Source organism: Mauremys reevesii, unplaced genomic scaffold (genome assembly GCF_016161935.1).
Source record: "Mauremys reevesii isolate NIE-2019 unplaced genomic scaffold, ASM1616193v1 Contig14, whole genome shotgun sequence".
NCBI classification, from domain to species: domain Eukaryota; kingdom Metazoa; phylum Chordata; order Testudines; family Geoemydidae; genus Mauremys; species Mauremys reevesii.
This window is the reverse complement of record NW_024100760.1, coordinates 576681-720859: the sequence shown is the minus strand read 5'-3', so window position 1 is coordinate 720859 and position 144179 is coordinate 576681. Positions and strand designations below refer to the sequence as shown.

The 144179-nt window shown below is 48.0% G+C and overlaps 1 long non-coding RNA gene and 1 pseudogene across 1 annotated transcript; both read left to right on the top strand.

Moving 5' to 3' along the window:
* Positions 1-29494: 29494 nt before the first annotated feature.
* LOC120393049 lies at positions 29495-75783 on the top strand (annotated as a pseudogene).
* On the top strand, positions 62476-70338 carry LOC120393054. Its single transcript, XR_005591887.1, has 4 exons — positions 62476-62494; positions 63931-63966; positions 68860-68886; positions 70318-70338. It is a non-coding gene; the product is annotated as an uncharacterized LOC120393054 (long non-coding RNA).
* Positions 75784-144179: the final 68396 nt, after the last annotated feature.

Genomic DNA, 144179 nt, shown 5'->3' with positions numbered 1-144179 from the left:
CAACCATAATGCATGGTACAGATGTGAGCTTGGTATCCTGGCAGGCCAGGCCTATGTTTTGTTCTCCACATTCACTTGGGTGCCTAGACTCTGTTGAGTAAATGACAGCTGATATGAAAGAAACCCCAGAGAGTGAAGAGGCAGCCAAGGTGTTAAGGCTGATCCCTTGTATTCTGCTTGAATACCTTTCAGTCCCAGTTTTGCTAATAACCAGACTTTCCTTTCACAGTGTCCGCAACAGGCTTTTTCCTCTTCAGGCCCTCACTACACCATCATGTCTTATTGTAATAAGAATGGTTATTTGCAGTGAGAGGTGTCTCTCTCACCAGCAGAGGTTAGTCCAATAGAAGGTTTGATCTCACTCGCCTTGTCTGGCTAACAAAAAACAGTTACACCCAAGAAACTCGAGGCCCTAGCAGTTCTTGGGTCAGCTGGACTCCAGGCCGGCTCACAAAGGTGGGAATTTTGCCTGGTGCCTCTCCAGCGCTGGCACCTCAGCAGGCAGAGCCTGTCTCTTCCCCACGCTCACTCAGGCGTCTGACCGCGGCTGAGCAATGCCAGCGTAACCCCGTGTTTGCATTTCAGGGTGCGGTGACGTCATTAAGGGAGCAAACAGTCAGGGGCTACATGACCCTTTGCTCTGTGGGCTGGAGACTTGCTGTAGCTTGGCGGGGCCCTGCTGGGACAGGCTGAACCCTCCAGCCCTGGGTGTGGCGAGCTCGGGGGATGGGCTGGAGCCGCCTGCAGCGACTTAGCAAATTGACTGTTGGGGGAGGGGCCTGGCGAGTAGAGTCAGTGACGGGACCGTCAAGGGAGGAACGGCCAACTGTCACCTGGGGGGATGGGGGGAGCCCAACTGTCACCTGGGGGGGAAAGGGGAAACCCAACTGTCACCTGGGGGAGGATGTCACTAGGCTGGGGAGTGGGGGATTGTCAGAAAAAGCCCTCAGATAAGATGAGGCCAGTGAGATGGATGGAGGGGATGGGGTTGGGCAGAGGGAACCAGGGTAGAAATGGGGAGGGGAAGGAGAAGAAAAGGGGGTGGAAATAGGGAGGGGCAGAAGAAGGGAAGGGGATGGAGATGGGGAGGGATAGAAACAGGATGGGGAGGGGAGGAGCAGGATAGAAACAGGGCGATGGGAGCCCAGACAGGGCCCAGGGGAGTCACCGTTTTTGTCCCTGGGTGACTGTGAGTGTCCCACACACTCACACATAATTCATGCCCCTGTCTTTCCCAGCTCTCCCTGTTGTGAGACAGGGATCCACTGACAGGGAAGGTGCGGCTCTATCAGGTGATCCCTCATGTCTCACGGGATATGCTGGGACCCCAAAGGAACTCAAGAGGCCAGGGGAAGCCACTGGGAGCCATACGGCAGAGACCCCTCCTCACCCACACCCCACTCTGCCTTCAGAGGAAGTGACCCGCACCCGAAGGCTGTAGGGCAGGAGCTGAGCGGCCGCGCTGGGGTCAGTGTCTGCGGTTTCATCTGTTTCTGATTGGTGTATTTTGCAGATGTTGGTGCTGGGTTTACAGGCTTCTGCGAAGTCGCTGCATCTGTGTGTTATTGCAGGTCACTTGTGGGTAGAGCTGGGTGAATAACTGATGTTTGGTCTAGTAGCAAACTGAAAACTCAAAGCAGGTATTCGGGTCTGTTCCAAACGGTTTTTGGAATTTGTCAATAAATCAGGAAAGTCTGTTTCAGGTGGTAGAAAACTTTTCACTCAGGGCAGCTTCCTAATAGTGTCTGCCCCTCCCAACCTGTCTCTGGGGTGAGGGAACTTGCCAGGGATGTGGGACACCCATATTTGCACCTCCATTTTGGAGCAGAGTCTTGAACTCAGTGTGAGCATCCTCACTCCCAGGGCACAGGCCATTCTGGGCTGGGCTGCTCTCCTGTAGTTTTTTGTTTTTTTTTCCCCAAGGTTTGTGACTACTGGAGTTCCATTTTGATTTATTTTTGTAGATTCCTCCATGAGCACTCCTGGGATATTTTCCATGTGGGATTGTTATTGTAGGGTTGTTAATAAGTACTGAGACTACTCATATATTGGGACTGCAGGCTTACTGGTTCGTTATCATTGGGTCTTTTTTGTGAGCTCTGGGAACCACTTCTGCTGCTTAGTTATTGTAGGGTTGCTTGTGAGCACTGGGGCTGGGGTCACACTTGATTATTATTGTATAGTTGCTCATGAATGTTGGGATTGTTGTTAATAATAAAACGAGTGAAGTGGAATGAGAATCCCCATTTGTTTTCATATGTAAATTGCTGCCTTGTTCAGAGTGGAACTCCCAGGTGGGATGGGATCTGAGTTACTACAGAGAATTCTTTCCTGGGTGCTGGCTGGTGAGTCTTGCCCACATGCTCAGGGTTTAGCTGATTGCCATATTTGGGGACAGGAAGGAATTTTCCCCCAAGGTAGATTGGCAGAAGCCCTGAGGTTTTTTTGCCTTCCTTTGCAGCACGGGTCACGGGTCACTTGCTGGAGGAGTCTCTGTACCTTGAAGTCTTTAAACCATGATTTGAAGACTTAAACAGCTCAGACATAGGTTAGGGGGTTGTTACAGGAGTGGGTGAGTGAGATTCTGTGTCCTGCATTGGGCAGGAGGTCAGACTAGACGATCATAATGGTCCCTTCTGACCTTAAAGTCTATGAGTCTATGATTCTAAGTGGGGTGAGGCTGTTCTATGGGATGGGGGAGGTGACTTCACTGTTGAGGGGAGACATCCCTTATTTCTCTGCTTTGTTTTCCCAACTCTGTTCCAGAACAGAAACTCCTTGTCTCCCTCAAGTTCATCCCTCAGGGGGTTGATTTTTTTTAAATAAACCCCACTGGTGGGATAAGGTGCAGTCTGTGGGTTTGGGCCCTGCCCCCCAAAGGGCCCCCTGTTTCTCCAAGAGCAGAGTGAGTGAGAAGATCAAGTCACCTATAGTGGGGGAGGGAGCACTCCCATTGGGTGCCCTCTCACGTCAGGATCCCCACACTGTGACATGTGACTGAGGGGAGCAGGGGCAGTAACATCAATGGACACATCCTGAATGTGCTTCTGGAAAAAAGGAGGTGGCGCCCAATCCCAGAGTCTGTGTCCTGAGCAGAAGCCTGGACCCTTGAATGTCAGGGAATGTTGGGGAGTGGCAATCTAGACCCAGGAGCGGGAGCAGACTGGATTTTTAAATCAATTTTTCTATTGGTTTTACACTTGGTGTGTTTGGCAATGTCAGTGCTGGATTACAAATGTTTTCTTTTTTTCAATAATGTTGCTTCTTCTGTACACTGGCTTGTTTATATTGTGGGTGTCTTTCGGATGCTGGGGCTGCATGCACATGCTACTTTGTTATTGTAGGGTCAGACACTGGGTCTGTGCACACACTGATGTGTTGTCATTTTCATGTCTGCTTTCAGATTTGCCCTGGTTGCTAACACCCATATGGTATTTGTCCTGGCTTAGAAGGGCAAACTGAGGCACCCAGACAGGAGGGGACTTACCAAAGTTCACACAGTGAGTTAGTGCCACAGCTGGGAATGGAACCCAGGAATCCACCAAGCACTGGGTGTTAGTCCCAAGATCTTTCTCCCCACCATCTGCAATGGGAAGTCTCATGACTTGTCATTGCACTGAACGGACACTGTTGGCCATGGAAGCAAAACATAGCCCAGGTCTGGAATCTGTCTAGTTTATGTTTCAGTGGTAGTTACACCACAGCTAAGGTTGTGTTAAAGACATTTGTGTTTTGACAATAACAGGTGTCATAACTATAAAGGGAAGGGAACAGCCTTCCTGTGTACAATACTATAAAATCCCTCCTGGCCAGAGACACCAAAATCCTTTTACCTGTAAAGGGTTAAGAAGCTCAGGTAACCTGGCTGACACCTGACCCAAAGGACCAATAGGGGGACAAGATACTTTCAAATCTTGGTGGGGGGAAGGCTTTTGTTTGTGTGCTCTTTGTTTTGGGATGGTTCGCTCTTGGGACTAAGAGGGACCAGACATCAATCCATGCTCTCCAAATCTTTCTGAACAAGTCTCGCATATTTCAAACTTGTAAGTAACAGCCAGGCAAGGTGTGTTAGTTTTATCTTTGTTTTCTCAACTTGTAAATGTTCCTTTTTGCTAAGAGGATTTACCTCTGTTTGCTGTAACTTTGAACCTAAGGCTAGAGGGGGTTCCTCTAGGCTCTATGAATCTGATTACCCTGTAAAGTTATTTCCATCCTGATTTTACAGAGATGATTTTTACCTTTCTTTCTTTAATTAAAAGCCTTCTTTTTAAGAACCTGATTGATTTTTCCTTGTTTTAAGATCCAAGGGGATTGGATCTGGACTCACCAGGAATCGGTGGGAGAAAGGAGGGGGATGGTTAAATTCTCCTTGTGTTAAGATCCAAGGGGTTGGATCGGTGTTCGCCAGGAACTTGGTGAAGAAGTCTATCAAGACTATCCAGGGAAGGGAGTTAGTATTTGGGAGTGGTGGCAGCAAAACCAAATCTAAGCTGGTAATTCAGTTTAGGGGTTCACATGCAAGTCCTAATATCTGTACTCTGAAGTCCAGAGTGGAGAATGAATCTTAACAGAAGGGATGACACATATACTGTGGGTTTGGGTGAGATTTAATGAAACAAAACTTGGGTTATAATCTTTAGCTAGTGATGGACTGTTTTGGGTATTGATTGTACAATTTGTGTCTCATTCCATATCCCACTGGGCCAGTCAGTTCCCCCAACCTGGGACTGGATCAGACCCTGAGTCCCCTCTATTGGAAAGGCCCCATATCCCATTTCATTTCTGGCTGACACTGGAAGGTTGAAGCCCTGATCTCTGTTTTTAGCTGAAACTGACATAAGATTCCCCTCTGAGTTGGTGGGTGTCAGGACGGTGTCAGAACTGAGGGGAACAGAATCAGAGAGAGGGAGAGAAAAAATTTCCTGTTGAGAAACCAGCCTTTTCCTAACGCTGAATTTCCAGAAAAGCTGTAGTAGGGGTGGCCACAGGGATGTTATGTGGGTGCTAATGGCAGGGGAGGTGTCTGCTAGACAGTCTGTCTGTTACAGTCAGCTCCTCACGATGGAGAAGTTCATGAAACTCTGGTGTAGAGACAAAAAACATAACATTTCATAGTTGCAATTATAGCTTTGGTCAGTAGATGGCGGCATTAATGGGTGATAAACATAATAATAATAGTGAGCCAAGGTGGGGGAGGTAATATCTTTTATTGGACCAACACAGGTAAAATGGAGATTTCCACTTGGACTGGTGCGAAGTGCCATCTGGTGGATGGGAAAGTGCCTTCACCAGGACAAAGTTGCAGGGGTCAGAGATTAAATATTTCCAGGGATTTCTTGTTATCTCTGTTCCCCTACTTCAAAAATTGTACAGGCAATTGTTGCAGGCAAATGCATATCGCTGAAGACCTTGTATAGACGTGAGAAATCCAAGGAGACGTGTGCTCTTCCAGTGGTGGGAAACGCCCCCATGACCACCCACAGATTAGCCCCCCTCACTGTTCTCTGGCCTGTAATCCTGTAACTTCCCTGCAGGGGCGGCTCTACCAATTTCGCTGCCCAAGCACGGCGGCACGCCGCGGGGGGCGCTCTGGCGGTCACCGGTCCTGCGGCTCCGGTGGACCTCCTGCAGACGTGTCTGCGGAGGGTCCGCTGGTCCTCTGGCTCCAGTGGAGCATCTGCAGGCATGCCTGCGGGAGGTCCACCGGAGCCGCCTGCTGCCCTCCTGGCGACAGGCAGAGTGCCCCCCACGGCATGCCGCCCCAAGCAGACGATTGGCGCGCTGGGGTCTGGAGCCGGCCCTGCTTCCCTGTTGGAAATTTTACACTGATCTGAAAATAAAAACCAAGGAAACTAGCAAGAGAAACCCAAATAATTAACTGGAGATGGGACCTTTCACTCAGACATTCTGCACTGTTATGACGTAACATTTCTATTGGGTAGCACCTAGAGACCAGCTGGGCATTGTACGAAGAGAGCAAATGACAGTCCCACCCCTAAAGAGCTCACAGGCTAATATCTGAATCCCAAGCATTCACTGGAGACAGAAGAATACTCCAGTAGGATACTGTTGACCAATATATGCTGTCCAACATCTATATCTCTCATATTAATAACATGTATTATCCTCACTATATATATATATATATATATATATATATATATATATATATATATATATATATATATATATGCATTAGTATGCATTAAGAACAAATAATATTAAGCACAAATATTAGAGCAATTATGTAGCCTAAGTTGACCTACACCTTTATTATAGTCCTGTTCACTTGTGCCAAGTATCCGATCACATCTTGCATTTGCTGAAGGGAGCTTTGGCTTATAAACAGGAAAACTGTCAGGACCAGTATATACCAATGTTTTATCATAGCATCAGGCAGGGAGTTACTCTTACAGGTCTGTATTCAAATGTCAAAGGAAGGGGACAAGACATATGATTATTTCAGCCTAGTATAGACCTAGGAGGCTCTTTGGTACCATGTGCTCAGAACAAAGAAATAAGGGGTACACCATGGTACCAGAGAAACAATGTAGAAAACTGATTGGCTAAATATAGTGTCAGATGACATACACAGCACCTTGTACCTCTAAACAGATAGGGCAGTGGTCCCCAAGCTTTTTGTCTGGCAGGCCCCAGACGAAAGACCGTGGCAGTGGTCGAGCATCCGCCAAAATGCCGCCGAATTTTGGTGGCGATGCCTCTCGATGACGCCGCTTGTCAGAGGCAAGCGGCATTATCCAGAGGTGTCGCCGCCGAAATGCTTCTGAATTTCGGCCGCATTTCAGTGGATGCTCGACCGCCAGCCAGGATGTGAGCGCCCACGGGCACTGCATTGGGGACCCCTGAGGTAGGGTATAAAAAGAGGGCTTCAGGGGTGTAACTTGGGGAACACGCCTTTTGTATAAGGGGAATGTAACCACGCTGCACGAGATGGCTTCCCAGAGACTGGTATTGTATTGAACCTTTTCCCTATGTTTTATTGTTGTCTTAATGCAATAAACCTGACTGATAATGGCTATTTGGGCTCCTGAATACACTTCATAATGAATTAGAGTGTGGTCAAGCCACTGACTTTACAATTTATCCACAGGACAGAATATCAAATCAGAAACAGAGACCTTGTTCCTTAGCTGCTGTCCACAGAGCCCCCGACTGCAATCTCCTGTGACTATAAACGTTACAGCAGCCCCTGGAGAATCCAGCCAAGCACAGGGCCCCTTTGTGGTGGGTGCTGCACAGACACTAATGGCTTCTGCATGGGGAAATTGACCAGCAGAACTATGCTGGCCTAGCTAAACTGCTACCGCTATCCTGGGATAACCCCCGGTGGGGACTCTCTAAGGGTACGTCCATACTACGCGCCGGATTGGTGGGTAGCAATCGACTTCTCGGAGTTCGATATATCATGTCTCATTTAGACACGATATATCGAACTCCGAACGTGCTCCCGTCGACTCCGAAACGCCACCACCGCGAACGGCGGTGGCGGAGTCAACGGGGGAGCCGCGGACTTCGATCCCGCGGCGTGAGGACGGGTAAATAGTTCGAACTAAGGTAGTTCGACTTCAGCTACGCTATTCGCGTAGCTGAAGTTGCATACCTTAGTTTGACCCCCCCCCCCAGTGTAGACCAGGCCTTAGTATTACTGCAGTGTATGAGTAGCTTTTTCCAGTTTACCTCATGGTGAAAATTGTGTAAATTAACCCTGACCAAGGCTCTCTAATTCCAGAATAAGGGTGTCCCCACAGGGAGTTATCCGAAGATGACTGCAGTCAGTATTTACAACAGTGGTCCCCAACCTTTTTTGTCTGGCGGGCACCAAACAACGAGTCACGGAGGACTGTGGCAGCAGACGAGCATCTGTCGAAATTCCACCGACAAGTGGCAGTGTCAATAGGCATCGCTGTTGAAATGCTGCCGACAAGCAGCGTCATCCAGAGGCATCAGCACTAAAATACCGCCGAAAATCGATGGCATTTCGGCGGCGACGCCTATGGATGACGCAGCTTGTCAGCGGATGCTCATCCACCAGCGAATACATGGGTGCACTTAGACGCCCTGGCAGGCGCCATGACGCTCACTGGCACCATGTTGGGGACCCCTGATTTACAGTATAGTTTTGCTGGTCAATTTCCTTGTGCAGACAAACCCTTAGTGAGAGACAGTTCCGGAATGGAGGAGTTCACAGACTAGGGAAGAATTTTCAAAAGTACCTGAGGGCCTTGCAAGCACAAGGCAGTGGGTGCAGAGCACAGCCATGCATCTGTGCTCCTAATTCCCTGAGGGGCTTTGAAAATTCTCCCCTGAAACAAGGCAGAATTGTTGTACCCATTTCACAGATGGGGAGCTGAGGCCCAGAGAGAGGAAGTCACAGGCCCAAGGGTTCTATAGAAGAGCTGGGAATTGAACAAACTCTTAGGTGCCTTAACCTTGGTGCCTTAACCATTAGCTCATCCACTTCCTCTAAATTAATAGCCCCTCTGCAGGAGGGATTATTTTTACAGAAGGAAGAAGCTGGGCTGGGCTGTCTGATTGGGACAGTTCATGACAGGCCTAAACTCTGACAGAGCTCAGTGTGGCCCTGGCCTGGCTGGGAGTGAGCAGAGGGCTGCAGGCTGCAGGGAAGGGGATTGCCAATGCCAGGTGCTTGGTCCAGATTCTCCAGAATGTCCGGTAAAAAAGGGGATCTATCAGTGTCCAGCCAGGTGTACTGATCGGACCCTGAAGGTCCAGTTACTGAGAGAGGGGGCGAGGCGCCGGGTCATCAACCCACACCAGTCGCTGCTTAGTCTGGGCTGCCTCCTACCTGCAGAGAGGGTCTGTGTCAGGCTGCAGCAGCTCCCGTCCCAGCTCTGGAGCAGAGGGAACCCAGCAAGGCAGGAGACAATCCAGAGAGGAGGAATTGGTGGGAGAGCAGCAAGTGATGTGTGGGGGAGGTGAGGGAGAAGCAAGCACGGAACGGGGCCTGGGAAGAGGTGGCAAAGGGGCAGGGCCTTGGGGGAAGCGGTGGGCAGAGGCAAGGCCTCAGGAGTCCGGTTTTCAGCCAACAGAAAGTTGGCAACCCTAGTCAGTGACTGACAACGTCCCTGATTGGGAAAGAAAGGGGACTGAAGGAGTCTGGAGGAGTTACCTGGGCAAAAATTGTTCCCACAGGGGCCTATTCTGCAGCAGTGATCAATGGTGTCTCCCCAACACTCACTCAGAGTTGGTCACTGGTATCTCCCCAGCCCCCTCCTCACCCTCCCTACTGCTCACAGTTGGTCAATGGGGATCCCCCATTACCTACCCCTGCAAAATGCTCATGCTCCCCCCATGAGTGTCATCTAGCCCTGCAGGCTGGAGCAGGTCCTGTTTCTCCAGCATGAAGGTGATGACGGGCGCAGACACTAGGAGGAGAAAAACCAGGGTGCAGCGAGTGGCCCAGATGGTGATGGACAACATGTCTGGCCCTGCAACATGGAAAGCGACATGGTGAAGGTCGTGTGCAAAGCAGCATCTGAGACTGCAGTGCTAGCACTAGACACAGAGCAGCAGCTCTGTAACAGGGACCCCGTGTGAGCACCCAGAGGCCTAGATCTAAAGGGGGGATCATGCTGCAGGGGGGCATGTTCCCTTGATGGGAGGCCTAAAAAATGGAGATTGTTGGGGAGGCTCCTCCCTTTCCCCCAGCACAGGGTCACTCTTGCCCCAGTTTGTTCAGGCGGCACCAGGATTCTGTGCAAAGGCCTCACAAGAGGCAGCAACAGACGCAGCAGCCCAGACCCTATCGCCCCTCCCCAGTGTGGCTGGCAGTTCATCACGGGGGTGATCCTGCCCTGGGCAGAGGGTAGCATGAGGCCTTGGCACCAACTGTACTTAGGACAGGATGGGTTGGTTTGCTGATGCAAATGCTTTGGGGAAGATGAGGCAAAGAGTCAGGTTTGGGCTCTGCCAAAGTCAGTTCCTGGGGCATGGTTGTTCCCTGGGAACCACTCAGCTGGACTGAGATTCCTGAACAAGGGGTTTGCCCACATGCTGTTTGTGACATCTCTGTTCTAAGACTGGAGCATGGAGCATGATGATGCCTCTTGTGCCTCCTTTCAGAACAACACCAAATACAGTGAGTGCAGAGGGAGGAAATAATTCACTGACTGCCAGTTTAACAGAGGGGGTGATTGATCTCCAGATGAAAGTCTTGCCCATCAGAAGGGTTTGGGATTCCCCCATTGACAGAGCCATTTTCCCTCCCTGAAAAGATGTTGCCCAGCTCAGCAATGCTGGTTAAAGCCTGAGAGAGCTGCATGGAGAAAGTGCCACATTGGACTAGCCTGTCACTCTGTTGTGTCATTGTGTGGTTCCTCAACATCCATCGTCAAGGCGATCACACTCAGATTGGGGGATCCCCAGCCCAGGACCCACCTTTCCCTAAATAAAGTCCCCCAAATAAAGAAACACTTCACAAGCATTTACCTTGTGGGGAGGAACCCCCGACACCACTGCTGCTGGAGTCATCGCCTAGGCAATAAATACACAAGAGATCAGAGCAGAGCATGGCCCCACTCGAGGCCCATATGCTGCCCTAGCACAACTACACCATGGGCAATACCTGGCTGGTGGCTGTGCTGCTGAAAGGGGCCTGGGGTTCGAGTGGGTCACACACTGAATCTGAGTCAGTAGTGCGAGGTAGGTGTGAAAAGGGCTAAGTTGTATGTAAGACACGGGAGGTCATTGTCCTGCTCTGCTCGGCACTGGTGAGGCCTCAGGTGGAGTACAGGGTCCAGTTCTGGGTGTGATACTTTAGGAAAGTTGTGGACAAATTCGGGAGAGTCCAAAGAAGAGCAACAAAAATGATCAAAGATTTTTAGAGAACCTGACCTGGAAGGAAAGGTTAAAAACACTGGGCATGTTTAGTCTTGAGAAAAGAAGCCTGAGGGGGAACCTGATAACAATCTCCAAATATGTTCAGGGCTGTTATAAAGAGGACGATGATCAATTGTTCTCAGTCCCACTGAAGGTAGAACAAGCAGTAATGGGCTTAATCTACAGCAAGGGAGGATTAGGTTAGATAGTAGGAAAAGCTTTCTAATCATAGGCCTGGTGAAGTTCTGGAGTAGGCTTCCAAGGAAGGTTGTGGAATCCCTGTCATTGGAGGTTTATAAAACAGATTGGACAAACTCCTATCAGGGATGGCCCAGATTTACTGGATCCTGCTTCAGTGCAGGGGGCTGGCTGGACTTGATGACATCTTGTGGTCCCTTCCAGCCCAACGTTTCTATGATGTCCCCATCTCCTATCTGTCAGGGTTGGGCTGTCTGAGCTGAGATGGGTGAAAATTGGGGGCAGGGTTCCCTATGTCAAATTTTAAACATAGATATTTTGTTAGAAATTTTTGTTTCAGATTTTGATGAAATTCATAATTTGGATTTTCAGGTGTTTATTATTTAATTATTGTTCTCGCTCTGCCATCCCCCCCCCCCACATTTTGTGTGATGCTGAATTACTGGGCAGGGCTGAGCTGGGATATAGCCTAACACACACATACACGCAAACATACATACGCTTTACCAGTTACGATGAGACGCTGGGCAGGGCTGAGCTGGGATCTTGTCACCAGGTTGTCATAGTCCTTGATCTCATACCCACAGGTGTAATTCCCAGAGCTGACTCCAGACACCACATGGTCATAGTCGTAGGTGGGGTTCCTCTTTGTACCCCTCTGGGATGAAATCTCCTCCCCATCCTTGCAGAAGATAATGCGGGTGGCCAGGAACCGGGAGAACACGGAGCATTGGAACCGCATGGAGTCCCCTGGCTGGGCAGATGTCAAGCTCAGGTGGAGAATGGGGGCAGGGAGAGTGCCTGGGAAGGGGAATGGGTCAGAGCTGTCAGTGAGGTGTTGGTGGCATGCAGTGCTGTCATTGGGGCAGGAGGTAAATGGTGGGTGGGTCTGTGCCACATCTCAGATGGAGGCTCTGATTCCAGCCCAGCTGGGCAGACTGGGGAACAAGCTCTATCTGGAGACCAGAAGTTTTATTCCCTGGGATCATTTGGGTTATGGAAGAGCCTGGAGGCCCAGCTGGGCTTGGTTCCCACTGTCTCGCACTTCGCTGACCCAGATAGAGCAGTAAGGCCAGGAGTGAAGTGACCCCTCAGTGAGGCCAGCCTCTGGCCATTGAGGGCTGTCTAGGGAACGGCCAGCAACTTGGCCTGCGGCCATGGTCCATGCATTGAAACACAGTCGCTATCCCAAGGAGCTCAGCAGCCGACTGCCATGGAGCTGTGTCAAGTCCTTAAGCCCTCTGGGGTCTTCTCTAGCAGCCTCCCCATCCTTGTGTCCCTCCCACCCCCCAGTCCCCAGCTGGCACAGGGGTAACCGGGAGCAATTCTGGGCCCAGGCTAAGGGAAGGCCCTGGAGCAGCAGCAGGGAGTGGATCCCCCTTTCCCGGGAATCACCAGGGAGATGGGTCCCAGCTCTAAACTTGCAGGGGAATTGCTGCTCCCACTGGCTAAGTCAATATCTACCCATCACCTTCCCCACCTCAGTGGTGCCCCCTGCTGCTGCCTTCTGCACGCAGCCAGCAAAGAAACAGCTCTGCCAGCCCTTGCTGGGCTGGGCACAGGGTCACTAGATGCGGCTCCCTGGCACGGGTCATAGGGGAGCTCAGTCTGGATTATACAATGGTCCTTTCTGGCTGTACCTATTCAAATGCCATCTGTCCTCCCAGGGCTGACTATTAACGGTGCTGCTGATTCTCTCCTCCCCAGGGGGTGGGACAGTGTGGATGTGACTCTTTGACCCCCGTGTCACAGTGGTCCTGGGTCAGAGTGGAGCTGAGACACAGCAGGTCAGGGAAGGGCCAGCCAGATCCCTGCTCAGATCCCACACAGCCCATTTGCCTTCCTGTGCCATTGCCGCTGGCACCACACTGGGCAGAGAGCATCCCAAGGGGTGGTGGCTGGACAACTGGAGAGGGAGGGGTAAATGCCATGAGTAGGTTGAGGACAGACAGACAGACTCACTCACCGGGAGCTGAGCAGATATCCTGGCTGCTGGGACTCAGTGCTGGGAACAGAAAGGTGCCGTGTGGTTAATGCTGGAGATAAAATCTCCCTATTAGGTCCTGCTTCAGGGTCAAAAGCTGCCTTTAATAGGAAAAAAAATCCTGATTTCTGTTTTGATGTAGAAGCGAACCAGGCAGGACGTTAAATCTGGGGCAGGGCAGGTTCCTCGAGCACAGAGATCTTGGCTGAGCTGGGACCAACTTTCCCTTCAACTGTCTAGAGGTCCAGATCCTCAAATGGTGTAAATCAGCATTCACTCCAATGGAGCGACACTGATTTACACCAACTGGGGATCTGGCCCAGTAACTCTCACACTCAGTGTTTACACTGGTTCCCATTTCTCTCCCACTAAACAAGATTTGCCAACAGTCTGGGCCAGGGGCTGCTCTGGGTTCTTTTCCTTCCAACCTGCTACAAATTAGCGCAGGATTCCCAGATACTCACTGGGAAGCAAGAGGCACAGAGACAGGATCATCGAGGTGGTGGCAGGAACAGATCAGGATGGAAATAGCCCAGCGGCTTCTGCTCCTGGATGGGGTCGGGAAGGGACAATCCTCAGTCGCTCTCTGCTCCCGCCTGCCCCACTGCCCTGTCTGACTTCAGCAGAAGGGAAGCTCCAGTCTCTCTCTGCTCTGATTCGCCTTTATCTGCTCTGCAGGGTTGGATTGTCCAGACAGCCCCTCTCCCTGCTCCCAGGCCCCTGGGGTCTGCAGGGCTCAGACAGCAGAGACACTGCAGCCTCTCTCTGATCTGCTCTGTCCCCTTCTCAGGTTTGATATTCATCATTGCTTCCCGTTTCCTTCCCCACACCATCCCCCTTCCCCACCCTGGCCACAGCGTCTCTATTTAAGGCTACACGATTGAGAACCAAAGGGGCCTTGTTTGCTTGTTTTAGTCTAAACATATCACTGCGGAAACACCCCTGTTGCATCTCACTGCCTGGGGACCTAGACAGCTCCCTGGCTAAAGGCACAACTTGACCAGGATGAAATGTGACTAGGTGATTGGTGGGCCTGGGATGTAGGATGAATCTGAACCTTTTGCCTCCACCCTGCTGAGTCCCTGGTGAGAAGGACCCAGCTCCCCCAGGGGCAAGTTCACCCTCTTGGCTTGAGAGGGAAATACCCTGGGCCTCATGTGGGACCCTCTACACAGGGCTGAATTTCACCCCCAGAGAACAGTAACCACAGGACTGCACTGGCTTCCCCAGCTGCTTAGTCTCCCCCTGCCATATCCTTGAAACCCAGCTCCAGCCACTTTTGCACGCCCTGCACTGACTGCCTCCATTCTCCATTCTGGGCTCCTGAGGAGTCTGCTGTCCCTGCTGAGAGATGGGCACCGGGGCAATGCCAGATAGGGAAGAACACAAGGTAGTTGAGAAAGAGCATCCAGAAGTGACCTCTGAGCAGGTGGGGCGCTGGAATCAGTGTGACTAAGAAAGTGGGGGAACCAGGGCAAAAGATCAGAGAGCATGTGGGAAAGAAAAAAAGTCTTGTGAACAGATATTAACATCTCTGTAGGAAGCCAAACAATTGAGGTCCTCAAGGGAAATCTGTCAGGAGCAAGAGACAAAGCAGTTTTGCAGAGCAACTTTGCAGAGTAATTGATGCAGAAGTGGATTGTCCTGAGATGGTGGCTGGGCACATTTCACCACTGGGATAGAGTCAGCTCAGCAGAGTAACTGGACGGGAGATGTTTTGGGGAAGCTCAGATGTTCAGGTGAGAATCAGAGGAGCACAGTGTGAGACTCCCTGTTATAAGCAGTGCCCAGAAGCCAACAGAGTTAAAAGGAGTAAATATTTGTTGCAATTAATAAAAAAATATTGTTTAAAAACCTTATGTGAAAAATATTGTTTCCCCATTTTTTTCCCCTCTTGTGGTGGCAAAATGGTAAAAAGGGAGGGAGGGGAAACCAAAACCTGAAAACTATTAAAAAATTGTCTGAAAAAATGGGGTTTTTAAATGTACATTTTCTTTTTTTTCTTTTAATTTTCCAGTTTTGTTTTTACAAAACCCCCAAAAAAGTTTTAATCTTTTTTTTTTAAATGGAAACTTTGGAAAAAAGTGAAAATGTTTGACAAAAACTGTCACTTTGAAAAATGTGTCATTTTTAGATCACAGCATTGTGGTGGCTCAGCCCAAAGTGACTCCCAGGGCTGTGGGTCAGGCTGAGCTGCTGGCACCCTTGGATGGCAGCTGGGCCCTGCTTGTAGCTCAGACAGTGCTGCCCAGAAAGGGCCTGGTCCAAAGCCCCTTGATGTCAATGGAAAGACTCCACTGACTTCACTAGTCTAGTTCAAACAGGGATTATTTGGGGCAGTTCTCTGGCCTGTGTTATACAGGAGGTCAGATTAGATGATCACAGTGGTCCCTTCTGGCCTAAGAATCTATGAATGAACCTGACAAAGGCTCTGATTCCACAATAAGAGTGTCCTGTGGGAGTTATACCAGCAAAGCTAGAGACTCCAAACTGGCTTCCATTTCTAAACACTAAGGTGACTGTGGCTGATCAGTGAAAGAGGTGACCAGGGGGAAGGGAGATGCTGGACTGGGGCAGAGCAACTGGAGACAGGGGCGGCTCCAGGCCCCAGAACGCCAAGCGCATGCTTGGGGCGGCATGCCGCAGGGGGCGCTCTGCCGGTCGCCGGGAGGGCGGCAGGCAGGCCACCTTTGGTGGCTTGCCTGCAAAGGGTCCGCTGGTCCCGCGGCTCCGGTGGACCTCCTACAGGCGTGCCTGCAGAGGGTCCGCTGGTCCCGCGGTAAATTTCTGTCTATAGAGAAACCCGGAGATAAAACAGGTATTCCCATCATTGCTCTCCCTCTCCTTCTACATCCCCTGTCATTGGAGTATCGGAGCCTCTCACAGTCATTTTATCCTCACACACACCTGAGAGCTAGGGAACTTCATTCTCATTTCACAGATGAGACACAGAAAGAGACTCAGTGACTGACCCCAGGGCACACAGGAGTCTACAGCTGGGTCAGGGATTGAAGCCTGGGATGTTGAGCACCAGTCCACTGCCCTTGCCACACGATTGTCCTTCCTCCCTGCTGCCCCCAGCCCAAAAGCCTGGGTGACAATGACCAACCTGGTACCTGCCTGGAAGGCCAATGAGCCTGGGCTATTTCATTCAAAGAGTGGAAGAGCCTGGATGGGACAGGAGTGGGAGTGAGGGAAAACACCAGAGACACAATATATAGGGGCGGCTCCAGGCACCAGCGCACCAAGAGCATGCCTTGGGCGGCAAGCCACGGGGGGCGACCTGCTGGCTGCTGTGAGGGTGGCATTCAGGCTGCCTTCAGCGGCATGCCTGCATGAGGTCCGCCAGTCCCGTAGCTTCAGCAGAAATTCAGCGGTGGGTACGCTGAAGCCACAGGATCGGCGGACCTCCCGCAGGCATGCCGACAAATCCACGTTACCAGCAGACCTCCCGCAGGCATGCCACCGAAGGCTGCCTGACTGCCGTGCTTGGGGTGGCAAAATACATAGAGACTTCCCTGACAATATGGGAAATACGCCACAGGGAATTTAATGTATCTCACAGAGTGTCCCACCCCCTATTGATTCTGGGCTAGATCCTGCTTCTCTCCCACCAGCGCAAACCCCAGGGCAGCCTGGGCAGAATGAAACCCTTCTCCCAGCCCTTCAGGGGACATTGATGGAGTCAGATACTGCAGGAAGAGAGAGTGATTGGCTGCTGCTCAGAAGAGGGAAGGGAGAGGAGTGTAGGTGCCATCAGGGCCAAAAACAAAAACAAACCGCTGGGAGTGCAATTGCCAAAGCAAAAAAATAAAAAAAAAGGTGGCCAGAATGCCGCCCCTGAAATTGTACCGCCCCAAGCACGTGCTTGGTTTGCTGGTGCCTAGAGCCAGCCCTGGGTGCCATGAGCATTAGCTCCTTCTCAGCAACCTTCTGCACACACAGTCCAGCTGCTCCATGCATCAGTGCAGGGAGGGAACCACAGGACAAGCTGACAGCACCCTGAGACTCTGGAGAGTCTCTTGTGCAGACACCTCTTCCTCTGCCTAGCAGTGAGCTCTCCAGGGCCTGATCCCCAGTTAGCAGCCCAGCAGGGTGAGGGTGTACCACACCCTAGATGTGGGTTTGAATAACCTGCTCACACAATGTTATTTTTGTCCTCACAGGCTAACCTGTCTCATTCTCTCTCTCTCTGTTCTCATGAGGTTTCCAGGGCAGTTTATCTTCATAGTCATACATTTAAAGACCCGAAGGGACCAATGATTCCATCTAGTCTGAGTGTCTGCACAACACAGGCCAGGGAGGCTCCCCCAGGGATCCCTGCATTGAGCTGCTAACTTCTGGCTGAGCTAGAGTATATTGTGTAGAAAGAGACATCCCCTCTCAGTTTAAAGACTCCAAACCGGCTCCCATTTCTAAACACTAAGGTGACTGTGGCTGATCAGTGAAAGAGGGGACCAGTGGGAAGGGAGATGCTGGACTGGGGCAGAGCAACTGGAGACAGGGGCGGCTCCAGGCCACAGCACGCTAAGCGCGTGCTTGGGGCGGCATGCCGCGGGGGGCACTCTGCCGGTCGCCGGGAGGGTGGCAGGCGGCTCCGGTGGACCTCCCGCAGGCGTGCCTGCGGAGGGTCCGCTGGTCCCGCGGCTCCAGTGGAGCATCCACAGGCACGTCTGTGGGAGGTCCACCGGAGCAGCAGGACCGGCAACCACCAGAGCGCCCCCCGCGGCGTGCCGCCGTGCTTGGGGCGGCGAAATTGCTAGAGCCGCCCCTGCTGATCACCAATATTCTACAGATGACAAGTGAATACTTGTGTAACCCATTGTGAAGGTGTTTGTCATGTCCTTCTCCATTAGCTGGCCTGGATTAAAAAGGGCCTAAATTGGGCATCTGACACCTAAGTGTTCAAATACTGCTGCTGATCTACCTGGTGGGTGACTGTTTTTATGTTCTGAGATTGTACAGCACCTAGCACAATGGGGTGCTGGTCTGTGACTGGGGTTCTAGGTGCTACTATAATGTAAATAATCAGAGCAGTCTGGGTTTATGTGATTCACAAAGTGAAGAGCCCATTTTAAAACAGGTTTTGTACTTAAATGCTATGATAATCTGTCAATTATGGTATGAATCACCAAAATACTGCACCTGAATTACTTTGCTGCCTGGATTTGTGTATGGGGCACATTCACAGACAGCTCCTAAAGGGTGTTGTTGCTCCCAGAGGGGACGGCTCCCTCCAGTAAGGAAGTAACCATAAAAGAATGGGGAGGGTGCTTCCTTTGCTGCCTAGGGAAAGTGAAAGTGGTTTTGAAGTCAGCAGCACCAGCCGCAGGAGGAGCGGAGCTGCCTCTATCCCCTCACCCAGCAAGGAACACCTGTGCTGCTGTTACTGAGCTCATTCCAGGCACTCTGCCTGCTTGGGTCATCCCACCAAGCAGGAGACCCACAGTCTTGTAATAATGGGACAGCACTGGGATCAGCCACTAGCAGGGAAGGAAAATGGCAGATGACAGCAGGGAAGAGGGAGACGTGCAGCAGGGAGCCCCAGGAGTGGGAAGACTGAGACCAAAATGCCCAGATTTTGTGCCTGAACCATTTCCAGGGGCTGAGGGTGACTGGAGCACTTGGATAGAGCTAAATCAAATTAAGTTGACTTTAATTCTGAATAAGAGCATCCACACAGGTGTTTAATGTGGTTTACTTAAACCCCCAGAGCTTCCCAGCTTGTGATCACGGACAGCTGAAAATTTTACATCAAGACCTTTTTTGATAGAACAGATTTTGATTTTAAATGAGAGAGAGAGAGAGTAAAGTGTCTGCTTTGCTTGGACACTTTCAAGTGTTCATTACAAAACCAACCCTTCTACACACACACACACACACACACACACACACACACACACACACACACGCCTCCAAATATTATATTATTTGGAAGTTTACAGCTGAAAAGTTTCCTCCCTCTTTTCAGGTGTTCAGTTTTTTAATGAAAAGTTACAATTTTCTTATTGAACGTTTCAATGGAAATTCATCTCAGTTTTCCTTAGGAAAAAAACATCTCCACCTGCCCCAGAGTGCATCATGTTTACATCCTCATTATTGGAATCTGTCATCCTCCATCCTGCCCTTTGTCCTGCATGAGGCCCCTATGACCTCTTAGGTTAATGCATTGGCCAGCCAGGCTGTGGAGCTTTTCCCCTCCTGCTGGAAGGATGCTGTGATTCCCAGGACACTTGGGAGGAACCTTGAATTGTTCTGGGGGCAAATATGAATTGGGGAAGGTGTACATGGGCCTGGCAGGATGCTCACTGTCCAGGCTGTGCGCTGCCCAGACCCCAGAGCCATGGAGATCCCAGTGTTCTTGCTGGCTGAGTCTCAGGGACAGGCGAGTTCCTGCAGGAACCTCACTGGATGGTTCAGATGTTTCATCCCCACCCAGCCTCCCTTCCCAGCAGTGAGCTGGTCACTGGGCCAACACTCTCATTTGCCTGGAGCAGGGTGTGTCTGGATCACAACAAACGCCGAGAATGGCTCAGCCAGCCAGTTCTAAACAGGCTCTCACACAAGATGAGCTGGATCAGGACCCAGGTGTAACTCCTGCTAGCCCAGCTGGGCTCCTATATTTATGAGAACAGAAATTAGGTTTCTGGGGTTGCTACAGGCAGGAAGGTAGCAACTTCTCCCTTTAGCCAGGTGATAGTAACCCAGGTATTTTGCTCTATAGGACTTAGGTTCAATGGATGCAGATAAGAAGTGCTAACAGAGCTCAAGTGCCAGAGGCCTGTGCTATGCCATGGCAGATCTTGAGTTCAAACCCTACTGATGACCCCTATTAAAAGCTCTTGTCCCCTCTGTCACAACAGCTCCTCCTTAGAAATCATTGGGACTGTTCTATCCTTTGCCTCCTGCCCACAATGAAGCCACTGGCATTGCTTTGCACTGAACTTTAGACCCTTGGGCTGCTGTTTTCTGTGCATCCCCCACCCTGCTAATGCCCCCACAGTGCTGCACAGGCTGGGACACGAAAGGCAGCTTGGCGGTGAGTAAAGGGGATGGGATGAGAGTGAGGAGCAGATTCAGTGCTTAGCTGCCATGGGCCTCCCGAGTGATGGGAGGATGAATGGGAACCCCAGTGGCACATAAATTCCTCGCTGCTCACCATGTCTCCACAGGTAACCGAACACCTGCCCTGGATCCTGGCCAGATAACACCTCTGGCAGGTTAATGTGTAACAGGTGCCCTGGTGCTTTCACTTTCCCTTGGTCAGAGTTCACACACAGCTCCGGGACTTAGTTCCCCGTCTCCCCCAGAACATCTATTCAGTTCCTTGGGCCCTCTGTGTGGCACCGGGACCCCTGGCTCGCTGCATGGCATCTTCTGGAACATGCTGAATCCTTAAGGTAGGTCCCTCCCTGTTATTATCCCTGTTCCTTCACTTTCAAGGGCTGCTCACATTCCTCCCCCTTGGGAGCACGTCCCCTCTGCCATGGCCTGTTCCCACCTCCCATCAGTGCTGGGCAAACCCCGATGGTGGGTGTGATTCACTGCTCAGCCTGTTACCCTCTCACTGCACAGTGTGGCCATTTGGGGATCCTTGTGGCCTTTCCCTGGAGGGTGTGATGGGGCGCACAGGTTAATTGGTGCCTCTTCAAAAGGGCCTCACAGCCCTTCCTTACAGATGCCCCTAGGAGTGGGGGCTGCCAGGCCAGAAGTGTGGCGGGGGGGCAGGGCGGCGGTTATTTGGTTCAGAGATCTAAATAGAAGGTGCTTCCTGGTTGTTATTATTATGTGTATTACAGTAGAACCTAGAGGCCCCAGCTGAGATCAGGGCCCCCTTGTGCCAGGTGACACATACAGACCGTGAGAGACCGTCCGCGCCCCAAAGAGCTCAGTCTGGCAATCAGGTGTAGCTGAGCCTAGCTGGGTTCAGACCCTTTCAAACCTCATCTCCATGGGACATTACATTGTGTTGGAACATGTGTTAACCCAGCACAGGAGGCTGAACACACAGGCCTTGTCTGTGCTGGAGGGATGTGTGGTGTTAAATAATGTATTAATTGTCAGACCTAGTAGTTCATCAAGTCATCAGCTCACACTCTGCCAACAATAGCATCCTTGAATGTCGGCCTGTCCCCTCGAGCACCTCCGCACTTTCTCCCACGCTGCCGCCATGCATGGGAACAGCTTCCTGCCAAAGTTCACAAAGCCACCATCTTCCCCTTCTCGAAATCCCCCTTTGGAGCCTACCTCTGCCATGGGGCCTATTGAGCGCTGCCACCTGATGCTGGCTAGGCTAGCAGCCAGTTGGGACTCTGCTTCCCTGCTATGCTTCCTCTTCTGACTTGTTACCTTGTCCTCCCAGCCTATCACCACCGAGGAGTTTGTCTATTTCACCCCCTGGCTCTGTCCTGTCTGACATTTAGAGTCAGATGGTGAGTACTCTGGGGCAGGGACTGTCATTGTTACATGTCTACACAGCACCTGACACAGCGGGACACTGACCCCTGTCTGGGGTTCCTCGTTAATACCATAATGCAAATCATGCACAACAGCAGTAAATAGCCTGGTGTGACGAGCACTGTGCTGAACATGGTTTTGTTCTTGGTGTGGAAAAGGACAACCGGGGTCAGTATCATGTCGGCTGGCCACGGTGACCCCAGGAGTCACTCTAGTGTTGTTATTGTGGTGGCACCTGTGTCTTCACTGAGTCTTAAGTCCTGGAGAGACCAATGGGAACACGCCCAATGATTTCAGTATGGCCAGGATTTCACCCTGAGTGGTTAGTGCTGTTAACCCTGAGTGGTTAGTGCTGTTAGTGCTGAGTGGTTAGTGCTCTAGCACCAGGCAATTGTCGTGTGCAGGGAGGCCATAAGGGCCCTGGCTGGGCTACGTTCATCTGGGGAGAGCTGGATTTGCTGATCAGAAGTTGGGAAGCTCTGGGGGTTTGAGAGCTGTCCTGGATGTTGCTGTGTGTTGGTTTCTATTGTGTGTCTGGAGCTCACAGACTATTCATCTGCAGGAAGGTGGTGGGCGGGCGGGGGGGATCCGACTGTGCTGGCTGGTGGTTAACTTCTTCATAACCACTCAAGTGATTTAGGAGTTAGGGCTGGAGTCACAGGGTTGCATGGCCTGACTCCCAGGTGCTCTGCTGCCTAGGGGACTTCACAGCCCTGAGGTGGCACCCAGGCTCCTTGTGCAATGTCTAGGTAGAGCTGGGCAACTACCAAAGGGCCCCTTGGAAGCCAGCACAGTGAGCCGGCAGCTGCCTAAGCCAGCCAATGAAATGCAGAGGAAAAGGGGCAGGGCTTAGATTCCAGATATACAAAGGGATTTAGGCACCTCACTCCCATTGATCTGAGCCTTGGGTGCTTGACTGACTGGCTGGAGGAAGGTGCCTCCCTCCAGTTGGGATTCTCAGCAGTAAACCCTCACCTGGAGTAAGGCACCTAAACCCAGTCAGCCCTTCCTTGTACAGAGCCAGAGAGATAAACCCCTCCCCCTGCATTACAGCCAATAGCCCAGGGACCAGCTCCAATAGGATAGACTCACTCTGCAGCCTGTTACTAGGGGACTCCCCTGGGCACAAGACCTGGGGTCAAATCCCTGCCCAAAATCAGAGACAGGAAATCAATCCTGGTTCTCCCACAGTCCAGGTGAGTGCTCTAGCCAAGGACTCTTGGGCATTCTGGCCACATGCCCACATCCCTCACCTGATCCCAACTGTATTTAGCAGAGGACCTGAACTGGTAGGTGCTCTCAGAGCAGTTATCCCTTAATCTAGCTGTGTCCATTTGTGGATCTGGCCCTTAACTCCTATTGAAAGCCAATGGGACTTAGGTGCCTTTTCAGTATTTTACCCTGTGTCATTAGGCTGAACAAGAGCCCTGTAAAGAACCTGGAAACTAGAGATGGTCAAGAATGTTTAATGAAAAACGTTTGTAATTAAAAGTGTTTTTCAAAAGAATAGGGACATTTTCAACAAAATATTTCATTTAATTTGAAAATTGTCATTAAAATAATTCAGAATAAAAATGTCCATTTCGAGTCCAGTCTAATGGAATCAATTTTGTTTGTTTGTTTGTTTTTTGGCTTTTAAGAAGAAAAAAAGCTAAGAAGTGAACTTGAAAAAAATCATTCTGATACCATTTGATCTTAATTGAATTTCCAATCTATTTGAAACCATTATTGCTTTGTTTTGAGTCATTTTGTCAGACTATTGGATGATTTCAGGCAAACTTTTGAATGAAAACAAAATTTTCCTAAAAAAAAAAATCCCCATTTTCACCAGCCTCCCAGAATATTTAGTGCCTGCCAGGCCTCAGCTCTGTGGCTCTCTCAGAGCCCCGCTTTGCACAAGGGCAAATAGGTAATAAAATGGCTCAGAAACCTACGCTCGCCCTTTGCTTTGGGGCGGGGCTGGAGATGCAATGATACTAGAGAGCACTCGGCGGGGGGGGGGGGTCAAACTCCAATTCCTCCTGACAGGGCCAGCTGGGGCTGGGAGCTTTGCTGAGGGTGGGGCTGGATTAAGGCAATGGCTGGTCTTAGGCTCTCCCTGGCATGCCCCCCATAGACCTGCCCCTACCCACTGGAGTGGCAGTGGCTGGGTCCTGCCTTCCCCTCCTAGAGAGACTGGCCAGCACATGGGCGACTTCTCATCCTCAGAAGGGTGGGGGAATTAACAAGGATTTTACCCCCTCACCCTCACTACTTCTCTCAGCACCTAGGTGTCAATTGTAGAGATATATTTGTGCTAGATTATAATGTAGAGAGGCTCCCTCATAAGGGACAGTGTTATGAACACAGAAATGTTGAGCCGTGCCTGGCAGGAGGGTGAAGAACACAGTGTAGCTATGTAGTAGTAGGATTTTATGTTTGTATTTTGTAAAATTTTGTATCTGAGCTGATTTCAAGGCAATAACAGACCTTTTAGGGTCACCATTTGTTGTAGGTTTAGCATTTTAAAATAAGTAAAGGAATGCAATAATTGTTTTCCTTTTCCATTGCAATTTAATGTTCCTGGTCAAAATGTTCTGTGTAAATCAGTTCTGTTTTGTATGTAAATAAACAATCTTTATGTTAAAAAAAATAAAATAAAAGCCATCACTGAACCAAGTGTTCTAAAAACATCCCCAAAACAAACACAAGGGCATCAAAAGGCTGCAACATGCCCCTATTAAAATATCAGAAAAGGGCAAATTATCAAATATAAAAATAAAATAAGCACCTATCAATAAAAACCATATAGCTGTAATCAAAACCAGCGTAAAATAACTCCCTAAATAAATTAATAAAAAAAAAGTAAAAAAAACAATTTAAACAAACAAGCACTCATCAAACAACAATTAATTACAGAATAACAATGCAAAACTTGTTGGTTCCAATTAAAAAAAAAACACTATATAAACGGGGCACCTTGCCATAAAACTTTGGGTCCATCCTGCCAAGACTTCCCTGGAGCATCGTGTGGCGACTGACAAAACCCCGCTCCTACCTACTCATGATCAACCTAGCTGGCCACTAGACTCATTCAGACTCTAGTAATTATAACATCAACTGGCAGAACACAGTGTGTGTGTGTCTGTATAATTAAATTAATATGCTAATAGTTGTATCTTCAATAAACGCATTAAAGTCTCATAACAAACAGAACAGAATATTGAAATATTAAATGATCATGAACTACAATTATGTTAAAATTAAAAACTACCTAATAGTCTTTGTGCAGCTGTAGAAGCAGTAGTAATAACAGATGTTCATTCCATTGCCCTGCACCCAATGTTGCCGATTCCCCTAAAAAAAATCACGTGTGCTTCTTATAAGCATAACATTTTTGGTGGAGAATTGTGAAAGGGGGAAGACATGATTGTTGAAAATATTACTGACAGGTATACCATATGTATGAAGTGATCAATCATTCAGGTGTGCACACCCCCAGTTGTAGAAGTGCCGGGCAATAGGGGAAGAATTAGAGTCTGATTTGTGTCCATTTATCCTTTTCCTTAGAGACTGTCCAGTTTGGCCGATGTACATAGCAGAGGGGCATTGCTGGCATATGATGGCATATATTACATTGGTGGACGTGCAGGTGAATGAACCGGTGATGGTGTGGCTGATCTGGTTAGGTCCTGTGATGGTGTTGCTGGTGTAGATATGTGGGCAGAGTTGGCATCGAGGTTTGTTGCATGGGTTGGTTCCTGAGCTAGAGTTCAAATCAGACATTAGGAATGGCAATATACAAAAACCTGTAGGAGAACACTTCAACCTCCCTGGCCACACAATAGCAGATGTTAAGGTGGCCATCTTACAACAAAAAAACTTTAGAACCAGACTTCAAAGAGAAACTGCTGAGCTCCAATTCATCTGCAAATTTAACACCATCAGCTTAGGACTAAACAAAGACTGTGAATGGCTTGCCAATTACAGAACCAGTTTCTCCTCCCTTGGCTTTCACACCTCAGCTGCTGGAACAGGGCCCCATCCTCCCTGATTGATCTAACCTCGTTATCTCTAGCTTGCTTCTTGCTTGCTTATATATACACACCTGTCCCTGGAAATTTCCACTGCTTGCATCCGAAGAAGTGGGTATTCACCCACGAAAAAACATATAAAAGCAACAAATAAAGAAATGATTAGGAGTTGGGAGCCCTGAGGGGCATAGCTGCAGGAGTATGAAAAGGAGTAAGTACAGGCATGGGAAATTCAGATTTCTGATAAAATCCTTGGAATGGTGATATCTGAACTAATGAAGGTGTCATTTTAGGAAATGAGCAAGTGATTTAAGGAAAGAGAGTGAGAAGTTAACTCTGAAAAGGCTGGAGGGAATTAAGCAATTAAACTTTGTAAACATATTTTTAAAAAGTTATAAAAAAATCTTGGTTTCTTTGCAGCCATTCTGAAGGAAAAATGGGCCCTTTTCCAAAGGAATGTCTGTAAATAAGCTAGGCAAAAAAAAATCAAATTTAAATCATTTGACTATAATCAATTTAGTCAAATTTGCTAAAAAACCGTAAGTGTTTCTATTGGAACTTAACTGCCCGCAAACATATATATATAAATGTAATCTAGGTACAGCTGTGTGAAAATTAAAACAATGTAAAAACATTTTTTTAAATGTGTGTGTAAATATATTGTGTAAATATATAAGGTTTTAAGAACCTAAATCAACACTCCTGGTTTGTAAAACTCTGTTTTGTATGTTTAAAATATATTTTTTGGTTTGTTTTTAAATAATACCACTAAAATCCATTTGAATCTTTCATTCAAAGTTGCAGAACTAAGAGACACTGTTTGCCAGACACAGGTAACTAGTGTTGTTTGGCTTTGGTATTTAGCATTTAACCCTTAAGGTACCTTAATGCTTTATAGCATTCAATATCTTTTAAAACCAAAGTCATGGCTGCAGTACGGCAATCAAACCCAGAAGAATAGGAAGAAATTCTAAATGTGTTTTTAATAACAAAATAGCAAATAAAAATTATAGTTAAAAAATAAAAGACAAAGCCTCTCTAAAGCAACAGCCAGGGTAAGGTGCATAAAGAAGCAAAGTTAAAAACACTGAGCCTTAAGATGGCTCTGTGTAATCAGACTGTCACTTTGATGAGGGTACATAAAAACTCTGTAAGCACAAAAAACCAGTTACACCTTGTGTAAAAAATAATATAGCTAATATAATGTTATAAAAGTTAAACTATGAAAAAAAAATGTGCATTTTTCCCAGGCCATGTGCAGTTTATATTGTAGAAGGAGTAAAAAAAAAAAAGCAAACAAAACATGCTACTTAATTAAAATCCTATTAGGGCTCCAAAAGGCGCCACAATAGATTGTTTTCTTTTTCAGATCTGTGTGTGTTTTGGAAGCAGGAGTTAAAAGTAAAAGTAAGCAGAACTCTGTTGAAAGTTAATTGTGTCCCTTTTAAGACAGAGTCTCTGAGCTGCTAATGACTTTGAATCCAAAAGCAAGCCAGAAAGCATCTGTGTTAATGCAAATTGCCTAACTAATAAAAAAAGAAAAAAAATGTCCATAAATGGCAGCACAAAAAGCTGCCAGTAAAACACATACCTGGTCAGCAAACAAACTACCTAACACCAAAAGGCTCAAATTATAACTGTCCAACAAAAGTTAATGTTAATAAGTACCCTGTAATAATATATAATATATATGATTTAAAAAACAACAACTTTAAAGTCATATGGTAATAATGCTTCTCAGCTATTACCTGTAAATAAACGTAAAGCTTAGCACAGGAAACAAAAAAAAGTGGAATAATTTCCCCTAAACCCTTAAAAGGTAAATGCCATTAAAACCTGGCCTGCCTATAGAACAAAAACACAAAAAAGTATGGGGGTATTGACTTTTCTCCTAAAAAAAAATCCTGTGTGCTTCTTATAAGCATAACAGCTGTGCCCAGTAGTTCACCACAGACACTCTCTAGTTTGTTTTTAACAACGTTTTATTCCTTTATTGTTCACTCGTTTGTTGTTTAATGAACCCCAAGATCATTACAGCAGTACTGGGGGCAGGATCCCCAACGTTCTTCACCTCTGTTACACACACAGTCCCTGCTGAGTGGGGTTGGTAGGACCTGCAGAGCAGCAGAACTGGCAGGAAAACTCCTGCTAGCTGCATGAGGCATTTCCCCTCTCAGAACTCTGCTCCCCAGACCTAGGGTTGCCAGGCGTACAGTTTTTGACTGGAACCCCTGATCGAAAAGGGACCCTGGCGGCTCTGGTCAGCACTGCCAACCTGGCTGTTAAAAGTCTGCTCAGTGGCAGAGCAGGGGCCCGGAGCTAAGGCAGGTTCACTACGTGCCCTGGCTCCACACAGCTCCCAGAAGCAGCTGCCATGTCCCTGCAGCCCCTGCCTTGAGTGCCAGCTCTGCAGCTCCCCCTGGCTGGGAATCGTGACCAATGGGTGCTGTGGGGAGGCGCCTGCAGGCACGAAGGCGGCACAGGGATGAAGCCTCCCTGGACGCCCATGCGCCTAGTGACCACAAGGACCTGACGGCCACTTCCTGGGAGCCGTGGTAAGTGCCGCTGGGACCCTGCACCCCCAACTCCTATAATGAGGCTTATAATGCTTAGGTTTTAACCCTGCCCTCAGGAACATCATGTCATTCTCAAGTGACCTTGGATGGGCTCAGAAGGGAGGTCTCTTTGTGGGAAGGATGTCCATTGTTATGCTCCCGGCACACACAGAGGAGTTGGATATAAACATAAATCCTCTGGCTGGAAGGTTGCAGCGGAACACGGCTTTAATGCTTAGAATCCAGAATGATAACACACAAGGACCCAAATCAGAGAGAGACAAAGCAGGCTGCTCTCTAAAGCTGAGAGGCCCAGGTCACCCTGTGTTGCTCTAGGCTGCTCTCTGTACAACTGCCTGCTGCTGGACCCAGATCACACACTTCCACACCGGGCCCTCCCCTGCCAGCAGGACCAGGAATACCCCCAGAGCATTTACAGTGACAGTTTACAATTCTAATGCAATTTTTAATGCACCACACACATATACGGACAGTCTTTGAAGGATCTGGAACTGAAACAAAAATAGATTGACAGATGCGAAGGCCAGAAGATCCCATTGTGTCTATCCAGTCTGACCCTGTGTACACAGACCAGAGAATTGGAGATAGGATGCTTGAGGCTGTGAGCAGAGCTGAGACGATCCCTCCTGATCCCCACCGTATATCTTACTGTAATGTCTACTGATGTGATGGTCTCCCATTGACGTCAAGGGAGGAGGAGTAGGTATCTAAGAGTGCCCCCTGGTGTTTGCGATAGCCACTGCCAGCCCCATCCATGTCACTTGGCAGCATCACTTACAGAGGAGGGTGACTTTCGGGCAGGCTGACCTGTAGGAAGGTGCCCAGATGTCACCCAGTGGCCAGGGTGTGAGATGGGCCTGCCTGGGCCTGATCCACACAGCATGTGAGTCTGTCACAGCCCCAGCTGCACAGCCTGGCTCTTTAGCTCATGGTGTAGGGCCTCATGCGGTTAGCTGTGGAGAGCCCCGGTCACACATCTGCTGTGCTGTCCCAGGTGGAGGCAGGCACAGAGCCAGGCCTCTTCTGCAAGGGGGACAGTGATGTGGGTAATACTGGGGTTAGCTCAGAAGTGGCCCTGCTCTGCTGCAGGCTCACCTTGCACTGGAATCGGGGGGACACCTGCACCAATGGATGGTCAGAGAACCGACAAGGGGAGGAAATGGGGGTGGATACACGGCACTGCCAGGGGGTGGAAATTCCTAGTGCCAGGCCTGGGCAGGTGGCAGGGCAGCCTGGGAGGGGTGAAATCCTCTCCTGTCCCTGGGAAGCTGCTCTGCCTGGGAGCAGAGTGGATCAGGTCAGACGATGGATGGGGCATGTTCCCTGCACTGCCGACCCCTCACACAGTCTGGGGAGTGTTAACCATCCCTGCTCTCTCCTTACAGATCCCTGCCTGGGGTGTCCCCATGGCGACATGGTGGAGGCTCTGTGTGTGCAGCCTGGGGATCCTCCTCCTGGCGCCATGTTCTCTATCTGGTAAAAACGTTTGAATCCCAATTATTTCCCTCCCTTTCCCCCATGTACACTGCCCCCTGCAGGGCTAGGGTAGGGGCATCAGAGGCCAATGACACCCCCACACACACCGGGGCCTCCTCAGTCCTGCAGTGTAAAAGGGCAAGGCCCAGGAGATTGTGGGCTGGGGATGTTAAGGTGACCAGGGCATGTCCTAGCTCTGGATGCCAGGATTGTTGGATCTTGCAGCAAGTCACTCAGTTACCTCTGCCCTTGAGAGAGGCTTCCAGAACCCCTGACCCTGATCCCTTCCTGTCCTGCCAAAGGCACCGTGCTGCTAGACCTGCCCCACTGGGAGCCTGGATTCTCGTGGCATGCAAGGCAGAGATCTTCCCAGCTGCCTGAGGGATGGGGGTCCCAGTTCCCATTAGGATGAATGGGAGCTCATGAAAATCTCCTTGGTGGCTTTGAAAATCTGCCCCTTATGCCTCCCCACCATTAGCCACACAGTGAGTGTCAGGTGCTGCAGCTCAGTAGTTATTGCTCTATATGCCCCATGGTGGGATGGGCGAGCCTGGAGACCCTTCAGACACAGCTACTGTGCAGACATAAATCACCTTCAGATGCTTACTTTCCCCCAGACACCGACCACCAAAACGGTGAATCCACATCTGAGTTAGTTTCTGTTTTGGGTCTATTGAATCTATGGGAGGGACGTGCATCGGCCCAAAGATCCATCAAAGACTCAATACTTTCACGCCAGGCAGAAGTCTCCTGAGGTGGCCCCTCAGCAGCCATTGTGGCTCCACATGGATCTGAAACTGGTTCATCAAAGAAGTTGCTTGTAGTGGAAAGAGCTCATAACTGGGGCTGTTCAGGGTGCTATGACCTGGCAGGTGGCTTCCAGACGGGGCCACCCTTTGCCAACAGAGTGTAGGTAGGTTGCAAGACAGGCACCTTTGGTTGAGTTTCCGGGGGATTGTAGGACAGGATTGGTGGTATGACTGCACTGCCCTGTGTCCAGACTGAGTAACTCAGTTGAACAACACATGACTCAGCTTTGGGACCTTCTGCTATGAGCTATGCACCACTGAGGAAATTTTGATTAATTCAGTGCTGCCCTCTCCTCTTCACTCACTGTGTCTGTAGGGCTGGGGAAGGGCTCAGAGATGTCCCCCTCCTTTTTCTTGTTACTCACTGTGTTCCTGGGGTTTTCTGTTTCAGAGGAGTTCTCCCTGGCTGGCTCCCTGCACCCTGTGGTGGAGGTAGTTGGCCAGGATGTGGTGTTACCCTGCCAGCTCTCACCCCCAACCCGGCTGCCCAACATGGACGTGCACTGGAGGAAAGCTGGACCAGGATTTATCCTAGTTCATGAGTACATGGATGTGGATACCCAGGACCTGCCGGGGGACGGTTACCAGACCCGGACGGAGCTGTTCCTGCAGGAGTTCAGCAGCGGGAACGTCTCCCTGAAGCTGAAACGGCTCCAAGTGGCAGACGCTGGGAAGTACCATTGCTTTGTGAGGAACCTACAGTGGAATCTGGAAGCCGTCACTGAGTTACAGGTTGCAGGTGAGACGGAGCACTAAGGGGTGTACAATGATGAAATGTTGCCTCGGTAACAATGTCCAGGCTGCTGGAGCTGTTCCAGCTGCTCAATGTTTCCATTCTTGGAGCTCCACTGTTATCAGTACTAGCAGTTAGTGCAGCCTGCAAATTCAACAGACTTGATGTTACTCATAAATAACAGCCATCAGAATAGTTTGGTGACAAAGGCACTCGGACAGATTTATTGCCCTCAAGGCACAGTCCTAGTGCCCTGTGTCTGTGGTTACCGGTACATTAACACATGAGTGCTGAGTGCCTCAGTCAGCAGAGGAGTCCCTGCTGTCCCCTTGACCACACAAAGGGTTAAAGTGAGATACCCCAACATTTATAGACTGAGGCAAACAACTAGGATAAACAACTTACATACCACCTTATGTATTTCAGGACATCTCTTTGTTACCTCCCCTTGTTCCTGATATTTCAGACAGAACATCTCTATACATTGTTCTGTCAAGCCATCTTATCTTGCGCTAGATTCGGGTGTATCCGTACCAGCCTTCTGCAAAGTATTTACATAAATATCTCATGCCTAGTACTTCTTGGGAGTGCCTACGTTTTGGCAAGACTAGCAGCAAATTTGCTAAATTAATGTACTGGACAATGAACTTGGAAGCATCTACCTTAATACATGGCCTGACTTTGGTTTACATCCTCTGGTTCAGGTCTCAGATCTTGCATCAGGTCCAGATCTCCAGGCTCTCCCTCCACTACTGGGGTGACAGTGTCTGGGCATCCAGAGCTTCCTGTACCCATGCTGGTGCCCCTGTACTGAGCCCAGCACAGCAGCAGGGTCCTGTGCTGCAGGGAGCTGTGTGCAGGACTCAGTAGGGGGCGCTGCCCCCTCACACTCAGTGCTGACTCCACTGTGGTGCTAGCAGGGTCAGTGTTGCATTAAACAACCTCTTTTCAATGAGATGTAAAGCTACAGTCCTCAGCTCTCATGCTCATTACGGCACTGTATGAGGGAGTGGGACCTTTACTCCGATGTTCTGCCCAAATCCCAGGTGAGGTCATAAGTACATTTGGCCTCTCTTAAAACTCCCCCTGCAGTTTCCAAGGGCTGGGATATTCCTTTTTTTATTCCCTGGGCACTGACCCCGCGTTCAATGCTGCTGCACAAGGGCAGTGGAAAGGACGGTTTTTGCCCTTTTCGCTCATGTATCCCCAGATTAATACAATTCAGAAACATCAAGCCCCAAGTGAGGGGCCCTCCTGCGATAATGCAGAGCACTGAGGTTGTTTTAAATCATCTCCAGTCTTTGGTGGGTCCTAGTTCAAAGGCTCCACAGGATACATCTTCTTTTAGGGAGAGATTTAAATGAGGGGTGGGTGGTTGTGTGCAGCACAGGGAGAGGGAAATCCAAGCATGAGGGTGGCTTGGCCTGGGGCACTGCTACCAGTGTGGGAGAAGAACAGTATGTAGAAGGGTGGCACAGGCGGAGTGGGAGCAGAGATGTAGGCGGGGTCACCATCCCTCACTTCCTGCTCTGTATTGAAGTGCAGTGATCCTGACAGCTCCTGGGCTCCACCCCAAAAGTGGCTGAATTTCAGCAACAGGTGCAGAGATCTCTGTATAGCAGTTTCACCCTGCACATTCCTCAGTGAGATTTCAGGGCTCAGTGCTATATTGAAATGCAAGATGGTATTATTTAATTTCCCAAGTTGTCAAGATGAGAGGTCCCAGGGAGTTTTCCAGTCACAGCTCACTATACCCAGTGGAATCTGGGGAATCACATGGTGCTACCAAAGACACGATTTCCTGATACACAGACTCTCTGTCTCTCACTGTAGCTGTGGCTCCAGTATTCATTGACGTGCTGGGCCCCCGGGGTCAGGGGATCGGACTGGCCTGTAGATCTGCAGGCTGGTTCCCCAAACCTGAACTCCGGTGGGTTGGAAAGAACCTGGCAATGGAGATTGTGACCAACATGACTCAGGATGTGGAGAACCTGTATAATGTTGTGAGTCACGTCACTGTCACAGAAGGGGAAGACAATGGAGACATCAGCTGCATAGTGCAGAATGGCCTGCTGGAGACCGAGAGACAATCGGCCATTCACCTCTCAGGTGAGTCCTCACACACAGAAGGGGTCACCATGGGAGTGGGAGAGGGATGGGGTGCTGGGTCACCTGGGAATTGCACTTGACTAGGACCTGTTTCTGGTATCGAGACAGGAAATGTCCTTCTAATCTGATTTGTGGGGCTATTTGGGATGGAGGTTTCTGTGATCTGGATAAACTGCCTGTCAGAAGCTGAGCTGAATCTTGTGAAATGGGCTGAGGAGATGACACATTAAGTTGATAAAGGTACCTGGGCTGACCTAAGAGATGCAGGGTGTGTCTACACTAGAAATGCTACAGAAGCAACACTGTGGTTTAAACACTTGCTACAGGGACAGAAGGGGTTCTTCCATGGTTGTAGTAAATTCACCTCTTTAGGGGGTGGTGTCCTCTGTGATGTATTTAAGACGACCAAACTCTATAGTGTAGCACAGGTGTCAGACTCTGAAAGGGGTTTGACTTAGTGCTCATGAAACACCTATAAAATAATATCAAAATCAATGTAGCCCACATTAAATGGATTAAAAACTGGCTAATTGATAGCTCTCAAAGTAATTATAGTGGGGAATCATCCTCCAATAGGGATATTTCTAGCAGTGTCCCACAAGGATCTATTCTGGGCCAATGCTATTCAAAAGCTTTATCAATGAGGGGGAAAGAAATATTAAATCATTGGTGGTAAAATTTGCAGATGACTCAAACATTGGTGGAGATGTAAATAATGATTGTGACAGGTTGGTATTACAGACTGACGTGGAGTGCTTGGTAAGGTGGATTCACCCTAACAACATGCTGTCACAGATCTAGAACCAGTGCAATAGCCCCAGTTTTAGAATAGTCTCTGGGAGGACCTTTCATTGTGACAGACCCTCTAGGGGTCCTACTCCCCCACCCCCCAGGGAAAACCACCTGGCTTCACCACCTCCTTAGATTCAACCCCTGGGCCTTCAGCACCCCTGTTTCCCACTGAGAGCTCCGTTCAGCAAGTCCCACAGAGACAGACCTCTAAAGGAGACTGGTACAATATTGGGGAGCAATGCGTCTCCTCTGTCAGCATTTGTAGTGACACTCAGCCAGTGTTGTAAAACAGAAGAGTTTATTAGTCGATTGACGCACATAGAATATCACGGTTGGAAGGGACCTCAGGAGGTTTCTAGTCCAACCTCAAAGCAGAACCAATTCCCAACTAAATCATCCCTGCCAGGGCTTTGTCAAGCCCGACCTTAAAAACCTCTAAGGAAGGAGATTCCACCTAGGTAACCCATTCCAGTGCTTGACCACCCTCTGTCATAAACAGTTAGTTAAGGGTTAAGGGTTTTTTTTTCTACCTGTAAAGGGTTAACAAGCAGTACCTGTGGACACCTGACCAGAGGACCAATCAGGGACAAGATAATTTCAAATCCCTGTGAAGGGAAGTTTTTTTTTTTCTGTTCTTTGTTTTTAGAGAGTCTCTCTTGGGAATTAAGGGAGTCCAGACATCTTAATCAAGTCCTCCCAGGTTTCTGCAATAAATTCTTCTATTCAAGCTAGTGAGTATTAGCAAGGAACTAGTATTCTTATACTTTTATTTCTGTATTTGCAATTCTGTGTTTTGCTATAGAATTTCTTTAATTCTGTACTGTTATTGCTTTTACTGAGAAAGAAAGGAGGGGGGATTCTCTCCAGAGATTGATAAGTTTAGACCCTGTATTTTTGCATCTTGGTAATACAGAGATAGTGTCCTTTTTTCTTTCTTTAATAAATTCTTTTCTTTGGACTTGGTTAATTCCTTCTCTTGTGGAGATTCAAGGGAAGGGGAGGGGGGAAGAGTGAGTTCCTCCTGATGTTGATTCACAGGGTTGAATCGGTGTGAATCTCTCCAGAGTGGCTAGGAGAGAGGGAGGGGGGAAGTGGGCTGCTTCCCTATGTGTAGAGATTCAGGGAGATTGAATCTGTGTTCCCCAGGGGAAGTTTGGGGAAGGACTGTGTCCCAATACACGTACATTATTGGGTGGTGGCAGCTTTTACCAGATCTAAACTAGGATTTAAGTTTAGATAAATCCATGCAGGTCCCCATATTGGAACCCAACAGCTCCAAGTGGGGGTGAGACCTATGACACCCTCCTACTGAAAAAAGTTTTTCCTAATATCCAACCTAAACCTCCTCCACTGCAAACTCGAGACCATTACTCCAGCGCAGGACCTCCTTGGTTAGCACAGAAAAAAGAAAGTTACAGCACTGTCCATTCTGGACAGCACAGAGCCCAATGCCCTGCTCTCTGACCTCTCTGTCCCATTTCAGTTATGCCCCAGCTGCTTCCTGCAGCGCACATTTAGCTTCCACCTCACACACCCCAGTCCTTTGTTCCCCAGCGGGACAAACACTGCTTGGCTTCCTGCTGAGAGGTGGGCCAGCCATGGTCATTGGATAAATGACCTGGCTGTCCTATTCGGGGGCAGTCCTTTGGCCCTTCACCATCTTCATTTTGGCTTTGTTGTCTAGGGTTTGGCTCTCCTGTCCTCTGGGGACCTGGGTCCTCCCCCTCAATGGGGCTGAGGGGTGTAGAGGTTGTGATGGGATGGATCACAGAAACCCCCTTGGGAACTGCCAACCGATGTGCCAAGACTACTTCTGCCCCTGCTTTCCCTGCCAGCCTGGGAATCTAGCACCCTGTCTTGTTAAGCCAGACACGCCAGTCTGCTCCAACACAGACCCAGGGTCTGAACCACATGTCCCAAAGCTGCAGACTTAACTGAAAGAAACTCTCAGAAGAGTTCCTGTCTTTAGCACTGAGATGCCCAACTCCCAATGGGGTCAAAACGCCAAATAAATCCATGTTACCCTGTATAAAGCTTATGCAGGGTAAACTCATAAATTATTTGCCCTCTATATCACTGATAGAGAGATATGCACCGCCGTTTGCTCCCCCCAGGTATTAATACATACTCTGGGTTAATTAATAAGTAAAAGTGATTTTATTAAATACAGAAAGTAGGATTTAACTGGTTCCAAGTAGTAACAGACAGAACAAAGTGAATTACCAAATAAAATAAAATAAAACACACAAATCTAAGTTTATTACAGTAATAAAACTGAATACAGATAAAACCTCACCAGTTCCAGTAAGCTTCCTTTTACAGATTAGTCTCCTGCTAGTCTGGGTCCAGCAATCACTCACACTCCCTGTAGTTACTGTTCTTTGTTCCAGTTTCTTTCAGGTATCCTTGGGGGTGGAGAGGCTCTCTCTTTAGCCAGCTGAAGACAAAATGGAGGGGTCTAAATAGACTTTAATAGGAGATATACCAATCTCCTAGAACAGGAAGGGACCTTGAAAGGTCATTGAGTCCAGCCCCCTACCTTCACTAGCAGGACCAATTTTTGCCCCAGATCCCTAAGTGGCCCCCTCAAGGATTGAACTCACAATGCTGGGTTTAGCAGGCCAATACTCAAACCACAGAGCTATTGCTCCCCTACTGTCTTTCTCTTGTGGGTGGAGACCCCCTCCTCACTCCTATGCAAATCCAGCTCCAAGATGGAGTTTTGGAGTCACATGGGAAAGTCATCCTCCTCCCAACCAAGAATTTGTTGTCCCGACAAATCACACTCCCTATTATACCAACTCACTGATTCCCTCCAAAGGGCCTCAGATAGCTCACTTTAGCTTCCACAAGCCTGTGTGCTAAATGTATTGGCTCCTCACTAGTCACCTCAGGTGCATCATAAGCTAACCGTTTTACTGGTCTTATTACTCTGTCTTATCTATTGAGAATCTCTGTTGCCATGGTAGGGGGGACATTCTCTTGAGCAACAGATGGAGAGGTGTCCTCTGAGGGTCCCTCGGCTATTGACATAGGCCCCTGCGTTTCTAGTTCTAACAGTGGAGGGTCCAAGGTGCCCAGGACATCCTCCACCTGTATGTCTCCACTGTCCAATAACCTGTGTGTGTCATCACACAGGGGTCCCACCGGCGGCACAGAGGTGTCAGAAATGGGCTGAAATACTTCCGCCATGGGGTTTGGAGCAGAGGAGGGGGAGTCTCTTTTGGTTAAGCTGATCGAGACTGAAATCTTGTCTCCATTTCAGGATACACCATGGTTGTGTCTTCCTCCTCAGACTCACTCTTGGATGTGCTGCATAGGGGTAGGTTAGCTGCAGGGGGCTGGCTGTTCGTGTTGGATGGTGGCTTTGATCTAGCACCTTTGTTCTACCCGGTTACCCTATCGTGGCCCCTCTCATAAGGGGTGCCTACCAATTCCCCCACAAGATTTCAAATGCACTGAAATGCACAGTCTTTGTCTGCCCTGGACCCTCTTCAGGTTTGATCTTGTAGGCCGGCAGGTCTCCCAGCTTTTCCATCACCAAGTAGGGTATTGCCTTCCATCTGTCAGCTATCTTGTGTTTGCCAGCAATACCCAAATTTCGCAGCAGGACTCTGTCCCCCAACTGGAGCTCCTGCAAACGTACCCTAGCATCATATCAATGTTTGTTGCGGTCTGCATTTTTCTGAGCCGCAGATGTAGCTAAGTGATAAGCATCCTGCAGCTTTTTTCTTAGTTGGGATACATATTACTGATGAGTTTCATAGCTATCTCCATCCTCTGATACACCAAAGCACAGGTCTATGGGTAATCTTGGTTCTCACCCAAGCATCAAGAGATATGGGGTGACTCCCTAGCATCATTCTTTGTGGCGTTGTAGGCGTGCACCAGAAATGCGACATGTTGACTCCAGCTTGCCTTCTGCTCTGGTCGCAAAGTCCCCAACATATCTAATAGGGTTCAGTTGAACCTCTCTGGCTGAGGATCACCTAGCGGGTGATAAGGTGTTGTCCTAGACTTTCTAATTCCCGCTATCCTCAGCACCTCCTTCAGAAGGTGACTCTCAAAGTCCTGCCTCTGATCCGAGTGTATCCAGGCTGGGAATCCATAAACTGAGAAATATTTTTTCTCACAGTACTCGAGCAACAGTGGTGGCCCTCTAATCGCATGTGGGATATGCCTGTGCATACCGCGTAAAATGGTCAGTCATTACTAGAATGTTCCTAACATTCCTCTTATCTACTTCTAAAGACAAGAAATTAATGCATATCAGCTCCAAGGGTTTGTTGCTGGTGATGTTCTTCAGATAGGCAGCCCTCGTGGGCAGAGTTTTCCTTTGAACACATCAAGCGAAAGTCTCACATTTCCTGCGAACATCTTCAGCCATTCGGGGCCAATAGACCCTACTACGAATAAGTTCCAGGGTCCTCTCCATCCCTAAATGTCCAAAGTAATCATGCAGGGCCCTCATGGCCAGGGCTTTGTAATCTTTTGGCAGCACTAGTTGTGCTCGTTGCTTTTGTAAAGGGTCAGTGGTCATTCGGTGTAACAGTCCCTGAATCAATTTTAGTTTGGTCCATTCTCTCAATAGTAGTTTACCCTCCGGGTTAGATGGGACAACCACAGCTGGGCTTTGCCCCTTCCTTTTGACAAGTAGTGTATCACGAATGTCAATATCTTACAGCTGGGCTTCTTGCCAGTCAGCCGCATTGAGCATGGGCAAGGGAGATTGGTCCAATGCAATATAGTTCACTGAAGCAGAAGGCACGCATTCAGGGGGCAGGCCCAAAGCTTCAGCAACACATCCATGAAGACTCTCATGGGCCTCTGGCTCTCGGCGACTCACACTACAAATAGCTCTCATGCCATCCGTGGGTATCATAGCAACTTTGGGTGCCTGCGGACACCTGGACAATGCATCTGCATCTACATTGATTCTCCCTGATCAGTATTGAATGCTGAACCCTTAGCTAGCCAAGGTGGCCACCCACCTCTGCCCTGTAGCATCCAACTTAGCACTTGTTAACACATAAGTCAGTGGGTTGTTGTCTGTACACACCTGGAACTGAGCACCATACAAGAAGTCTTGAAATTTCTCAGTGATGGCCCATTTCAAGGCCAAGAACTCCAGCTTGTGGGTGGGATAGCGAGTTTCACTATCAGACAGTCCTCGGCTGGCAAAGGCTATAGGTTAACGTTTGCCTTCCACTTCCTGGTACAGGACTGCTCCCAGACCCTCCAAACTGGCATCAGTATGCAGGATAAACAGCTTGCTTGGGTCAGCAAAGACTAGGACCGGAGCACGAGTTAGGCAAGTAATGATTTCTCAAAAAGCCCTTTCACATCTCTCATCCCACCATGGCCCAAATGGTTCAAAGAGACCATAGTGTCTCTGCACAGGAGACTTTGGGGACCTCCTCTTATTCTTGGTCTTAGATTTGTTCTTGCTGGATTGGTATCTCCTGGTAAGATCATTCAGTGGTTTTACAATCGTAGCATAGTTTTTCACAACTCTGCAGTAGTAGCCACTAAACCCAAGAAAGGTCTTGAGTTCTCTGTAGTTACTTGGCCATGACCATGTAGTGAGTGCTTCTATTTTATTGGGATCAGTATTCACACCCTCTTGGGACATGATGTGACCCACATACTTCACTGAGGTTCTGAAGAACTGGCATTTGTCAATTAAAAGCTTCAAACCATAATCCTCCAACCTATCAAGCACTTTAAGAAGTCTTTCTTCATGTTCCTCCAAGGTTCTTCGAGACACAATCAGGTCATCCAAATAAACTAACACTTGAAGTAAATTCATGTCTCCCACAACTTTCTCCATAAGACGCTGAAATGTGGCAGGTGCTCCAGAAATCCCTTGGGGCATGCGTTCAAACTGATAAAACCCTAATGGGAAAATGAAGGCTGTCTTCTCCTTATCTTGTTCTCCCAGAGGAATCTGGTAGTATCCACTCCGAAGATCCAACACAGAGGACCACTGGCTTCCCAACAAACAGTCTAAGGTATCTTGGACTCAGGGCATAGTGTACTGGTCAACCACAGTACGGCAGTTTAGGGTGCGGTAGTCAATACACATCCAGATTTTCCCATTCTTTTTACAGCCCACCACAATGTGTGAGGAATATGGGCTGCGAGACTCCGTAATGATGCCATTTGCAGCCAGCTCCTGAAGATGTTGTCACACATCTTCCATCTCGGAGAGAGCAATCCTCCTAGATCTCTCCTGAAAGGTCAAGAGTCATGTAGTCTGATGTTGTGCTCTATTCCTTTTGCACATCCCATATCCCACTCATGCAGTGAGAACACCTTGGATCTTTCACAAAGTTTTCTCAGGCGATCTTTCCACTCCTCAGACAATGGTGAATCTCCAAAGTCAAACTTTGCTGGGTCTATTGTCGGAACTTGAGTCTCACACTGGGGTTTTAAAATTGATTCAAGCTCGAAGAAGTCTGCTATCTTTTGCCCTTGCTTCACAACAACATCACGACTTGTTTCATTAGCAATCAGTATAGTCACCTTTTCCTGAGCTTCAGCAGGTAGGGTTATGACTCCACTGGGGACCAGCACTCCTTCCGGGAGCTCTCCTTCAACTGGCTGCCCTACCATTGCTAATGCCCCTTTACGGCCTTTCAGCCAGGTACTAATGACAAGCACTTCTTGCTCCATCCTTGCAGGCACTACTAAGGCGGTTGTGCCCACGTACTTCAGTGCCCCAATTGGTAGCTCAGATGTCTCCTTTTAGTGCTTTCAATCTTCCTATAGGCTTCAGAACAAAGCATATGGATCATCAAGGTGTTCAGGTATTGGTCCCCAGCCCATTGTCTGCAGTAATTCAAGCACCTTGAAGAGACTGGAGTTGGTCCCTATCAGCACAGACACATCAGAGGTCCCTTTAGTGTCAGGGCATATTAAGGCAGCTGTGTCTACCCCTTCTCTTACCCCAGCAACCTCCTCTGAGAATTCCAGGTGCACTATGACATACCCTTGGTAGGGGTATTCATCCATGCTGAGGCCACACAGACCAATGCCAGTCAGTGGCTGTATAGGCAGGTGCCTAAGCATCTGTTGGTAGAATGACTGAAATATAATAGTCACTTGAGAGCCAATGTCAAGCACGGCTTTACACTCTGCCCCTTTAATCCTCACTGTGACCTCTGCTCAAGGTCCTATCAGTCCTACAGGGATCCCAGATGAACAGTCTTTTCTGGGGGGATCTTCAAATCCTGCAGGCCTGGGTGGTCCCCATCCCCAGACCCTCTGGCAGTTACCGGATCTCTACCAACTGATCCTCAGCTTTCCATACACTAAGGAGAGATTTTCTTCATTACGGTACTTGGCAGCACTAGATCAGACGTGATAGTTCGAACTCCGAGAAGTCGAACTCACCGTGTCGACCCGGACGGTAAGTGTAGACTAGCCCTAAGAGGCAATACTTCCCCTCTCACAAGCACGGAGTCTGAGTGTAGCAAAGGTTCAACAAGGACAAGTGCAGAGTCCTGCATTTAGAAGAATACCAGGCACTGTTACAGACTAGGGACCAAATGGCTAGGAAGCAGTTCTGCAGAAAAGGACCTAGGGGTTACAGTGGACGAGAAGCTGGATATGTGTCAACAGTGTGCCCTTGTTGCCAAGAAGGCTAACAGCATTTTGTGCTGTATAAGTAGGGGCATTGCCAACAGATCGAGGGACATGATCATTCCCCTCTATTCAACGTTGGTGACGCCTCATTTGGAGTACTGTGTCCAGTTTTGGGCCCCACACTGCAAGAAGGATGTGGAAAAATTGGAAAGAGTCCAGTGGAGGGCAACAAAAATGTTTAGGGGGCTGGAGCACATGACTTATGAAGAGAGGCTGAGGGAACTGGGACTGTTTAGTCTGCAGAAGAGAAGAATGAGGTGGGGTTTGATAGCTGCTTTCAACTACCTGAAAGGGAGTTTCATAGAGGATGGATCTAGATTGTTCTCAGTAGTACCAGATGACAGAACGAGGACTAATAGTCTCAAGTTGCAGTGGGGGAGGTTTAGGTTGGATATTAGGAAAAAAACTTTTTCACTAGGAGGGTGGTGAAGCACTGGAATGGGTTACGTAGGGAGGTGGTGGAATCTCCTTTCTCAGAGGTTTTTAAGGTCAGGCTCAACAAAGCCCTGGCTGGGATGATTTAGTTGGGAATTGGTCCTGCTTTGAGCAGGGGGTTGGACTAGATGACCTCCTGAGGTCCCTTCCAACCCTGATATTCTACGATTCTATGAAAATCCTTTTAATAAAGGAGGGAAAAAATGTAGCATTATATTGGGGGAACACCACAAACAGGATTCATAACACAAACCATGAGCAAAAGACCCACCCCCCATGTAAGTTTGGCAGTGTCCTTTTCCCCTCAGGGTCTTAAGTCCAGCAACCCAAAAAATCACCCAAAGTCCCAAAAGTCCAACACCCCAAAAGTCTCTTGAGTCCAAGAACCCAAAAATCACCCCAAAGTCTCTGTCCCTGGTCAGTGCAGGCCCAGAGTTCAAAAGTTTATCTGCAGAGTTTTACCTCTCCATGTGGGTGGAAATGGGGGTGCCCCCGACGGGGGAGTTAAGGGGCACCTTATGTGGTCTGAGGCCGACTGCCCCACCTGTCCATGGAGTTCTGTTGCAGCCTTCACTGTGACCCACTCCGCTAGCTGTTCCGCTCCACCAGCTGTCCCGTGAGCTGCTCCAGCTATCCTGCAAACTGCTTTGCTCCGCCAGCCACTCAGTCATATATCTTCAGGCCCCCAACTACTTATCACAGCACTCAGTGATTTTAGTTTGTAGTAGGGGAGCCTCAGTGCTGGTGCATCATTGGCCCAAAGTGAATTCAGCTCAGCAGCCTATAACTAGACTCCTAATGGAATCAAAATTAGCTCTGATATTCCACAGTGAAGAGAGGAGGCAGTGCAATTGGTATTTCAGGCCCTCAAAGGGCACCTATACCATCCAATACAAATACCTGTCCCCAGCCTCTCTCCATTCAGTGGGTTTTGGCACCCATGTCCCTTGTCTAGTGAGTGCTACTTCGTTGACGGCAAGTCCCTCTGTCATAAAACAGTTCCACTGTCCTTGAGTCATATAATCAGGGCAACAACACTTTATTCTTCCTGCCCCAATAACAGAGAAACTGGGGATTCCACAGCAGCCAAAGTGACCATTTGGGCTGCTGTGGGCTCATGCTAGGTAGGGTCGGTGTGCCTATGCAAACAAGATCAGCCCCTGGAGTTCTTTTGCACAACTCACCACAATTCACCACCAGATGTCAGAGTAGATCTCATCCTGAATCTGCTTACACATCCTAGGGTGCTGAGGGGGCTGGCTGATGTGATTTTAGAGCCATTGGCCATTATCTTTGAAAACTCATGGCAAACAGGGGAGGTCCTGGATGACTGGAAAAAGGTAAATATAGTGCCCATCTTTAAAAAAGGGAACAAGGAGAATCTGTGGAACTACAGATTGGTCAGCCTCACCTCAATCCCTGGAAAAACCATGGAGCAGATCCTCAAGGAATCAATTTTGAAGCACTTGGAGGAGAGGAAGGTGATCAGGAACAGTCAACATGGTTTTACCAAGGGCAAGTCATGCCTGACCAACCTGATTGCCTTCTCTGTGGATATGGGGAAAGCGGTGGACATGATATACCTTGACTTTAGCAAAGCTTTTGATATGGTCTTCCACAGTATTCTTGCCAGCAAGTTGAAAAAGTATGGATTGGATGAATGGACTATAACGTGGACAACAAGCTGGCTAGATTGTCAGGCTCAATGGGTAGTGATCAATGGCTTGATGTCTAGTTGGCAGTTGGTATCAAGCAGAGTGTCCCATGGTTTGTCTTGGGGATAGTTCTGTTCAACATCTTCATTAATGATCTGGATGATGGGATGGATTGCACCCTCAGGAAGTTAGTGGATGACACTAAGCTATGGGGAGAGGTCGATATGCTGGAGGGTAGGGATAGAATAATAGAACCATACAATCATAGACTATCAGGGTTGGAAGGGACCTCAGGAGGTCATCTAGTCCAACCCCCTGCTCAAAGCAGGACCAATTCCCAACTAAATCATCCCAGCCAGGGCTTTGTCAAGCCTGACCTTAAAAACTTCCAAGGAAGGAGATTCCACCACCTCCCTAGGTAACCCATTCCAGTGCTTCACCACTCTCTGAGTGAAAAACTTTTTCCTAATATCCAACCTAAACCTCCACCACTGCAACTTAGGAACATTACTCCTTGTTCTGTCATCTGCTACCACTGAGAACAGTCTAGATCCATCCTCTTTGGAACCCCCTTTCAGGTAGTTGAAAGCAGCTATTAAATCCCCCCTCACTTTTCTCTTCCGCAGACTAAACAATCCCAATTCCCTCAGCCTCTCCTCATAAGTCATGTGCTCCAGCCCCCTAATCATTTTTGTTGCCCTCCACTGGACTCTTTCCAATTTTCCACATCCTTCTTGTAGTGTGGGGCGCAAAACTGGACACAGTACTCCAGATGAGGCCTTACCAATGTCGAATAGAGGGGAATGATCATATCCCTCAATCTGCTTGCAATGCCCCTACTTATACAGCACAAAATGCTGTTAGCCTTCTTGGGAACAATGGCACACTGTTGACTCATATCCAGCTTCTCGTCCACTGTAACCCCTAGGTCTTTTTCTGCAGAACTGCTGCCTAGCCACTCGGTACCTAGTCTGTAACAGTGAATGGGATTCGTCCATCCTAAGTGCAGGAAACTGCACTTGTCCTTGTTGAACCTCATCAGGTTTCTTTTGGCCCAGTCCTCTAATTTGTCTAGGTCCCTCTGTATCCTATCCCTACCCTCCAGCGTATCTACTCCTCCTCCCAGTTTAGTGTCATCTGCAAACTTGCTGAGAGTGCAGTCCACACCATCCTCCAGATCATTAATGAACATATTGAACAAAACGAGCCCCAGGACCGACCCTTGGGAAACTCCACTTGAAACTAGCTGCCAACTAGACATGGGGCCATTGATCACTACCCGCTGAGCCCGACAATCTAGCCAGCTTTCTATCCATCTTATAGTCCAATCATCCAGCCTATACTTCTTTAACTTGCTGGCAAGAATACTTTGGGAGACCGTATCAAAAGCTTTGCTAAAGTCAAGGAATAACACATCCACTGCTTTCCCCTCATCCACAGACCCAGTTATCTCCTCATAGAAGGCAATTAGGTTAGTCAGGCATGACTTGCCCTTGGTGAATCCATGCTGACTGTTCCTGATGACTTTCCTCTCCTGTAAGTGCTTCAGAATTGATTCCTTGAAGACCTGCTCCATGATTTTTCCAGGGACTGAGGTGAGGCTGACTGGGCTGTAGTTCCCCGGATCCTCCTCCTTCCCTTTTTTGAAGATGAGCACTACATTAGCCTTTTTCCAGTCATCCGGGACCTCCCCCGTTCGCCATGAGTTTTCAAAGATAACGGCTAATGGCTCTGCAATCACATCCACCAACTCCTTTAGCGTCATTGAATGCAGTGCATCCGGCCCCATGGACTTGTGCTTGTCCAGTTTTTCTAAATAGTCCAGAACCACTTCTTTTCCACAGAGGGCTGGTCACTTTCTCCCCATACTGTGCTGCCCAGTGCAGCAGTCTGGGAGCTGACCTTGTGTGTGAAGACAGAGGCAAAAAAATCATTGAGTACATTAGCTTTTTCCACATCCTCTGTCACTAGGTTGCCTCCTCATTCAGTAAGGGGCCCACACTTGCCTTGACTTTCTTCTTGTTGCTAACATACTTAAAGAAACCCTTCTTGTTACTCTTAACATCTCTTGCTAGCTGCAACTTCAAGTGTGATTTGGCCTTCCTGATTTCACTCCTGCATTCCTGAGCAATATTTTTATACTCCTCTCTGGTCATTCGTCCAATCTTCCACTTCTTGTAAGCTTCTTTTTTGCATTTAAGATCAGCAAGGATTTCACTGTTAAGCCAAGCTGGTCACCTGCCATATTTACTATTCTTCCTACACATCGGGATGTTTTTTTCCTGCAACCTTAATAAGGATTCTTTAAAATACAGCCAGCTCTCCTGGACTCCTTTCCCCCTCAGGTTATTTCCCCAGGGGATCCTGCCCATCAGCTCCCTGAGGGAGTCAAAGTCTGCTTTTCTGAAGTCCAGGGTCCGTATTCTGCTGCTCTCCTTTTTTCCCTGTGTAAGGATCCTGAACTGAATCATCTCATGATCACTGTCTCCCAGGTTCCCATCCACTTTTGCTTCCCCTACTAACTCTTCTCTGTTTGTGAGCAGCAGGTCAAGAAGAGCTCTGCCCCTAGTTGTTTCCAGATGGACCTAGACAAATTGAAGGATTGGGCTAAAAGAAATCTGATGAGGTTCAACAAGGACAAGTGCAGAGTCCTGAACTTAGGACGGAAAAATCCCATGCACTGTTACAGGCTGGGGACCAACTAGCTAAGTGGCAGTTCTGCACAAAAAAGGAGCTGGGGATTACAGTGGACGAGAAGCTGGATATGAGTCAGCAGTGTGCTCTTGTTGCCAAGAAGGCTAACGGCATTTTGGTCTGCATGAGTAGGAGCATTACCAGCAGATTGAGGGAAGTCAATATTCCTCTCTATTTGGCACTGGTGAGGCCACATCTGGAGTATTGTGTCCAGTTTTGGGCCCTCCAATGCAGAACGGATGTGGACAAATTGGAAAGAATCCAGCAAAGGGCAATGGAAATGATTAGGGAGCTGGAGCACATGACTTATGAGGAGAGGCTGAGGGAACTGGGATTATTTAGAAGAGAAGAGTGAGGGAGGATTTGATAGCAACCTTCAACTACCTGAAAGGGGGTTCCAAAGAGGATGGATCTAAACTGTTCTCAGTGGTAGCAGATGACAGAACAAGGAGGGATGGTCTCAAGTTGCAGTGAGGGAGGTCTAGATTGTATATTAGGAAAAAGTATTTCAAACTAGGAGGGTGGTGAAGCACTGGCATGGGTTACCTAGGGAGGTGGTGGAATCTCCATTCCTAGAGGTTTTTAATGCCTGGCTTGACAAAGCCCTGGCTGGGATGATTTAGTTGGGTTTGGTCCTGCTTTGAGCAGGGGGTTGGACTAGATGACCTCCTGAGGTCTCTTCCAACCCTTATCTTCTATAATTCTATGATTTCGTGTTTTCTGTGAGGCTCTGCGCAAACCCCATGTCCACCAGCCCTCCTGAAACTTCTGTTGGTACTTTTCCACTGACAACCCCATCCTTTCTAGGACAGCCACCTTTACCACATCGTAATCCTTGGCCTGTTCATCACTGAACTCCATATAGGCAGCCTGCGCCTCGCCATCCAGATAGGGGGCCAGTTGCAGGGCCCAAGTTGCCTTGTCCCACCCGGCGCCCACGGCCACCCACTCAAACATACACAGGAAGGTGTCAGGGTCATTGGCGGGTCCCATTTTACATAAGCCCAAGCCTGGCGTGCGACTGCCATCACCTCCCTGGGGACTCACCAACCTGTGCAGGAGCTGCTGTGGTACCTTAGCCTGCTCCCTGAAGAAGTCCTGGAGGCTCTTCTGTTGCTCGGCCTGCCAGGCGAGTAAGGCCTGGCTCTCCAGATCGTGGGATTGCTGGAAGGCCTACAGTGCTTTCTGCATCTCCTCTTGTTGCTTGGCTAGCCATTGCATGGTTCCCTCCATCTTCAGGTACCCATGCCCTGGTGGTGGCTGGAGATCCCAGACAAGACCCCATATGTAATGGGGTACATACTGCACCCCTCTGGATTCAGTCCCTTGGCCCCTCTCCTCCATGAATCAGGGACACTCCAGTCTGGTGCCACACCCGTGTTCTTTATTAGTGATCAGTTTCCCACTACCAGTTTCCCACTATATACAGGCTACCACAGGCTGGACCAGAAACAGACTAGGAGGCTCCTACTCCCTCTGTGCCTGATATCCTGCCCTTATTCTCTGCCCCCCCCCGCCGCCTTTCTCTCACTTCCTTCCAGCCTTAGAGCTTCTGCTAATGAGGCTGACAGGTGTGGTCAGTTATCTTAATCCAGCCCCAATCCATTCTCCCTGATTGGGGCTGGAGTGGCAGGCGCTAATTAAAGACTTTTCTAGCAGCGCCCTGCTACACAAGTTTACACGTCTATGAACAAAGAGTGTAGGTCACAATTGCAGGATGGGAGACTATCCAAGAAAGCAGTTACTGAAAAGGACTTGAACGTGAGCTCCCAGAGTGATGCTGGAGCTAAGATGGTGAATGCAACCCTTGAATGTATAAAATGAGAATATCTAGCAGGAGAAAGGAGGTGACATCACCCCTGTGTGTGGTGTTAGCCAGACCGCTGCTGGGTACTGTGTCCAGTTCTGGTGTCCACACTTTAAAACAGGATTTTGACAAATTGGAAACTGCTCAGCTACAGGAACAATTAGAGGTCTGGAAACCTGCCTCATAGTCAGAAACGTAGGAGCTCAAGTTATAGAGCTTATCCGAGGGAAGGTTAAAAGGTGACTTGATCACAGTCTGTAAGTACCTACAAGGGAAGGAGATTTCTGACAGTCAACAGGTCTCTAATCTAGCTGACAAAGACAGAACAAGATCTGATGGCTGCAAGTTGAAGCTGGACACATTCAGACTAGAAATAAGGTGCAGATTTTAACAGTGAGGGGAATTAACCATTGGAAAACTGCCCTAGGTACGTGGTGGATTCTCCATCACTTGGAATCTTTCAACCCAAACTGGGTGTCTCTTTCTATAACATCCACTTTGGCTGGAACAGAAGTTCTGGACTGGATGCAGAGATCACAGGGGGAGGGTCTCTGGCCCGGGCTATACAGGAGGTCAGACTAGATTATCATAATGCCCCCGTCAGGCCTTAACATCTATGAATCCATGAACTCATAACACACTGGGGCCAGCTAGGGAATTAACTGTTCTCTGCTGAACAGGCAGGTCTGGGTATGGAGCTGTTGGCTTGTAGCGGCGAGAGAGATTTGGGCAGAGCAGAGTGCTGGGTCTTGGAACAGATGATGCGCTAGTGTCTCTGGTTCCGATGTTCCCATTTGTGGCTATGATTAGAGCATGAAGGGGACATTCCCTTCAGTCCTGGGAATTTCTGGGGTCCCTGAGCCAGGACTCAGCTGTCAAGCCAAATGCAAATCCCATTCTCCAGCTCTAGAATGGGACCTTGCTCCTCACACTCCGCGCTCTCTGTTTGCCAGGTGACATCTTCCCCCGGGTTTATCCCTGGCTGGCTGCTTTCTGGGTATTGTTCACTCTGGTTCTCATTGCTGCTGGAGCTTGTGCATATCTTGGATACGCAGGTAATGGGAATGTGTTATTTGTATGTTTAGAGCCCAGCTCTAGAGGGCACTGGGCTGGGGCATGGGAGTGTCTTATTGTTCAGATAGTTACCTTGTTTTTGTTTTAGGAAATAAACCAAACTAACAAACACACCGGGGTCCCCAGCCCCACCTGTATTAGTGCATTGCTCTGTGTTTCCCCTTCCTTCCCTATCACACTGCAATGTCCAATTCTCTGTCTTACAGCGAAGCGAAAAGCCTCTCAGAAGAAACTCTCTAAAGAAGAGGCTCTGTTAACTCTTGGTAGGTCTCCTGCAGTATCTCTTGCTCTGTCTGTTGAGATGTGTGAGCTCTGTGACTGCTTGGTGTTATCTGTGGGCTCAGTGCAATGAAGGGATGGAGCCAGGAGGTCTCTGCCCAGTAGTTCCTCATCTCCCCCACGTTCTCAAACAAGCTGATGGTAACAGGTTGACAAATGTGTATTTTGCAACAGAAACCCAAAGGTTCGTGTTTGTGAGATTCCCTGCACGTGGCTGCGGCAGGGAGATGGGCTTGCAGTGACAAATCTGAATCATATTCTGTCCCACTAACCCTGGGAAATTGTTCAGTGGCTAAAGGAAACGACACGGCAAGATCAATGACGCTCTGTGAGATAATTCCATCCCTGTGACTGTTGAATGCACAGGACACAGGGAGGGTGTTTAACCACTAGAGGAAGCTCGTAATCGCAGTGATGAATTCTCGATCTCTTGATGGCATCAGATACAGATCGGGCACCTTTCTATAAGCTGCTGTAGTCAAACCTGAGTTATTGGGCTCAGTGCAGGGAGAACTGGGTGAGATTCTCTGGCCTGTGATATACAGCAGGTCAGAGCAGATAAACTAATGGTTCTGCTTGGCCTGAAACTCTACAAATCGGTGACATTCCCTCTCTCATATGGGCCAATAGACGGAGCAACAACATTTTATTAAATGCACACTTCTAATTTATTCCAATGTGAAATTTTCAATATTTAGTAACAATATTGGTTTGCACTGTGATGGTGCTGACCCGTTCTGCTGGGCACTGCACACACATGCAGGGAAATACAGATGAAAGGTGCAGAGAATGGATACAACACGCCAGGATAGTGACTTGCAATCACAACCCGGAAAAGGTCTGAAGATCCTCCTCTTTCATCTTGTCTCTGCCATGCCCTCTCGTGGCCACATTCCTCCAGCTAGGGAGGGCTGGATAAGACTCCCTTAGCAATCAGTGCTGTTCTGTAACTAGCCACAGGGGTCGCTGTGGAGTAACTGACCCTGCCCCATGGTTCTACCAGGCCTGTGCTACACACAGCCCTGAACCAGTTTAACTCAAGGTGCGTTTTGAAACCCAATTAATTAAATTGGTGAAAGTGTGTGTGTAGAAAGGGGCTAAGGAGTGAGATACTTCCCCATGTCTCCTGAGTGCTGGTGCATATCACTAACCACTAGCCCTGCTCCTGTCAAACTGCCAGTTCCTGCACTTGGGGTGGGAGTGTGGGCGTGGGATGTTTGTGACTAATCCCAGTCGTCAGGGAGTGTACAGAACCACCCAGTGTGTGTCTTTGGGTCTGACCCTTTTCTCTTCCCCATTTCAGAGACTGAGAAGAAGACCTTGGACACAGGTAGTTGGCTAAACCCCTAGTAAATGTGTGTCTGCGCTTTCATATTATAATGCGATAGAGATATCATCACATGCATTGTATGGACCTTAGTCATCTTCATGATCATCCCTCCCTGCCCTGGAAATAGTCAAACACTGCACAGTTTACAGCTCAGATTTCAGTGTCATCCTGAACAACAGAGAGTGAATTTAATGCATATAGGATAGCAGGCAGGGCCGGCTCCAGGCACCAGCCTACCAAGCACGTGCTTGGGGCGGCACCTTGGGACGGGGCGGGCACTCGGGGTTTGTTTTTGTTTTGTTTTTTTTGTTTGGATGGGCGGCGCTGAGGGGAGGCGGGGCTTAGGAGGCGTGGCGCCGTGTTGGGGGGGCAGCGACTTGGGTGGTGCGAGGTGACACTCGGAGGGGACGATGCTCGGGGGGGCGGGGACTTGGGCGATGTGGTGCTCGGGAGGGGTGGAGACTTGGGCAGCACAACGCGATGCTCGGAGGGGGTGGGGACTTGGGCGACGCAAAGCTCGGGGGCGGAGACTTGGGCGGGCGATGCTCGGGTCGGGAGTGGGCGGGATGACACTCGGGGGCGGGGACTTGGGTGATGCGATGCTCGGGGGCGGGGACTTGGGTGGGGCGATGCTTGGGTGCGGGGAGTGGGCAGGGCGACGCTCGGGGGCGGGGACTTGGGCGACGCGACGCTCAGGGGGTGGGGCGGCGTGACGCTCGGGGGGGGCGGCACTCTTTGTTTTCGCTTGGGGTGCCAAAAATGTTAGAGCCGGCCCTGATGGCAGGACTCAGGCTATGTCTACACTGCCCAGTGTTCAGATTACAGGAGTGTGAATAGCAACACACACTAATGCGCTGCATTGTAACAACCCTGTTTTGATGCTCTGGGTGTGAACTAAAAGATTCCTAGTTTACATTTCCAATTGTCATATTTGAAGAGGACCAACTAGGTGATGTTTAGACAGTAGTTACAGTGTAGCACTTTAGTGCATGATGCAAATCATATCCCCAAATGCCAATCTATGGAGCTGTGTAAACAAGCCTGAGCCGGGGCTGGGCAAATTTCCTCCATGAAGGTTTGTGGGTATTTCTCAGTTCTGACATGCAAAATGGCTGCTATCCCAATGCCGGGCACCCCACTTACACACAATTCTGGCAGTGCCCCTCTGTGTTCACCCATTGCATCCCGGCTATGGGTTACTTAGGGAGGTGGCGGAATCAATTTCTTTAGAGGTTTTTAAGGTCAGGCTTGACCAAGCCCCGGCTCGGATAATTTAGTTGGGGATTGGTCCTGCTTTGAGCAGGGGGTTGGACTAGATACCTCCTGAGGTCCCTTCCAAGCCTGATATTCTATGATTCTATGGTTCTATATCAGTGCTGGGCTCCCCACAGCACTGCCAGTGCCCCTCAATCCCCATCCACTGCCTCCCTGTAATCCAGACCAGAGCTCCACAATCCTGTCAAATTCTATAACTTCCCCCGCTCTCATATACATCATACATGCAAAGTCAGTGGAAGGGATTCTGGAATTGATTTTTGCAGTGGGTCCTCATGGGACAAACACCGCCCCTGGGCTTCCTTCCTGAGCTCCAGCTCTGTTGGCATCCCACAGTCCCCACCCACAGCTTCCCTACTATTCCAGCCCTTAGCCCTGTCCTGATCCCTCTCTCCTAGTCCAGGCCTGGCCGTCAAATGAATAGAATTTCAAAACCCTACTACGCTCTGGGTGGGCTCTGTGAGGTGCACTCTGATGGGCCCCACCACCCACATTGTTCTGACAAGCTGTTAGACCCAACATTTGGAAAAGCCCCATGTCACTGTTCTTGGAACAACACACACTGAACCCACAATGGTCTCCTTTTCTTCTCTCCCCAGAATGCCAGGATCTGCGTAAGACGATTGGTAAGTTCATCCACCTTCCCTTAGAGAGCCCTGGGCAGAGGCTCCGAGCCATACATGGCTCAGAGCAGATCCAGAAGCACCAACACTGCAAGGCAGGGCTGAGTGAACAGTTTGGGCCAAAATTTGAGTTGCATTAGTCATCTAGGGAGGTTGTGAAATCTCTATCTCTGGAGATATTTAAGAGTAGATTAGATAAATGTCTATCAGGAATGGTCTAGACAGTATTTGATCCTGCCATGAGGGCAGGGGACTGAACTCGATGACCTCTCGAGGTTCCTTCCAGTCCTAGAGTCTATGAATCTATGAATCTCAGTCCCATCACAGCACTATGATTTCTCTGCAGCAGACACAAGGTCACCTGCTCTCAAGTCTGGGTAGACAGACAGGTGTCACCTGGCCTTTGACAATCCAATGCCATCACATTGTTCTGATGCAGCAGAAGGGGGCTGGCCACTCTCTATAGATGGCTGCTGCAGTGCAGGCTATTCTGGGCCCCTCCCAGAACATGGTTCATGTTTCCATGCTTTGTTGCCAAGCCCAGATCCCAGATTTGTGCCCCAAACATCAACACATCCATCCCATAGTTACACCTAGAGTGCATAGCTTTGATGCTACAAAGGGCTGTTAGTAACACAGAAAAGGAATTCCCCTTAGACAGAAGAGTTGTGAATGCCAGAGCTGTAGTTGGATACACACTCACATCTTTCAACAAGGTTAGATGCTTTGCAAATCCCAGGTCTGCTGCATGTTGGTGTGTTTTACAAAACAACAGCCCAGCTCCTATCAAAGCTGCTGGCTCCTGCACTGGGACTGGGAGTGAGGCTGTGGGGGTCTGTTATTAACCCCAGTGGTTATGGGGCACACAGCCCCAGGCTGTGTCTAACTCTTTTCTCCTCTCTATTTCAGATGCTGAGAGGAAGGAATTGGAATCAGGTACTTGTGTCTGTGCTTTCACAGTAAACAAGATAGAACCCCCCCCCAGCGAACATGTGTCTGTGCTTTCACACTGTAACAAGATAAAAAAATCCCTTATACAACGTAGGGACTTCAGTCACCTTCATGATCATCTCCACAGGCACCAACTTTTATTGGTGTTGGTGGGTGCTCGCACCTCCCCTCCCCTGGCCTGAAGTCCCTGCCCAAACTCCGCCCCTACCTGCCCCTATTGAACACCTCTCCAAATCCCCGCTGTGGCCCTGCCTCCTCCCTGAAGCATGACACATTCCCCCTCCTTCCCTGTCCCTCCCAGGCTTGCCATGTGAAAAAGCTGTTTTGTGGCACAAGTTCTGGGAGAGGGGAGAAGCAGGAGGCAGTGGAGCACTCAGGGGAGGAGGCGGGGGTGAGCTGGAGCAGGGCAGGTAGTTGCCGGTGGGTGCTCTGCACCCACCAATTTTTCCCCATGGGTGCTCAAATCCCGGAGCACCCATGGAGTCGGCACCTATGATCATCTCACCCTGCCCTAGGAAGTAACAAACACTGCAGAGTTTGCGGCTCAGATTTCAATATCATCCTTAACAATGGAGAATGAATGTAATGCACATGGACTGGAGGGACTCAGGCTATGTCTACACTGCCCAACAAGTCAGATTACAGGAGTGTGAATAGCAACGCACACCAACATGTTGCACTGTAACAACCCATATGGATGCTGTGGGGATGAATTAGAAGGATCCTACTGTGCATTTATAAAGTCCTATTTGAAGAGAACTGTGTTAGTACGAACTAGGTACTGTTTAGTGCACATCAGCCGCATCCACACAGGACAGTTACAGAGCAACACTTTCGCGCATGCTACAAATCACAACCCTATATGCTGAACTATGGGACTGTGTAGAGAAGTCCTCAGTCTGGGGCTGAGAAATCTTCCTCCATCCATGTCTGTGGATATATCTCAATTCTGACCTGCAAAATATCTGTGCTCCCAACATGCTGCTCTGCTAGTGCCCCTCATTCCCCAGCCACAGTCCCTGACCTCTCCAAGCCCTGGGCTCCCCATGGCACCACTGGTGTCTCTAATTCCCCACCCACTACCTCCCTGCTATCCCAGCCCTGAATTCCGCAGTCTAGTCCAGTTGTGTTCGCCTCCTTCGTTCACCCCCCTCCCACTCTAGGCCTGGGCTGCAAATTAACATAAACTCCAAGCCCTTCTACACTCTGTACATGCTCAGTGAGGTACATTCTGAGCCACAACCCACAGTGTTCTCATGAGAGCCAAGACAGAACCTGACCCCATGGCTCGAGGAGTGGACATTAATCCAGTGCCACACAGCCCCATGGACACTTCCCCAGCTAAGCTCCTGCCAACCACTAACCCTACAGTTACATACTTCTGCAAATCAGCACCAAAAAGGGATTGCACAGCACAGAAATAGGAGGCCTGAGGCCGAGTGACAGGCTGCTGCAGTGCAGGCCTCTCTCCACCTGATACATGTTCTTATGTGATGCTCCCTCCCCTCATTCCCAGCAGTGCCAGCAGCTAGTGGTGCTGCCTCCCAGGGACATTTGTGGGCTCTTTTAGGGGCTGATCTGAGACTTTTTTTTCCTTCATTAGCAACAGTTTTGTGTGACGTGCTGTCAGTTCTGATGCCCTTGGCTCATTGGGTACATCTACACTGCAGCTGGGACCGAACGTCCTATCTTGGGTAGCCAGAGACTTGCTAGCTCTGCTTGAACTAGTGCTGTAACAGCAGTGTGGGTGGGGTAACAGGGGCAGCGGCTCAGAGTAGAAGTCCAAGTACGTACCCAGGGGATCCAAGTGAGTTTGTATTTAAGCAGCTAAGCCAAGCTGCTACACATGCTTCCCCCAGCTACATTCCTGCTCTTAGCACTTCCTCTCAAGCAGAACTAATACCTCTCTGCCTGTCCAAACAGGGAAGCTCACTCCCAGCTGCAGTGTAGATGCACCCAAAGTTTGGAACAACCCCATGTCACTGTTCTTGGAACAACCCACACTGAACCCATGATGGTCTCCTTTTTTTCTCTCCCCAGAGTGTGACAAACTGCGTGAGACGATTGGTGAGTTTATCCACCTTCCCTTGGAGAGCCCTGGGCAGAGGCTCCCAGCCACACACAGTGCTGAGCAAATCCAGAAGCACCAACACTGCAAGGCAGGACTAAAAAATCTGGGCCAAAATCTGAGTTGCATTAGTCATCTCAGTCCCATTGCAGCACTATGACCTCTCTCAAGCGGACACAGGTTCTTCTGCTCTCAAGTCTGGGTAAACAGACAGGTGTCACCTGATCTTTGACAATCCAATGCCAATCACATGGTTCTGATGCAGCAGAAGGGGGCCAGCCACTCTCTATAGATGGCTGCTGCAGTGCAGGCTCTTCTGGGCCCTTCCCAGAACATGGTTCATGTTTCCATGCTTTGTTGCCAAGCCCAGATCCCAGATTTGTGCCCCAAACATCAACACATCCATCCCATAGTTACACCTGGAGTGCATAGCTTTGATGCTACAAAGAGCTGTTAGTAACACAAAAAAGGAATTCCCCTTAGACAGAAGGATTGGGAATGTCAGAGCTGTAGTCGGATCCACACTCATCTTCCATCAAGGTCAAATGCTTTGCAAATCCCAGGTCTGCTGTGTGTTGGTGTGTTTTACTAAACGACTGTCCAGCTTCTGTCAAAGCTGCTGGCTCCTGCACTGGGACTGGGAGTGAGGCTGTGTGGGTCTGTTACTAACCTCAGTGGTTATGGGGCACACAGCCCCCGGCTCTGTGTCTAACTCTTTTCTCCTCTCTATTTCAGATGCGCAGAGGAAGGCCTTTGAATCAGGTACTTGGCTAACCCCAGTAAACGTGTCTGTGCTTTCACACTGTAATCAAATAGAAAAATCCCCTGTGCAATGTAGGGACTTCAGTCACCTTCATGATCATCTCCTCCTGCCCCGGGAAGTAACAAACACTGCAGAGTTTGCGGCTCAGATTTCAAGCATCATCCTTAACAATGGAGAATGAATGTAGTGCATATGGACTGGAGGGTCTCAGGCTATGTCTACGCTGCCCAACAAGTCAGATTATGGGAGTGTGAATTGCAATGCGTACCAAAGTGATGCACTGTAACAACCCATGTGGATGTTGTGGGCATGAATTAAAAGGTTCCTAGTATGCATTTATACAGTCCTCTTTAAAGAGAACTGTGTTAGTGCAAACTATGTTCTGTTTAGTGCACACCAGTCACATCCACACAGGATAGTTACAGAGCAACACTTTCGCGCATGCTACAAATCACAACCCTGTAGGCTGAACTATGGGACTGTGTAGACAAGTACTGAGTCAGATAGAAGTGTCGCTAGAGGAAGTTTTGGAATTAATTGATAAACTCAACATAAACAAGTCACCGGGGCCAGATGGCGTTCACCCAAGAGTTCTGAAAGAACTCAAATGTGAAGTTGCGGAACTATTAACTCTGGTTTCTAACCTGTCCTTTAAACCAACTTCTGTACCCAGTGACTGGAAGATAGTTAATGTAATGCCAATATTTAAAAAGGGCTCTAGAGGTGATCCTGGCAATTACAGACCGGTATGTCAAACCTCAGTACTAGGAAAATTAGTTGAAACAATAGTAAAGAATAAAATTGTCAGGCACATGGAAGAACATAAATTGTTTGGCAGCAGATTTAAAACAAATAAAAGGAAGTTCTTCTTCACACAGCTCACAGTCAACCCGTGGAACTCCTTACCTGAGGAGGTTGTTAAGGCTAGGACTATAATAGGGTTTAAAAGAGAAGTGGATAAATTCATGGAGGTTAAGTCCATTAATGACTATTAGCCAAGATGGGTAAGGAATGGTGTCCCTAGCCTCTGTTTGTCAGAGGGTGGTGATGGATGGCAACTTGATCATTACCTCTTAGGTTCACTCACTCGGGGGCACCTGTCATTGGCCACTGTCGGTAGACAGATTCTGGGCTGGATGGACCTTTGGTCTGACTCAGTATGGCTGTTCTTATATAGGGGCTGAGCAAACTTCATCCATCCATGTCTGTGAATACCGGTATATCTCGGTTCTGACCTGCAAAATATCTGAGCTCCCTGCATGCCACTATGCTGGTGCCCCTCAGTCCCCAGCCACAGTCCCCAACTTATCCAAGCCCTGGGCTCCCCATGGCATCACTGGTGCCCCTCATTCCCCACCCCTACCTCCCTGCTATCCAAGCCCTGAACTCCACAGTCTAGTCCAGTTGTGTTCTCTCTCTCCATACACCCCCCTCCTACTCTAGGCCTGGGCTGCAAATGAACATAAACTCCAAGCCCTTCTACACTCTGTACATGCTCAGTGAGGTACATTCTGAGCCACAACCCACAGTGTTCTCATGAGAACCAAGACAGAACCGGACCCCACAGGTCTAGGAGTGGACATTAATCCAGTGCCACACAGCCCCATAGATCCTTCCCCAGCTAAGCTCCTGCCAGCCACTAACCCTAGAGTTACACAGTTCTGCAACTCAGCACCACAAAGGGATTGCACAGCACAGAAATAGGAGGCCTGAGGCCAGGTGACAGGGTGCAGCCATGCAAGCCTCTCTCTACCTGATGCATTTTCTTATGTGATGCTCCCTCCCCTCATTCCCAGCAGTGCCAGCAGCTGAAGGTGCTGCCTCCTCAGGGCAATTGGTGGGCTCTGTTTAGGGGCTGATCTGAGATCCTTTTTTGCTTCATTACCAACGGTTTTGTCTGACATGTGCGGTCACTTCTGAGACCCTTGGCTCATTGGGTACATCTACACTACAGCTGGGAGCGAACTTCCCAGCTTGAGAAGCCAGACACTTGCTAATTCTCCTTGAACTAGTGAAGTAACAGCAGCAGTGTGGGTGGGGTAACAGGGGCAGTGGCTCATGGTAGCCCTCCAAGTACATACCCAGGGGATCAAAGTGAGTTTATATTTGAGCAGCTAAGCCAAGCTGCTACACATGCTTCCCCCAGCTACATTCCTGCTTTTAGCACTTCCTCTCAAGCAGAACTAATACCTCTCTGCCTGCCCAAACAGGGAAGCTCACTCCCAGCTGCAGTGTAGATGTACCCAAAGTTTGGAACAGCCCCACGTGACTGTTCTTGGAACCAGGGCCGCCCAGAGGATTCCGGGGCCGGGGTCTTCGCGGCGGGGCCCTTCCGTTCCTGGACCCGCCGCCGAAATGCCCCGAAGACCCGCGGCGGGGGCCCCCCCGCTGCCGAATTACCGCCAACGTGGGACCCGCCGCCGAAGCGCAGCCCGGTCTTTGGCGGTAATTCGGCAGAGGGGGGCCCGCCGCTGGTCTTCGGGCACTTCGCAGCGGTCCCGAACGGAAGGGCCCCGCCGCCGAACTACCGCCAAAGACCGGGCTAAACTTCGGCGGCGGGTCCCGCTCCGTCTTCGGCGGTAATTCGCCAGCGAGGGGTCCTTCCGCCCCGGAGCGGAAGGACCCCCCGCCGGCGAAGACCGGGAGCGGCAGAAGCTCCTGCGCCTGGCCGCACAAGAGTTTGCCGGGCACCCCGGAGCGAGTGAGAGACCCCGCTCCAGGGGCCCCGAAAAACTCTGGTGGGGGCCCCCGTGGGGCTCGGGGCCTGAGGCAAATTGCCCCTCTTGCCCCCCCCTCTGGGCGGCTCTGCTTGGAACAACCCACACTGATCTCCTTTTCTTCTCTCCCCAGAATGCCAAAAGCTGCGTGATATGCTTGGTGAGTTTATCCACCTTCCTTTAGAGAGCCCTGGACAAAGGCTGCCAGCCACACATGGTGCTGAGCAGATCCAGAAGCACCAGCACCCCAGGGCTGAGTTAATAGCTTGGGCCAAAATCTGTTGCCTTAGTCACCCCAGTCTGAATGCAGCACTGTGAGCTCTCTGAAGCAGACACAGGGTTACCTGCTCTTGTGTCTGGTTAGACTGACAGATGTCACCTGGTCTTTGACAATTCAATGCCAATCACATTGTTCTGATGGAGAAGAAGGGGGCCGGCCACTCTCTATAGATGACTGCTGGAAAGCAGCTCTTCTGGGCCACTCCCAGAACTTGGTTCATGTTTCCATGATTTGTTGCCAAGCCCAGATCCCAGATGTGAACCCTAAACATCAGCCCTCCCATCCCCTAGATACACCTGAAATGCACAGCTTGAATGCTCCAAAGGGCTGTTAGTAACACAGAAAAGGAATTCCCCTTAGACAGAAGAGCTACAAATGTCCAAGCTGTAGTCAGATCCAGGCTCACATCTTCTGTCAAGGTTAGATGCTTTGCAAATCACAGGTCTGCTGTGTGTTGGTGTGTTTTACTAAATGACTGTCCGGCTCCTGTCAAAGGTGTTGGCTCCTGTACTGGGACTGGAGTGAGGCTGTGGGGTCTGTTACTAACCCCAATGTTTATGGGGCACACAGCCCCCGGCTCTGTGTCTAACTTTTTTCTCCTCTCTATTTCAGATGCTGAGAGGAAGGCCTTTGAATCAGGTACTTGGCTAACTCCTGTAAATGTGTCTGTGCTTTCACACTGCAACCAGATAGAAAAATCCCCTATACAATGTAGGGACTTCAGTCACTTTCATGATCATCTCTCCCTGCTCTGGGCCGTAAGAAAAACTGCAGAATTTGCGGTTCAGATTTCAGTATCATCCTTAACAATGGAGAATAAATTTAATGCACATGGACAGCAGGGACTCAGACCGTAGAGTTACCCACTTCTGCAAATCAGCACCACAAAGGGATTGCACAGCACAGAAATAGGAAGTCTGAGGCTGGGTGATAGGCCTGCACTGCTGCAGCCTATCTCTACAGGATACATGTTCTGGTGTGACCCTCCCTCCCATCATTCCTGGCAGTGCCATCAGCATGGGATGCTGCTCCCCGCTTCCTCCCATGGGGGGTGGGGGAGGCAATTTCTGTACTCTGTTTAGCAGCTAATATGGAACTTTGTTGTTTGTTTACAACTGTTTAGTTTGACACATGCTGTGAGTTCTGAGACTCTTGGCTCATTGGGTACCTCTACACTGCAGCAGGGAGCGAGCTTCCCAGCTCGGGGAGCCAGACACAGGCTAGCTCTGCTTGAGGATCATGACCCGGATGTGGGGGGTCAGGCCTAGTTTTGGAGCAGGTGTCAGGTGTGATGAGGCAGCAGGATCAGGTTACCAGGAGATCAAGGAGAAGGAGCAGGTAACACAAGGGAAACAGTCATGAGCAGGGAAAACCCTAGTTTCTTTGACAACTTCCTGGGCCTGTGCTTCATTTAAATACAAGCAGAGAACCAATCAGAACCCACAGCATTCCACCAATCAGATAACAGAAAGGGAGTTTTCTGTCAAAGGTGAGATTGTAGGTCTGGTAGCTGTCAGCAAGTCAGTGGCAGGTGGGCTGGTGCATACTGGCTCCTAACAGCCTGTGGACCAGGTTCCAGGACATCTCCCTGGCATCAGTCCTTTGCCATGTGAGGCCCTCTGGGCAGTGCTGGACCGGGCTTTTTTTATTATGCAATGCTCATACTACTGCAGGGGTAGTATATTTTCCACCAGCCCTCTGTTGTGATGGGGGCCGTATCCCTCCCAGATAAGATACCAAAGCCTGCCAAAAGAACAACATAAGAACGGCCCTACTGGGTCAGACCAAAGGTCCATCTAGCCCAGTATCCTGTCTTCCGACAGTGGCCAGTGCCAGGTGCCCCAGAGGAAATGATCAGAACAGGTAATCAAGGGTTTTCCAGGTAGGGTTTCAAAAGTGAGACATGAAACACTGGGTGAAACTCCTGGGAGTGGGTAGTTGATGTTCAGAAATGACTGAGTTAACCTTTGAGTAGGGGGTTGGACTAGATGACCTCCTGAGGTCCCTTCCAACCCTGAGATTCTATGATTCTATGATTATTGCTGAATCCTAAAGGGCCAGGGAACTGAAAGGCCAACTTGTGAGTGGATCTGTCTGTATGGAGATGCTCCATGGGGAGCCATACATTTTGTCACACTGAGTAGGTGAGGCCTTGCTGTCGACAATGGTCTGTGTACCGTTTATAGGCTTCACTTACCTATTCATGCCTCATGGGCCTGATAAATCCACTGTAATAGGGACTGAGGAGGCGGGAGTATGAGAAGACATAGGTAATTGCAGGTGGAATCAGGAGTGGTACCCTTAGTTTGTGGAAAATGGTCTTTGATCCATGGATGAATGGTCTAGATTGTTATATGCAAACTCTGCAGAAGGGAGTAGTGAGGACTGGTTACTCTGGTGGTGGCTGATGTAACATCACATCTATTGTTCCAGAATCTGGATGGTCCTTTTTTTTTTTGGCCACTGGATGTTGGAGAGTATGTGGAAAGAAGACACATGGATCCTGGCAGTCTCCAGTGAGCCATATGCCGTTGTTGGCAGCCTTATCAATAATAATAATACCAATAATAGCCGCGTAGCTAGGAGTGTCGGAGCAGTGGCTCAGGGTAGCTTCCCTACTACGCACCCTGCAGATCTGAACAGGTTTAAAGTTGAGCGGCCACCCCAAGATACTGCATGTGCCACTCTGCTACTTTAGCACACACTGGCTTAAGCAGAACTAACATGTCTCTGCCAGCCCGAACTGGGAAGCACCGTCCGAGCTGCAGTGCAGATGTACCCAAGTCTGGAAGAGCCCTATGTGACTGTGCTCAGAACACCCCACACTGAACCCATGATACTCCCCTTTCCTTCTCTCCCCAGAGCGCCAGGAAGTGCGTAAGACAATTGGTAAGTTCATCCACCTCCCCATTGGAGCCAAGTAATGATGTGCAGACTCACCTGGCGGCGCCTCCTGCAGCTCTCTCAGGGAATTAGCTCTTCCAGCCTCCAGAGCCTGCTATGAAGGCCGGTGTCCCACTTGCCACTGGGCCCGAGTCCCTCCTGGACCCCAGTGCCCCTTTACTCTGGGTTCTGCCCCCTGGCCATAAACCCACACTCTCGGGGTCTCCCCATCCAGGGGAACCCTCCACCCACTATCCCCACCTCGCCTCAGTCTTGGCTACTGCCAGTCATTGCTTAGCCCCACTCCCTGAGCAGACTGCAGTGTATCCGCCACTCATCACAGGCAAGGGGGTTTGGACCTGGGGCCTCTGCCTACCTGTAGGCTGCCCCCTGCAACTCCTGTACCCAGTAGGCCTTAGGCTAGGCCGCAGCCTGGGGGGTTTCCAGACCAGAGCTCCCCAGCTCCCCTTGGCCTTCCCCCACCCCTGCTCCACTCCAGGTGTCTTCTCAGCTCCCTGCAGCCAGGTCCCTCCCTCTCAGAAACTAGAGAGAGAATGTGTGTCTGAGTATCTGGCTCACAGCCCTTTTATAAGGGCCAGCTGGGTCTGTTTGGGGCATGGCCTCAGCTGAGCCTGCTTCCCCTATCAGCATAGCTGCTTTTCTTTCTGCCACAGCCCCCTCCTGGACAGTTGTAAGCCCCTCAGGGCAGGAGCGGGTAACCACCCCGTTACAAGCCCCCAGGCAGAGGCTCCCAGGTCACACACGGTGCTGAGCAGATCCAGAAGCACCGACACCATATGGCAGGGCTGAGTGAAGAGTTTCAGCCAAAATCAGTCACGTTAGTTACCCCAGTCCCAGTGCAGCACTGTGAGGTCTCTGCAGCAGACTCAGGGGTACATGCTCTCATGTCTGGTTAGACAGACAGGTGTCACCTGGCCTGTGTCAATCCAATGCCAATCACATTGTTCTGATGCAGCAGGTGGGGCCAGCCATTTTCTATAGATGACTGCTGGAGTGCAGCTCTTCTGGGCCACTCCCCAGAACGTGGCTCAGGTTTCCATGCTTTGTTGCCAAGGCCAGATCCCAGATGTGAGCTCCTATCAGCTGCACGTCCATCCCCTAGTTACACCTGGAGCATGTAGCTTTGATGTTCCAAAGGGCTGTTAGTAACGCAGAAAAGGAATTCCCCTTGGACAGAAGGGTTGTGAAGGTCAGAGCTGTATCGGGATCCAGACCCACGTCTTCTATCAAGGTGTGATGCTTTGCAAATCCCAAGGGTCCTGCGTATTGATATCTATCACTAACCATGAGCTCTGCTCCTATCAAAGCTGCTGGCTCCTGGAGCTGGGAGTGTGGCTGTGGGTGTGTGTTACTAACCCCAGTTGTTCTGGGGCACACAGCTTCTGTCTCTGTATCTAACTCTTTTCTCTTTCCCATTTTAGCATCTAAGGAAGAGAAGATCAAGGAACTGGAATCAGGTACTTGGATAATCCCTAGTAACTGTGTGTCTCCGCTTTTACGTTCTAACGTGATATGAAAATCACCACACTCAAAAGTATGGACTTCAGTCACATTCATGATTATCTCCCCCCTCCCGTGGAAATATTCAAACACTGCAGAATTTGCAGATCACATTTAAATATCATCCTTAATGACAGAGCATGAATTTAGTGCCTATGAACTAACAGGATTTAACCAGGGATGGGCAAACTTCCTCCCAGCAATTCTATGCATATATCTCAGTTCTGACTTGCTCTGCTGGTTCCCCAGTGCCCACAGACAGCTCTCTGCTATCCTTGCCCTGGATTCCCATGGACAAAGCTCTGCTGGTGCCACTCAATCTTGACCTGCATCCCCCTGCTATCTCAGCCCTGGACTCTCCAGTCCCACAGCTCTGCGGTGACCCTCGATCTCAATGTGCAGTTAGTGGTGGCATTACATTCCTGCAAGCCGTACAATTCCAGGGAACCCCAAGGCAGTGAGGGGCCCCCTGAAAGCCAGAGCTGGTCCACCAGGAGTCAGCTGCTCCATCTTACTCAGTGCTGCCCAGCATCCTGAATTGTGTCCTCCACACAGCGTGACCTCACACACACTATACATGCCAGGTCACTGGTAAGGGCCCCAGAAATGAGCTGTGCAGCGAGGTCCCCATGGGATAAACACCACCCCTGCCTGCAGCCCTCAGTGATCCCAGCCCTGGGTTTCCTCCCTCAGCCCCAACTCTGTTGCCATCCCTCAGTGCCCATCCACCGTTTCCCTGCTATCCCAACCCTCAGCTCCTCAGTCCTGTCCAGTTTCCTCACATCCTAGTCTAGGCCTGGGCCTTGAATGAACAGAGTATCCAAAACCTACTATGCTTTATATGGGCTCCATGAGGTGCACTTTAATGGGCCCCACCACCCACCTTGTTCCACTAGGAGCCGAGACAGGACCTGACCCCATGTCTCTAGGGATGAACTGTAACTCCAGTGCCACACAGCCCCATGGACCCTTCCCCAGCTAAGCTCCTGCCAACCACTAACCCTAGAGTCACACAAATCAGCACCACAAAGGGATTGCTGGACACAGAAATACCAGGTCTAAGGCCAGGTGACAGACTACAGGACTACAGGCCTCTCTCTATGCAATACATGTTCGGGTATGACACTCCCTCCCCTCATTCCCAGCAGGGCCATCAGCTGGAAGTGCTGCCCTCAGGGGCAATTTTTTTAAAGATGATCTGGGACTTTGTCTGTTGTTCATTAACAACAATTTTGTCTGACGCATCCTGTCAGTTCTGAGAACCTTGACTTGAATGAGCGTTCCAGCTCGGATATCTGACTCATGCTAGCTCTGCTCGAGTATTATGAGTGGTCAGCCTAGTAGTCGGAGCAGGAGCAGGAGTCAGGTGTGAACATTCAGCAGAGTCAGGTTCCCAGGAGATCAGAGTCAGGGAGAAGGAGCAGGTGGGAGAAGGGAACCAGTCCTGAGCAAGAAATACCCCAGTTGCATGGAAAAAATTCCTGGTCCTGTGCTTCATTTAAATAGAAGCAAAGAACCAATCAGGACCCACAGTGTTCCACCGATCAGATACCCGAAATGGAGTCCTCTGTTACAGTTGAGGTTGTAGGTCTGGTAGGTGTCAGCAGGTCAGTGGGAGGTGATTTGGAACTTACTGGCTGAGAAGAGCCCTGTGGGCCAGGCTTCAAGACATCTCCCTGGTATCAGTCCCTTGGACCAGGACTTTTGGGGTGATTCTTATGGAATGCTCATACTACCGCAGGAGTGTGTATATTTTCCACCATCTCTCAGGTGTTCTCAGGGCCGTATCCCTCCCAGATAAGGTAGCACAGCCGGCCAAAAGGGTTTCCCATGTAGGGTTTCAAAATTGAGACATGAAACACCGGGTGAATCTCCAGAGAATGGGGTAATTGATGTTCAAAAGTGCCTGCGTTAACCTGTTGCTGTATCCTAAAGGGTCCAAGAAACTGAAAGTCCAGCTTGTGAAAGGGTCTGTCTGTTCAGAGATTCTTCATGGAGAGCCATACTTTCCCCTCCACTGAGTAATCCACTGTACTAGGTCTGAGGTGGCTGGGATGGGAGAGGACATTAGTAATTGCAGTTGGAATCAGGAGTGGTACCTTTAGTTAGTGGAAAACGGTCTTTGATCCACAGATGTATGGTCTGTGTTGTTATATGGAAACTGTGCACAAGGGAGAAGCGAGGACCAGTCACCCTGGTGGTGGCTGGTGTAACATCACAGCTACTGTTCAAGGATCTGGTTGGTCCTTTTTTTTGGCCACTGGATGTTGGAGAGCATGTGGAGAGAAGACCTGTGTGGACCCTCATCAGGCAAAGGGCACCAGAGGCCATGAACTGAGGCCACTGATCAGAGATGATGGGTTCTGGAAAGTCATGGAGGCGGACACAGTTTATATATAGTTAGACCATCCCTTCAGTGGAGGGTACGCCCGTGCAGGAGACAAATGGGGCCATTTTAGGAAAGTGTTCCGCTACTGTCCATATTACTGTGAATTTGTTGGACTCCGGTAATTCTACAATAAAGTTCACACAATAGCTGCACGGTTGAGATAGGATGTCCAAGGAATGGAGGAGACCTCTGGGTGTGTGTCTGCTTGGCATAGGCACAAATATCACAGGAGGCAATGAATGGGTTGCATCCGGGGCCACCAAAAGAGACGGGATATTAACCATTAGGACTTACAGTTCCCCATGTGTTCCACTAAAAAAAATCATGGCAGACCACAACTGTTGCTGGGCCTTGAAAAACACAAAAAGGTTCCCCCCTGTTCCTGATCCATTTCTGGGAGTTGTGCTGCTGTTTGTTGACAATGATTTGTTCATCAGGTGGAATTCCTGAGGCAGAGGTAGAGCGTATCAATATGAGTGTATCCCGGTGAGGAGCTGTGCTGTGAATATTATGGCATAGGGCTTCGGCCTTGCTGTTTTTGGTTCTGGGACAATATGTGATGATGCAATCAAACCTTGAGAAGAAATAGGGTCCAAGGGAGGTGCAGTTGGTTTAAGACTTTTGCCCTTCATAGGTACTCACAGGTATAATCAGTGAATACCTCATACCAACCTGTATCAGCAGAGAGGTGGTGGAAATGAACTGCAGAGAAGGTTGTGGTGCCCTGCCCCTGTGGGATCTTCCCTAGGACAGCCTGAACAGTTCAAACTTGGTGCAGATCATCCAATAGAAGTGACGTGGCTCAGAGGAAGACTTCCCAGTTTGATAAAACCAGGATGTTGCCCTCCAGAAAAGAGAGGCCCAAGTCTTGGGCTTCCCCTGATACCAGGCTGATAACCACCTTTGCACAATTGGTAGGTTAGGACTGAGGACACATCATGAACCAAAAGTAACATTGGTTATAAACCCCTGGAATTGCTAGCAGTTACATCTGCCTGAATGGTTAGATGGTATCAGAAAACAGGGCTCCATGGGCCATGGCTGGAGAGTGGTATTTTCCATTCACAGCTGTCTTACTCACTCCTGCAATATTTGGTTCTGCAAAGTCAGGTGGGTAGCCCGAGCCTGCAGGGCTTGGTGTCTGCCTGAAGGCAGGCAGCCCACTCTAGCATGTCTGGTGCTCCAGAGGGCAGAAGTTGGGTAGCTGAATCCATTCTGTCAGCACCAGGCCCACTCCTGTAGCCTATGTAGTCTGTGCAGACGGTCACAACTGGGACATGGGTGGTCAGGCCTAGTGGTCAGAACAGAGGTCAGAAGCCAGGAGCCAGGCCAGCCTACCAGAAGAACAGACACCGAGATAGTGCAGAAGGGCAGCCGGAAAGTCAGGAGGCAGCAGGTCATGTTACTGGGAGATCAGAGTCAGGCAGCAGAAGCAGGTAGCACAGGGGAGGCAGCACTAAGCAGGGGAAGCCCAGTGGCACAGGTGACTTCCTTGTCCTGTGCTTAGTTTAAATAGAAGCAGGGAACCAGTCAGGACTCCCGGAGATCCACCAATCAGCTTCCAGGACTGGAATCCTCTGTCAGAGCTGAGCTTCGCATTCTGCGGGGGTGCCTGGAAGACACTGGCTCCTGCTAGTCCTGTAGACAAGTGTACCACACTCGAGGGCTCTGCTGTTCATAGACTCATAGACTCATAGAGTTTAAGGTCAGATTGGACCATCATGAGTATCTACTCTGACATCCTGCACATCGCAGGCCACTGAACCTCACCCACCCACTCCTGTAGCAGACCCCTAACCTCTGGGTGAGTTACTGAAGTCCTCAAATCATGATTTAAAGATTTCAAGTTACAGAGAATTCACCATTTGCACTAGTTTAAACTGGTAAGTGACCCATGCTGCAGAGGAAGGTGAAAAAAACTCCAGAGTCTCGGCCAATCTGACCAGGAGGAAAATTCCTTTCCAACCCCAAATATGGTGATCAGTTAGACCCTGAGCGTGTGGGCAAGAATCACCAGCCAGACACCTGGGAAAGAATCCTCCATAGTAATTGAGATGGTGAACCATCTAGTGTCCCATCTCCAGCAGTTGGGGATTTTTCCTCTGGGCAGTCTCCAGTGAGCCACATGCTGTTGTTGGCAGCCCCATCAATAATAATAATATCAATAATAGCCATAATGCTAGAAGTATCAGGGGCAGTGGCTCAGGGTAGCTGCCTTACTACGCACCCTGCAGATCTGAACAGGTTTGAAGTTGAGCGGCCACCCCAAGATACTGCATGTGCCACTCTGCTACTTTAGCACACTGGGTTAAGCAGAACTAACATGTCTCTGCCAGCCCGAACTGGGAAGCACCGTCCGAGCTGCAGTGCAGATGTACCCAAGTCTGGAAGAGCCCCTTGTGACTGTGCTCAGAATGCCCCACACTGATCCCATGATGGTCTCCTTTTCTTCTCTCCCCAGAGCGCCAGAAGCTGCGTGAGACAATTGGTAAGTTCATCCACTTCCTCATTAGAGCCCTGTAACGGTGTGCAGACTCACCCGGCGGCGCCTCCTGCTGCTTTCTCAAGGAATTCGCTCTTCCAGCCTCCGGAGTGCGCTCTGCAGGCCAGTGTCCCACTTGCCGCTGGGCCCGATTCTCTCCTGGACTCCGGTACCCCTTTACTCTGGGTCATGCCCCCCTGGCCATAAACCCACAGTCTCTAGGTCTCCCCACCCAGGGAAACCCCTCACCCACTATCCCCACCTCGCCTCAGTCTTAGCTACTGCCAGTCATTACTTAGCCCCACTCCCTGAGGAGACTGCAGTGTATCAGCCACTCATCACAGGCAAGGGGGTTTGGACCTGGGGCCTCTGCCTACCCGTGGGCTACCACGTGCAACCCCTGTACCCAGTAGGCCGTAGGCTAGGCCGCAGCCTGGGGGGTTTCCAGGCTGGAGCTCCCCTTGGCCTTCCCCCAGCCCTGTTCCACTCCAGGTACCTTCTCAGCTCTCTGCAGCCAGGTCCCTCCCTCTCAGAAGCTAGAGAGAGAATATGTGTCTGAGCATCTGGCTCACAGCCCTTTTATAAGGGCCAGCTGGGTCTGTTTGGGGTGTGGCCCCAGCTGAGCCTGCTTCCCCTATCAGCATAGCTGCTTTTCCTTCTGCCACAGCCCCCTCCTGGACTGTTGTAAGCCCCTCAGGGCAGGAGCGGGTAACCACCCCGCTACAGGCCCCCAGGCAGAGGCTCCCAGGTCACACACGGTGCTGAGCAGATCCAGAAGCACCAACACCACGGGGCAGGGCTGAGTGAACGGTTTCAGCCAAAATCAGTCACATTAGTTACCCCAGTCCAAGTGAGCACTGTGAGCTCTCTGCAGCAGATGCAGGGGTACCTGCTCTCATGTCTGGTTAGACGGACCGGTGTCACCTTGCCTGTGTCAAGCCAATGCCAATCACATTGTTCTGATGCAGCAGGTGGGGCCATCCGTTTTCTATCAATGACTGCTGGAGAGCAGCTCTTCTGGGCCTCTCCCCAGAACATGGCTCACGTTTCCATGCTTTGTTGCCAAGGCCAGATCCCAGATGTGAGCTCCTATCAGCTGCACGTCCATTCCCTAGTTACAACTGGAGCATGTAGCAGTTCCAAAGGACCGTTAGTAACACAGAAAAGGAATTCTCCTTAGACAGAAGGGTTGAGAACGTCAGAGCTGTATCAGGATCCAGACCCACGTCCTCCCTCAAGGTTAGATGCCTTGCAAATCCCAGGGGTCCTGCGTATTGGTACCTATCACTAACCATGAGCTCTGCTCCTATCAAAGCTGCTGGCTCCTGGAGCTGGGAGTGTGGCTGTGGGTGTCTGTAACTAACCCCAGTTGTTATGGGTCACACAGCATCACACAGCATGTCTCTGTGTCTAACTCTTTTCTCTTTCCCATTTCAGCATCTCAGAAGAAGGGTTGGTTCGGTTAGTGTCCCTGCAGGAGCTCCACTCCAGGTGAGCTAGTGCCCCCTGTGCCTTTGATTGGAGATTTCTCCTAGCAGTGTCCGTTCAGCCCCTGTGTGTGTGCTAGTCGTCTCATGCCCCCTGCCTTTCCTCCTTAGCAGTTTTACAAAGTTCAACTGCTGTTCCCTCCAGCAACTATAGAGTGAACTTCTCACTTCTTCCTTAAATCACTTGCTTGTCTCCCAATAGCCACTTTTATCAACTCAAATCACCATTTCAAGTATTGTCCTGGGTATTTTAAATCCCCATGCTTATACTTACTTACTTACTCCTTCCTTCCACTATGCCCTCAAATTTTCCAACCTGTTTTCCAACCTCTCTATCTGTTGCCTGCCCGCTTGGGCCCAATCCTGCTTTTCTCACTGAATCGTCCCTTCCATGAGCACCGGCTTTGTTCCACTACCAGTTTACCTAGAAGGGTGGGCTTCTCAACTAGCCCCCACCGTTCCTGGTCTCTTCCCTTAAACATTCTTACTCACCAGGCTACCCAAGTCCTCCCCCATGAGTCTTGCGACCTGGGCAAAAATGTATGGCCCATTGGCGTTTAACTATTTAATTTCCTCTTGTGGCAAACACACTGCTGTTACGGCATATGCTGAGCACAAATGGTTAAATTTTGACAAGTCCCTGAAGGACCGATACTTGCTTAGCCAGGGCTTCCTTTTCTACCTGGAAGTCCTGTCTCAAGGCCTGCAACTTGCCCTGGGCATAGGTTTGAGTTGCTGCCTCGTTCATGATCTATGCTCTTAATTTGCTCAATTCTAGTTATCAAGTACACATCTCTTCCCTTTTCTCCAACTTCTCTATTGCCCAGTCCTGCTATGACTAGGGGTAGATCCACCTGCCACCCTTCCTGGTCAACCACGGTGGAGAGAGGAATGCTAAACCGCTCTCCAGTTCTCAGACTCACTGTGGCTGAATGGGCACACCTTTAATCATGCAATCCTCAACATATAACACCAACAGTACCATGCAAAGCAAACATAAAAATAACAAGGCAAAACAAATAGATGGTGTGAATTCTGCAGGGCTCCCCCCTTTTCAATTGCCCACCAAACTGTGACAAATTTCTGTTACCAATCTATCCCTCATGTCAGGTGAACAGGCAGACACTGCAGGATCGTTGGAGGAAGATAAAGAAAACACACCATATGACTGAATTTTAAAGCTTCATTAATAAAATAATAAAACAACAGAGAGTGTTGGGAACGCTCCCACATCACTCAGGGAAAAAAACATTAATACCCCAAGCCCTAAGCCACTTTCATACTCACGCACGTACGTCCAGACTGGCCACATCTGTGTATAACATCCAGAGAAGGCGCTGTGCGATCTCCAACTTGCTTCCGCTCTTGGGAGGGCTGTTCTTTTACGCCCTGGGATCTCCTGGGGCATCTCTTTCAGAGATTCCAGTCCAGACGGCTGTCTGTGGCTTCTTCAGTGTCACCAAGCCACACCGGCTCCAGGATTGAAAAGGCATACTATTGGATCTCACCGGACAGTTAAGCTTTGCAAATGTAATCTCAGACCTGTAACTTGTATTGCCTTTGGTTTCCTCTGTCTATGTTTTTTCACAGCCAGCTGGGGCCGAAAGCAGTCTTTCTTTGCACTTAGCATGGTCTGCGTTGATTCTTGACCTTGAACACAAAGCGACTTTCTCTTTATCTCTGGGCAAAGCTGAATTTCAAATTATCCCGTTCCTTTCCTCAATAGACAAATTGCTCCCACTGTGTGTCAGAGGCTTTTTTGTGATTAAAAGCGCCTCTGAGATGTATGATCTTATCTAGATTGAAGATACATTCTAGTGGGCATTGTTTAGATGGATTTTCACATGTGCAAAGATTCCAATTGTCTAAATACCTGCAGGTTTTAGGACCATAAAGTACATACATGTAATATGCTGGGGTACCCTTAGGGGGTGAGAGGGAATACTTAGACTGTCCCCCACCCATTTTCCAATCACACACAGGGAGAACACCCTATTCGCTAGTGGCTGATAAACTAAGGATCTCACCCTACAGGGCACTCACACAGGAGAGACACACAGAGAGAAGAAGGGGGAGGGAAGATGGGTTGGATCTTCTACAGATTCTCTAGGTGGAGTTACCGGGCTTGCTTTAGAATAATTCTGGTCACGAGCTTACACTTCACAGAATACTCTGGGCATCTTCCAGCAACTCTCATTCACACTGGTGTACACACACATACACACCAAGGCCTCTATTTCTAAATACCACGATGCATCTATACCTTACGTCCGGACTCAATACACTTTCCCTTATGAGGCAGTAACAACCCCTCCTGAGGCGGTAAAAACCCCTCAGCACCGGTGCATACCTAATGCATTTCCCTTATGCATCAACCTTATTAGGGGCGGCCAAACTAACAGTTTCCCAGCACCGGATACAACTACCTTATTGGGGGTGGCAAAACTAAGTCCCCAGCACCACATAAATTAACCTTATCGGGGCTGGCGAAACAGTTCCCCAACACCGCTCTGCATCTGATTGTGCTGCACAGTCAATAAGTTCAGATGGCATAAGCCCAACAGGGACAGACGGCCCCACGGACAGTCCTCCTCTGATACCCCAATAGAGATTTCAAAAGGTCTCATACCTCTCTTGTGGTGCCATGGAGTTCGAAGTGGAACGATCCATAGCAGCTCCCTGTGTCTCAGTAGGCGTTGCCATCCCGGACAAGCCCCCAAATTGTCGGAGAAAAGCTTAGTTCTCACTCTTTGATTGGGTGCAGCAAAATCAGATACTTTATTATTCTCAAGCAATTGCATAGAGGGAGAGAGTGTGCTAGGACACAGGGTTTCCCCCTCCTAGGCAGGTCTCTCTACAGGTAAACAATTACAGCGAGCATTTATACTCTTTGTTACATACAATATAAGCAACAGCTGCATTTTGTTTATACGTAGGCCATCTTGATATCTTATTTTTCTCACTTCTATTTAGACGCTAGTCTACATTCCTCATTATCGACACAATGTTGCAACCACTTCTCACACAGTTCTTTCCCAATCGCCGCACACAATCCTTGCTTCTACAAATCTTGTGTTATTAGGGTTACAGCTAGCCTGACTCTTGCTCACAGAGGTGACTGTTTGCATTGCAATCCCTGTCAGTTCTTGCTCTACTTCCACAACAGGGACAGTACCGATTTTGTGGTCTTTTTCTTATATAGGCTCCTATTACCTCCCACCTCTGTCCCGATTTTTCACATTTGCTGTCTGGTCACCCTACCTGTCTCTCAGTTCAAAGAGACAGGACATTTCTCCTTCAGCAGCGAGGGCCCATGAACTATGTGTAAAGCAATCACACGGTCACAGAGCAGCCCCCAGAACTGAGTCCTCTGCCTAAATGACAGAGAATAACTCCGTCTCTTTCCATTTCAGACAGAGTGGTCTCAGTGCTAGGTAAGAGAACGTGTTTTCGTGTCACATTTCAAATCACTTGGTCTCTTTCTATTTGCCAATGACCTCTCTCCCAGAACAGCACCTCCCGTGGGAGCAAGTTCCCTGTGTTTGCTGTGCCCCTGACCATGTTTGTTTCTCTTCCCTACCAGATTTCAGGAGGGCTTGGAGCTACATGGGTGAGTGGGGCTGCAAGGGGCTGAGCAGATGCTGCACTGGGGTTAGTGGTGTTGGCATTATGTAGCTGAGCTGTCAGAGGTGTGGGGTCCCCGTGGGGCAGCCAGGGCAGGGCAGGGCAGGGCTGGCTGCAGAGCCATGGGGCTGGATGTTGCGAATGGTCCTGAACATGCTGCCCTGAGCTGTAAATCTCACCTCTGGGCAGTTCCCTTGCAATTCCCCCCTCCAGCTAGTCCTGACACCCCACCACATCTCCATTGGCCCTTCAGCGATGATCCATCCCTACACAATCAGCTCCCCCAACAGCCCCACTCAGCCCTCCCTCCAGAGCCTGCAGAGTCTTCACTCCCTGGGCATCTTCCATGGACTCCCAGAGCCCTAGTGCCTCTCAGGGACTGATCCTGTGCAGGGGGGGCGTGAGAGGAAGCAAGGAGCCCAATCCCCATTCCAGTTCCCCCCACCTCCCCACCAGCTCAGTGACTTGGCCCAGGCTAGCGGTGCCAGTCCCACTAGTCACCCCAACCTTAATACTCTGTTAATACTCTGTTCTTCACTCTGGCTATGCTGGCTGGAATCTCTCCTGTGGGATCATGGGGTCCATGATGGGCCCGTGGCTAATGGGAATATTTTGGTTTTTCTCCCCAGTCTGCATCACCCTGGAGCCAATTTGGAAACACCCTGAAATCACCATCTCTGGAGATGGCAGAAGAGTCCAACATGACCCCCAATCTCCATGGCCGGCTGGCCTATCTGGAGCCCTGATAGCCCTGGGGAAGGGGGGGTTTGTGTCCAGGAATCATTATGCTTTAGGCCTTGTCTACACTGCCACTTTACAGTGCTGCAACGTTCTTGCTCAGGAGTGTGGAACACCATCACCACCCCCAGCAAGTTTCAGCGCTGTAAAGCGTCAGTGTAGACAGTGCACCAGCGCTGGGAGCTATGCCCATCCTGGGGTTGGGTATTTTACAGCGCTGGGGGAGCTCTCTCCTAGAGCTGGTACCACAACTACACATCCATGTTAAAGTGCTGCTGCAGCAGCACTTTAACATTGTTAGTGAAGACATACCTTTAAAGATGGCATTTGCAGGGGATACTGGGAGGTGGAGGTGGGGGACAGCCTGGACTGGGAGCTGGGGATGCTGAGAGAGACTGTGAGGGGCTGAGTGAGACAGGAGAGGCTGGAAAGACTCCCTGAGGGGGGGTGCTGGGCACTGGGGAGATCTGGGGGGGGCAGTATCACCCCAGGGAGGCCGACACTGTGATCTGGAACTGTGGTGTGCCATCGACAGTAGTTGGGGTGTATCTGTATCTAGAAGGGGGGAGTCTCTCGTTCTATAGTGTCAGTTCAATGGCCCTTATCCTGGAGATTCCTGTGGAAGGTTCTGAGAGATTGTTCCCATTCCTCAGCCCTGGTCATGCTGCAGGGAGGGACCAGGGAAAACCCCTCAGCATCTCCTCCCCCCCACGCCCAAGCGTCTGGGATTTCCACAGTAATTAGGAGTTAGTGGATCTGTTATTCAGGGAGATCCCACAGCCTCTGCACAACCTCCTGCCCTTAGGGACAGGGAGGGGCAGGAAAAAACACAGGGCCACTGCAGAAACAGTCTCAGCACCTGGACAGCACTCGGCCCTGGAGACAAGGAAGTGAAAGAAAACAGCTCATGTGGTATACAATAAATCCAGAAACATCTACCCACCAACCTGCGTCCCAAGTTGAGGATGGGGAATAAAACTGAGCAGGACCTCCACAACTGCAAACAGCCCTCAGAGAGAAGGGGGGAAAGAAACATCAAAATCCTGAGTTCTGAACCCCTCCTGTGGGGCAAAGGGAATCACACAGAGAGAAACACTCAGAACTTGACTCCCAAGGGGTCTCTGGAGCTGACTCTTGTTCCTGGGATACCAGGGCCAGGAAATATGATGTGGGGAATCAGACACAAATGCCGACACCTGGGAAAGAACCTTGCCCCACAGGGAATGTGGGGAAATGGCAACGTCATAAGTTTTCTGCCCCCTGAACTCAAAAGAAAACTGCAGCGATTTGTGACAACGTTTTGACCCAACCCACAGTTACATCGGAATGTGCTGATTGGAGGGAACTACAGTAACAACTGTTAAATGTAGGAAATTCAGTACACACCAGTCGGGGGATGCAGAAGGGAAGGGTCTCACAGTGGCACTGACTCACTCCCGTTGCATACACACACACACTGCTCCTGCCAGCCTCAGTCCATGTGAATGGGTGACAGGATCGGGCCCTCTGTGTATCAGACTGGACTGTGATAGTCTCACACTGAGCAGTACCCCGAGTGCTGAACCCACCCCCCAACCACCAGAGCCCTTCCCTGGGCTCTAGCAGGGCTGGCTGGGCTCGAGGTTCAGATGCTGTTGGAAATTGTAGCAAAGGGGATGGGGTGCAGGAGGAGAACAGGCTGCCAGCTGCAACATTGTCAAGTCTCATGGTGCCACAGAGTGAGAATTTTTCATAATATTTTGGATAAATATGGTGTGTGCTTCAGTTTTCCCTATGTGGTACATGGTTAACTAGGTGGGGGGAGGGAGGGTGTTTGCTCTTTGCAGAGGCCCAGAGACACAGGTGTGACTGATGCCCAGCTGACTGGGCCTGGAGCCCCTGGAGACTCTCAGAAGAAAATGGCCGCTTCAATTGCCCAGATATTCGGCACCTAGCAACATGACCATGGATGGCCCCACCCACTTTGGGAAGCCAGCTGGATGTGACCAGCTGGAGGACAAAGGATCGGGGAGGGGGCAGGTGGGGTTGTTAAATTTGGGCTATTGAAGGCAGAGAGAAGCTCCTGGACTGGGACTAAAGAAGGGTCTGTTGTCTCTGGACTAGGGTGACCAGACAGAATATGTGAAAAATAGGGTCGGGGGTGGGGGGTAATAGGAGTCTATATAAGAAAAAGACCCAAAAATCTGGACTGTCCCTATAAAATCGGGACATCTGGTCACCCTACTCTGGACTGACCCAGATGGATTATGCTGGAACTTTTGATTCTCTGTGTTAACTAACAACTTCCTACACTGTGTTCTAAACACCCAATAAACCCCATGCTGTTACAGTGCTGGCTGAGTCACTCCAGAGTCGGGGGTGCACTGCTCCCTTTGGGTGTGCAAGTCTCCCCCAGATGTCCAGCTCAGACGGACTCACTGAGGGGAGCTCACAGCATGAAGCCAGGGGACTGAAAGCTCTGAGATTCGGTCCCAGGAGGTGGTGAAGCCAAGTGGCTTACCCTACAGAGAGTGTGACCCTATATGAGCTGACACACAGAAGGGGACCTCCCAGGGACTGTTCCAGAGCACCAGACCTGTGGATCCATGACACATGGTATTTGCTATTTCCTTTAAAGCCCCAGCTCCTGGGATTGTGGGAGAATCTCAGTTTTGGCTTAAAGCAAATAAAAAGTAACTTTCTAGCCCATGGCTATGGTGAGGAGCTGTAAAGTGTGACCCCAATACCCTGTGCTCCATGTCTGTCTTTACTGCTGGGTGTGCTGCATTTAAACTCTAGAGCCTGGCTGTTGGTTTAGTGCAGGTTGTGATGGGACCCAGCAGTGAATGGGGGGTGGGGAGCCCTGGGCAGCGCCACCCACAAATGCTGGGTCCGCGCTGGGTAAAAGGTGTGTGTGCGATGAGCTAGCTGAGCCCAGACAGTGCTCTCAGCATCAGATTCCAGTGGAGACAAGGCCGCCTGTGCCATGGGCTTTTTAACTCTCCGTAGCTAGTGGAGGTGAACCCCAGGGAGGTGTTATGGTGTGAGAACACTGTTCTCCTGGCATAGTCAGCGCCCAAAGCAGCCATTTCCACCCTGGCGCCGGGAGCTAGGGGAACAAATGAGAATCACTGGGTGTGATGGATTTGGAGCTGCCCTATAATAACCGCTGAACATTGTCTGCTCTGTTTGTCTGTTCTGCGGGGTCACTGCATGAACACAAGGGGTTAAGGGGTTAATTCAAGCTGGGGTTGGCTGCCCCCACCCACCTCCTGGCAAACACTGCAAGGGATCAGAGACACTGCAGGGCCATCGGCTGTGACATCCCCTTTGGCCCCCTGCTGAGCCACCGCGGTGAACCAGGCTCAGGACCCAGGAAGGAACAGAGAGCTTGCGCTGCACTGACACACACCTGGAAGGACAGGGAGGGGAGGCAGAGACTGTGGGGAGCAGATGGCCCCAGAAGTGAGGGCCTGGGGTAGGACAGGCTGCCTAGGTCTAGGGATGAGGTAGACCTGCAAGGAGCCCTGTTAGTGTGTTAAACCCTGTTCTCTGGCTGTGCCTGGCTCCTGCTGTGGAGATCAAACAAGACTTTGTAAGAAGCTGTTTGAGTCACTGCTGTCATGGCTGGTCACCGCTCCAGTAGGTGGAGATGCAGGTATGAAGTCCAGACCTGCTGGGGGTCAGCACAGCCAGTCCACAGGGGGCTGTAGCCCAGGGCTGGTCTGAGGTGGGAAGGCCTGAAGAGTCACCCAGCGAGGGAACAGAGGAGCAGCCGCCCTGGAACTGACACGATATTTGTGCATTAGCCCAGCTAGAGCTGCCGGGAAAGGAGGATTCTTCTCCAAGTGATGCCCATACGCATTCCACTCTACGGATGTGTGAACCCCATGCATGGTCACCAGAAATTTTTCCTTCAGTGGGACCTGTCAGGGCAGCTCGAGCACCCTGTGCTGCTGCACGCTGTTAGCACTGATATAAAGTGTCCAGCTGACCCCACGCCCCTCAGCTCCTTCTTACCATCTGAGACATTTGCTGGAACTGCTCTCCTTGCATCTGCCAGTTCTCTCAGAGGACTTTCTTGTTATTGTACATAGTAAGTCATAGTTTGTTTTAGCTCATGTGAGTTAATTTTAGTGACATTTAGTAAATTAGTTATCATGATTTAGCTTTAAGCCCTGCACCTTCTGCCACAAACTGTGCCCCTGAGGAACCCGCACTCCAGGTGCTTGAGGTGCCTGGGAGAAGCTCATATTGGGGACCACTGACAGATCTGCAAGGAGTTTAAGCCTCACACAAAGGACTGGGAGGCCAGGCTCAATTCCTGCTCATGGAGGTGGCACTGAGACCTGCATCTGAGCCAGGCTGGTCAGACTCGGCACCAAGTGCCTCAGCGTTGGTAAGGAAAGCTGCTATGTACCAGAGTCCTGGCACCAATCACCATCCCCAGTGCCTAGAAACAGGCATAAGAAACAGCCATCCAAAAGAGGGTGATCCCTCGCACTGAAGACAGCCAGGGATGGAGTTCAGAGTAGAATGAGTTCTGAGCCAAAGCACTCCTCTGCCTCGGTACTGCAGCAGTCAGCACCTTTCACTCCGGCATCTAGACAACCACCATCAACTCTGGCACCAGAAGAGCTGTCTATATCTGCAGCCTCGTGCAGTACCTCTACTATCTCAGTACCAACCACACTGAAGGCATTTGCTACTGCCAGGGACCTTCTCTTGCTGTCAGTACTGGTATTGTCAGCAGTCCAGGAGTCAGCAGTATTGGTGCTGGTGGAGAGGACTGAACCCGCTGGGTCATTTCAATATTCATTACCGCACCTTTCGGTACTGTCAAAGGGGGAATCAGCTATGTTTGCCACTGTGCGAATCTCTCCACCACTGCACCAGTCTCTAGCACTGGCAGGAATGGCACCCCGGTGGTCACCGGACAGAGTCGCGTCCTCTTCCAAGTCGGAGATCGGGTCCTATTCCTCCCATCCGAGGAGCTGCTTTCGCTGCTGCTCCTGGCATTTCCATCCTTCCATGGACCCGGGCACAGGAGTAACATCGAGTGACCAGGAGGTCACTGGGGACCTACGACGGTCCAGTGGCCCTTTTGGAACCCATGGGTTTTCCCCCAGTTTCTAGGTGCTCCTATTTGGTTGCCTCGGAAAGAAGGTGGCACCTGGTCCGGACTCCGGTACTGAGCCTGGTACCAAACTACTGGAGCTGGCTAAAGATCCTGCTTGTGCAGAAAGGAAGCAAGAACATCCACAGCTGGTGCTGGCCTCCTCTTCCACTTCCCGATGAGGCAGCCTCGGGAGATGGGGGATGTCGCTTCCCCCAGATGACTATAACGTGCACCAGGAGTTGTTAAAGAATCATAGAATCATAGGACTGGAAGGGACTTCAAGAGGTTATCTAGGGCAGCCCCCTGCATGCATGGCAGGACTAAGTATTAGACCATCCCTGCCAGGTGTTTCTCTAACCTTATTTTAAAAAGCTCCAGCGATGGAGATTCTACAACTCCCTAGGCAAATTATTCTAGTGCTTAACCACCCTGACAGGAATTTTTTCCTAATGTCCAACCTAAACCTCCCTTGCTGAAATTTAAGCCCATTACTTCTTGTCCTATCCTCAGAGGTTAAGAAGAACAATTTTTCCCTTCTCCTTGTAACAACATTTTATGTACTTGAAAACTGTTATCATGTCCCCTCCCAGTCTTCTCTTCTCCACACTAAACAAACTCAATATTTTTTCAATCTTCCGTCATGGGTCATGTTTTCTAGACCTTTAATCACTTTTGTTGCTCTTCTCTGGACTTTCTCCAATTTGACCACATCTTTCCTGAAATGTGGCACTCAGAACTGGACACACTACTCCAGTTGAGGCCTAATCAGTGCAGAATAGAGCAGAAGAATTACTTCTTGTGTCTTGCTTACAATACTCCTGCTAATACATCCCAGAATGATGTTTGCTTTTTTTGCAAGTGTTATACTGTTGACTCATATTGTGATCCACTATGATGCCCAGATCCCTTTCCACAGCACTCCTTCCTAGGCAGTCATTTCCCATTTTGTATGTGTGCAACTGATTGTTCCTTCCTAAGTGGAGTACTTTGTATTTGTCCTTATTGAATTTCATCCTATTTACTTCAGACCATTTCTCCATTTTGTCCAGATCATTTTGAATTTTAATCCTATCCTCCAAAGCACTTGCAACCCGTCCCATCTTGGTATCATCCACAAACTTTATAAATGTACTCTCCATGCCATTATCTAAGATATTGAACAGAACCAGAACCAGAACTGATCCTTGCGGGACCCCATTCGATATGCCCTTCCAGTTTGACTGTGAACAACAGATAACTACTCTATGGGGATGGTTTTCCAACCAATATTGCACCCACTTTATAGTAGCTCCATCTAGGTTGTATTTCCCTACTTTGTTTATGAGAAGCTCATAAGAAGCTCATAACAGGCAACATCCAGGGGCTTTTGTTCTGAGCACGGTGAGACTCTCCCACTTTCCCGCACTCTATGAGGGCTGCTCTGTCACTGCTCAGACCCCCGGCTCTTGGGCTTCAGAGCCAGACTCCCCTGGAGAATGTCAGAGACAGAGAGAACGAACAACAGAGACACCGGCTGGGCCAGAAATATCACAGTGTGAGAGCGGGTTCTTCCATCCCACATCACAGCCTGTGACTCACCCCCGCCCCGCTGGGCTGCAAGCTTGTGGTCAGGCCAGGGTGAGCTCACTGCAGAGCCGGGGAAGAGGTGTCTGCACAGGATACTCTGTAGATGCTCAGGGTGCTGATGGCTCATCCTGCAAGTACAGCCAGACTGTGTGTGCAGAGAGTCACTGCTTGTGGCACCGACTCTCCTCTCCCTTCCCTCTTCTGAGCAGCAGCGGGTCGCTCTCTAGTCCCACAATATTTGGGTCCATCAATATCCCCTGCAGGGCAGGGAGATGGGTCTAATTCTGCCCTCACTGCCCGGGGGGTTGGGCTGGGGAAGGGAGGCAGGATTCAGCCCAGGGTCCAGGCGCAGGAGGGGGTGGGCCACCTGTGAGATCAAGGAAGCCCCTGCAGCCTATTTCCCAGCCTGTGTCTCTGACACTTGTTCTGTGTTTTCGGGCCCATCCCAGCCAGGCTCTCTCCACCATGGGACACAAACAGCCCCTGTGTGTTGGCTTCCAGGGCTAGAAGAGACGTTAGCTCAGCCAGTCTGACCTGGACAGCCCAGAGACTCCCCCAGCCCCCTGCATTGAGCCAATAGCTCATGTGGGACCAAAGCCTCTCCCAGGAAGGCCTCCAGCCTGGCTCTGACATTGTCAGGGATGGAGAATCCCCCCTGCCCTGGATGATCTGTCCCAGAGTTAATCAACTGCCTGGACAGAAATTGGCCTCTCAGTTCTCACTGGGACTTGTCTGGCGTCAGCTGGGCCCAGGCTCCCCAAGGCTTAGCCTGTTCCCAGCGTTAGAGGGGGAGGGACGTGATAAGGAGGGTTTGTGGGAGGCGGGAGCTTTGGGTGAATAGCCCCAAGTCATTGGAGCCCTGGGCTGTGGGCTCAGCTCTGATGTAGCATTGTCAGCCCTGGAGCTCAGAGCCCGTCGCCAAGAGGGGCTGGACAGGTGGGGATTGGCTGCCCCAAGCACCCCCGCAAGGGAGCAGTTTGGGGGATGGAGCCCAGCTTCCCTATCGCCTGGGGACTGCACAGCGCTGCATCCCCACAGTCAGCAGCGTGTGGCCCTGATGTGAGGGCTGAGAGCTCCTCAGATGACACACAGCCACAGCTGCCGTCCTGACAGTGACCTCCCAGCGCCCGTGCAGGGCACGGCTCACAGACGAGGGCAGGCGGCTTAGGGGCTGCCTGGCCCCGCTCTGCACGGAGAAGGAGCTGCCCTTTTTCAACTGCTTCGGGTCCTTCATCACCTGGGGCCAGATTCAGGAGCCCAGCGATGCAGACAGGTGTCTCGTGCGACTGACAGAGTGCCCAGTGGAGTGGCGTGCCTAACTTTCATTGGCTGCCAACAGGAGTCGTGCACCCAGACTGCCCAGGAGCACTAGTGAATCCCACTAGGCACCTGGCTGCAGCACTAGGTGCCTAAATACCTTTGTCACACTGGCCCTGGGGTAAAGAGAGGCAGTGTGGTCTAGTGGACAGAGCACTGGCCTGGAAATCAGGAGTCCTGGCTTCTGTTCCTGGTTCTGCCCTCGTGGGTGACCTCAGGCCATTCATGTCCCCATCTTCCTGTGCCTCAGTTTCTGCATCTGTTTCCCTCCTGCCTAAAGCACTTTGAGCTCTATGGATGGGCGAGGTGTGGTTAATGTTAAACACTCCAGCCAGGCTAGGCCTGTGCTCCCCTCTGTTACTAAATCAGAGGAGGGTTTTTAAAGATGCAGTTGATGTGTGTTTAATTCTCAGGCTTCCGGCGTTAAATAAAGATACTGTGGGTGGCCAGGAAAAGGAGCGGTGACGCTCAGATGTGAGGACAGGATGGGGCAGAGCAGAGAGGGGCTGTGGTGTCCCTGCTGCCTCAGTCATATGGCCCTGATGGGGGCTCAGAGCAGCAACAGCATCTGGGTTCACAATTTAGCCCTGAGAGGCTGGCAGAGATGCTGAACAGGGAGAGGGTCCTTCCACCCTGAGCCCTGGGGGAGAGGGGGGCAGGGGCAGGTCGGAGCAGGGAACGACTGCAGACTGTCCCCACCCGACCCTATCAGGAGCAGTCATTGCTGGGCCATTTCCATCTATCTCAGCTCCGCTACCGCCCCGATGATCCTGTCTCTGTGCCTCTTGCTGCCCGGTGAGTATGTGGGAAGTTGGTGCTAAATCATAGCAGATTGGGAGGAAACAGAACTGAGAGCAGCCCCGAGCCCAGTGAGTCGGCAAATCCCCTTCAGTGGCAGAGAGGTTTGTGCTGTTGTGATGTTTGAGGGAGTGGAACTGTCCCAAACCAGCACAGGGCCAGCGCTCGGTGCTGGGGACGGGACGGGGCTAGCAGTCGGCCCAGGCTGGGGTTACAGTCACAGCTTCACAGAGTTTAAGGCCAGGAGGGACCATTCACCCATCCAGTCTGACCCCCGATAGCCCAGAGCAGAGAACTTCCCCCAGCAACCCTGCACTGAGCCCAGTCACTTGTGCTTGACTAAAGCATCTTCCAGAAGGGCCTCTGGCCTGGCTGTGACTCCCCCACTTCCCTGGGGAGCTGGAGCTGGGGGTTAATCCCCAGCACAGTGAGAAACTGCTGCCTCCTTTCTCACTGGAGTTTGCCCAGATTCGGTATCCAACCCTTGGGTCTTGTTCTGCCTGTCTCTGCTGCACTGAAGAGCCCATTGGACACCGTGACCAGCCCAGCTATCTGACCAGCTACACACAGTTCTGGATTCCCCCAGAATTCAGGGGTTCTAGGTCTGGGGCTCAGGTCTGACTCATTATAGGACCAAGCCCAAGTCACACAGCTTGGATCTAACACCAGATCTATGTTTTCAGGACAGGTTGGGATCAGGGGTTCTGCTTTGGGTCCATGTCTCAAACGTCCCTATCAAGTCTGGGCCCAACTCTCTGTCTGTCCATAGCGTGTTTCCTGCTGCAGGCTCTGCTGGGGAAGTGAGCTCAGTTATCAGGGCTGGGGATGAAAGTTGGCGCTGCTGGGCTGTTAGCAGAGCCCTGTACAGAGACACTCAGTGCTGATCCCCTGGGGGCATGGGAACCCTCCAGAGGGAACCTGGGGCGGGGGGGGGGGCAGGGCTCTGCATAGTGCCTGGCACAGACTCAAGGAGTGTGGGGGAGGGTGCCCCTGATGGGATGGGATGGGTCGGGCAGAAACAGGGGCCTGTGCTCATGCAGGGAGCAGAGACCTCATCAGCTATTCAGGGCGTCTCACAGCAGGGGAGATTCTAACCCGGCACTGAACACACGTCACCTTTCTGTTCCCAGCGCTAAGTCCCAGCAGCCAGGAGATCTGCTCAGCTCCCGGTGGGTCTGTCTGTCCCCAATCTACTGAGGGCCTTTACTCCTCCATCTCCAGGCCTCCAGCCACCACCCCTTGGGCTGCACCCTGCTCAGTGCAGTGCCAGCGGCAATGGCAGAGGAAGGCGGATGGGGCTGTGTGAGATCTGAGTGGGGCGCAGGTCTCCTGGCTGACCCCTTCCTGCCCTGATGCCTCTCTCCTGTGACCGGGCCAGTGTGACACATAGGTAAGAAGAGAGTCACATCCAGGCACTGGGCCTGGGAAGCAGAGAACACCACGGCTCTGACCCCAAGGGATTTACCTTCCCCTGGTACCGGATCCCAGCCCCTCCTGGCTGCAGGGCTGTCTCTGGAGCCCCCTCCCTACCCCCCCCCGCCTCTCCCCCAACACATGGATACAGCCTGTGCCTTGTCCTTAAATATCAGCAGCACCATTAACAGTCAGCACTAGGTGGGCAGGCAGCATTCAAGAGGGAACGACCAGAAGGAACCATTAGGTCACCTAGACTGAGCTCCCATATGACCCGGGCCAGTGAGCTGTGCCCAGCAGGGTCTGGCTGAGCTGGGATGTGGTTTTTTGGTCATGGCCGAGTTTCTTTGCTGGGTGCCTGGGCAGTAGGGGCAGAGGATGCCAGCCAAGGCAGCAGCAGGGAGCACTGCAGGGGTGGGGAAGGTGGTGGGCAGATATTGACCTGCCCAGCGGCAGCAGCAATTCTCCTGCGAGTTCAGAGCTGAGTCCCATCGCCCTGGTGATTCCCAGGAAAGGGGGACCTGCTCCCTGCTGCTGCTCCAGGACCTTCCCTTAGCCTGGGCCTGGAATTGCTCCCGGTGCCCCTGTGCCAGCTGGGGATTGTGGGGCGGGAGGGGCACCAGGACAAGAAGGATGTTACAGCAGATGTCAGAGGGGTTAGGGACTGGACACAGCTCCTTGGCAGTTGGCTGATGAGCTCCATGGGGCAGTGACTGTTCTTCACTGCATGGGCTATGGGGGTGGGCTGAGGTCTTGGCCAGGCCCTAGACAATCCCCAGCAGCCAGGGGCCAGTCTCACTTAGGGGTCACCTCTCTCCCGGCTGTACTGCCCCAGCTGGGTCAGCAGGGGTGCCAGTGCTTGGGTCCCTTGTACTAGGAGAATGTGCAGTGCCAGACGATGGGAGCCCAGCCTGGCTGAGCTCTTAGGCTCTTGCACAACTTAAATGATCCCGGGGAATGAAACCAGAGAGAGCTGGTCCCCGTCTGCCCAGCTGGGCTGGAATCAGAGCCACTATCCAAGACGTGTCACAAACCCAGAAGCCATTTACTTCCTGCCCCACCCACAGCGTTGGGCACCACCGACAACCCCACTGACAGTTCTGACCCATTCCCCTTCCCAGGCGCTCTCCCTGCCCCCATCCTCTACCAGAGACGGACGTTCGCCTGGCCAGGGGACTCCGTGCGGCTCACGTGCTCCGTGTTCTCCCGGACACCAGCCACCCGCGTCATCTTCTGTAAGGACAGGGAGTAAGTTTCATCTCAGACAGGCTTAGTGGGGAAACTCACCTATGACTATGACCTTGTGGTGTCTGGGCACAGCTCCGGGAATTACTCCTGTGGGTACGAGATCAAGGACAGCGACAGCCGGATGACCAAATCCCAGCTCAGCCCTGCCAAGCACCTCAGCATCAATGGTAAGGTGTGTGTGTCTGTGTGTGTGTGTGTGTCTCTGTGTGAGTGTGTCTCTGTGTGTAACCATATCAGCTCAGCCCTGCTCATCCCGGGAAGGTGAGTGGAGGTCAATGGCAGGGCAAAGATAGGGCTTTCGAAAGGGTATGGTCAGAAGGGAAAATTAGATCACGCAGGCTGAGCTCCCATATGACCGGGGCCAGGAAGCCGCGCCCAGCAACCCGGTGTCCAGCCCTGCAGGGGCTGGCCAAGCCAGGAGGCAGCTTTTCAGTCGTGGCTGCCTGTCTTTTCTGGCTGCCTGAGCCGCAGGGGCAGGGGATGTTGCCAGCCAAGGCAGTAGCATTGGGGTGGGGAAGGAGTGGGCAAACATTGACCTGCCCAGCATCAGCAGCAATTCCCCTGCGAGTTCACAGCTGGGTCTCATCGCCCTGGTGATTCCTGGGAAAGGAAGATTCGCTCCCTGCTGCTGCTCCTTAGCCTGGGCCTGGAATTGCCCTTGGTGCCCCCTGTGCCAGGTGGGGGGTGGGAGGGCCACAAGGACAGGGAGGATGTTAGAGCAGATGTCAGAGGGGATAGGGACTGGACACAGCTCCTTGGCTGTTGGCTGACGAGCTCCATGAGGCAACAACTGGCCTTCAGTCCATGGGCTATCGGGGCAGGCCAAGGTGTGGATTGTGCCCTAGACAGCCCCCAATGGCCAGTGGCCGCCCTTTCTGAGGAGTCACCTCTCTCCTGGCCGTACTGCCCCAGCTGGGTCAATGGGGTGCCTGTGCCAGGGCCCTTGGTTCTAGGAGAGGGCACAGTGCCAGAGAATAGGAGCCCAGCCTAGGCTCTTACGTAACCCAAAAGATACCGAGGAATAAACGTCCTGGGCACTGGAGAGAGCTCGTCCCCCCATCTACCCAGCTGGGCTGGAATCAGATCCTCCATCCCAGACGTGGCACAGACTCACCCACCATTGACTTCCGCTGCCACTAACGACACCGGGTGCCACCATTGGCTCCATTCTCCTTCCCAGGTGCTCTTCGTGCCCCCACCCTCTACCTGAGCCAGACGTCTGCCCAGCCTGGGGACTCTGTGCAGCTCCAGTGCTCCGTGTTGTCCCAGACCCCAGCCACACGGGTCGTCTTCTATAAGGACGGGGAGGAGGTTTCATCCCAGATGGGTTCGGAGGAGAAGGTCACCTATGACTATTACCATGTGGTGTCCAGAGACGGCACCGGGAATTACTCCTGTGGGTACGAGATCAAGGACAGCGACAACCAGGTGATCAGATCCCAGCTCCGCCCTGCCCAGCACCTCAGTGTCACTGGTAAGGGGGGGCGGGGTGCGCATGTGACCGTATCCCAGCTTGGCCCTGCCCAGCAACTCAGCATGGTGGCAAAGGGGTGGTGAACAGACAATTAAATAACAAACACCTGAAAATCTTAAAGCTAAAAATCATCCATTTTCAAAATCTGAAATGAAAAATTTCGAACAAAGCATCTTTGTTCAATATTTGTCACAGGGAACCCCTCTCCCTCCCTACTTTTCACTCAGCTCAGCTCAGATGGCCCAGTCCAGATAGGTTGGGGACAAAGACATCATAGAAATGTCAGGCTGGAAGGGACTTCAAGATGTCATCAAGTCCAGCCCCTGCACTGAGACAGAGCCAAATAAACCTAGACTGTCCCTGACAGGGGGTTTGTCCAACCTTTTCTTAATAACCTCTGAAGATGGGGTTATTGGAAGCTGTTCCAGTGACTAACTACCATTATTGTTAGAAAGTTTTCCCCAACATCTAACCTAAATTTCCCTTGCTTCAGATTAAGCCCATTACTTCCTGTCCTACCTTCAGTGGACATGGAGACCAACTGCTTCCTGTCCTCTTTATTGGCCTGTAGTGGGGCCATGGTCTGGCTCTGGTCTCTTACATATTTATTGCCTAGGTAGTGACTCCAGCAGTGTCATAGAGTCATAGAATCATAGACTTTAAGGTCAGAAGGGACCATTATGATCGTCTAGTCTGACCTCCTGCACAACACAGGTCACAGAATCTCACCCACCCACTCCTGTAATAAACCCCTAGCCTGTGTCTGAGCTATTGAAGTCCTCAAATCGTGATTTAACGACTTCAAGCTGCAGAGAATCCTCCAGCAAATGACCCGTGCCCCATGCTGCAGAGGAAGGCGAACCCCCACCCCAGGGCCTCTGCCAATCTGCCCTGGAGGAAAATCCTTACCTAACCCCAAATATGGCGATCAGCTAAACCCTGAGCATGTGGGCAAGACTCACCAGCCAGACACCCAGGAAAGAATTCTCTGTAGTAACTCAGATCCCATCCCATCTAACATCCCATCACAGACCATTGGGCATATTTGCCGCTAATAGTCAAAGATCAATTAATTGCCAAAATTAGGCTATCCCATCATACCATCCCCTCCATAAACTTATCAAGCTCAGTCTTGAAGCCAGATATGTCTTTTGCCCCCACTACTCCCCTTGGAAGGCTTTTCCAGTGGTGATATCAGGGGTCCCCCCCTCACCCAAGGTAACTGATTCTGAAGCATTTCTTTATCCGGTGGATTCTATTTGGGGAAACTTGAGTCCTGGGCTGGGCAACTCTAGTCTGAGTGCAATCGCTGTGACGATTGATGTAGAGGAAACACCCAACAGGTGTCATGCATCTTTGCAGGGCAGGAAAACGGCTCTTTCAAAGGGGGAATCACAAACCCTTCTGATGGGCAAGTTTCATCTGGAGTTCACAGACCCCCTCTGTTAAACTGGCAGTCAGTGAATTATTTCCTCCTTTTCCACTCACTGTATTTGTTGTTGCTGTGGCAGGAGGCACCATATGCATCATCACACCTGGGCTCACATATTCTTTTTCTCCATGTAATTAGTTATTTACGCTCTGTGCTTGAGTCCTGGAACAGAGGTGTCACAAACAGCATATGGGCAAAACCCTCTTTCAGGAATCTCAGCCTAGCACCAGTACCCGGTTCCCAGGGAGCAACAGAGCCCCAGGAACTGATGTTAGCAGAGTCCAAACCTGGCTATTTGCACCAACTCCCCCCAAAGCATCTGCATCAGCAAACCAATACCTACACAATATGGTTGCAAAGGCTGTGTGGACCCCTCCCATTGCAAGGAAAATATTGTGTCAAACTTTGTGTAACAGCGCCACCTCGTGACTCCTGTCTGGAATTTCATTCAACACATAACAATTCCAATGTTTTGATGAAAAAGTATTCATGAAATTCAAGAAAAAAAATTCATGTGGCCTCATTTCAACTAGACATTTTCCTTTGTTTTGGGTTTTCAGAACAAAAATGAGACAAAACTGTCAGTTAGAAACACAGAGAGTTTTGTTTTGTTTCCTTTCAAAAGAACATTTTCTTTCCATTTATGGCTTTTGAAAACCAAAATGAAAAAAAAAAGTCAATTCAGAACTAAAGAAAACATTGTTTTTAATTTCATAATTATTTTTCTGGAAAGACTAAATAGGTCCTTGCATGTGAATTGTCTGGGGAAAATTTTTTTATTTCAGTTAAACAGTGTTTGGATTAAAATAATGTAGGGTCAAAAAAAAATTGTGGAAAAATTTCAACCAACTCTACTACCAAAGAATAGCCATTAATTTCGCCTTGAAGATAACTGTGGGGTGAGCTCCGTGGTATGTTCATGAGGATATTAGGGGTCACCACTTACCACAGGACTCATACAGCTCCAGCCAGTGGGGACTCGCCGGTGACTGCTTGAAGAGGCCGTTCACATCGAGGTTCTTTCCTAGGGCTGGATCTAAAGCTCCTGTTTGGAATTACAATCCCTGCCATCGTGGTTCTGGCTGTGGTGCTTTATCTTCTGGGAAAGAAAGGTGGGTATGACAGTGAGGCCAAGCCTTGTTAACAGATGTACAGGCAAATGTGGCAGAGACAACCCCTGAGATCCCCTGTACCCAGTGTGTCTGGGATGGGGGGAGAGAGATGACCAGAGACACAATGAAATCAATCATTCATTTTGGGGAGGATAGGTGGGAAGAAAGATCAAAGAGATGATGACCTGGATTATCATTGTGATTAATTATTTATATTATGGTAGCACCTTGGAGACCGAGTCAGGGATCAGAGCTCCACTGTGCTAGGCACTGTACATTATTTATTAGGATGTTACTGTAGTGCCCTGGAGCCCCAATCAGGGATCAGGACCCCACCGTGCCAGGCGCTGCACAGATCAGTAATGAAGGAGACAGCCCCTGCTTCACAGATGGTCCCAACCTAAGACTCAGTCAGGGGCGTGTGTCTGGATGGAATATCGACACACAGGTACCTAAGGCTGCAGTTCAGGAAGGCATCCTCTAGTCAGGAAGGGCCCTTACGCCTGTGCCCGTGTGTAAGTGCTTTCCTGAATCAGGGCCTAACAACTCAGAAAATAGAGCTCTGGACACAGCTCTGCCCTGCCAACCTTTCCTCACACAGCATCCCCAGCACCAAGCTTTCACAGCACTCGAGTCACCCCAACAATCTCGAGATTGGCTTAAAACTCATGGGATTTCCAACAAGTCATCAGTGTGAGTTCTTTGTATTTGCCTGGGGGATTTGATCTTTGGGGGCCTTTGGGTCACATCTTCAGGCTTTTCTCCCCAAACAGGAGGGTTATAAATTTATTTGTTTTTTTAATGAAAGCCGAGATTCTCACTGAATCCCCTGATTCTCAGACCTGGGGCTTAACATAGAATATCAAATGCCATGAGACCAGAACTAAAGTTCTGATGGAGGAGAGCGCTGGGCTGGGCCGGGCCATATGGACGGGGCTCTGCTTCAATACCATGATGAATTGGGGCAATGTCGCTTAGTTTCCCTCTCTCTCTCTCTCTTTCTGCCCACAATGAATCGAGTCTACAATCGCATTGTTTCACTGCCTTCCAGTTGTGTCTCTACCAAGGGATCAAAGGTAAGAGGAGATTATTCCATCTCCAATCTCATTTCCATTCTGGTTCCCTTCTCTCTGTCTCATGGAAGGGCTGGCAGCCACTCCCGCTTCTAAGTGGAGCTCAGCTCTGCTGCTGCATGGGGTTTCAGTCTGGTTGTTGTGCAGGAATTTTTGAAAAGTCCAGGCCAGGAGAAGGTGTCTAAGGGTCACTCCCCATTGCTCTGAAGCCAGCTCCCGCCACTCAGGGCTCCCCCCAACTCCTGCTCCCCTCTCCCTCTGAGTTCCCAGTCACCTTCTGCAGCCCATCAGGCCTGCTGCAGCCCTTTTGAGAGCCACAGGCCCATATGCTCATTCTAAGCCCTGCCTGGCCCATGCCGGCCTCACAGCCCCGGAGCTTTGAGAACATTTATCAGCTGTGCATTGTCCCAAGAGGGACTCCAGCAAATCCTAATGGCCCCAGCCCAGATGGACATGACGGGGGGAGCAACCAGCCCTGGTTCAACATTTTCACAGAAATTGTGGGTGGGGTTTGACAAAAAAAATCAAAATGAAACAAAACAAAATGTCCATTAGAAAGAAAACAAAATGAACACTGTCTCTTTAAGATATTTTTATTGAAAAGTTAATTTAAAATCCAATTGTTTTTGGCTAAACATTAGATTTGGGTTAAACAATTCTGAAAATCATTTCTGTTGAATATCAGAGGGGTAGCCGTGTTAGTCTGGATCTGTAAAAGCAGCAAAGAATCCTGTGGCACCTTATAGACTAACAGACGTTTTGCAGCATGAGCTTTCGTGGGTGAATACCCACTTCTTCGGATGCAAGACTTGCATCCGAAGAAGTGGGTATTCACCCACGAAAGCTCATGCTGCAAAACGTCTGTTAGTCTATAAGGTGCCACAGGATTCTTTGCTGCTATTTCTGTTGAAAAATGTCACCCAGTTCTAACTTAATGAAAACGAGTGTTCTTTTCAACTTCTGTCCTGAGATGTCAGGGATTTTCAGTTCCCTCCAAGCTTAACTCCATGCTGGCTAGTGAGGTTTTGGTTAGTTGGTTTCTTGGCCATTTTGCTGAAGTAGAACAGGATGTTCAAGTCTCAGCTTTATTAGACTTTCCCTGCGTAAATGGCGAAGCTGCCATGTTTCCTGATTTACCCAGACATAGGGTTTACTTTGCTGCCTTTCCACTGAGTGTGAGCTGAATGGAGATGTAAGGTTCTAGCAGCAGAACCAGCCATAGGAAGAAATCTACTTACAGCTGGATCTCTGAAAACAGACTCAGTGTCACCAAGGTGACAGAGAGAGAGCACATGGCATTACTAATACCCCCTGATCTTATTACTCCCCACAGGGAACGAGTCCAGCATAACACCAGCAACACTCATGTATATCATATTGAAAGTAAGAACTTTTGGAGAGTATTGGGGTTACCGGCTTCACCTGCACATGAGGGAGAAATGCAGGGACTGGGACTAAATGTGTTAATTGGTGGAGGATGGACACATCCTAGATCAAACTGCCTGGCCAAGAACTAGACCAACAAACTGCCTCTGATAAAAGTGAATGTGGCAAAAGAGTTCCCAGGATCCCAGGGCACATGCATCTGAGTCCCTGAGGTTCCTTCATCCCTCTGTTTCCCTGTTATACGCAGTTGTGCATTGTAATGGATTAGGGGATTGAGCCAAAGCGTTACCACTTCCCTTCCTTCATTGAAAGGGCACATCCTGGGGAAAGCTCCCCTTGGAAAGTGTTCCACCCCCTTCACTGGGAGCTGGCTGTAGGAAATTTCAACTTTTCAGTGAAGTATCAAAAATCAAAATACTTGAGCTTTAAAAGAAAAAAAATCAATTCAAATTGGTACAAGAGTGCCTCATGGGAGCTGTAGTTCATGTGCCTCGTGCTCCTGGTCTCTTTGATCATGGAATCATGGAATCATAGAATATCAGGGATGGAAGGGACCACAGGAGGTCATCTAGTCCAACCCCCTGCTCAAAGCAGGACCAATTCCCAACTAAATCATCCCAGCCAGGGCTTTGTCAAGCCTGACCTTAAAGACCTCTAAGGAAGGAGATTCCACCACCTCCCTAGGGAGCCCATTCCAGTGCTTCACCACCCTCCTAGTGAAAAAGTTTTTCCTAATATCCAACCTAAACCTCCCACACTGCAACTTGAGACCATTACTCCTTGTTCTGTCATCTGCTACCACTGAGAACAGTCTAGATCCATCCGCTTTGGAACCCCCTTTCAAGTAGTTGAAAGCAGCTATCAAATCCTCCCTCATTCTTCTCTTCTGCAGACTAAACAATCCCAGTTCCCTCAGCCTCTCCTCATAAGTCATGTGCTCCAACCCCCTAATCATTTTTGTTGCCCTCCTCTGGACTCTTTCCAATTTTTCCACATTTTTTTTCTCTGGCTCTCCCATGATGTTCCACATTCTCCCTTCTTTCTGACAGGAAATAGTACATCATGGGACTCCCTGGTTGCAGTGCATCATGGGAGATGAAGCCCACTCAGGCAGCCCAACCTGTAGTGGAAAACATCAACACAAGGCAACTGAACTACAATTTCCATGTGGCACCATGCTGGTATTTTGATTCAGAAGATATCCGGTTTTGACCAGATAGTTCAGTTTGGGGGCACTCCTTTTTTGAACAAAATGTTGAAACTTTCTGCCAAAAGCCACATCAGTGTGTGACAAAATATCTCTGTTGAAACCCCGACAGACAGTTTCCACTGAACATCTCCTGCAGCCATATTAAATCATTCTGCTCTGGTATCCCCTAGCGACCCTGCTCAGGATCAGGTCCCATTCTCTTCAGTGCTGCCCACGGGGGAGCCCTACCCTGCCTGGGGGAGAGGTGGGAGCTGTGAGGTTATAATTCATGCTCAGCGAGGTGCCTTCCCTTAAGGGCATTTACATCCAATGACAATGTGTAACTGTCATTCTCTCCCCAGATGCCTCAGTGGATTGTCTGGTAAGCACCAGGGTGAGTCACAGCTTTTATTAACGATAAAATGACGTGATAGAAAAGAGTGATTTGTTTGCCTGTTCCAGCTCAGCAGTGACCCGTGGGCTTGGGACATGGATTTACTCAGGATTCCCAGGCTTCTGATTGTGTCTGTTCCCCTGGTCTCACTGCTGCTGCCCCAGATCTCCATCCAGGAGCAGGTAGTTTCCTTCCATAAGTGCTTTTAGCCTGGCCAGTCAGGTCCTGTTCCCCACAGACACACAGACACACATCCAGGTGAGAGGAAAACATTCTTCCCAAACTCCACACCACAGCGATAGGGGAGAATCCCCCATAGCCTGAAAATCTATCCTGCTGCAGAGAGGCTTTCCCCTCTCAAAGGGGAAGGAAGACAGGCAAGGGGTGAAATCCTGGGAGTTTCCCATTGACTTCAGTAAGGGCAGAATTTCCACCAATGGGTTTGTATGCGATATATGTGTCAGTGGGGCATGCATGGTCTCACAATGCACACACCCTGGGTATCATATATAGGCACTGACTTACACAGATCGCAGGGGGTGCTCGATCCCTCTCCACTCCAGGCCCTGCCCCCACTCCATCCCTTCCTCCAAGCTCCCACTCCAAGAGTTTGGGTCACTGAAGTTCTGTCCTAGTATTATTGTTATTTTTAATATGTAACATTTTATTGAGCATTTAAAGCATTTCCACAAAGGCAAGAGCTGTGCACTGCTATCATGGATGGGTAGCTGGTCTCCTCAAAGTTAAGTTTGAAGTTAGCATCCCATTACCAGCCTGATTTTCACACACACCCCTACAAATCCATTCCAGTAGATATGACATTTTATAACCATGTCTCATCACCGGGGAGATCTTTTCCTGAAAGCTGGAGGCAAAGAACTCAAGTGATCTCAGTGAGTTGGAGTCTCATTCGCTTTTCAGAGATTTTCCTCGTATTACTTTGGCTGTTCTTATACTAACAAACATTGATTTATCCCTAAGAGCTTTTAGTAAATGACTGTAGGACAGGTTACTACTTACATGGATATTTATGACTCCTGTGTATTCAGAAGCTGGTTTAACCCTATGAAATTACATATATAGGTTTCCCTTTGACCCAAGTAATGAGCCATTATTCCGGGTCTTGTGCATAGCTACACTGAGAGGAGAATGTGATGACAGAGTCAGGTGAGTTTGTTGATGCAATCCCATTTATTTACATAACATCTACAAAGTCCTGTTTCCCTGAACAGAACAGGAACTAGACAACACAAGGCACTTTATTTGATCCCAGTTCCAAGCCTCTTTCCAGCCAGCACTCTGCCCAACAGCCTTTTTTCTCTCTCAGCTTTTTTCACAGGGTCCTGCTACAAGTGGTCCTCTGGCCATGTCTGGCTTTCTGTTGCTTTCTGTAGTTGTTCTGAGGTGTTTCTGTTGCTTCTCTCAAACAGCCAGACCCTGCTTTTCTTATCAGACCCTGAGGAACCCTCTTGGACCACATGGCCCTGCCACACCCAGACTTCTCTGTGGTCTACTTGAGTGGTGGTTTCCCATTGCTTCAGCTGAAACTACATAAATGGGCATTTAATGATTCCCTTGTTTAGCCTGAGTGGAAGGTGGATATCACAGCCACCAACTTTAGCAAGGTGCTGCGATTGCCCATAGATAAAAGACATATTTGTTGGGAGCCACCCAATCTCCAGCATAACAACAGTTTAAAAAACATGCATAGAACCGTAATAATAAATATCGGCATTAATAACAGCAGCGATTAAAATACAAAACTAGACAGGAAAAAACAACACTACCTGCAGCATAAAGAATCCTTGTTTCAGATAAGATAAGCAATGAAAAAGGCTAATGCAGTCCTAGGATGTGTTATTACTGTTGTACAGAGTTACTGCCATTATTAAATTGAACAGTGTTATTACCATTGTACATTGGACATGTATAACAGGGAAGTGTTATTACCATCATACAAGGCAGTGGGGAGACCTCATCTGGAATGCTGGGTGCAGTTCTGGTCTCCCATGTTTAAGAAGGATGAATTCAGACTGGATCAGGTGCAGAGAAGGGCTACTAGGATGATCCAAGAAATGGAGAACTCAGCTTAGGAGAGGAGACTCAAAGAGCTTGGCTTGTTTAGCCTATCCAAATGAAGGCTGAGGGGAGATATGATTGCTCTCTATAAATACATCAGCGGGATAAGTACCAGGGAGGGAGAGGAGTTATTAAAGTTAAGTACCAATGTGGATCCCAGAACAAATGGATATAAACTGGACATCAACAGGGTTAGGCTAGAAATTAGATGAAAGTTTCTAACCATCAGAGGAGTGAAGTTCTGGAACAGCCTCCCAAGGGGAGCAGTTGGGGCAAAAAAATGAACTGGCTTGATAAGTTTATGGAGGGGATGGTATGATGAAACTGCCTACAATGGCATGTAGTCGATCTGCAGTTGCTAGCAGCAAATATCTCCAACGGTCAGTGATGGGACACTAGATAGGTTGGGCTCTGACTTACTACAGAGAATTCATTGCCAGGTGTCTTGCTGGTGGGTCTTGCCCACATGCTCAAGATCCAACTGAGTGACATATTTGGGGTTGGGAAGGAATTTCCCCCCATATCAGATAGGCAGAGACCATGGGGTGTTGTTGTTTTCCTCTGCAGCATGGGGTACGGGTCACTTGCAGATTTAAAATAGTGTAATAATTGTGGAGTCTCTGTAACTTGAAGTCTTTAAATCATGATTTGAGGACTTCAGTGACTCAACGAGAAGTTAGGGGTCTTTTACAGGAGTGGATGGGTGAGGTTCTGTGGCCTGCGATGTGCAGGAGGTCAGACTAGATAATCGTGGTGGTCCCTTCTGACCTTAAAGTCTATGGATCTTTAATAACAGTCCATCACAGAGAGAACCTGGCACTACCTCGATGGGGCAGCTGGCATGGAGAGAGGGAGAAGGGCTCCTCTGCTGCAGGGGTCAGGGCAAACCCCAGATGTCTGTGTGGCAGAAAAGGGCCAGACTAAGGCTGGGGAGGGAGAAATCTGAGCAGTCTGCCTCAGAGGGGTTTAGGTAGGAAGTTGGTGTTTCCCAGCCTAGATTCCCATTAGAACTGCTCCTGATGTACGTAGAGCGGTGCTGTCAGATGGACATTGTCTGACTTTAGGCTTGTTTAGCAGAAAAGTAACACTACCATGTTTTATCTTAAAGGATCCACCACCCCACAGAGAAGAGACACCGATATATGCGAACATCGCTGTGCAGCGGGACAGATGTCATTAATGCTCCACTTGCTGAAATGTAGAACTCGTCAATGCGCAGCTGCATCACAGAACCTCCCAAACTCAGAGGGAATTGTAGAGTGCATGTGTCAAGGAAGTGGGTGACCTTCTCCAGGGCCACAGCTGGACAATGCACAGCGCCCAAAGTGCTGTAGGACAGTGGAATATTCTCAGGTCACATGCAGCCTCTTTGCCTTTTGAGAAAAAAAATGTTTCTTCTGAATAAAATTGGGAAAAATACGCAAACTCTGTATTCCTACCCTCTGACTCTTTATATCAACAGCTCAGCTCCCAAGTCCTCTTAGCTCCATTTAGAGATTCCATTGCCAACCCAAAGTGTACAGACATCATGAGGCAGACCCCCAAAATCTCAAGGTTCCCTTAAGAATTCGTGTTCTTTTTAATTATGCATATTATTTGCTTTTATTTGACTTCTGGTGTTTGACTGTATGGAGATCAGGTTTTCCAGGTGTTCTTCACAATCAGGAGGGTTAGAAATGTACACATTTCAACAAAATCCAAGATTCTCACGTAATCCCAGCACCTCAGCTGCTGGTCCTTAAGAAAAGCAGTGAATATTATGAGATGTGCTGTGAAATCAGTAGAACTGACAACACTATCAGGGTCACCTTTGAATGTGCAGGTCTGTTTAATGTCATGTGGGTTTGTAGGGATGTGATTAAATATAAATGTCAAGCAAAAAGTATTAGTTACAAGACTAATTAGTCCAGAGAGTGCAGCCACGTGGATGCAAGAGAACATCATGCCAGCATTTGGCTCCCTGGAAAGCAGTCACTGCATGAAGCAATTACTATGCTTTGGTGCATGGTTTTGAGCTGATATTTGTCAGGAATTTTAGACTGATGGCCAGGTTTCTAAGTGCCAGCACCCAGCAGCTGATAAAAACTCTTATTTGAGAACAATGATTGACAGCTGTTGGGTCCAGAGTGCTTTGGAAAATCTAAACACTGCACTAGGTGCCTGAGAGACAAACTCTGCAAATTCTGGCTGTGTTGTGAGCTTTTAAATGAGCGACAGAGTCCCTGTTCCTGGTATAATCAGCACCTGAGCAATGTCGCTGGATCATGCTGCAGACACTGGTGGATTTGGGAATCGTTCTTCCCCTCTTGTACCTTTGTTTTGTGTTGCTAGTGGCACATTTCCACAGTGATAACTCCTAGAGTGGTTTTGTCAGGGTTAGTTTACACCATTTTCAAAGAGACAAACTAAACTGGATAAAGCCCCTTGTACACTGGAATAAGAGTGTCCCCATGGAGAGTTATCCCAGGATAGCTGTAGTGAGTTAGTAAGACCAGTATAGTTCTGCTGGTCAATTTCCCCCTGCAGACCAACCCTTAGTGTCTGCGCAGCACCCAGTGCAAAGGGGCCCTGACCTTAACTGGGGTCACTGGAGGGTCCTATTATATAAATAATAGTGTCGAAATCAGCCGGGGCTCAGTGGCAAGGTGCTGGACAAGGAGCCAAGGAACGAGGTCTCTCTTCCTGCTTCAATATTCCGTACCCTACCTGGATATTCTTCTGTCTCCAGTGGAGCCTTGAAATTCAGACGTTAGACTGTGAGTGTAACCCACGTACCTAATAGGGGGATAGCTTTGTAAAAAATCTAGAGAGAAGGGGAGTGTGTCATTATTGACATGAATGTGACCGTATAGATCATTGTTGCGACCACTGTTATATATTTGTAGCAAATATTGTACAAAGGTTGTCGAGTGAGGTGTCTATGAAAAGGTCATGATTTGCTGGTTATGATTATGCTATTTGTATGCATGTATCATTCTTGTATTTGACGTTATAAATATTGGCTACGCACTTGTATCTCAATGTGTTTGATTCTAAGTTGCACCAGTGAATCATTTGGCCAGTTTATTGAGAAGGGACTCCTCAGATTAAGTTCCCAGTCAAGAAACACACACACAGATCCAGCCAGCACAGTAACTTGGTTACAGTATTTTGGAGATTCACACCATAATTTACAGATTATCATCATTTTAAGTACAAAAGCTATTTTTAAGTGGGATCCTTACGTGTGAATCCCACAAAGCCAGATTGCAATTATTATTATTAGCTCTGTGGTTGCACCTAGAACCCCAGTCATGGACTAGGATCCCATTGTGCTAGGTGCTGTACAAACCCAGAACATGAAGACACTCACCCCAATGTAGATCAGCAACATGGCTTGAACCTTTCAGTGTCCAATACTCACTTCAGGCCCTTGTTATCTGAACCACACGTGCAATTGCTGGCTTCTTTTTAGACCAGCTACTGGAGAAGGACGTGACAAACCCTTTCTTGACAGGTTACTCAAATATTCACTTGTCAGCAGTAGAATATGGTTGATTAAGAATCGTGGCTTTTACTTCAGCTCTGGGAGAGGGTTTGGCTTATGTTGAATAGAAATGTGATAACCCAGCCTGTGTTAGTCACTCTGAAAGATAGTGTGTGTGATGCAGTAAATGATCAGAATAAGGTTTGTCATCTTAGAGACCTGGGTCCTAGGCAGAGCCATAATTAGGACTTTTAGCACCTGGGGTGAGTGTGCCCTCCCTCCCCCAATTTTTGAGTTGTGCCTCCCCCTACAACCTAGACAGGCTGGATGGCCTACTGAGGTGAGTCAGGGGGTGGAGGTGGTGCATCCTCCCCGAGCCTGGCCACGTGGGGCTGGCCCAAACAACCCCCGATGAACAGGTCTTTATGTGTCACCTCTGTTCCTATCCCATTTTTCCACCCCAGTGGTTTTATGCCATAGGCAGCTGCCCCGCTTGACCCACCCTGGCTGTAGCCCTAGATCTCTCTCTCTCTCTCTCTCTCTCTCTCTCTCTCTCTCTCTCTCTCTCTCTCATTTTTTAGTCCCTATGGACATGGAAATGACATCACATCAGTATGTGCACAGATGCAGGGTCTGACTCCACAAAGACAACCACAAAATAAACATGCCAGTGTACAGAAGAAGTAACATCATTGCAAAAAGCAATGTAAACCAGCTCTGACATTGCCAAAGACACGTGTAAAAACCAATACAAAATGACTTAATCCAGTGCGCTCACATCGCTGCCTCTGCTCCTACTTGCTGCATTCTCATGGATCTGGGCTGCCGCTCCTCGACATTCCCTGACATCTTGGGTTCAAGGGTTGCTTCTGCTCCAGGGCACAGACACAGGGATGGAGCACGGCCTCATTTCCTCCAGCAGCACATTCAGGGTGTGGTCACTGCTGTGACTGCCCCCGCTCCCCTCAGTCACATGCCACATGGTGTGTGGGGTAGGGTGACCAGATGTCCTGATTTTATAGGGACAGTCCCAAGATTTGGGGCTTTTTCTTATATAGATGCCCATTACCCCCCACCCTCTATCCTGATTTTTCACACTTGATATCTGGTCACTCTAGTGGGAGGACGGGTCTTGATGTGAGGGGGCACTCACTAGGATTGCTCTTCCCAGCTATGGGTGAGTTCAGCTGCTCACTCACACAGGGGGACTTTTTGTGGGGCTGGGCCCAAATCCACAGACCTGCCCTTATCCCAGCACCAGGGTTTCTAAAAGAAACCAACCCTGCAAGGGATGACTTTGGGGGAGACAGGGAGTTTCTGCTTTGGGGCAGAGTTGGGGAAACAAAGCAGAGAAATACAGGGAGATCTCCCCTCAACAGTGAAGTCACCTCCCCTGCCCATAGTACAGCCTCACCCCAGGTGGGAGTTTCACTCTAACCAGGGTGGCAATTTACAAGTGGAAACAACTGTGGATTCTCATTTCACTTCACTGTTATTGACAACGAACCCAGCATTCATAAACAACCCTACCATAGCAATCCAGTGCAACTGCAGCACAATCACTCACAAGCAACCTTACGATAATTAACCAACAGGAGTGGCCTCACAGCTCACAAAAAGACCCTTTGATAACAAACGAGTGTGCATACAGCCCCGACATATGAGTAACCTCAGCACTTATGGACAACAATCCCCCATAGAAAGTGTCCCAGTGCCCATGGATGCACTTACAAAAATAAAAATACAAGCCGAGCAATCACAAACCTTCAAACAAACTGCTTTGTGGGCAGTCCCGGCACTCACAAACGATCCCACAACAACAAACCATTTGTATTCTTACCAGTAAATCTGATAGAAAATTTCTACACTAATAGTTTTCTTGTCAAAAAATGCAGTTTTGGCCAACGAAAATGAATTTTAGCAGGACAAAGCTTTTAGTACTCTTTTCAGGCCAGTTGAGACCCTCAATCCCCAGCCTATAGAGTCATTATCGCTTGCTCGATGGCCCTCTGTTAATATTTAAGTAGTTATGTGAAGTGGAACAGCTTCAACAGAAGAATGGTCTGTACCCTGGGGGTTAGGTCGCACATGCTTAATTCAAGGCCCTGCTCCAAAGCGGGGGTTCCAAATGTGGGTCTTCCACATCCCAGACAAGTTCCCTCCTCCCCGGAGAAAGGTTGGGAGGAGCAGGCTCTTTTAAGAAGCTGCCCGGAATGAAATGCTTTCTACGACCCGAAACAGACTTTCCAGATTTACTGACAAATTCCAAACTCTTTTGGAACCGACCCGAATACCTGCTCTGAGTTTCCAGTTTGCTGCCAGCCCAAAACATTAGTTATTCACCAAGTGACTCTGCAATAACACACAGATGCAGTGACATCATAGAATCATAGAATCATAGAACTTAAGATCAGAAGGGACCATTATGATCATCTAGTCTGACCTCCCGCAAGATGCAGGCCACAAAAGCTGACCCACCCACTCCTGAAATAATTCTCTCCCTTGACTCAGCTGTTGAAGTCCCCAAATCCTGATTTAAAGACTTCAAGTAGCAGATAATCCTCCAGCAAGCGACCCCTGCCCCATGCTGCGGAGGAAGGTGAAAAACCTCCAGGGACACTGCCAATGTACCCTGGAGGAAAATTCCTTCCCGACCCCAAATATGGTGATCAGCTGAACCCCGAGCATGCAGGCAAGACTCTCCAGCCAGACACTCAGGAAAAAGACTTTCAATATCCCATAATTGACCTTCGGTACTAATTACCAGTGGTCGCATGCTATTGACCTATTGACTAAATCACGTTCTCCTATCAAACCATTCCCTCCATAAACTTATCAAGCTTAATCTTAAAGCCAGAGAGGTACTTCACCCCCCCCCTGTTTCCCTCGGTAGGCTGTTCCAGAATTTCACTCCCCTGATGTTTAGAAACCTTTGTCTAATTTCAAGCCTAAACTTCCCGACTGCCAATTTATATCCATTTGTTCTCATGTCCACATTAGTACTGAGCTGAAATAATTCCTCTCCCTCCCTGGTATTTATCCCTCTGAACCTGTAAACCCAGCAGCAACATCCGCGAAACATACCCATCAGAAATGGATGAAACCCCCAGATGCTGACCCTGGGGCAGACATCCAGCTCCAGGATGTGCCTTACAGCCTCAGGGTGGGGGTCATTGTTGTGTATTTGGCTGTCATGGTTGTTGTTCCTATGGCAACTGAGTTACATTATTAGGGGATAGCCCGGCCAGCTTTGGCTGGTTAGGTGAGCTCCATGTCTGTAAATAAATGGTTGCTTTGTAAGCTTGCTGCTTTCTGATCTCAAGTGATTTCTTCCTAAACTGGCTGCCCCCAAGAATATAACAAGTGGCGACGAGGGAAGGGATGCCTGTGCTGCCCCAGCAACAGAAGGAAGTAGAAGTCAAGGTAAAGAAAAAACAAACAAAAAACTGCTTGTTGGCACTGACTGTGAAACTGAAACTAAAACCATGGCTACACTTACCGAGCCACTGGAAACTTTTGATGAGAATATAGTGCAGCATTTTGAGCTTTTTGTTATTGCAAATGACATAACAGAAGAGAAGAAGGTGCCAATATTCTTAAGTGTTGTAGGGGCTAAAACCTACTCCCTGCTACGCAGCTTACTACACCCTGTTAATCCTGAGACCAAATCTTACCGTGACATTGTGGAAATCCTGGGGCCTCATTTTCCCCCAAACCACTGGTAATTGCTGAAAGATATAGGTTTCACAGAAGAAATAAAAAAGAAGATGAAACAGTTGTACAATTTGTAGCAACTTTAAAAAAGCTAGCAGAACACTGTGAATTTAAGGAGATGTTAAATGAGGCCCTGCGTGACAGGTCAATGTGTGGCTTGTACAGTGAAGCTATACAGAAGTGCCTGTTGACAGAGGCTCAGCTTACATTACAGAAGGCTTTTGATATTGCAGTCTCCATGGAACTGGCTACAAAGGAGGTGCAATACATCGGTGCATCCCCTAGGGTGGATAAAGTGTCACAAGAACCTACCCACAAAACTGTGGGAAGTCAGGAATGTTACCGCTCTGGTAAGCTGGGTCACCAGGCATTAGAATGCTGGTGTAAGGACCTGTTGTGTTGACACTATGGCAAAAAGGGACACATTGAGTGTGCCTGTAAACAAAAGAAAAAGAGGCCTGTGGTCTGGCTGACCAAAAGAGGAACCCTGCATACCCTAGAGCAGACCCAGGATGACCAAGGTGACACCTCTTCACAAGAAGAAATGCCACTGCATGTTTTGTCTTTGGCAGTGGGCTCACATGACTACTGGGTAACCCCATTGTTGGATGGCAAACCTATATGCATGGAACTGGACACTGTAGCCGTCTCGCTGGTCTCCGAGACTGTGTATAAAGAAAATCTACAGCATCTTCTGCTTAAGGCAAAAAAAACCCTGTTCTGAAGATGTATACGGGAGAAGCTGAGCCCATGTTGGGCACTACTGTTGTTAAGGTGGAGCTCAGTGGACAGGCTGCTAAATTTCCACTGTTTGTGGTGAGAGGTAACTACCCAGCCTTAATGGGTAGGTCTTGGCTTGGGAAGATTCAACTGAACTGGACAGAAGTGCACGAATGACTAAAGAAGAAACCAGTCTGACCCCTATACAAGGAAACATGCTGTTGTTTTTGGAGAAGATCTGGGAAGTATGAAGAGAATCACTGTGACATTGAACATTAAACCTGACAGTCCACCAAAATATCTGAAAGCCCGAACTGTGCCATATGCCATCAGGCCAAAAGGTGAAGCAGACCTGGCGTGCCTGGTTACCAATGTTGTCCTAATGCCAGTTACCCATAGCCCATGGGCCACTCCTGTCATTACAATAGTGAAGAAAGATGGCTCCCTCCGGATTTGCAGTAATTTTAAAGTCACTGTCAACCCAGTGTTATGTACAGAGCAATACCCGCTTCCCCGCATCGATGACCTCTTTGCGGGCCTGGCTGGGGGATAAAAGTTCAGTAAGATTGATCTGAGTCAAGTGTATTTACAGATGCACGTCGATGAGAAGTCCCAAAGCTTTTGACTATTGTGACTCATAAGGGGCTTTATCGATACTGTCGCCTACCCTTCAGAATAACGTCTGCTCCCGCCCTGTTCCAGAGGGCTACGGACCATCTCTTGTGTGGCTTGTCAGGAGTTCAGTGCTATCTGGATGACATCCTGGTCACTGGAAGGAATGAAGAGGATCACTTAAAGAATTTAGAGGCTACCCTACAAAGACTGGAAGAGTATGGCCTACGAGTCCGAAAAGACACATATGAATTCTTCCAGCCCTCTGTTAAATATTTGGGATACATCATTGATTCTGCAGGTCTTCATAAGGCCCCTGCAAAAGTTAAAGCTATTGTGGAGGCTCCCCCACCTCGAAATGTAAGCCAGCTGCGCTCGTTTCTAGGACTACTGAACTATTATGGAAAGTTCATGTCACAGTTAGCTACACTGCTAAAACCACTTCATGAGCTCCTTGGGCAGAACAAGGCCTGGAAGTGGACTGAAGTCTGTGATGTTGCATTTAACAAAGCTAAGGATGCATTGCTAAATTCTGAAGTTCTAACGCACTTTGATCCATCCTTACCCCTACAATTGGCCTGCGATGCCTCCCCTTATGGAGTGGGAGCAGTCGTATCACACCTTATGCCTTCGGGAGAAGAGAGACCTATTGCTTTTGCTTCACGCACTCTAAGCAAAGCAGAAACTAACTATGCCCAAATCGAACGTGAGGCATTAGGAATTGTTTTTGGAATTCAGAAGTTTCATCAGTACCTGTTTGGGCGAAAGTTTACTCTTCTCACAGACCATCGACCTCTGACGTCAATTTTTGGACCCTACACAGGCATTCCCCCATTAGCTGCTAGTCGTATGCAACGTTGGGCATTGTTACTTTCAGCACACACATATGACATCAAATATCGGAAATCCACTCTGCACGGCAATGCAGATGGCCTCTCAAGGTTGCCTTTGCCGGTCAAACATCAAGATAGTGCCCAAAAGGAAATCTTCTACTTTGAACAGGTAGAGAATACACCCATCACTGCTACTCAGATAAGAAGGCAACTCGCGTTGACCCAGTATTGTCCCAAGTTATGGACCTGGTGATGCATGGAAAATCTCGACAAACCTCTCCGGTTTCACCCGATCTTGTTACCTACTTGTCCAGGAGGATGGATTTACCAGTCCAATCTGGTTGTTTGTTGTGGGGGAGACATGTCATTATTCCACCACCACTGAGATCACAGATGTTAGAACAGCTCCATTCCGGTCACTGTGGAATAGTGTGCATGAAGGAAATTGCACGAAGCTATTTTTGGTGGCCTGGATTGGACAGTGCTATTGAAGAGAAGGCAAAAGCTTGTATGTCATGTCAGGGTGTGAGGAATGCACCCCAGTGGGCACCCCTACACCCATGGGACTGGCCTGAAAACTCGTGGCAACGTATTCACATTGACTTTGCTGGCCCCCTTGAAGTAAGCATGTTCTTGGTCGCAGTAGATGCCCATTCTAAATGGCCAGAAGTCTCTACAATGCAGTCCACTACTGCAGAGAGTACTATCCAAAAACTACGAGGACTCTTTAGTCGTTTTGGTCTGCCAGAACAACTTGTGAGTGACAACGGACCGCAGTTCGTCTCTCAGGAGTTTCAAAATTTTATGAAGGCAAATGGGATACACCACATCACGTCAGCACCATATCATCCATCCACCAACGGATTAGCTGAAAGATTTGTGCAGACAATGAAAAACACTTTGAAATCAGCTAGGGGACAACACTCCATTCAAAAGCGTCTGGATACCTTCTTACTTTCCTACAGAAACACACCTCATGCTACGACCCAGGCATCCCCGGCCTTTCTAATGATGGGACAACAGCTGCACACTTGCTTTGATTTGCTGAAACCTTCTGAACCCCGACAAACTGTGCAACATCAGCAACAATATCAAGTCATCAGATGGGCACCCAGAGCAAAAGACTGAACCTTTAGCCCGGGACAGCCAGTTTTGGCTCGGAATTATACTTCCAGAGCTAAATGGGTCCCTGCCACAATCATCACTCAAACAGGACCTGTTTCCTACACAGTCTGGACTGCAGAGAATCTTACCTGGCGGCGACATGTAGATCAGCTGTTACCAGGTCATGCCAGTGCTCAGGACACATCTGCAGTTGAGGGGTCTGACTTCACTTCTTCTGGTGAGACACCGAATCATGAATTACTTGTTCCTGACTGTTCTCCTCCATTACTGCCGGTGGCTGAGATACCCCTTTGCCCAGCACGAGCTGATACCACCTCCTCACCTGTTCGTGCTGCGGACCCTGACCCATGGTACTTTCGGGTGCAACAACACCAGAAGTTCGCCGTAATCCACCTAGAGACAGAAGGCCTCCTCATCGGCTGGATCTTTATCTAGGGCGAACCCACGGTTATGGAGCAAAATAATCCCCAGGGTTTAGCCGGGAATGGAGGCAGTCTACCCTCCTTCTCTAGTCTAGTGTGTGTTTTATTTAGGGGATGTTCTTATTAGAGGGGGAGGAATATGTTGTGTATTTGGTTGTCATGGTTTTTGGTTCCTATGGCAACTGAGTTAGATTATTAGGGGATAGCCCGGCTGGCTTCAGCCGGTTGGGTGAGCTCTGTATCTGTAAATAAAATGGTAGTTTTGTTAGCTGTCTGCTCTCTGGCCTCAAGTGATTTCTTCCTAAACCGACTGCCCCCAAGGATATAACAGTAAACATCTGCATTATCCTCCTTCAAAACCCTCCTTAAAACTCTTTTGCAATGGCTACAAAACACTTGATGACATTTAAGCAGCTCATGTGCTGAGAGTGAGGCCACTGTTTATTATGCTAACCAATTTTTTCTCATTGTTTCCTTTTGTCCTCATGCCTGCAGGTCTGTATTCCCTTGTTACCTCTTGTCTTATCCTTAGATCGTAGGATGTTTGGGTCAGGGACAGTCATTTTGTTCTGGGTTTGTACAACATTTAGCACAATAGGGATCTTGTCCACGATGGAGGCTTCTAGGAACAACTGAGGGACACATGCTAAATAATTAAATAATAAGAATCACTGCTTTTGAGGCTACATTGCCTCATACTTTCAATATGGTCGTCGCCCTTTAATCCTAGATGTGCAGCCTTGTTATTTCAATACACCCAGTTTATCAAGCAATATAGATCACTCTCTGTATAAGCTGCAAAGAATCCCGTGGCACCTTATAGACTAACAGACGTTTTGGAGCATGAGCTTTCATGGGTGAATACCCATTTCGTCGGATGCAAGTAGTGGAAATTTCCAGGGGCAGGTATATATATGCAAGCAAGAAGCAAGCTAGAGATAATGAGGTTAGTTCAATCAGGGAGGATGAGGCCCTGTTCTAGCAGTTGAGGTGTGAAAACCAAGGGAGGAGAAACTGGTTCTGTAGTTGGCAAGCCATTCACAGTCTTTGTTTAATCCTGAGCTGATGGTGTCAAATTTGCAGATGAGCTGAAGCTCAGCAGTTTCTCTCTGAAGTCTGGTCCTGAAGTTTTTTTGCTGCAGGATGGCCACCTTAAGATCTGCTATTGTGTGGCCAGGGAGGTTGAAGTGTTCTCCTACAGGTTTTTGTATATTGCCATTCCTAATATCTGATTTGTGTCCATTTATCCTTTTCCGTAGAGATTGTCCAGTTTGGCTGATGTACATAGCAGAGGGGCATTGCTGGCATATGATGGCGTAGATTACATTGGTGGAAGTGCAGGTGAATGAACCGGTGATGGTGTGGCTGATCTGGTTAGGTCCTGTGATGGTGTCGCTGGTGTAGATATGTGGGCAGAGTTGGCATTGAGGTTTGTTGCATGGATTGGTTCCTGAGCTAGAGTTACTATGGTGCGGTGTGCAGTTACTGGTGAGAATATGCTTCAGGTTGGCAGGTTGTCTGTGGGTGAGGACTGGCCTGCCACCCAAGGCCTGTGAAAGTGTGGGATCATTGTCCAGGATGGGTTGTAGATCCCTGATGATGCGTTGGAGGGGTTTTAGCTGGGGACTGTATGTGATGGCCAGTGGAGTCCTGTTGGTTTTTTTCTTGGGTTTGTCTTGCAGTAGGAGGCTTCTGGGTACACGTCTGGCTCTGTTAATCTGTTTCCTTATTTCCTCATGCGGGTACTGTAGTTTTGAGAATGCTTGGTGGAGATTTTGTAGGTGTTGGCCTCTGTCTGAGGGGTTAGAGCAGATGCGGTTGTACCTCAGTGCTTGGCTGTAGACAATGGATCTTGTGGTGTGCCCGGGATGGAAGCTGGAGGCAAGAAGGTAGGCATAGCGGTCGGTACGTTTTCGATATAGGGTGGTGTTAATGTGACCATCACTTATTTGCACCGTGGTGTCTAGGAAGTAGACCTCCCGTGTAGATTGGTCCAGGCTGAGGTTGATGGAGGGGTGGAAGCTGTTGAAATCTTAGTGGAATTTTTCCAGAGTCTCCTTCCCATGGGTCCAGATGATGAAGATGTCATCAATGTAGCATAGGTAGAGAAGAGGCATGAGTGGATGGGAGCTGAGGAAGCGTTGTTCCAGGTCGGCCATAAAAATATTGGCATATTGTGGGGCCATGCGGGTGCCCATAGCGGTGCCACTGATCTGGAGATATATATTGTTATCAAATTTGAAATAGTTGTGTGTGAGCATAAAGGCACAGAGCTCAGCAACCAGTTGTGCTGTGGCATCATCAGGGATACTGTTCCTGACAGCTTGTATTCCTTCAGTGTGTGGGATGTTTGTGTAGAGAGCCTCTACATCCATGGTGGCTAGGATTGTGTTTTCTGGAAGGTCACCAATGCATTGTAGTTTCCTCAGGAAATCAGTGGTGTCACGGAGATAGCTGGGAGTGCTGGTGGCATAGGGTCTGAGTAGAGAGTCCACATACCCAGACAGTCCTTCAGTGAGAGTCCCAATGCCCGAGATGATGGGGTATCCAGGATTTCTGGGTTTGTAGATCTTGGATAGTAGATAGAATAACCCTGGTCGGGGCTCTAAGGGTATTTTGATTTGTTCCGGTGTTAGTGTAGGAAGTATCTGTATAAGTGCCCATTACTTATTTTTATTTACTATCATACCAAACTTTACTAAACTTTGGCAAACTTTATCATCAGTTATTTTGAATTTTCTCCCAGATAACTGGAAAAACGTGTTGACCTGTGTTAGGCTGGAAATCAATCCCTTGGAGACTGTTCAGCAAGCCATTTTATGATCATTCCTCATTTACAAATATGTTTTGGGATCTGTCAATTAGCCAGGTTTTAATCAATTCAATATGTGCCACATTAATTTTGGGAAGTTCTACTTTAAAAAAAATCATATTAGCATAAGTCACAAGCCTTGCAGGTGTCTAAGTATAGTATATCAACACAGTTACCTTTATCAATCTAATCTATAATATCAAAAAACAATAGCTGTCTAATTTGATAAAACCTAGTTCTTAAGAGACCTTGTTTATTGGTATTGATTTCCATTCCTTAATTCTTTGTTAACTGAATCCCATAACATTTCCCCCCCCCCCATCATTTTCCCTGGAATTGATGTCAGGCAAAGAGGGCTTATAATTATCCATTTAGCCTTTTAAGATATTGGCATGTTATTGGCTTTTCTCCTGGTCCTCTGGAACTTCCCCAGAATTTGAAGATTTATTTAAAAATTAACATCGATGCCCACAGAGCTCCTTGGCCTTCTCTTTTAAAATTCTTGGGTGGATGTTATCCAGACCTTCTGATTTTAACAATACTGTAAGCTGTTTAACATCCACCTTAGTTACTGTTGGAATAGAAAGGAATTTACTGTTGATATATGATATGAATATGTCATTCAACTTCTTTGCAAACAGAGTATATTAAATACTCATTCTGGGTCTGTATCATGATGTCAATTTGACCAGTTGCTAGGCTTGCTTTTGTTCCTAATATATTTTTTAAATTCTCACTTATTGTCCTCAATCCTGCTGCACAGAGATGTTCACTTATACTTCTAGTTTGCCTTACCAATTGTCTGTATTTCTTAATTTCTACTTCACTATTGAAGGTAATCTGATTACAAATATTTTTTTAGTATAGAAATCTGACCTTATCTAATATTAATCTTACTCAAAATTTATCAGAAATATTCCTTGCTAATTCATCCTCTTCTTATGAAATGATCTAGACATCAGACATTTCACTTTACATTTTGCTTACTATTCAATGGTCAATAAACATATTATGGAGAGGATAGGGTAAACCAGTAAGATATCACTTCAAGAGTATTATTCTGCTTGAATATAAGCAGTATTTCCCCTGCTCCCACCCCCAAAAACTATGTTGAATTGGAGTTAAGAAAAAAAGTAGATATATCAGTGTTTTAACACATTACAGGAATGCCATAATACCCAAAACAAGCACTGCAAACCCAAGAAATAAAGAGTTTAGGTTTAATTTAAGAGAAATCCAAATATTGTAAGAGATGAAAACCAAAAACCTTAACTCTATCCTGTAGTGATGTTGCTATGGGACATTCATACATATCTATAGTTTCACAGTAGTGTTGGCAGTCCCAGATTAAATCAATCTGGTCAGTAGCTGAATCCCTGCTTTAGGTACAAAACTCATATCAGTCCTTGCTATGGAACCAGAGCAGAGCAGATCTTTTAGAACAAAATATCCACTCTTGATTTAAAGGTAGCCAAAGATGGATAATCCACCATGACCCTTGGTAAATTATTTCAGCGATTAACTGATTTTTCTCTATTCATAGAATCATAGAAGATTAGGGTAGGAAGAGACCTCAGGAGGTTATCTACTCCAACCCCCGCTCAAAGCAAGACCAACCCCAACTAAATCATTCCAGCTGGGCCTTAGAAACTCTAAGGAAGGAGATTCCACCACCTCCTTAGGTAACCCATTCCAGTGCCTCACCACCCTCCTAGTAAAATAGTTTTTCCTAATATCCAACCTAGACCTCCCCAACTGCAACTTGAGACCATTACTCCTTGTTCTGTCATCTGGCACCACTGGGAACAGTCGAGCTCCATCCTCTTTGGAACCGCTCTTCAGGTAGTTGAAGGCTGCTATCAAATCCCCTCTCACTCTTCTCTTCTGCAGACTAAATAACCCCAGTTCCCTCAGCGTCTCCTTACAAGTCAAGTTCCCCAGTCCCCTAATAATTTCCATTGCCCTCCGATGGACTCTTTCCAATTTGTCCACAACCCTTTTGCAGTGGGGGTCCAAAACAATGCAATACTCCAGTTGTGGCCTCACCAGTGCTGAATAAAGAGGAATTATCACTTCCCTTGATCTGCTGGCAATGCTCCTACTAATGCAGCCCAATATGTTGTCAACCTTCTTGGCAACAAGGGCACACTGTTGACTCATATCCAGCTTCTCGTCCACTGTAATCCCCAGGTCCTTTTCTGCAGAACTGCCTCTCAGCCAGTCAGTCCCCAGCCTGTAGCAGTGCGTGGGATTCTTCCGTCCTAAGTGAAGGACTCTTGTTGAATCTCATCAGATTTATTTTGCGCCAATCCTCCAATTTGTCTAGGTCACTCTGGACCCTATCCCTACCCTCCAGAGAATCTACCTCTCCCCCCAGCTTAGTGTCATCTGCGAGCTTACTGAGGGTGCAGTCCAACCCATCATCCAGATCATTAATGAAGATGTTGAACAAAACCGTTCCCACGACCAACCCCTGGATCACTCCACTTGATACTGGCTGCCAATTAGACATTGAACCATTTAGCCCGACGATCTAGCCAGCTTTCTATCAACCTTATAGTTCATTCATCCAATTCATACTGACAAGAATACTGTGGGAGACCGCATCAAAAGCTTTGCTAAAGTCAGTGTATATCATGTCCACCCCATATCCACAGAGCCAGTTATCTCATCATAGAAGGCTATCCGATTGGTCAGGCATGACTTGCCCTTGGTGAATCTACGTTGACTATTCATAGAATCATAGAATCTCAGGGTTGGAAGGGACCTCAGGAGGTCATCTAGTCCAACCCCCTGCTCAAAGCAGGACCAAACCCAAGTAAATCATCTCAGCCAGGGCTTTGTCAAGCCTGACCTTAAAAACCCCTAAGGAAGGAGATTCCACCACCACCCTAGGTAACCCACTCCAGTTCTTCACCACCCTACTAGTGAAAAAGTTTTTCCTAATATCCAACCTAAACCTCCCCTTCTGCAACTTGAGACCATTACTCCTTGTTCTGTCATCTTCTACCACTGAGAACAGTCTAGATCCATCCTCTTTGGAACCCCCTTTCAGGTAGTTGAAAGCAGCTATCAAATCCCCCCTCATTCTTCTCTTCTGCAGACTAAACTTTCCCAGTTCCCTCAGCCTCTCCTCATAAGTCATGTGCTCCAGCCCCCTAATCATTTTTGTTGCCCTCCGCTGGACTCTCTCCAGTTTATCCACATCCTTCTTGTAGTGTGGGGCCCAAAACTGGACACAGTACTCCAGATGAGGCCTTACCAGTGCTGAGTAGAGGGGAATGATCACATCCCTTGATCTGCTGGATATGTCCCTACTTATACAGTTATACAATTCCTGATCACCTTCCTCTCCTCCAAGTGCTTCAAAATGGATTCCTTGAGGACCTGCTCCATGATTTTTCTCTCTCTTTTAATTTGGCTTCTATCTAACAGACTCTGGAATTAACACAATATCTTTAACATGTATGTGCAGGACTATTTGCCCTTGTACACACTGGAAAAATGTATCATGTTAATAACTATATGGTGCCCCAGTGCACTCATATCACACATCACATCCAGCTATATGTGCACATGGTTTCTGCGCATCAAATACCATCTAGATTTGCTTTGCTTTAAGGAAAGCTAAATACTGTTTTAAAATCATAAGCATTTAAGTTGCAGTTTGTATGGCATTACAATGGTTCAGAGTGAAATAGTTCAGATAGGTCTCCTTGGACACAGTGCAAAACTTGCCATTCATAATCTCTCAGTTTGCTTATCGCAGATGGTTTGGGAACTGTATGACAAGTGATGAGAGAATTGCAACTGAAATGGTTTAAAGCAGAGCTGGTATGGTATGAATATGTGGCAAACCTGCAATGATTCATTAGAAAAAACTACCTGTAATTCTGATTGTTCTTTTTAAGCAGTGTAGAGGGAAAATGGCAGAAAGCAGATACAATTTTGCAGCCTGAGAGCATCACAGAAACATATCACAGGGAAGAAATGAGAGCGGTCAACAGAAGTAAAGGAAATCCTAAGAACAAAAAAAAAAAAAACACCCCTTCTTTGAGTGAGGGACAGCTAGGCTGCCCTTACTCAAAAACAGGTTTCGTAGATTAGAGACTTCAGAACAGGATTCCCCTCTAGAAGCCTAATCTGAACAATAATGCTTTGTAAAGGTGACAGAGGGGTCCATGATTCTACTTTGCAAAGGTCAGCAAGAGAGACATACTTGAGGCAGACAGAATCCAGCAAGTCCATCAGGGAGCTCTGTGAGCTTGCCATCAGGACAGGCAGAGGAGAGGAGCATGACCTAAGCTCCACTCCTAAAAGGGACTTAGCCACCAGTTTCCATTTGGGATTTACAGCCATGTACAAACAGTGATTGGAGTAGTAGCTAGATAGGGGTTATGCTTAGGGACGGGGCTGTACCTAATCTGGCTAGAAAACATTGGAGAGGTCTGATAGAATCAACTGAAATGTTTGTTCATGAATGCAAGAAATCTGGGCAGCCAAGTGGAGGAAGTAGAGTTACTGGTGTAGGAGATCAAACTGGTTATTATAGGGGTTACAGAAACATGGTGGAATAGCGCTCATGGCTGGAATGCAGGTATTGAAGGGTAAGTGCTGTCTAGGAAAGATAGGAATAAAAATAGAGCTGGTGGAGTAGCACTGAACATCAGTGACGTGGTAAACTGTAAAGAAATAAGTGGCAAGAAAAAAAAAGGATTTATTTGGGTCAAAATCACTTTGGAGGAGGATTGTAAAAACTGTTCTATGGGGATAGTGTTTGGGTCAGTTTCAGATATGGATAGAGATCTCAGTAATATTATTAGAAAGGAAAATACTTTGGGGAATTATGTCATAATGGGATTTTTTTACTTCCTGGATACAGATTGGAGAATAAATGCTACTAAAACTGTTAGGGTTCAGTTATTCCAGTGTGTGATAGATGACAGATTTCTTCATCAAATTGTCACTGAACCAACAAGAGCTGATGCAATTTTAGACTTGGTGTTGGTAAGTAGTAAAGACATCATATCTGAGCTGGCCCTAGGAAATAGCCTTGGACCGAGTGATCACAAATTGATCAATTTAAATTAAATCTAGATCCAGAATGATGGGAACTGGGGAGAGAAACTGGAATAGTCCCCTGGTTAGTAAGGAGTGAATCAGGGACACTCAGTGTAACAAGAAGAGGCAGGGAATAAACCAGGGGAGAAATGAATTTTCAAATGTCAAATTCATATAAACATCAACATAAGTGGTAACATATGACAGTAAATTTACATACTCTGCAGGCAAAGTCCAGCCCTGGTGCAGGGCGAGGGCATGGGGAGCTCTTCCCATTCTTGCACTCCACCCCTGACAGAGTTAGGTCAAAGGAAGCTGCCTTAAGCTGACCTGCTAATGTATGTGTTTACACTACTGGGTGGGTCCTTTACGCTGACCCAAGTCGTCTCTAATATCGATTTCTGTAATCCACCTCTGTGAGAGGCATAGTGCTTAATTCAATTTTCATGGGTCGACTGCGAGGTGGTGCAGACACAGCATTGTGTAATTCGACTTAATTAGCCTCCAGGTGGTGTCTCACAATACTCATCTGTGACTGCTCTGGAGATCATTCTCAACTCTGCTGCACTGCAGCCAGGTAAACAGGAAACAGTCCCTCCCCTGCTAAAGCCTCAGGAACTTTTGAATGTCAATGCAATCTTCCCATTCTCCCTGAGACAATGTTTTGGTCCTATGAGGCATTGCACAAACTTCCCAAAGCACATTATGGCAAGATGCACTTTGGGATAGCTATCAGTGCTTTGTGCACTGATGCAGGCACTTATAGTGAGGACACACTCCATCAAGACAATGAGCATGGTGTGGTCATACAAAATCTATTTCATTAATCTGGAGACTCAAGGTCGAATTAGATAAAGTCCATTTAATTTTGTAATGTAGACAAGTCCTGAGTGTGAGTGTGTTGAGGGGAGGATTTGAGGGGGTTATGGACAGGCAGGAAACAAGTTTCTTCACTGGTTCTCATGCACTTTTTATTTTACTCTAACCACATCCTGTGGTTTTGTGACCACATCTCTGCATGTGGATTATTATGAAATAAATTTTGTCCATAGTTAGACATAATTACAGCATTACATCAACTTAAGCTCAGCTCATACCTATTTACAGTCGTGCTGTGTTGTGTGCTTTGCCACGAGACAAAAATATCCCTCAAGCAAATCATCCCAACAGCAATGGTTCTTTTCTGTGTAGTCAGGCCAGCGAGGGGAATGTTCACTGTCTCATAATGTGGAAGTCAGTGTGGCACCTCGGAAAGATCAAGAATCAGACCCCGAAGAGTACATGAGAGTGGCCCAAAAATCATGAGATGTTTTGTAATGAGATTAAATTGTGATTTGGAGGGTGTCTTCAGATTTTTTTAATTCTTCTTCTCACCCCCAATGCTTGTGTGACTACTGCAATGTTGCCAACTTTCACAAATGTATAGAGTAAGATGGTTTTGGTCCCTTGTACAGGAGCTCTTGGTAGAGGATCCAACTGAGATAAAAGTCACACATTTGCACAAAGTATTGAATGCTAGTGCACAGCATTCTGCTTCTCCCCATCCCCCGCCCCAATATCAATTAATTAATTTTGTTCCCTCCCCCAGCCACATGTCAATTTCCTTCCCACTGCTCCCACATCTGCCTCAGACTCGCTTGAGTTCTGCACCCACGCACACTCCTTGGCCCCCAGACCCAGGTCTGTTCTCGCTGCACCTGTGAAGTCTCTACTGCTCCCTTTCCAAACTTGGGGGAGGGGCAGCTCCAGGGTCTCTGCACCCCGTCCCAGGCCTAGCGTTGTGGAATAGAGAAGAGGGAGGGGGAAAGGGAGAAGGGAATAGAGCTGCCCTGAGCTGCTGGGCATCTTCTGCTCCTTCCTCCCCACATCCCTCCTGTGGAAACAGTTTTGGATGCACCATCTCCACCATCCCCTACTCAAAAAGTCCTCTAGCTCCTGCGGGAGTGAGAGCTCTGCCAGGATGTGGGGAAGTGAGAGGGGGTTTTCCCATGGCAGGTGTCATAGCGTTGAATTTCTTATAAGAGACAATGTGCTCACATAGTGACTGAGGCTGAAGCCTGCAAGAGATGCTGGGCTAAGAAAATCCTGAGGGAGGTCTCTCTGTAGATTCCCTGGGGTCTGGAATAGCACTGGCTGATTTCCCCTGATCTGAGAGACCTGGTGAGCTGAGAGACAGCTGCGGCCTTATGCCTTGGTAAGAGGGTGGTTGAGGGAACCCTGATGGAAGGAGGATGAGTATTTCTACAAGGCTGTAGCCCACACAGAATACTGTGAATGGGTGTGGAAGTTGTTGGCACTTGCACTTCCTTAAGGGCCCTGTCTGGGATTTCCAGTGACCAGGGAGAATGTCCCCCATTTATTTTCCTGTGGCAACAGAGCTAATGGCTGAACAAGTTAAGTGCACAGCTGACCTGATAGGCCCGAGTGTGACTGAATATCAGGGACAGAGTCATGGCAGTGGCAGTTTTGTTGCCAGAGGAATGAAGGTGGGGTGAGGAGAGAGGTTGAGGTCTTGGTGGAAGGGCCACATGGAATCTGAATTTTCCATTAGACCATTTTGGCTACACAAAGGACCTTCAAGTGGTTAAGAACGTCCCCCCTCCCTTGCCCCCCCGAGATATCCCGCTTTGTAGGGGGGATCCCTGGACCTGGTACCAATGAGAATGATTCAGGCCACCCTAACAGCCTCATAATACAGAGGGCACTTTGCCCCCTGCCCTTCCACTCCTGCCCCCAAGCACAAGCACAGAGTAACTGGGATATTGATCATCTTCCTCACACAGAAGGACTTTGCTGCTTAAAAGAGATTTATGAGTGAAAATTGTTTTGGTGCCCTGGCTAAAATATTTTGTTTGGCATTTTCCTCTCACTTTTCAGACAATACTGAAGAAATCCTTGGCCCTAATTCCTTGTACGCTGAGATAGGATGAGGGCTGATTAAAAATTCTCTGTGAAAATTATTTTTGATAGAAAATTGTCTGTTCAACGAAAGAGGGGTTATTTTTTTTTCCCCGCGAAGAGTATCTGCTTTCTCTGGAAATTTCTGATGTTTTGTCAAAATACAGAAAACTGAAATATTTTTATTCCAAATGGTGCTGAGGTGCCTCATGGGAATTGTAGTCTTTGTGCCTCCCTTATCCTCTATGTACCAGGCTCCTTGTGATACTAAATCGCCTGAGAAGCACCATGGTCTCTAGTCTTGGTGAGGGAAGGTGTTTGATCATAGGAGTCCCTGTTGCATCATTGGAGATGTAGTGTGGATAGAGAAACCATCCCACAGAAGAGAAAGTGAGTATAATGTACTCAGAAGTTAACTCGCATGAGACATCATAGCGCTATTTGGAATCAAAATATTTTTGTTTTTGTCTATTAAATCAACTCTATTTATTTTGCCCCAAGAAACTTGAGTCTCACACACCAGACACATGCAATTATCACTTATAATACAATAAATTTCAATACATATTAAACCTGTAAACATGATCTTCCTGACCTATGAAATGGCTACTTCTGGCTTCCTGACTCAAGGCCCAATCCTGTACCCACTGAAGTCAATGGCAAAACTTCCTTTGACTTCACTGAGAGCAGAGATGGGCTCTTTGTCAAACTCTAGTCCTTCTTCCTGGGCTCCTAATCCAATAAATGAAAACATTCTTCATGGATAAGTTGCTAATACACACATTTAGTTTACAGAATTAAGAAACTAAATTCAAGGAAATTCTAGTCATGCTTTCCATCCAACAGCTTTATCTGATAGCAATATTTAAAAAAAAAAAAAAGAAAATCTCATATGGCCATTAAAATATGTTAAAATAGTGCCAAACTATCCAACAGCCAGTTCTGTCAAACACTTTTGTTTGATATGAAATATACTCAAGAGACCAAACAACCAATGCCAGTCAAGTTTATTGCTAAAAGTAAATAATAGCACAGTACCGAAAGAAAAATTCAATACAATACCAGTTTCTGGGAAGCTGTCTCATGGAATGTTGTACATTCACCTTACACGGAAGGCATGCTTTCAAAGTTACACATTTCAGCTGGTAGTATTTATTGGATGATTTTACAAGTTACAAAAATCTGTACACATCACTAAAATCAAACCTAGCAGTTCACCCCAGTTCCTTAACTTCTTGTTCTGTATCTTTCCTTATCTTTGTTTTGGATACCAGCATTCCAGGTACTGGTCCATGAAAGTACATCCCCAGCTTGTACCAGGGTACATTAATGTACTTTTTCTTTGACAAATTTTCTGTTTTCTAATGCCAAGGATGCATTAAATATAAATAGATAGATAGACCCACACAATGGAGTGATGTTATATTGATACTGTGTGCTTATTAATACATTTGGTATGAATAATATATACTGATAATGTGTTATATCAGTGTATTAGCTTGTCATATATTGATCATCATTTCTCAGCCCCTCTGGACTCTCTTTTAAGTCTCTTTGGCTCTGGGATGGAGCCCTGACTCCCAGACTCCTTCCCACAGCCTAAGCCCCTCTTCCAGACCCTCTTCCAGACCCTACGTCAAGACCCCAACCTTGCTCCCTGGAGTTCCTCCTGTAAACTGGGTTTTCTCAGCCCATTTCCAAAGCCCAGGCATTCCAGGCTGTCACCGGACCACAATTAACCATGTCCTCTCTGGCTAAGATGCAGTTAATTATGGCACAAGTGGGGATGATTGAACATCTCTGGCTAACCCCAGGCCTCTTGGCCCTTAAGGAGTGGGCTACCCTGTTGCACTAATATAAGGAATAAGGGGGAATGAACCTGTCTGAGGTAACATAGTAATTCTGTGGCAGAGCTGGGAAAAGAGTTCTGGAGGCCTGGCTTCTGGCCCTGCTGTATTAACTAAATAACCGTCCTACGTCTTCCTCCTGAAGGCTGGATGGGTCTCCTTTAGTTATCCCATCACTGCCCTTCTGTAACTGGCTAAAGAGATTGCTGAGAAGCAAGATTGTAGGAGAACACTTTAACCTCCCTGGCCACACAATAGCAGATCTTAAGGTGACCATCCTGCAGCAAAAAAACTTCAGGACCAGACTTCAAAGACAAACTGCTGAGCTCCAGTTCATCTGCAAATTTGACACCATCAGCTCAGGATTAAACAAAGACTGTGAATGGCTTGCCCACTACAGAACCAGTTTCTCCTCCCTTGGTTTTCACTCAACTGCTAGAACAGGGCCTCATCCTCCCTGATTGAACTAACCTCGTTATCTCTAGCTTGCTTCTTGCTTGCCTATATAATCCTGCCCCTGGAAATTTCCACTACTTGCATCCGAAGAAGTGGGTATTCACCCACCAAAGCTCATGCTGCAAAATGTCTGTTAGTCTATAAGGTGCCACAGGATTCTTTGCTGCTTCTGAGAAGCAGTGTGAGACACTTCGTGTGGTGCAGAACTGCGTGTGTTGGTTCCACCGAGCTCTCAGTCCCCACTTTGTCAATCTGAGGAGCCACTGACTAGCCCCAGGAGTCCAGACTAGAGGTCAGCATGGCCATGCATAACACTGATACAGCACTGCTCCTACCCAGTCTCCTGGCTCCTGCACTGTGGCTAAGAGAGGGGAGTATTGTTATCTAACCCAATCAGGCATGTAGTACAAAGCATGACAGAGCACGTGGCTAACTCTTTTCTCTCCTATTCCAGAGGGTCAGAAGAAGGAGTTGGAATCAGGTATTTTGATAAATTCCCTGGAAAAATTGTGCCTGTGTTTTCACATTATAATTAGCTACACAATTTCCCTCCTCTGTGCGTATGATCTTTAATCACCTCTATGTACACTTCCTGCTCCCTCAGAAATAAGCTGCAAAGAATCCTGTGGCACCTTATAGACTAACAGACGTTTTGGAGCATGAGCTTTCGTGGGTGAATAGCCACTTCATCGGATGCATGTAGTGGAAATTTCCAGGGGCAGGTAAATATATGAAAGCAAGAAGCAAGCTAGAGATAATGAGGTTAGTTCAGTCAGGGAGGATGAGGCCCTGTTCTAGCAGTTGAGGTGTGAAAACCAAGGGAGGAGAAACTGGTTTTGTAGTTGGCTAGCCATTCACAGTCTTTGCTTAACCCTGAGCTGATGGTGTCAAATTTGCAGATGAACTGAGGCTCAGCAATTTCTCTTTGAAGTATAGAATCATAGAATCATAGAATCTCAGGGTTGGAAGGGACCTCAGGAGGTCATCTAATCCAACCCCCTGCTCAAAGCAGGACCAAACCCAACTAAATCATCTCAGCCAGGGCTTTGTCAAGCCTGACCTCAAAAACCTCTAAGGAAGGAGATTCCACCACCTCCCTAGGTAACCCATTCCAGTTCTTCACCACCCTCCTAGTGAAAAAGTTTTTCCTAATGTCCAACCTAAACCTCCCCCTCTGCAACTTGAGACCATTACTCCTTGTTCTGTCATCTTCTACCACTGAGAACAATCTAGATCCATCTTCTTTGGAACCCCTTTCAGGTAGTTGAAAGCAGATATTAAATCGCCCCTCATTCTTCTCTTCTGCAGGCTAAACAATCACAGTTCCCTCAGCCTCTCCTCATAAGTCATAGAATCATAGAATCAAAGAATCTCTGGGTTGGAAGGGACCTCAGGAGGTCATCTAGTCCAACCCCCTGCTCAAAGCAGGACCAAACCCAACTAAATCATCCCAGCCAGGGCTTTGTCAAGCCGGACCTTAAAAACCTCTAAGGAAGGAGATTCCACTACCTCCCTAGGTAACCCATTCCAGTTCTTCACCACCCTACTAGTGAAAAAGTTTTTTTCTAATGTCCAACCTAAACCTCCCCCTCTGCAACTTGAGACCATTACTCCTTGTTCTGTCATCTTCTACCACTGAGAACTGTTTAGATCCATCCTCTTTGGAACCCCCTTTCAGGTAGTTGAAAGCAGCTATCAAATCCCCCCTCATTCTTCTCTTCTGCAGACTAAACAATCCCAGTTCCCTCAGCCTCTCCTCGTAAGTCATGTGCTCCAGCCCCCTAATCATTTTTGTTGCCCTCCGCTGGACTCTCTCCAATTTATCCACATCCTTCTTGTAGCGTGGGGCCCAAAACTGGACACATTACTCCAAATGAGGCCTCACCAGTGCTGGGTAGAGAGGAATGATCACATCCCTCGATCTGCTGGAAATGCCCCTACTTATACAACCCAAAATGCCATTAGCCTTCTTGGCAACAAGGGCACACTGTTGACTCATATTCAGCTTTTTGTCCACCGTAACCCCTAGGTCCTTTTCTGCAGAACTGCTGCCCAGCCATTCGGTCCGTAGTCTGTAACAGTGCATGGGATTCTTCCGTCCTAAGTGTAGGGCTCTGCACTTGTCCTTGTTGAACCTCATCAGATTTATTTGGCCCAATCCTCTAATTTGTCTAGGTCCCTCTGTATCCTATCCCTACCCTCCAGCGTATCAACCACTCCTCCCAGTTTAGTGTCATCTGCAAACTTGCTAAGGGTGCAGTCCACACCATCCTCCAGATCGTTAATGAAGATATTGAATAAAACCGGCCCCAGCACCGACCCTTGGGGCACTCCACTTGATACTGGCTGCCAACTAGACATGGAACCATTGATCACTACCCGTTGAGCCCGATCATCTAGCCAGTTTTCTATACACCTTACCGTCCATTCATCCAGCCCAGACTTCTTTAACTTGCTGGCAAGAATACTGTGGGAGACTGTATCAAAAGCTTTGCTAAAGTCCAGAAATAGCACATCCACTGCTTTCCCCTCATCCACAGAGCCGGTTATCTCATCATAGAAGGCAATTAGGTTAGTCAGGCATGACTTGCCCTTGGTGAATCCATGCTGACTGTTCCTGATCACTTTCCCCTCCTTTAAGTGGTTCAGGATTGATTCCTTGAGGACCTGTTCCATGATTTTTCCAGGGACTGAGGTGAGACTGACTGGCCTGTAGTTCCCTGGATCTTCCTTCTTCCCTTTTTTAAAGATGGGCACTACATTAGCTTTTTTCCAGTCATCCGGGACCTCCCCCAATCGCCATGATTTTTCAAAGGTAATGGCCAATGGCTCTGCAATCTCATCGGCCAACTCCTTTAGCACCCTCGGATGCAGCGCATCCGGCCCCACGGACTTGTGCTCATCCAGCTTTTCTAAATAGTCCCGAACTACTTCTTTCTCCACAGAGAGCTGGTCACCTCCTCCCCATACCGTGCTGCAGAGTGCAGCTGTCTGGGAGCTGACCTTGTCTGTGAAGACAAAGGCAAAAAAAGCATTGAGTACACTAGCATTCTCCACATCCTCCGTCACTAGGTTCCCTCCCTCATTCAGCAAGGGGCCCACACTTTCCTTGACTTTCTTCCTGTTGCTAACATACCTAAAGAAACCCTTCTTGTTACTCCTAACATCTCCGGCTAGCTGCAACTCCAAGTGTGATTTGGCCTTCCTAATTTCACTCCTGCATGCCTGAGCAATACTTTTATACTCCTCCCTGGTTATTTGTCCAATCTTCCACTTCTTGTAAGCTGTTTTTTTGTGTTTAAGACGAGCAAGGATTTCACTGTTAAGCCAAGCTGGTCTCCTGCCATATTTACTTTTCTTCCTACACATCGGGATGGTTTGTTCCTGCAACCTCAATAAGGTTTCTTTAAAATACAGCCAGCTTTCCTCGACTCTTTTCCCCGTCATGTTATTCTCCCAGGGGACCTTGCCCATCAGTTCCCTGAGGGAGTCAAAGTCTGCTTTTCTGAAGTCCAGGGTCTCTGTTCTACTGCTTTCCTTTTTTCCTTCTGTCAGGATCCTGAACTCGACCACCTCATGGTCACTGCCTCCCAGGTTCCCATCCACTATTGCTTCCTCTACTATTTCTTCCCTGTTTGTGAGCAGCAGGTCAAGAAGAGCTTTTCCCCTAGGTGGTTCCTCCAGAACTTGCACCAGGAAATTGTCCCCTACACTTTCCAGAAACTTCCTGGATTGTCTGTGCACCGCTGTATTGCTCTCTAAGCCGATATCAGGGTGATTAAAGTCACCCATGAGAACCAGGGCCTGTGATCTAGCAACTTGTGTTAGTTGCTGGAAGAAAGCCTCGTCCACCTCATCCCCCTGGTCCGGTGGTCTGTAGCAGACTCCCACCACGACATTACCCTTGTTGTTCATACTTCTAAATTTAATCCAGAGACTCTCAGGTTTTTCTGCAGTTTCATACCGGAGCTCTGAGCAGTCATACTGCTCTCTTACATACAACACAACTCCCCCACCTTTTCTGCCCTGCCTGTCCTTCCTGAACAGTTTATATCCATCCATGACAGTACTCCAATCATGTGAATTATCCCACCAAGTCTCTGTTATTCCAATTACATCATAATTCCCGGACTGTGCCAGGACTTCTAGTTCTCCCTGTTTGTTCCCCAGGCTTCTTGCATTTGTGTATAGGCACTTAAGATAACTCGCTGATTGTCCCGCTTTCTCGGTCTGAGACAGGAGTCCTCCCCTCTTGCAGTCTCCTGCTTGTGCTTCCTCCCGGAATCCCACTTCCCCACTTACCTCGGGGCTTTGGTCTCCTTCCCCCAGTGAACCTAGTTTAAAGCCTTCCTCACTAGGTTAGCCAGCCTGCTTGCAAAGATGCTCTTCCCTCTCTTCGTGAGGTGGAGCCCGTCTCTGCCTAGCAATCCTTCTTCTTGGAAGACCATCCCATGGTCAAAGAATCGAAACCCTTCTCTCCGACACCATCTGCGTAGCCATTCATTGATTTCCACGATTCGACGGTCTCTACCCTGGCCTTTTCCTGCCACAGGGAGAACATAAGAACATAAGAAAGGCCGTACCGGGTCAGACCAAAGGTCCATCTAGCCCAGTATCTGTCTACCGACAGTGGCCAACGCCAGGTGCCCCAGAGGGAGTGAATCTAACAGGCAATGATCAAGTGATCTCTCTCCTGCCATCCATCTCCATCCTCTGACAAACAGAGGCTAGGGACACCATTCTTACCCATCCTGGCTAATAGCCATTTATGGACTTAGCCACCATGAATTTATCTAGTCCCCTTTTCAACATTGTTATAGTCCTAGCCTTCACAGCCTCCTCAGGTAAGGAGTTCCACAAGTTGACTGTGCGCTGCGTGAAGAAGAACTTCCTTTTATTTGTTTTAAACCTGCTGCCTATTAATTTCATTTCGTGACCCCTAGTTCTTGTATTATGGGATTAAGTAAATAACTTTTCCTTATCCACTTTCTCAACATCACTCATGATTTTATATACCTCTATCATGTCCCCCCTTAGGGCTGGTCTACACTATGGGGGAAAATCGATATAAGATACGCAACTTCAGCTACGTGAATAACGTAGCTGAAGTCGAAGTATCTTATATCGATCACTTACCCGTCCTCACGGCGCGGGATCGATGTCTGGGGCTCTCCATGTCGACTCCGCCACCGCCGTTCGCGGTGGTGGAGTTCCGGAATCGATAGGAGCGCATTCGGGGATCGATATATCGCGTCTAGATGAGACGCGATATATCGATCCCTGAAAAATCGATCGCTACCCGCCGATACGGCGGGTAGTGAAGACGTAGCCTTAGTCTTCTCTTTTCCAAGCTGAAGAGTCCTAGCCTCTTTAATCTTTCCTCGTATGGGACCCTCTCTAAACCCCTAATCATTTTAGTTGCCCTTTTCTGAACCTTTTCTAGTGCTAGAATATCTTTTCTGAGGTGAGGAGACCACATCTGTACACAGTATTCGAGATGTGGGCGTACCATGGATTTATATAAGGGCAATAATATATTCTCAGTCTTATTCTCTATCCCCTTTTTAATGATTCCTAACATCCTGTTTGCTTTTTTGACCGCCTCTGCACACTGCGTGGACATCTTCAGAGAACTATCCACGATGACGCCAAGATAGACGAGAACACCACTTTCTCTCTCTCTCTCTCTCTCTGATTTTGTGTGTAATTCTGAATTGTAAGAAATAAGAGTAGTGTTAATTGGCAACAGGAGTATTTTATGTTTCTCTATCTTCTATGTTTGTATGCAGTGAAACATGGCAGAGAAACTGATCCCATTCTCATCACCAGTTTTCTCCTGTCTGCAGGCAGGACCATGAAACCCCATAGAATTTAAAGGAATAGATCACAATTTTAACAGGATTTTAAATGCATCACAAAGAACATCCCCTGTTAGTTCATTCCTGGGCTCCCCTCCCTCCGTCCCAGCTCTGCCAAGGAATCCTGCCTCCGATCACTGACGTCTCCGGACCCAGAGCACTAAACAGAGACTACGAATCATACCAAACTGTGCATTGACTTTTGTGAAATGCTCTAGGCAGAGATGAACTATAGTCACTTTTAACAAGAGAATCAAGACATTCAGTGTGAAACCTAAAGGCAAATGATACGTTCAAGAATCCACAAAAGCACTCAATAACCAAGCTCCTTCAAACAAGTCCTTGTAGTTTCATGTTACAGTGTTGTTGGGATGACCCATTTCAAACAGTTGACAAGAAGGTGTGAGTAACAGTAGGGGAAAAATAGCATGGGGAAATAGTTTTTACTTTGTGTAATGACCCATCCACTCCCAGTCTTTATGCAAGCATAATTTAATGGTGTCCAGTTTGCAAATTAATTCCAATGATGCAGTTTCTCATTGGAGTCTGTTTTTGAAGTTTTTTGTTGGAGAATTGCAACTTTTAGGTCTGTAATTGAGTAATCAGGGAGGTTAAAGTGTTCTTTGACAGGTTTTTGAATGTTATAATTCTTGGCATCTGATTTGTGGCAATTTATTCTTTTGCATAGAGACTGCCCGGTTTGGCCAATGTACATGGCAGAGGGGCATTGCTGGCACATGATGGCATATATCACATTGGTAGATGTGCAGGTGAACGAGCCTCTGATGGTGTGGCTGATGTGATTAGGTCCTATGATGATGTCTTGATGTCTCTTGAATAGATATGTGGACAGAGTTGGCATCAGACTTTGTTGCAAGGATAGGTTCCTGGGTTAGCGTTTTTGTTGTGCGGTGTGTGGTTGCTGTTGAGTATTGGCTTCAAGTTTGGGGTCTGTCTGTAAGTGAGAACTGGTCTGTCTCCCAAGATCTGTGAGCATGAGGGATCGTCCTTCAGGATAGGTTGTAGATCTTTGATGATGCACTGGAGAGGTTTTAGTTGGGGGCTAAAGGTGATGGATAGTAGTGTTCTGTTACTTTCTTTGTTAGGCCTGTCCTGGAGTAGGTGACTTCTGGGTACTCTCCTGGCTCTGTTTCTTCACGTCAGTGGGTGGGTACTGTAGTTTTAAGAACTCTTGATAGAGATTTTGTAGGTGTTTGTCTCTGCCTGAGGGATTGGAGAAAATGTGGTTGTATCTTAGAGCTTGGCTGTAGCCAATGGATTGTGTGATATGGCCATTGGTCTGACCCAGTATGGCTGTTCTTATATTCTTATGGAAAAAAAGAGTAAGTGATCACATCGTTGACAATTGTATCATAATACAGACACATATGGGGCACAGGGGGTTAATTGATGTTGCCCACGTAACCATATGTCTTCATTTTCTAACTTGTGAGTGCTTGACATTGTGTCCTAAACAATGTTCTTTTAATGCATAGAATAATTTGTATTTAATGTACATAATTTTTTGTATATATTTTCCTACATTTTAATAAAAGGAAAATATAGAAACGAATACTGCTGAGTACACCTGTAATAACCACCTATGTTGAAAGGTCACTATTAGCTCAGTTAGCAGGGCTTGGCTGACCATAGAGAGCAAGGTTCACGGGCACCAATATAGGATGCACTGACAGAGTAAATATTTCCAGGATATTCTGGAGATCCAGTGTATTCCAGATTGGACAAAATGGGATTTTATTCCTACCGAGTGATATGGATGTCAAAGGGGTGGCTGGGTCACTGTTATTTTGGGTAACCCAGCCTATCCCGTGCTGCCCTGGCTCACAAAGCCCTACCCTGACTAAATTCACAGCTTCTCTATCAGTTTGAGAACACATATATATGTTCTACAGAGGTGAGAGATCTAGAATCGAAGGCAATAGGCCTTCCATTCTGGTCTTCCAGTGCATGTGAAATCACTGCTCCTCTTCATATGGGGAAGTGTCATAAGCGGGCTTTATTGGCAAAGATGCACTGTGGAGTGTGAGGACTCTTTCAGATCATACAAGCTTCTTGGTCCCATCCCACACAGTGTGTGGGTAAGCACCATTCCTGTCCAAAAGTTTACATGGACGATGTAACTCTGTGTTAGTAATTGGTAATTGTGACAGGCTGATAAATTCCTGTAATATCCAGAATTATTTGTATCAAATTAATGTAATTATTGAATTAAAATTTATATCTCTGCATTTCGTTGCAGTAGCAATGCAAATATTTATACAGTATTCTGGGATTGTGCTTTATGCAGAACTTCAAAGGAACAGTGCATGTGAAGTGGATCCCTAGGAAATCCCTCGGGGTGCTGGAAATACAATTTTCCCCTCTGAGGCCAGCCATTGAAGCCATCTCATGGTCAAGGTGTGCATACTACTAGTTCAAACCGGATGTCCAGGGACCAGCAGGCAAAGAAAGGTTTTTTGAATAAATAACCTGTTTAGACTGGCTGAGGACTTTCTCCCTGATCCTGCACATGGACAGGACCTCTGACCCACTGAGAGCCCCAGTCCTTAAGGAAGGATTGGAAGGACTTGGTCTAATGTGGCCACTTACTCTGGGCTGGAGCTGTGATTAATTTATGACCATAAAGGAATCCCCTTGGGTGGGAGTTTGAAGGACAGCTCCTGCCAGAATCCATGGGGAGGGATAGCTCAATGTTTTGAGCATTGGCCTACTAAACCCAGGGTTGAGAGTTCAGTCCTTGAGGAGTCCATTTAGGGATCTGGGGCAAAAATCTGTCTGGGGATTGGTCCTGCTTTGAGCAGGGGGTTGGACTAGATGACCTCCTGAGGTCCCTTCCAATCCTGATATTTTATGATTCTATGCTGGGTTGGGGGTGATCGCTGACAAGCTTCTTAGCATGTGTGTGAATTATTTTATTATTTTAATATGTTCTCTCTGTAATGCTTTTTGCCTTATGGATAAGTGCATACATCATGCTGTGTGATAACAGGTGTAATTGCTACAGTTATAAGGTAACTATCTGCGAAGAGAAAGCAAGTAGGTGCCCCTAGGCAATCTGTTTGTGCTGGGAAATACACAGTGAAGGCAGGGAACTGTACAACCTGGAAATAACCTTGCGAAAAGGGACAGAGAGACGTGGGTTTCTGTCCAAGAAAGGGTATGGGTGGGATCCGGACGCCTGAGACTGGGTGCCCTTGCAGGGCTGCTGAGGGGAAATACAGGTGCAGTTGTCCTGAAATGTGAAAGTCATAACTGACCATCCGCACAAATGAACACAATTTTGACACATGTTGTGGATAAGCTGCCATAAGGACAGCTTCTACTGTTTGCTGTGACTAACACAAACCATCTCTAACAATGGTGTGCCTGCAGTACCCAAATGGATCTATAAATATCATATTTCTCCTTGTTTGCTCTAAGCCAACACTCAGCCTCACCGGTACCTTCGGAGGTGTCTGTGGTGTTTTAATCACCAGCTTTTATGACCAGTATATCATCCAACTCTGAGTGCCAGGAATAGCCTTTAATATCTAGTCATTTATTGTCTTCTAAACTAAACAGTTGTAGAGCTGTTATAACATTCTCAGTGGACACCATGTTGTCACCTGCAAGCTGATGGATCTAAAATCCTATGGTATTGCCCTTGTGTTGTAGTCATTGTGCATTGTTCATGGACCTCCGCATTACTGTGTGAGCCCCAGTTTGCTGCAGTTCCTACAGGTTTTGTCCTTAAACCAACAATCACTTGTACTGCGAGACCGTTTTCCAAATGAAAGCACCCAGTCTTTGTGTTAGCACTGTCCATGTTGTGCTTCCACTTGACTGCCAGTTTGTTTATTGCTCAAGTCACATGAGGTGATTGCAGCTCCATGGTATGTTCAGCAGCAGATTCCATTGATACAGCAAGTTCTAGCACATTGTAGGGTCCAATCAGCCTCACTCAATAACTGATTTTGGGTTCCTTCATTTTGCTTATTGCACAATAACTCTCCAAAATGGCCATACTCCGTTAATATCCTTAAATCAGCCACATATTCAGGAATTGTTTTATTTTCTTTTTAATGTTGTTTATAAAATCAGAAACACTCTGCAATTGCCAGTGTCTTTGGAGAGAGGTGATTTGGGAGAATTTCCATAATCTCAGCCTGTGTAGCTACACAACAGGTTATAGGCTTTAGTCCTCATTATGCTAAGTAAAACTGATAAATTTTGCTCAACATGTCATTAGCTATCACTAAGGATACAATTCTGTAACGGAGGTCTCATATTCCGTGACTTTTCGGGACCTCTGGGACTTATTCCAGGGCAAGGCTGGAGCAGCTGTCAGTGTCCTGCAGTCAGCCCTGGTGCCACCTAGTCCCTGGGCTGCTGGAACAGCAGCCAGGAGTCAAACCCTGAGGCTGCAAAAGCAACTTGCCAGCAGGCTGATGGACAGAGCAGCAGTCTCCAGTCCCTGGACTGCTGAAGGCTGAAGCAGTGGGCTTTCTGGGGCTGGAACAGCGGTGGTCAGCCCCTACCACCGGAGTAGTGGTGGGGATGGAGCAGCTGCTGGAGGTCAGCCCCTGGCAGTGCTCTGTTAGTCCCTCCACCCCGCGGTATTTTTAGTAAAAGTCAGGGACAGGTTGTGAGCTTCTGTGAATTTTTGTTTATTGCCCAAATCTGTCCTTGATTTTTACTAAAAATACCTATGACAGAATTTTAACCTTAGCTGTCATACCCTTTTCTACTCTCCCACCACAGCTCAGTGGAGGACTGACTCACTTTATCAAACAAGTCAATTTTCATCAAACAGCTAGACTTTCCCCCGCCCCTGAAAGAGCAAAGTTTTCCTTTTCTCTCTGTGGATTTTCTGGCCACTCCCAGGTCTCAGTCATTGCTGCTTCTGACATCCACCTCCCAGTAGCGCTTTCCAGAGGAGAATCCTTCAGAGCCCAACACAGAGACAGTCGAATCGAACCTCTCTGGAGTTGGTGGAACATTTTGAGGTTGGGGTTCATGAATAAATTTCTTCTTATCCTGAGAAATGGAGAGATTGGGTTGGGCTGTGTCTGGATTAAGAGTCATGTCATCTGCAAAGAGAGAAATTAGGAAACACATCTCTAATTGCAGTATAAACTGAAACATGGGAGATATGACTTGTGGGCCAATCCCTTCTGTCCTTACTCAGGCAAAATGACAACTGATATCGGGTTTCGTTCTATTCTGACAATTTGGTTACACTTAAATATTTCAGAGATTTGATATTTGATTGAACATGGCTCAAAAATGGAAGGGATCCTGGAATGTTTATCTTATTGATACTCAAATATATTTTGTCAGATTCTGATACATTACACTCATTGAAGGAACTGAAGGAGAAAAGCCTGAGATGAAATTGAGTAGGGCCTCAGATTTCATCTCCATGATAGCAATATGTTCTGTTTCTAGCTTTTAAAAATATGAATATGTTTTTTGATTACCAGGAGAGATGTGTATTCCGTTACCTGCATAGGTGCGAACCCTTGTCCACTCTGAAATCAAAGTGAGAAACAACAGACATTGAATTTAAAGAGGCACATACTGCTGATTTTCCATCTTTGGGCAGCAAAAATGCCCCAGGTTGAGGATGTCAGACACAATACAGAATGATTTACTTGTGGAGAAAAGAGAAAGTGAAGCACACTAATGATACACACACACACTGTGGTTATTATATTGTTTTGGGGACCATTTGTGGCTCTTGTGGAGTCTCATAGACTCATAGACTTTAAGGTCAGAAGGGACCATTATGATCATCGTCTGACCTCCTGCACAATGCAGGCCACACAATCTCACCCATCCACTCCTGTAGCAAACCCTTAGCCTATGTCTGAGTTATTGAAGTCCTCAAATTGTAGTTTGAAGACCTCAAGCTGCAGAGAATCCTCCAGCAAGTGACCCGTGTCCCATGCTGCAGAGGAAGGTGAAAAACCTCCAGGGCCTCTGCCAATCTGCCCTGGAGGAAAATTCCTTCCCAACCCCAAATATGGCGATCAGTTAAACTCGCCAGCCAGTACCCAGGAAAGAATTCTCTGTAGTAACTCAGATCCCACCCCATCTAACATCCTAGGTTACCAGGTCTATTCCATGCTTCAGAGAGAGACAGCAGATCACTAGGGAATATGTGTGGTGAGGCTGGCAGTGTGGGGAGCTGCATTGTCTTTCCCTGGAGCTGCTGGCTTCCCTGCTATGAGAGAGATGAAAATGGGCTGCAGCAACAAGGGAGACAGGAGAGGAGACAAGAGAAAGGCCTGCTCCCTCCAAATAACCAAGATGGGAGTGAGTTTAAGGGTGGTGAGGGCAAGAGTGGATGAGACATAAAATATCATTGCACAAAGACAACCGAAGTAATCAGATGTTTGTGTGATCAGTAAGTACAGGGACAACATTATATTTCAACTGGGTGACACTCTTCAAAGTCTAATTGGCTTAGACCTGCCAGCTCTCTGGGATTTCAGATGGCCCCTAATTTGCCAGGTCTATGGGATTTCCCCATAAACCATAGGTTTTCAGATGTTTCTGTAGGGTAACCCCACTCTGATTGGCTACCAGCTCAACTCCTTTGCTTACAGCCAGTCAGAGTGGCTGCACATACTGAGAGACAGCCTCTTTCCTCAGCTAATGAAGAACCCTTCCCCCTTCTCATCTCCCTGTACCAAAAAGGTGGGAGTGATCCTGAAGTCCTCAGCCCTTTCATCACTGTGCCTGCTAGGAAGTGTAGTAAGTGCAGGCCCTGATAAAGGCCCAGTATGAGGCCAGAGGCCTGAACTGAAGTAACGAAAAAGACTTTGCTAACATAAAGCAAAGTTAAGCTGTGAGCCAGAGGCCGGCCCGGTTCACAGAAGCTGGCAAGGAAAAGGGCTGATGCTGCAGAAATACATATTCACCTAGCATATCAAAGGATAAACACAGCATTAGAACATATTATACTGAAACATTCCATAGATAACCAAAGGACAGGCCGACCCATCCCAATGACAGGGGCAAAAGGGTAAAATGATGGATAGAGTTGTTTTGTTCGAACCAACATGTACAAGGTAGAAGGCGGTGCCTTAATACGTAGAAAGGTTGTAACCTGCTACGTAGAAAGGTGGCACCTCAATACGTCAGGTGTGATGTGTAACTTGTTTGTATCTGTGTATAAGAATGCATCCTTGGGGCGGTGTCTTTGTCCAGCCTAGGGGGCAGTGGAAATCCCGCCACTGACTGAGCTGAGTCCATTGTCAGGGAGTACATATGTACTGGCTAGCTGTATCGCAGCAGCACCTTGGACTACGTTTGCCGGGGAGCCAGAGGCTGTACTTTTTTCGACAATAAACCTGGCCGACGTGCCTTCGTACCTTACTAGACTTTGTGGTTATTGGGGGTTCTCATCGGGTCTGCTGGGTCAGCTATCTTCGAAGAGCTGGGGCAGCTCACAGAGGGAACACACGCACGCAGCTGAGTGATATTAACATCGGAGAGAGCAGAGCACCACACCGGTAATGCTCTGACAACACTGGTGACCCCGACCTCTGATCTGGTAGGAAGCGAGCTGTCCGCTGTAAGAATCGCAATCTAACATGGCAGAAAACCTCGAGCTAGGGAACCCCCTGATCCCCTCCCTTTTGAGCCCCACCGAGTTTGATAACTCCTGGACCCGCTGGATTGCCAGTAAAGGGGGGTCCTTATGAATTTAAAAAAGAGAGTGGGGAAACATGGACTGGCATATGTAGAGCAATGGTAGAAACTGAGGCTCTGAGAAATAGTAATAAAAGTAAAAAAGCAAGAATTTTGCAACTCCTGTCTATGGCAGTGAGGTGGCTCAAATAGCATGCTGGCATGCTGGCCAAGCAAGTAACAGTAACAAAGAAAGAGTTAAAAGAATCAAAAGAAGCTACACAGCCCTGGAATGCCCCCACCCCCCTTGCAGGGTGGCAAGCAGCCCAGAGACAACCAGTACAGGAACAGAGTGAAACACTGGAAACAGCTGTAAGGAACCTACAAAAAATACATGTGCCGTCCCCTGTTATAAATATTGGTGGTAAACAGCAGGCTTCAGTTAGCTACTCTCTGCCTGAAGAATGGGGACAGAAGTGGGAAAAGGTGGCCCTAGTAAAATTAAAAGATAAAATGGGGTCCACTGCATTGCAACCATCACCTTATGATAAAAGCCAGGTTCCGGTTAAACTTAAACCGCAACCTAGACTGGTGCCTGTCAGAACGGGACAAGTAAGTGCACAGAAGGAAAGAGTAGCAAACAATACTCTCACTGAATTGGTAAATCAAATGAAGGAAAAAATGGAACAGTTCACAGAGCACATTAGGACACAGGAGCTGCGACTCGATCGCAGAGGAGTGAATAAAAAAGAATTTCAAAGTAAAAAACTGAAATTAAGCAGGTTAACACCTAAAATTGATGCATTAACACATGGAGCTGCCCAGAAACAGTTAACTGCAGCAAAAAAGGGCACTCCCACTATCCATTTGGCATGCACACAAAAGCAAGGGACACTGGGGGAACAAATTCAGGTTTTACAAGAGCAGGTAACTACCCCCAATCTCCTCTCACAGCCAGGATAAAAACCAGGGGCGCAATTCCCAACTGTGCAGGTTCCCAAGTGCTTTAACCCATGGAACCACACTCCCCGTTCATATCTGAAAATATAAGCTTCTTTTTCATATATTTTTACATGCCAGTTAAGTTTTGTCTTTATATGTTTTCTCAGTTTGCTAAACTTGCTGCTGCTGCCTGTACTTTCAAATACCTTGATAGAGTTAATCTCTCTTGGCTCAGGTCTTGCTACCTGCCTAGGAAGAGCTAGGTTGCTCTTCGCCCCCCTCCTTCCCCCCCTTCCCCCCGCTCCGCTTCTCCTCACTTCGGCTCTTTTTTTTGTTTTAAAAGTTAAAAGTTATAGTTTTACAGAAATCTCCAAAAAATAAAGCAATTGAAAACAGAACAAAACAAGAAACAAAAAAAAAAACAAGGTAAAAACTTTAAATCCAGTAAATTAATTATTTTAACCCTTCAGGAATGCAACAGCTGGAATTATTCCTAACTTTCTTGAAGATATGGTTGCCAAGCAACAGAAATGCACTCTCTGCTTACAATCCTAACCACTAACTAATATTTGAAACATGGGCTTTTCTTATTTCCATATAGCAGAGTTTTAAAATAATGTTAAATATAAAGTAATGCAAAATTCCTTGTTACCAAATTAATACAGTACATTTAGCAAATATTAATATTTTTTTAATCAAATTTATGCTACAAGTTTTAAATAAGGTAATAACTTTTTACTTTTTATTTTTGGTTGTGTTAATTTGTATAGTTATGAATAGAATTTTGCCGCCATTTGTTTTTAATTGTAAGTTTGTCCTGTATGTCATGTGTGTGTCTTATGTGTATGTTGTGTGTGTCACGTGACTATTTTTTAAAATTATTTTTATTTTGTTGCAACAAAAGTCAATTTTATACCCTTTCAAAAATATATATGAAATGTGGTACCACACTATTTTAAGATCATGGTTGGGGTATAATCATACCATTAACACCAATTTTTGTGCAAAGTTCAAAAAGGTTTCAGATACAAATATATGTACATATATTTCTGCCTCAACAAATAATGCAATTGCAAACAAAAACAATTCTCTTTTATCAATCACAGTTTTGTTTTTTAAGTTTTTTTAAAAATTTGTTATTCAAAGAAAAAATGTAAGGGGAAACCCTCAACATTAAGGTAAAGATAATATTAACAAAATGTCAATTCCTTGTTTGGGCTTTTTATAAACTTGTTTGCATTTTTAAATATAGTTATAAGAATGTCATAACCAAGATGTTTTAAAATAACAATTTATGCATAAAGCTAACCAAACAATTTTAACCTAACAAGGTTTTAACATTTTCAAAAGGTTTCCACCTTTGGCTCCCAAACATGGCAAACATCATAAAAGTATACCCTCAAATACCCTCAAAGTATTTGCATGTATCTGTATTTAAAATTTATTTTAGTTTAATTTTATAGTTGGTTTAATTTTATATGCTTTTCTTTTGTTATGTTATGTTAATGGGAAGTAATGGTTGTTAAGGTTTGTGCTTCTAAACAGTTAACAAGAGTGAAATTGGTATCACAAGCAAATTAACTCTAAAAAGCTTGTTAAAATTATGTTACTAACTCTTTTGCTGAAACAAAGTGTTCAGCAAAGGAAAGTAATATACCTTCTTATGGAAGATTGTGAACATTTATTGTAGCCATTAAGCATTACATTTAGTATTAAATATTAGTAATGCACCCCAAATGAAAATGAATGTCTATACAACAATTGCAAAAGTATAGCTGGTGTTATAAAAGACTTGGTCCCTATTACATGGTTCTTATTACATTGTAAACAAACTAAGTTAAAACTGTGTATTAAGTTTGGGTTACTGAAAAGCAAACAAAAAACTTTACTATGTTAACTAACAAAAGTTGTTTAATTTGTATCCCACAGACCAAAGACACCAGAAAATATCACACCCTGAAGACACCAGTTCATATCTGTATACAGTGAAGAAACCCCCAAGCATCAAGAAAAGAAAAATGAAGTGTTTTATAAATAAGAGACTGGTCAATTACACCTCTATCTACAACATATGGACAATTAATTTAACAATCAGCTAAAAACCACTAGCTGGACCAGAAAAACTGTCATGTAATTTTAACTTGGTTATTGTGTAAAAACAACTGTACTGCTGTATTATTGCTGTACTACTGTATTATCACTGTACTGCTGTATTATTGCTGTATTGTATAATTAATGTATAATATGTACAATATGTATAACCTTGCTAAATTGTTTAACCAACACACAGGTACAATCAACAAACGAATAGCAGCAAACAACATGAAGACAAGGAAAAAACAAATTGGTAAAGAAACTAAGTTACATAGTAACAACAAATTGGGTAAACAAATTGCCTGTTAGTACCAGTCATAATTTGGGTCAGTAACACTGCATCCTAACTGAGGCACATGTTATTCAAAACAATCTTGTTCAGTGTCTGGGTACCAATATTAAATCCAGACACAGCAATATTTCATAAATTGGTTACTGTCCATTCAGTAGGTTATCTGGAAGACGGCATCCACAAGAAACAACTGGATCTACATCAACCAATGGAACAGAGAAGCTACCCACTTCTGTTTCCTGCCCAGTAAAGCTGACCAGAGGGTGACAACCAGCTTTAAGGATAACCTATAATATGAATGGACAGTACTGTGTAGTAACTAATTACAATATATTTATATATAAAGGCCTCAGTGGTAGTGTCACTACTCCAAATTTCTGTTTTACTTATCACATAGCAGTGTGGGACACACTATCGTAATCCCCATCCCAGTATTTTAAAACACTCAGCCTACTACTAATAATGAAAGAGATAGTCACTAAAATTGCCCTAATAAGAGTGTGTTTCTATCTGTGTCACAAAAGTAAAAGGGCCAAAGTACACCAGCAAACTGGAAAAACATGGTTATGCTTGGATATAAGGTGGTGTCATATGTACACATACATACTATACATGTATGCCCATACACACTACAAATATCTATGCCATATCCATATAATTCATATATATTAATTATTTGGGAGTGCCTCTAAGGCGCAATCATAATACTACCTTTATATTTTACATTTACATTTACATTTGTATGGTCTCACGAGGCCCTCAATAAAACACCAGAGAGGCTACTGACCCCCATGTATCCATGGTCCCGGGCCTAACATTCCCAGGCCCAACATAAGGGACTAAAATAATTGGATAATAAAATCTGCCTAATAGTCATGAGGAATGTGCAAACTAAACAGACAGAGGGGGCATGAGTGTATGGATGGTAAAATAAGGTAACCACATAACAGTGTTTAGCCCACTGGGTTATCTTTAGTCCGTACATTATGCTTTTCCGGGACGATGGGTAAACATCCTCCCCATAAAAAGACAAAAAGCGGGGGAATGTAGTAAGTGCAGGCCCTGATAAAGGCCCAGTATGAGGCCAGAGGCCTGAACTGAAGTAACGAAAAAGACTTTGCTAACATAAAGCAAAGTTAAGCTGTGAGCCAGAGGCCGGCCCGGTTCACAGAAGCTGGCAAGGAAAAGGGCTGATGCTGCAGAAATACATATTCACCTAGCATATCAAAGGATAAACACAGCATTAGAACATATTATACTGAAACATTCCATAGATAACGAAAGGACAGGCCGACCCATCCCAATGACAGGGGCAAAAGGGTAAAATGATGGATAGAGTTGTTTTGTTCGAACCAACATGTACAAGGTAGAAGGCGGTGCCTTAATACGTAGAAAGGTTGTAACCTGCTACGTAGAAAGGTGGCACCTCAATACGTCAGGTGTGATGTGTAACTTGTTTGTATCTGTGTATAAGAATGCATCCTTGGGGCGGTGTCTTTGTCCAGCCTAGGGGGCAGTGGAAATCCCGCCACTGACTGAGCTGAGTCCATTGTCAGGGAGTACATATGTACTGGCTAGCTGTATCGCAGCAGCACCTTGGACTACGTTTGCCGGGGAGCCAGAGGCTGTACTTTTTTCGACAATAAACCTGGCCGACGTGCCTTCGTACCTTACTAGACTTTGTGGTTATTGGGGGTTCTCATCGGGTCTGCTGGGTCAGCTATCTTCGAAGAGCTGGGGCAGCTCACAGAGGGAACACACGCACGCAGCTGAGTGATATTAACATCGGAGAGAGCAGAGCACCACACCGATAACGCTCTGACAACAGGAAGGTGTCAATCCATGTGGTCTCTGCTACTCCTCTCCCCTCTCTAGCTCCACCAAAGCCCTTAGATCACGAGCGGTAGTGAAGAGATTCCCTCTGTACCAGCCCCCAAAGACATGCTTTGGAGAGGCTCCTACTTCCTTCAGATTGGCAGGAGTGTATGTCTTGCCCTTCTCAGACCTCAAGGGGGGCAGGAGGGTGGTGGCGGAGAAGACACAATTGACAGGTACACCAAAAAAATCAGCCAGGGTAATAGTTCATATTTTGAATGTGGGACACCCACACACAGTCACTATCTCAAAGGGTGTGATTCTACTGCCATTGTTGATGTCATTGGCAAATTCCAAATCACGTCATTGGAAACACACTGTCAGGGCCTAACTCCTTTCAAAGACATGTAAGGACTGATTTGGGGTGAAATTCATCTCTGGACAGTGAGGAAGCGCTAGGATTATGCAGCACAAGAGACTCACATATGCCCTATTTTGAAGGGATAAGTGGGATCTGAGTGACACATAGCCATTGCACAGGTGAGACTTTCACCCAATGGAAGTAGGAATTGGTATGTAGCATTCATCTGTCTATCCTAGCAATCCCTCCATATTTGACCTCTCAGACCTCATCCTCCAAGGAAACCTGCATACTTTCAAAAGATGAGCCTGGGAGCTTAAAGTCATAACTTTGACGGGCACTAAAAGTCCTGGTCTTAATAAAGACACTGGATTTATGGCTAATTACAAGAATCTATAACCTAATAAGCTACCTTTTTATTGACTGCAGAAATGTTAATGGGCCATTTCACTTTGAATGGTTTCTTGCACTGTGTGTTAACCACTTATGCTAAACAATTTGTTGCACGTTGTATTTAGCTGTGACACTCTGGATAGGTTTACCAGACCTGAGAAAGAGCTCCGTTAAGCTTGAAAGCTTGTTTCTCTCCCCAGTAGGTTGACAGGTTGGTCCAATACAAGTTATTACCTCACCCACCTTGTCTCTTTATTCTTCTTACTCATTCTGGTGATGCACAGGCATGGGTCAGAAACATGGTATTGACAAGTTTTAGAGGTGGCCTAACTAGGTCCAGATTATTCCACCAACTCATTATCTGCAGGTTCTCCCGGTCCACAACCCTGTGCATCGTCCTCTAGAGCACTGGGAGACAGTTTTGGTCCTGAGTCTGCAGTTGGTCCTAGGTGGGTGAAACCTGTAACCCTGCAGAGTCCAGCTGACTGCAGTGGAAGTCTGCACAGGTGTGAAGGTTGACAGCAGAGATCCAATTGCGGGATAGGGGACATGAGGGAGAACATGAAGGAATAGGATCTCTTTAGCCACATCCTGAGGAGCTCTAGAGACATTCTGCTGAGTCAGTGTGACAAATGTGGATTTTCTGTAATATTTTCATGACTGATGTGTGGAAGTGACTCATTTGACTTGGGATTGCTACCCTGTGGGTGCAGAAGAGTTAACATGCTGCTCCTGGGGCAGAGCAGGAGACATGAGTTGTGTGTATCATGTAACTGTCTGGGGTGGTATGAACAGGTCACTGAGGACAGGCTGAAACTGACCCATGTCAACGGAGGATGTGGGAAGACAAGGGGAACCCCAGTGATTCAATAGCTGGCACTTAACAACTGGAAATTCCAGCAGGTGGAACGTGTGAGCTCAGCATTGTTTTGCAGAGGACAATGGACCAAGAGGTGACAGGAGATGAGGATAAGACCTGGCCTTTGGAGAGACACAGGAGCTCATCTGAGACTGGGAGACAACAGGACAGAGATACAGAGAGGAACCCATGATATTTACTTTAGCAGCATGGTTCAATGGAACCCTGGCTTGGCCAGTTTGGATAATGTCTTCACCTTTGCATCTCTATGCTAATGTAACAACTTCCTGATGTTCTGTTCCAATTGACTAATAAACCCTACTCGGTTTTGAAGAGGCTGCAGGCATCACTGCAAATACTTGCTGAGGTGCTGACAGAGTTCTGTCTTAATTTAATTTGGTGGTCAGAACTCCCGGGGTGAAATAGGAGCGCTGGACCCTGAAGCCTGAGTCTTGGAGGCACTGAACCCACACAGCCTACCGTTGTGAAATAGTCCCTTGGGGGTCTGGCATATTAAAGGGGTGCTCCCAGGATACTATGTAGTCTGTGCCATATCACAGATCCTGTAAATCACCAAGACTAGTTAGAATCATAGAATATCAGGGTTGGAAGGGACATCAGGAGGAATCTAATCCAACCCCCTGCTCAAAGCAGGATCGACCCCAACTAAATCATCCCATCCACGGCTTTGTCAAGCCTGCCCTTAAAAACCTCTAAGGAAGGAGATTCCACCACCTCTGTAGGTAACCCATTCCAGTGCTTCACCACCCTCCTAGTGAAAAAGTTTTTCCTAATATCCAGCCTAAACCTCCCCAACTGCAACTTGAGACCAACCTAAACCTCTCCCTCTGCAACTTAAGACAAGTACTCCTTGTTCTGTCATCGGGTAACATTGAAAACAGTCTAGACCTATCCTCCTTGGAACTCCCTTTCAGGTAGTTGAAAGCAGCTATCAAATGCCCCCTCATTCTTCTCTTCTGCAGATTAAACAATCCCAGTTCCCTCAGCCTCTCCACAAAAGTCATGTGCCCCAGCCCCATAATCCTCCTTGTTGCCCTCCGCTGGACTCTTTCCAATTTTTCCACATCCTTCTTGTAGTGTGGGGCTTAAAACTGGACACAGTACTCCAGATGAGGCCTCACCAATGTCGAATAGAGGGGAATGATCAATCACATCCCTCGATCTTCTGGCAATGCCCCTACTTATACAGCCCAAAATGCCATTAGCCTTCTTGGCAACAAGGGCACACTGTTGATCCATATCCATCTTCTCATCCACTGTAACCCCTAGGTCCTTTACTGCAGAACTGCTTCCTAGCCATTCGGTCCCTAGTCTGTAACAGTGAATGGGATTCTTCCATCCTAAGTGCAGGACTCTGCACTTGTTCTTTTTAAGTAGTTAATTCACTTAAAAGGTAAGATAGGCTCACAATGCAAGGCATCTCTCTTTAACAGAATAACCCACTCTGCATTCTTAGTGTGTGATTTTCAACAGTTCAGACCTTGGATAAATCCAGAGCAGGCCTTTCTAGAGCAAGGCTGTACAATGCTCATCAGTGAGAAATATTGACATGCTGCAGTTTCAAATTGCAGATTTCAGTCCTTGGCCATTTGGATCTTATCTTAACAACAACAACAAAAACAGATGCATAAATTGGAGTTTCCGCAGATCCCTAGAGATCTTAGTGCTTCTGACACATAGCAGGTCATGCTAATGCCACATTTTATCATTGAAGCATAGAAATGTAGGGCTTAAAGGGACCTCAAGAGGTCATCTAGTCCAGCTCCCTGAGCTGAGGCAAGGCCAAGTAAACCTAGACCATCCCTGACAAGTGTTTGTCCAACCTGTTCTTAAAAACTTCCAACGATGAGAATTCCACAACCTCCCTTGGAAGCCTACTCCAGAGCTTAATTACCCTTGCAGTTAGAAAATTTCTCCTAATAAGAAACCTGAATCTTCCTTGTTGCAGAGTAAGCCCATTGCTTCTTGTGCTACCTTCAGTGGACAGGGAGAACAATATATTGTCCTCTTTATAAAAGCCTATAATATATTTCAAGACTGTTATCAGGTTCCCCCTCAGGTTTCTTTTCTCATGACTAAATCTGCCCATTTTTTTTTAACCTTTCCTCATAAGTCAGGTTTTCTAAACCTGTTTGTTTTGTTGTTCTCTCCTGGACACTCTCCAATTTGCCAAAATTTATGCTGACAAAGAGGTTTAAACCATATGTGTGTTTGTGTTTGAAGAAAGCAACTTTCTACAATTAGCAACTTAATCCAGCAAAATAGTTTGAAAATTAGCAAAATAAACAAATCTCTGCTTCCAGAGGGATTCACTCTGCTATAAGCTCAGCATTCCCATGAAGCACCTCCTGCTGCTGCAGTGGCAGATGTCTTCAACTGGCATACAAAATATCCATTTGCCTGCACTTTTCTCTAGTCTCCATATGACCGAGTGACATTTGACTTGGCTGAAGGGAAAATAGGATTCTGGGAAACCTTACCTTCTTCGGTTTATTTCCCACCTATGTGAATAGAAAGAAAAAGAGAACATTTCTCATTGGTTAAACAGAAGCGCATCTCAGTTCCATGCCCACACACATGCGGTCTCCCAATGTGCCTGATCTTGAACCCATTCAAGCGATTAATGGCAAATTCCAATCTGACACCCTTGTGAAGTCCATTCTAAAAAAATTCCCAACCAGACTCTGCTCCCAACTGTAAAACTCCCCCTGTTACTGCAATACAGGAAATCCTGAGCATTCCACTGCTTTAGAGATTCTACACGTTCCCTATTTCTGGAATTCAAACACATCCCATAAAATAAATAAAAAACAATTATAAGAGAAAAAATATTTTGCTCCCATATTTCTAAGAGTAAGTTCTTCATATCTCTTTATACATACATGTAAAGGGATGGTGTGTGGTGGTGCGGGGGAAGGTGGTTTTCCACCAAGGGGAATATGAAAGGTGGCTGAAGCCTGCTTTGAGACACAGATTTCAGAGGGAATTACTTGCAGATCTGAACTTAAAATGGATCCCTGTACATTTGCTGAATGTTTTGGACACACAGAAAAGAATAAAAAAGAAACAACAATGGTGAAATATATTGAGGAGGAATCCATTCAGAGTTCCTCTTTTTCGGCCATGATGATTATTTCTTACTGTAGCCTCTTTGTGTGGCACAAGAGGGTCCCTGGGTCCCATTTTCCTAACCACTAGGTTACAGAATAAGTCTTATTTTTTCTTTCTCTGGCTCAGTGATCATTTAATTAGTTCTCCAAAGTGGAGCAGCTGCATCAAGAGAGACTGAGAGAACACCATGTCAGACTATCCTGTAGCACAGTGGTTACAGCAGTCACCTGAAAGGTAGGAACCTAGAGTTCAAATCCTTTGTCCCCCATAAGACAGAAGCAGGAACTGAAACTGGGTCTCCCACATCCCAGCTGAGTGCACTAACCACTGGGCTAAAAGTAATAAGACAGTAGCTACTATCTCCTCGCTTGGTGTTTCCTGCAACAAACAGCTTCCATGCCTAGCAGCAGGTCTAAACTTAAAAGGCTGAAGCTCTAGCACTGTAACAAAGACGCTCTAGGCTGATGGCAGAGACCTCCCGCAGGGGTATAGTTAATCCACCTCCCTAAGGCTATGCCTAC